This window comes from Hemicordylus capensis, chromosome 2 (assembly GCF_027244095.1).
Source record: "Hemicordylus capensis ecotype Gifberg chromosome 2, rHemCap1.1.pri, whole genome shotgun sequence".
Taxonomy (NCBI): Eukaryota; Metazoa; Chordata; class Lepidosauria; order Squamata; family Cordylidae; genus Hemicordylus; species Hemicordylus capensis.
The window spans coordinates 406,967,690-407,111,868 of record NC_069658.1 but is presented as its reverse complement, the minus strand read 5'-3'; the positions used below and the strand labels follow the sequence as shown (position 1 = coordinate 407,111,868).

The following is a 144,179-nucleotide window of genomic DNA, read 5'->3' as shown; positions in this document are numbered from 1 at the left end:
GGGGGGTGAAATGAGAACTGGCAGTGGAGAGTTCAGAAAAATGGAAGGGTTTCCTTAAATGCTATGGGGGGATCTGAACCACTGTGCTGAATCAAGTTTGAGTCAGCATTGCAAGCTTTAATACTGTCAACCAGATGTCAAATTGACCATGGTTTTCTCTAAAGAAGATAAGACCCATTTTGTTCGTAAATACATAGCCACCTTACTGGCATAGTTAGAAGCCTTCAAATAGCCCCAGCAATGTTAGCTGGTCTATACAGCTCTAATGACATATTACAGATTAGTGTTTTATGGATTCAAGCTCATTCTGCAAAGCACAGCTGCCTGTGCTTAATCACAGCCCACAGCATGCACTCCAGAATGAGTTGCAGTCAGCACCAATCTTTGTTTTGGTTTATATCTTAATTGGATTTCTCTACTATTTTTCTCTCCTTAAGATCCTGTTGGCACACCTGGCTTTTGGCTGGTACTCACTATAATTAGATTATAGGTTTCTGGGAAGGTCGTCAAAATGGCAATCCCCCCCCCGCGTTACTGTTTGGTATTATAATGTGTGGTTTAGAGTTTTGATCATATAAAATAAAGGGTTAGCTGTCACTTGGCCTTCCTGTTGTACACATTGATGCCTAAACTCATATGTCCCTATCGAGCCATCCCTTGCAGACATGGGCACTCCAAAGAACTCCAAGGGGCTTTGCCATTCCTAGCAATCGAGGGGGGAATTCTTACTATTATTTGTATAGGAGGAACATTCAGTCATGTGAACCCCACCAGCAGTCCACAGACCTATAGCCCCCATTCTGGTTGGCCACTTTGCTGTTTGTGAGAGAGTGTAGCAAGATCCAAACAGACCTATTTGGATGACACAATATCCAGGGCTATTATAGTTAATGCTTCTGAAGTTTTGAAAGAAGATACTACCTCTCTCACTCCATGGTTGAAAGCCAATTTCTAACCATAACGGATTAAGATAAAGACTTCCTGGGAGGAACTTATCTTTCCACCTGCAAGCTGCAGGCTTCTTTCCTTTTCCTACAAAACAGTGGCTGACATCCTGATTAATGAAGCATCAGTGCCACAGGACAAGCAGCTGTGTAGCAGTCGGGCTTCTGAAGAGTTCCAGACTAATGTTGCACCAGTGCTTGTGTGTGTTTTAACAATTTCCCCTTCCCCTTGAAGCCTTCTGCTTCACCTGAAAATATGTGCCTGAGGGCCACACACACTCAGGGACATATTTTTGGGTGGCACAAAGCACTTCCCAGGGAGGGGGAGATTGCCAATATCTGCCTCCATCGCTGAGCCAGCCATGCAGATGAGTTACTGGATACCAGGGGCAGAGCTATAATTGGGCAGACATGTTCAAGGGACCCAGGCTGCCCAGCTCTTGAGAGCTGCCTAATAGGTGCGCTTCCCACTGATTAGAGTCCCAGAAGGCCTGCGGGAGCCCTCCAGAGGTCATTCCCAGCAAGCATTTGCTGGCTTGCTGTGCATTTTGTTTGTTCTCTCCACGAGGGAGAGAACAAATGAAATGAAACAAAACGCTGGCCCTAACAAAAGTGATGCCAGAGTGTCTTTTATATGAATGTGAGGTGGCTTTTCAGATCTTAAATGGTGACAATGGTGTGCATGCAACTCAAGGGCGATTTCTGGACTATGAGATTTGCAACCGGTAAAGAACAGTGCAACGGTTTAAAAATGAGAGTAAATTGTAACTGAATGCTTCATTGTAGGCTGATGGCCATTCATATTTTCCATCCATTGCAATGCGTTTTCAAGGCAGGACTCTCCATCTTCTCCTAGAAACATGTTTATCTAGCTCCCCAGACATGTAAGTTTGGGCGGGGTATAAATTAAATAAACAAACAAACCTGCCCCTCTTCCCCCTCCATTTGGGCCAATGGAGTTGCAGTGGGGGGTGATGTGAAAACCGATTTTTGTAACTTCTTGGCTGCCTTGTGCAAATCTGCCAGCAGGGGGAAGCGCCATTCCAAAACAAAAATCTAACTTTGTCTTGCATCCAGTTTTGCACAAGCAATAACTGGGGGTGGGGGGGAGAGAGGGGTGCGTGAGGAGATCCTTTGGAGTGACAAAACAAGGGAACTGCTGGGGGGGGTGCAAAAGGGAATCCTTTGGCAAGCCAGGAAGGGGGAAGGACAGGAGCTGACACACCTCCAGGGAAATAAATAAGTTAATAAGTTAATAAATTAATAGGAGAGAAGAGGTGATGGGGAGGTGAGCACTCCTCCAGCGAGGGCTGTGGGATTGCACAGAGGTAAATGAATCATGATTCAGTTCAATGGGCTTCCTTTTAAGTAAGTGACTGTTCTCTCTCCCTGCCCTTTTCCTTGTTGTGGAAAAGTGGGGTTGAATAGAAGTAAATAATTTAATTCAATGGGCTTCCTCTTCAGTAAAAGTGCAAGAGAAAGGGTTGGATTCAGAAATCTGCTCAGCTGCACTAGTATGAGTCTCTGGCCAAAGTAGCAAATTAAAAGGGCAATGCACAAAAGAACCTCGGTGGAATAATAATAATAATAATAATAATACTCGATGTCTGGATCAAACAAACCAGTCAATAACATCTGTCTGTGTGAATAAAGAATAAAAATAAATAAATAAAAAGCCAGGAGGCGGCTTTTCTCCTCCTCTTGGGGGGTCTACTCGTGAGTAGCCATGGCACGGAGCCGCATCACGCCTTCTCATGATTTTGAAAACCGGTTTTGTGGAGTGCTCCCACTGCAAACCCAGTTTAAGGGGAGGGGTTGTTTGGCGGGTTAACCACCAGGAGGCAACCGGGCCTGCCTGCGAGCCCAGTGGCTCCCACGATCAGCCGAAATCGGGCTAGGCTCCTAGCCCGATTTCAGCTGACCGTGGGAATAGCCTCACTGTGTTCCTATTATATGTTTTGAGGTCAGAGACTTTTTGTATCCCAGTGCATTATGATATAGTACATTATAAAGTATATTAAAGTTTGCCTTTTGAGTAATAAAAAAATGTGAAAACACACATAGCAAAATAGTCTGTCATTCATAAGTAATAGTGAAGTCCTAAAGAGGAATACCCTAATTTTGCTGCTAAGTGTAATTGACGCCTGCCTGACAATCTGCTTTGATTAACAAGAGAGAGACACTAAACATCTGCTCCTGGAAAGAACTTTTAGTCCCCTCAAGACCTTTCCTTTCCTCTTCAAAAATCCAGTTTAAGATTCTGCTTGAATCAGGCACATCTTCAAACTTGCTTGTACAATTTGGAAATGCATGGGTTTAACCTTATTCTTTTGCCTGCTTCTTACTAGGGAGCAACAGGTTTACACTATGTTTCCTGTTCATTTTTTAAATCAATACATTTTCCATTGCTTTCATAAAGGAAGAGCTATTTGCTGATTAGTTGTCAGGTTTACATTTATATTTGTGGTGGTTGCATGTGCACGTTTTCCATGGGGGGAAATTCCATTTTTCTTTCCCTTAGCATCATTTGCTGTACGTTGCAGAAACTAAACTTTTCGCTATGATTATTTTTTGCGTTTGTAGGACACCCACCTGATACAGCTAAACAGTAACCTGTGCAGCCACACTGTAGTGGCTCCTTTGTGCCAGACTGTGATAAGTTGGGGCCAGGAGAAGGAGAAGAAGGCAGCGAAGGGCCCATTTTGAAACTGCATCCCTGGGCCCGCTCCAACCTTGCTACGCCCCTGGGCAATGGAGTGGAATTAGGAATAGTGACAGTTTAATGAAATAGATATTATGTACAAAGAGGCAAGTGCAGATGGCTATTCAGTGCTCTTGCAGGTGGCTGTTTGATAGCACTGCCTCTACTCCAGGACTGGAATACAAGTAACTGAAGCCCCATTCAAAGGTTGGCCTGGATTCAGGAATGGATTAACCAAAAACACCACCCCTATCAACTCCCCACCTCACTAAGACTAACCCTCACCATACTACCATCCATGGGCCACCTCCTGCCTAGGTGCATACCAAGAGAGTTGCTCTGACACTACCACAGAAGGGCTAAATGCACAGAGTTGCTCTCAGGGATCAACAGTGGTGGGCCTTTGGCCCAACATGACCTCTGTGTTGCCACCCCTGTGTCACCACCACCAGCACCTGCCCCCATCATGGAGTTGTGGTTTTGTGTGTGTGTGTTTTTTAAGCTATAAAGCTCTAGTTGCTTTTTCCTGTGTCTGGCTTGAAAAGGGATCTGGGCCCAAACTAGTTGCAGCACTACAAATTAGTGACCAATTAATCAGAGCTGCCAGCAAAAGCCCCACCAGTCATTCCCTCTACTAGCACAGTTGGTGGCCCTATGCCAATAGGTTTGCACTTTGCAGGCAAACTAGGGCCTCTGATAGCGGGCAAACTGCTGCATTCTTAGGGGAAAGTTCAGATATACAGAAGCAGGTAATTGGCCCCCACTCCCCCCAGCCCCCGCCAGCTCCATCATGGAGCCAGCAATCATGTGGGCAGCCGATACGGCCGCGCAGGGCTTCCTCCCCGCTCGTGTGCAGGGAAAGCGGGCTTAACCCGCTCTCCCCACTCACCGCCCCAAACCGGGTCTCACTGATCATGAGACCCAGTCCTTCCTTTATGAATTTCTTCTCTGAACTTAAAAAACAACACAATAATTTTATGGTGTATGGTGTGTGTTTTTTAACTCAAATGATTCTTTTTAATACCAGCCAATAATTCCATGATACTTGCCCATGACATGGGAACAAAGGAAGCTGTCATATACTGAGTCAGACCATAGGTCCATCTAGCCCAGTGTTGTCTTCACAGACTGGCAGCGGTTTCTCCAAGGTTGCAGGCAGGAATCTCTCTCGGCCCTATCTTGGAGAAACCAGGGAGGGAACTTGGAACCTTCTGCTCTTCCCAGAGTGGCAGCACCATTCCCTGATGGGAATATCTTACAGGGCTTCTAGACTCCCATTCATATGCAACCAGGGCAGACCCTGCTTAGCTAAGGGGACAAGTCATGCTTACTACCACTAGACCATCTCTCCTGCAGATGACTGCAATCATCTTCTTTTCATGACTTAATACTGGTGGGCCCAGGAATAGGGATAAATTCTCACCTTTTCCCATACCATCACCCCCCATTGGAAGTCTAAATTATCCCCCCACCCATCACACACACACACACACACACACACACACACACACACACACACACACACACACACCAGTCTATTATGCTTGCAATGAGACAGAATCAAATATTCCTGGCAGTCTTGCCTGTATTTTTCTAGTTGCAGAATGCTGCAAGTAACTCACAGAATGAAGAAGATGTGCCTGGCAATAAATGACTGTAAGATGTGAACTCCAGCAGGTCCTGCCCTCAGGACATGCCATGGCCGCAAGCAAGCAACATCCAGCCATGTTCTGAATCAAGAGAGCCAGGGTGGATCTTTGTTTTTCCTTCCACAAGGTGTGCCAGTTCCACCTCTGTGGAATAAAGCCAATGTACTGCTCATAACGACTGAGCTCAGAGTTAGAAGCTGCCGTAAGATGTACTGTGTTTGGTGAATTCAGACAGAATTAGAATGACAAACACCAGCCAGAGAGTCTGAAAAGTTCTGAACGGAAGCAAGAGTTGTAATGGAATAAGAGCCTGTATTTCCTAAGCAGAATTGTGTTTAGACACACGGAATGCTTTTACGTGAATTGGCTGGTTGCTTTCAAAAGGCATATGCTTACATGCTTCTAAAATTAGTGTATGTGTCGCTCAAACAAATGAAATCATTGCAGCCACACACCCTGGAGGACAAGAAGACATGGAGGTCTTATGACGATTTATCCTGGAGCTGATACCTCCCTGTGCCTTAGCTCCAGAACTCTACTGTGCTGGAGCTTAGCCCTGGAAAGAAACGATGAGCTCATTCACACAACCACTTGGGCCGGGGCTGGAGCGAAAGCAGGTTCATACCTACCTTTCCCCACATGACCGCCCATTCCTATAAAGTTGCGTCGCTCGTGCACCACATGATCCACACTGTGGTGAACAGCGCAAGGCTCTAGAGGTGGGAGGCGTGAAGCCCAGCCCCCAAGAATCCCACCACGCACCGTGCAAGCAGCACAATGCATTGTGGACATTCCTGAGGCCAGGTCTCTCCTTCTGCTGGTCTCTATTATTCTAATGGCTGCCAGCAGCCCAAAAGGAATTGCTGGCAGCCAGTGTGCCCACATAAACAGGCAGCGAGTTAGTGGGGGAGTGTGTGCAATCCCAGCAGTTCTCATGACCAGCCCTACCTTGGTAGGGCAGTGTGCTAGCCCAGGTAGGGCTGGTCATGAGAAAGGCCTTAGTGAATACCTTCCAGCATGTTCAAGGTGCTTTTGCCTGGTCACTAGAATGAGTCACAAGCCTTGGCATCTCTCATGTTATTGTAGAAATGAAGCATTGGCAACACTTATTTCACACCCTGCAGGCACTTAGAACCAGGCCGTGAAGCACCACGGACTTGGGGCCAGGTTCCTCTTTACATTTTACAGAGGCTAGAGGATGTTTCAACATCCATGAACATCCAGAAGACTTGGTTTTAGCATTTGTCTGAAGACAGAACGCTATAACCCTGGACAGATCCTTTCTACCATCAAGGCTGGGGCCCCAGAGCTCCGTTTTTGCATGTCTGAAGAGAGTTAATGGGGCTATGCACATGACCGTGCACGTGTGTGGTCAGGTGGGCAGGCGGGGAGGGCAGGGTTCAACCTATCTGCCCCCAAGTGACAACTCACAGCCCCAAAGGTGTGCAACCAGTGCTGCTGGGAGCAACGTGGATGAATCTCCAAGCTGCTCCTGGCAGCACAGGTAACCAGGAATCCCACAATGCACCATACAACATGCACAATGCTTTGGCGGATCCCCCCAAGAGATGGGTGCTAGATGCCCATCTCTAGGTGGGGCCGAGTTGGAAGCAGCCCAACTCCCACATGAGCGGCAAGCCCGGGTTCATGGAGTGCTCGCTCTCTTAACCTTGGGTAACTGCTGGGCTAAAAAGCCTGATCCTGGCAGGTCTCACATGCAGCCTAACCCAGGCAGGGCATCCCTAGCCTGGGCTAGGCTGCATGTAAGAACAGCCTCAATGTGTGGATAGGGAAGGAGAGGGAGAGGGAGAGGGAGAGAGAATGGAACCAATAGATGAAGCAGAGATATGGGGAGCAATTTTCCCTATCTGCCTTGCAAAGTGTCTCTCCTATGGCTGTTGCTGGTATAGTGTGTGTGTGCTGTGAGACCCTTCTTGTTGAAAAGTGGTATATTGCTGCTGCTGCTGCTGCTGCTACTACTACTACTATTACTACTACTATATTCCAAAAGGTATTTGTGCTCTTGTGCCCATGCTTTGGAAAGCATAGAAACCAGTGCAGGGGCTAGTGTTGCAAGGACTCTGATGAGTGCCCACACTTCATTAGTCAGGATGTTGTTGTGGGGGGAGGAGGAGAGATGCATTATTATCTCTTACCTATGTTCACTTGCATTTTGGATTACTTTGTGATAACAGAAGTGAACTAGTGATTTTGTTCCCAGTGGATGAGCAGGAGGACAGACAGCCCCTATCACTTGCCTACTTGCTCTGCTTACAGCTTCTGCCCACCACTCTTGCTGCAGCTGGCCTGCCACAATGGATTACAATTATGTTGCCACACGACACAGCAATGTCATTGCTGTGACAGGCCAGTAGCAGGAGTGGTAGACAGAGGCAGCCGGTGGCCTGGTAGGTGGGCAGCAGGGATGGGGAACACCTTCTTGGTCACCTGCTTGCTTGCTTGCTTCGACAATGGGAGATGTGCCCGCCCGCCCCCGGGGGGGGCACCAATGTAGGCAACACGTGGCCAAAGCCATTGGTGTCCTTCCCCACTTGGCACCTAGGCAACTGCTTAGGTTGCCTCGTGGGTGGGCCAGCCCTGAGTGACTGTGTATCTCCCAAAATGTCTGAGGGACATTTTACAGAGAGGCCATAACTCAGTGGTCGAGCATGCTATGCATGCAAAAGTTAAGAGATTCATTGCTCCCTGACAGGTGCACCAGTATGTGACAGGTGTTTGTTGCATTCCCACCTTCCATTGTTAGGAATACTTGAAATTCCATAGGTGCCTGCCTAAAAACTGTAATGTGTGAAGTGGCCATGATTTGTGGGGAGAAGGCATTGCTTTCCAACTGCTTCCAGAAGCATGAACAAAACCTTCCAGTGTGTCAATACCTTTAATTAGGTTTAATTTAATTTAATTGTATGGAAATAGAGTTTTCAAGGTCTGTTTTTTCTTCCATTATGATGGGATGGATTTAAATAAAAATTGGGCAGAGGTCTTACACTTTGGAAAAGCCCCATATCTCCCCTGCCTCATCATCCTTTCTTCCACTAGAGGAGACCATGCAGTCCAATATGTGGACTATCCATGGCCTTTAGAATTGCTGCTTGAGGAGAGAAAACAAAGAAATGTGAGCAGTTCCCAAAACATGATGAGAGAGCCTCAGCTGCAGTCATCTAATCCGGTGTAACTTCCTGTTTTCTTTTGTAACTCTGGATGAGGAGAAACAGAGAGGCAACTAATCTGAGCTTCTGACTTGCTGTTCTTGGCTTTTGGCTTTCCTGACAAATCCAATTCAACAGCAGTCAGCATATGCTCTCAAGTCCAGCATCAACCGCTAAACCTGGTCAACATCAAACTTTAATGTACTTTGTTTATTACAAGGAAGCTGTTACAAAGTGTACTATTTGGCTTTTCCTAGTGAAATCACAGCTCTGGGACATCCAAAGCGGCCAACTTGAAGTGTTGAAGAAAAAAATACACGTGGACAAGGCAGTTCCTGTAAAGCAATGAGAACAACTTAAAAATCAGGAGATTTGCAGGGGAACATTAGCCCTATCCAGACATTAAGTTGTACGAGTGTACAGATATGTGTACACTACCTGCATTCGTTTTAAAAGCCAACCTGGCTACAGGTCCCCTGAAATGCAGGGTACAGAAAGGAAGTGTACTGCATTCAACATAACATGTGAAATAACTGTATCTGTGCACAGATCTCTACCAGTGTGCACTGTACACTTGTTGCATGAGTGTTGAACACAATTTGTGAATAGGACTATTGGAATTTGCTGTTTAATTCTTCTGTTGGGTTCCGACAGAATTTAATTCTTCTTTGGGTTCCGATTTTGCTGCAACAAAACACTCCAATACTAAATAGTTACTATATATATCTTTTAAAATAATCAGGTAACAATTTGTGACACAGAAGAATAGAAGCTTTTGCATTACACACTTTAATAAAACATCTTGTGAATTGAAATCTTGCACTTCATTCAGTAATTATGATACCACGTCACCTATATTTGTTCTTTGTTTTCTGGGACTAATATAACTAGCTATGAAGTTCCATCGCATGAAATATTCCTCCGTTTGTCTCACAATTACAGACATTGTGAATGTTTGTTTTAATAATTACTTCTTCTTATCCCAGCCATTGGAGGCATATCCACTACATCCATGAGTATCATTATAGCTTTTGGCATTTCTGACCGTGTTTTTAGTCATGGCTGGTCTACTAGGCACTCAAAAGACTCTGATGATAAGATAATCCTAAACTATTGTAAGTCCCTGAACAAAGGGTAGCCAGACTCTGCAAAGGCATGAGTGGGATATTTGAGAACAAATTGCATCACCTCTCTCTCCCACAACCAAATCCACACCACCACCCCTTAAGTACAATGATGACATTTCTTAATTAATTCCTCCAGGCTTCTTCCAGTTTGGACTAAAATAAATAAGGAAATGTGGCATACAGCTGAAACGAATTGGCCATATTGTGCTTGCAAGTAAAATTTGGTTATTTATACAACTGAATGCATAACTGAATTTGACATTTCCAGTTCTTGCAAAGCTCAAGAATGTATTTCCTTCACTTTCATTGGTACTTTGCTACTGCCTTAGGGCATGATCCAGTCAAAGATAAGCACTTCAAATCCCCATTGCTTTTAATGGGCAACTTTGGCACATGCTTAGATCTCCCATTGAAATAAATGGGGCTGAAAAGTGCAAAATTTTACCTGGATCATGTCCATTGATTGTATTCAAGTGCTAGGTTCATGCTCAGATCTCTCCTAATGAAATCAATGGACCTAAAAATGTTTAACTTTGTGTCACATTCCCTAACTCAGGGAAAAGTTGAACTATCCAATGAAAATGAATGAATCTCAAACACAGACACTACTATTAGCAGCAATGTTTGCAACAATTACAACAGCACTTTGGAAATGTCTGATATCTATTTATATGCAGATTTCAAGATCTACATGTGATGCCTGCTTTCTCTACAACATTATCACATTAACAAGTTGTTCTGGTAAGAACTAATCTGCCTACTTTCCTTTCACTATAATCTCAATTGATAATCACCATCTTCACAAGTTAGCCCACTTCAGCCTAAATGTTCACACATCCACCATCTTGAACTGGAGTGGATGTCATCATCACAAACTAGGCCATTGAGGTGTCTCTATGTGTCCCCACAGTTGTAGCAAATTTGGTTCAAATCAGTTAGGCAATCCACAAGTTAGCCCAATTGTGCCTCAACTGTTCACACATCCACCATCTTGAATAAGGTAAGAATGTGCATGAAACAGGATTCAGATGCCGAATCGCAGCACATCCCTTTAACACGGAGGGATTACACATCCCCTTTAACATGAAGGAGAGCAGGTCCATACCTGCTCCTCTGCCATTCACTGCCACTTCCTTAATCATGATGTCCCCCAGATATCGTCACACGCCAGCAGCACTCTCCCCCAGCTGCACCTGCACAACAGCGGCATGTGGGGACAGCTGGTGGGGAGCATCAACAAAGTGTGATGATAGCTGGGGGGTGCACCGCGATTACAGAAGTGGTGGTGAGCAGAGGAGGAGGTGGAGGTATGGACCTGCTCTCCTCCATGTTAAAGGGGATGTGCTGCAATTCGGCATCTGAATTGCATTTTATGCACATCCCTAGAATCAGGGTGGATGACATCATTACAAATTATGCCCTTGAGCTGTTCTTATGTGTCCCTATACCTGTAGCAGATTTGGTTCAAATTGATTAGATGGTTCATAAGTTAGCCCAGTTAGCCTCTAATGCTCATGTGTCTGCCACCTTGAATTGCAAACAATGCCACTGAGGTGTCCCTATGTGTCACTCACTCAAACATGTATGCATCTGCCAAGTGATCTCATAAGCTTACTATTCATAAGGAAAGTAGGCTAAAAAGCATTAGATCTTGGTTGCAAATGCAAAACCACCTCCCACCCCCAAATACGGTAACACACCTTATTTATATACATTAATTCAAAGGTTCATTCTAACATGATAAGCCTTGTCCCCTTAACCATATTGATCAGCACTTGAAAGTAGAGTCAATTGGACTGCAGTACACCAGTAGTCTGAGCACACAGTTGAAATTTCTACATTTCCCAAGAAATGTATTTAAAAACAACAGATCACAGCCTAGGCATGTCCTTGTTCTCTGCTACCCTATATCAGCAGTCATTTACTGCTGCCTAGCAGCTGGTTCCATCAATGACACAACATCCAGAACTAAATATTGTATGACGCTGTGGTTACAGACTTCAAAGAAGATGGGATTATTGTCTAATTGGATTTCTGTTCTCAATTAGGAAAAGGAGAAAGCCAAATCCGAGGCTGACATGGAAAGCTTTAAACATCTGTAACAACTGCTGGATAATTTATGGAGTATCCATCATATAATTTGTAACCTGAACTCAGATGTTTGCCTAGAGGTGCATTGTGTCTACTTTTTCTGAAAACATTTCTTCATTTGTTTGCTCAAAACAAAGTCATTTTCAAACCATCTCAGAAAATAACCTATAACACTGCCTCCCTCCCTCCAATAAAATCATTGCAATAAGGAAGACCATCAATGAGAGGAGCTGAGCTTCATGACTGATCTCCCCTCTCTTCCTGTTTTCAAATGCAAATTAGTCCTAGCAGCACAAGTTTGACTTGAAGGGAGAAAGAGGGAGGGAGGGAGACCTCCTCCCTTCTGCAGTTCTATGTCTTGGTTGAGAAACCCTAGGAGAGACCAGTTGGCTTTAAATTTGCAGTTTAAAGAAAAATGAATCAAAGATTTGAGTGTTGCAAAGCAGAGAGGCCAGTGAAGCAAATGACTCCCATGCAAGAGTTCAATTGGCTGATAAAACATTTTTGCATGACATAAGAGGGAGTGGGCTAACCCTGGAAGCAACCTTGGAACAAAGTGGGAGAGATTAGGCACCAACACATAGGAATTCAGAGAGATTAGTGACTTAAACTTATTTTCACATAGAAGTGTACAAAAATGAGCATGTGTGGACAGGGGCACAGCTAGGGGAGAGGGGGCCTTGTTCACCCCCTCTCCCCAGTGGGTCCTCAGAATGAAGGAGATAATTATGAAAATTGGGAGGGGTGGAGCTGGGGGGCCCTCAGTTCTTTGAACCCATCCGCTCAATTCTAGCTACACCCCTGTGTGTGGATATTGATGGATGACTGTGGAAGGCAGGCAAAAGCAAAAACAGTAGCAAACTTACAAGGTAGTAAAATCAAGATCTTTCCAAGCTCTGCTCTCTGTGGGAGTCTTTTGAAAATAAAGTTAAGCATTAAACCTTGGACTTCATTTTGCACACTGCAGCTGGTGCAAAATGTTGCAGCCAGGGTCCTATCGCTGAGAGAGCACTTCACTCTGGGTTTATTTGATCTGCATTAGCTCCCATTTTATTTCCACACCTAATTCAGAGTGTTGGCTGGTTATTGTCTTTAAAGCCCTAGATGGTTTGAACCTGGGCTTTTTAAAAGACTGCCTGCTCCCATATGATCCTACCCACCTAGTGAAATCTTCAGGAGAAGGCTGCTCTGTGTTCCACTGCCATCTAAACTGTAGTTGGTGGCTTTTTAAAAAAGGATCTTCTCAGTTGCGGTGAACAGTAGCCCTTTGCATACTGAAAATTTCAGAGCAGATTGGATCAGACCTGACACAACAGGAAAATTGTTGGGAGGGACCAACATGACTCCCCCAACTCTCAGGTCGGATCAAATATCAAACAACTTTCCAACATTCCAATCAAGAATGTTCAGCTTATCTTGGGTGACTTCTCTTTCATGCGGTTGGGGTGGTGGTGGTGGGACCCTTTACCATTTACATCCCAATCCTACAAAAGAGAAGCTGCTTTTCTGCTGGCTGCAGCCATCTGGGAAGTGGCTTGCCATTTGTGGACTGGGGACTTAAAAGTTAAAAGGGGAAAAGATTTAACTTCTAAATTCCAATCCCGTGAAAGAGAAGCCATTTCTCAGCTAGCTGCAGTCCTCTGCAACCAGCTGAAAAGTGGCTTGTCATTTCAGAGGGTTGAAATTTTAAAATGAAAGGGAAAATCCCAGTGTCATGAAAGACAAGCCGCTTCTCTGCTGGCTACAACCAGAGTGTTTTCCCTTTAACTTTTAAGCCCCCACCCTCTAAATGATAAGACCTTTCTCTGCTGGGTGAAGTCAGCAGAAAGAGAGCTTGTCTTTCTTCATACCGGTGAACATGTCTCTATTTTCCCACTCAAGTGAATGGGAAAATAGGGACATGTAAATAGAGACATGTTGACAGGTATGTTTCATGGAGTTGGAATTTAAAAGTTAAAACATCCCCCCCCTTCAACTTTTAAATTCTCACCAAGCTAGGGGGTGATCCAAAGGGGGTGGTCCAATGTTAGGGGGTGGTCCAAAGGGCATGTCTGAACTCTGGCAGAGTTCCACAACAATATAAGGGATTTTTGTTTGAGTTCCGACCATTAGACCTCTTGTAGTGCTGGAACTGACAGAGGGTGTATCAAGTCCAACATGCCTGTCAGACATTACACAATGAGCAGCCCTAGTGCCCAGACATTGGAACTCCATCCCTTGGGAGGCATATCTTGTATGTTAGTGAAGGGCATTCTTTTCTGACAGGCCTTCAGGGTTGGCTACTCCTTTGGTAGGGTTTATTTAACACACTGGGGACAGGGCTTCCAGGCCCACTTTGGAAAGTGTAATCATGTGCAACATCTTTTACAACCCCATTCCCTTTCCCCCTAATCTTCAGCCATACTGTTTTCTGGAAGTGCTACAGGGTTGCTCTCTCAAGGGCAGCAGTCATGGAAGAAGGGAGGAAACACGGGTTCCTTCTTCCTCTGTGAGCAGAAACACTGTGAATCAGGTCTAAACATCATTCATGGGTATTAGACAGCACTGTTTAAATACACTATTTTAAAACCAGTGTTTAAACACATTTACAAGCAATGGCACATATTTGCATTGAACATTTATGCACCCTAAGGGCTGAGCTATTGTTTTAATCAACAGCCTTATGAAGCCAAGCAAAGTTACATGATGGAATTATTCCCTATTTACCTTGGTGTTTAACTTTCTAGGTACATAAATAGCAATTTCTAGAGGAGAATGCCAACACTGAGCTAAGCCTCAAATTTTGTACTAGCAAATGTTGCATTAGAGATTTTTCTGCTGCAAATCAACTGTCAATTTCTTCATTTTCATTTTTAAAAATGATTGGAAGCCAAACAATAGCCTACTTGTGGAAAAGGCCATTTACAGTCCTGAGTCTTCAGTTTCAACTCATAATGAAAAAAGTACACCAGTTTGTGGTTACACATGTACACACAGAGGGCTGGCATCTGATTGTCAAGAGCCTTGACAAGTGCTAAGGTCAATGCTAAGGTAATGACCTTGAAGTGCTAAGCTGGATCACCACCCACTTCACAGTGCCCAGGAAAGTTTACTGGACAGTGGGTGCTCCTCTTTCAGCACAGTTGCCTCCAGCTTGAGCAGTGAGGCCATTTTAGATTTCCAAGGTGCCCCAACTCCCTGTCTCCAACTCTGGACTGGAGCATCTGGGAAATCAGAAGTATTATGGCTGTTCCAGCTGTAGGTGCTGCTGCTGATGGAGAACCATCCATTGACACCCACTACTATCCACCCCCCCATAAGCCCTCCCATTGGGCCTTGGCAAGCTTACTGGGCAGTTGTGTGCAGCAACAGTAAACCCTCCTCCTTCAATGGTGGCATCATTTAGATCTCCCAGATGCCTCCTCCGCCCCGCAGGCAGGAAGAACCTAAAATGGCATCGCTTCTGAAGGCAGGTCATCTCCTGCTGCCAGTTGCTGCTGGGTAAGCTTGCAGGGGCTCAATGGGGGGCTTACTGGGTAGCAGTGGGCAGCAGTGGTAGCAGCAGCAGATGCCCCTTGTTTAGTGGCAGCACCAAAAACATGATGGCAGAGCAGCATTTTCACCCTAGTGACTCACTCTGTCATGATCTACTCCCACCTCTGCATCATTACAGTGATCTCTGGAGGATGCCCATTTGTGGTTGGGGAGGCTGGAAGAAGGCAGCAACATAGGAACCTTCTCAGCTGAGCGAATTGTGGTGTTGTTGCAGTGGCGGCAGCATCAGAAAAAAGATGGGCACTGGGGCTATGGGGCTTGTTCGCACACCCTCTGCTATACCTAAGTCAGTGCCCGAGTTGAACAACCCAGCCAGTGCCCATGTTAACGAACCACTGATGTTGGGCTTGCACTTATATGAAGACATGAAACTGACTTATATGAGTCAGACCACTGGAACACAGAGTCCAGTAATAAATGCCAAAAGTTCCCAGGCATGAGTCTCTCCCAGCCTTGTTGCCTGAGATCCTTTTACAAGAGAAACTAAGGCATGGACCTGGGACTTTCTACATGCAAAGCATATGCCCCAGAACTGAGATGTAGGACCTCCCTTTGAATGATGACCCCTAGGCTGGCCCCACACTATAGGCTACATTTCTAGACTGTACTAGCCTGTGTTGCTCTTCCCCTCTCTTATTTCTATCAGTTAGTTCAGAGGCTCCTGTTTCACCCAGCTATGCTTCCCTGAAATCCAGATTGATGGTGGCAATTTATATTTATCACAAGAATCAACAAGTAAGCCCTCTGTCCAGATGCACGGGTAGCTCTGAGATAGTGACTGGGGATGCACATGGCAAAGAGGATGGACATGTGAGGATTGTGAGGAGCTCCAAAAGGATCTCTCCAGACTGGGGGAGTGGGCGACAAAGTGGCAAATGCGGTTCAGTGTTGGCAAGTGTAAAGTGATACACATTGGGATGAAAAACCCCAACTTCAAGTATACACTGATGGGATACAAGCTGTCAGTGACTGACCAGGAGAGGGATCTTCGGGTCGTGGTGGACAGCTCATTGAAAGTGTCGACTCAATGTGTGGCAACTGTGAAAAAGGCCACTTCCATACTGGGGATCATTAGGAAGGGGATTGAAAATAAAATGGCTAATATTATACTGCCCTTATACAAAACGATGGTGCGGCCACACCTGGAGTACTGCGTACAATTCTGGTCACCACATCTAAAAAAGGACATTGTAGAACTGGAGAACACCAAAACCTCAGCTCCCAGTCAGTATCTGCTTTGAAATGGGCCATGTCAAATCCCCCTGGCCACCCAAAGCACCAATTCGAATTGGGGGGCCCTCCAAGCATTGAGGCAAGCTCCAAAGAGGATCCTGTCTGTTTTGCATATTCTTAATGTTTAATATTTTAGACTCCGGCCCAGTCCCCCGATGAAGCAGACTGGCACCCTCAATCCAAAATCATGCCTTAATGGAGCCGCATAGATTGGAATGTACTTACAAATGAGCATATGAAAGGATATCAAGTATAAGTATGGAGCATCACAAGGAAATTGTGACAAGGCAGGGAGTGAATGATGGTAAAAGTGGTAGAAGCAGTGTTCCCAGATGTTGTTGACCTCAGCTCCCATCATCCCCAGCTGGAATGGCCTTTGGCTGGGGGTTATGGGACTTGTAGTCAATGACATCTGGAACACTGTTACTGGGAACGCTGGGTAGAAAATGTGACAAGGATAGCAGGCAAGTTTTAAAAGCCTTTCAATTGTGACATACTTTATGGATAGTCCCTTAGGAACAAGACTGTAGCCCAAGCCGCCTCAAAGAGAATGTCAGGGAGAAATGCATTCCACCACCATTGCTCTGGCACTGAGCTTTCCTGGCAAGGCAGAGAAACCATGAGCCACATCCTTCCAAAGGGCTGCAGATCAGATTATGCTGGCACAATTTCTATCCCTTGGCTTGTCTCCTGAAACCTCTTTAGGGATCTCCTGTTGTGGTGACAAACACATGCACACGCCCAGGGCTGGTTTGGGGACTGCAAAAACCCATCTGCCTGGGAGATCAATTTCACTTCATTTTCATTTGCATGCAAAATGCTCTGGGCTGGCTGTCCTGGCTGCTGATGTCACAGAGTGTCTGGCACGCTGTGGGGCAACCACATGTTTATGGCATGGGTTATGATGATTAGCTGCAACAAGTGAGGGACTCCCAATGTTTTCCACCCACAGTCCTGAAGCATGTTCAGTGGCAGCTATTTTTAGCACCCACAAGTCATTCCCATTTGACTGAGTCAAAGTCAGTCATAAAAAAGAAAAGACCAAATCCTCAGTTCTCTAAGGAGGTCAACGTTGCACAGGATACAAAAAGTGATGCTCGTTTAGAGTGATCAATTCCAAACTTTCACCAGAAAGAACTTGGAAAACTAAACAAAAGTGCCTGCCTAATTCTCTACTATGCATTGTAGCATCACTATTACATAAGTTTTAAAAAATAAATGGAGAATTTGACTTTTCCCAGATACTCTGAAAATAATTAGAGGATATGCAGAGTAAACTGTGTCACTGCTTGGAATATATTCTACTATTTCAGAAAGACAATTAAAATGAGAGAAAGAGAGCAAGAAACTCCCAGTGGGCCTTAATACTAAGGATTTCACACTGATTCAAAGACAAATTTACCATTAATAGCCATATTATTAAGACATCACATTTAATTCACTTGTCACAAGAAGTAAAGTAAGAGCAAATGAATACAATCCTAGCTCATAAGCTTCAGCTCATTATTCTCAAGCCCTGATTCTCTGTACATAGTGCCAAACTGAATATGTGTACAGTGACTTATATTGTATTAAATTTAAAAAAAAATACCTATAGCCCCTTCGGGGGCTTGGGGTGGGTCTGCAAAGATTCCCCCTCCCCTCGCTGGCCTCTAGGGCTTTGCAGGGACCATTTGAACATGCGCGGTGGCCATAGATAGATAGATAGATAGATAGATAGATAGATAGATATAGATAGATATTTAAAAATGGCCACTGAAAACAAAATGGCTGCCATGCAAACTCAAATGGCCTCTGTTAGGCCTGGCATGGCCTAGGGCCTCACAGAGGCCATTTGAGCATGCACAGTGGCCATTTTTTCCTGGTGCCCATTTTGTTTTAATTTTTTAATTTTTAAAAATGGCGCCCCCCTTCAAGTGGCACCCAGGGTACGTGCCCTGCCTGCCCTACCCTAGATACGCCCCTGGAGCCACAAGATGAATGCTGCCTGAAGTGTGTGTTCTTGTGAATTCCTTTGTTAATAAAAACCAACACTGTTTGGACTAGACGTGGTGGCTATACATTACAGATGTGCTCTGAGCTCAGTGGCAGAGAATCTGCTTTTCATGCAGAAGGTTCCAAGGTCACCCCTGACATCTCCAGATAGGGCTGACAAAGGCTTCTGCCTGAAATCCCGGAGAGCCAATGCCAGTCACTATAGACAATACTGAGCTAGATGGACCAGTGGTCTGTCTCAGTATAAAGCAGCTTCCTGTGTAAGAGTTTCACTATACCCCTCTATCTGCTGTTCATGTAGCCCATGCTTGGCATGTTAACTTCAAGAGTATTTCTGAAGTGACCAGAAATGTGCTTTTGATGTACTTTTAAATAGAAGATGGGATACATGGACAATAAATGTATTTAGGATCTTTAAGGATTTAAAATGTATTTTAGGATCTTAAGTTCCTAAACGGAACTAAATATTCATGGATGATTTTCATCTCTGCTGGTACAAATGTGTTTTGCGGGGACACCTTTAGTGACAATATTATGAACAAAGGAAATTTGGTAGGGAGGGAGTATGAACTCCAAGCTATGTGAATATTGTAGAAAATGTATTTACTTTAAAGAGAGATTTTCTAATGCTATTGCCTCCAATTTAAATCATCCTCTGAGAAATGCAGGGGGAAAGGTGATGAAAGGACCCGAACACGATTCTTTGCTTGGCTACACACAGCCCACTTGTGCCTTGTGGTCAATTTTTGCATTTTGGCTAGACATCTCATGCAGGGGCCTGTTGGAGCTTTTGCCTGTTTAGAGAAGTTGGAATCCCCAGTGTTCTACAGAGGGAATCTTACATACAAGAAGCATCTTTGGATTTAATTGAGAATGATCCACCTGTCTGCAATAAAATACATCTGTTATAGCAAATTATTGGTCACAAACATTGAGACTCCCCTGCCGATATTTTGCATTTCATGTCCCTTGAACTAAAAGAACTTTCTATACTTCCATTTGGGAAAGAGTTTCAAAACACCACCACCACCACCAGGTAAATAAATATGTGCATAGTAAGTATGAAAGGCATTTCATCAATGACTGTGCCGAGTATAGGTGAATTGCTTAACGCATAACTCCAGAGCCTGACTGCAGAGCTGTCAGTCTGTAGAGATCGATCTTAGTAGTGGTGACGGTCACTGATTTGATACTCAGGAAACCCGCAACTGTGAACTGGGTTTAGTAAGCATCAGGGTTCTTTTTGTAGGACATCCTTCAGAGTGTGTTAGGGCTCAAAGCTGAATGGGGCTCAAAGGTGATGGGAGGTGGAGATGATGAGGATGGTTGCGCCTTGTTCCTTTCTCATCTCCAGTTACAGTCTACCTCAGCGGGGCAGCTGAGTACAAAGCATGGCTGCAGCATAGTAGGAGTACCAACACAAAGACAGAGAAGGAACAGTTGCAACAGCCATCCACATACGTACCTCTAGATCTTCCATACAGAGAATCTGCCCTTCTGGAAAATGTCCTGTCCTGCACCCCTTATTATTATGCATGTATGAAGGGCATGCTGGATTTCCATGGAACTCCTACAGCACCGCTGAAAAACATCTGCAGTCGTGTTTAAAAAAACACACACACAACCTCCTTTTCCTGCATTTCTTCTAAACCTCATCTCCTGCTGCCATTGTGTCAGCATTAATAATGAAAGCCAAAACGGGATGGCCCATTTTCTTGCAGTGTTTCCCTGGCCTAATGATGAAATGTCTTTCTACCTTGTAGATAAGCATATGAAAGACATCCTCTCCTGATGCTGAACTTTAACATTTGTTCTCCTTTTCTTCTGGCAAGTCTTTGTGATTGTATTGAAAGACATGTTTTAACAATTGTGTTATTTCTCCCCACACACACACACACACACTGCCTTGGACCCCCCCCCCCCCCTTTTCCCACTTATTCAGTGAGTTACTAATATCCTGATTGGAACCAGACTTGCTAGAATTATGAGTCGAAATTGGAACGGCAACTGCTGTGCAAAGGATGTAAAGGGAATAAAATGAATGGTGTATTAACCTCCAACCACTGAATATTAATCAGCATTTCACAAAAAAGAAAATACAGAAGCTGCCACACTAAATATTTTTAGCGCTTATTGACAGCCTTGATTTCCTCCATCTCTCTCTCTCTGTCTCTTTCTCTCTCAGTTGTTTTGGCTTCCAGTCCAGATTTTAAAGAAAGTAGATGTGAAAATTTCTCTTTTTTTTTTAATTTCGAGGGTGACATTTATACTTTAAAAAAAAACTTCACAGTGTCAGGGAGCCGTATCATGCAGAATGCTTTGTACCAATCAAAACTCTGCATCTCTGACCAGAAACATTCCAACGCCCCAAAATAAACAGAAATCTAAACTGGAGTATGGAAAAGCACTCGGAAATGAATGCACAAAGTGACTTGTTCAAAAATAAACTTCCCAGGTACTAAAAAGTAAAAATGCACTCTGCGTTTTGCAAATAGTAGTTAAATGTAGCTATGACATACTCTGATTTTAAGAGGAGAGGGGCAGGGTGTTTCTTTATAAATATCTGGAACAAGCACAGACAACTAAACTCCAATTGATCACCAACCTTGCATTTACATATCTAACACACTAACTCCCATCCCCAGAATTCTGGTTGTGTCACAAAACGTAGCTGAGCAGCACTCTGTCCACCATAGTTTTCACTTTCGAAAGCCTGTTCCATAATCTCTGCCTGTGAAACTGAGACAAAGAAAAGGCCAAATTTCTGCCCTGTAGCTGTTTGCCTGCTTAGTCTAGATTGGGCCACATCACCAAATTCCAGGGTTACTAAAAGTGGTCTTCTGTTGGGATCCTCCTTGAATTCTTGGAGAACATAAGGCATGGTCCTGCCTGAGGTTTAAGTTACACAGATTTCAGAATGAAATCATGTACATTTATAACTCTTCAGCTAAAATCAAGGGAACGTAGAAGCACTTAACATGGATGGATTGCGATTCATGGATTCATGGATTGTGACTCACGATCAGCAAAAAGTGGGCTAAGGGAGCCTAGCGACTTTTTGTCGATCATCTGCTGCCATGGGAGCTGCACGGCTCCCCGCAGCAAACCTCCCAAAGTACCCCTTTTCTTAGCCGGGTTAATGCAGTGAACGCTCCATTAACCTTGTCTTTCTGATCTTGTATTGGTGCGGCTCTGCACCGCAGCAACACGTGAGGAGATCCCCGGCAGGCGGCTGAAATAAGCCTCTGGGGGTCTCTCCAGGATGCCCCACACACTCACATGGGGCATTTTGGAACTTCTGGGGGCCGCGCGGCCCCTAATCCCTGATCCCCGGAGCCGGCAGTCATGTGGGCGGCTGATTCGGCTGCCCAGGGCTGCAGTAATGCTCATCTGTGGGGAGAGCGGGCTAAGCCCACTCTCCCCACAAACCTCATGCCAGTGAGTCTCACTGTTCGTGAAACTCGCCTCCTGATTTATTTTACTTTGAGAATCCTACCTATACGGAAAACATGCTCCACATCAAAATGCACTGCCTTAATGAAAAGATGATGATGTCTAATTAACCCTGTTGAATCCTTCCTAACATTATCTGAAGAGAATTTAGTAGGTTAGTGAAATATTGAGATACAAGAGAAATGAATTAAAATCTGAAAATTGGGATATAAATGGCAATAAAAAAGAAAACAGCCATAAAAACGTAGAAAGCTGCCTCATACTGAGTCAAACCATTGGGCCATCTAGCTAAGTATTGTCTGCAGTGACTGACAGTGACTTTCAAACATTTCAGACCAAAGTCTTTCTCTGCCCTACCTGGAAATGCTGAGGACTGAACAGAGGACCCCCTGCATGCAAAACAGATAGAGGCTATTCACACGATAGGAGGCTAGCCCGATTTCCTCCCATCATGTGAACCACCAGGCTCAGCTGCAAGCCCAGTGGTCCCTAAGTGGGTAACTCACCAAGGAACCCCTGCCCTTAAACCAGGTTTGCGGAGTAAGCGCTCTGAAAACCTGGGTCTTTTTACTTGTGTATTGTGCCACAGCAACTCACGAGTAGACTGAGCGATGGTCTAGAGAAGTGCACCAAACTTTTTTTGCAATTTGATTCAACCTCAAATTGAATAGCAAAAACTCAAATTGATTCATTGAACTGGCTCACTCTGTTGAACTGGTACTATTTGAACCATTCGGTTCATTGAACTGAACCAAAAATTCACAAACAATTTGCAATTCATCCATAGAGAACAATGGGGAAATCGAATCACCCCATTGTTCCCCATGGGTAGGTGCTAGGGACACCAATGTGGGCTGGTGGTAGGGCATGATGGGTGCTACCTACCACCCAACCCACAAAAGAAATGGGCAAGTGGAAGATTTTTAAAAAACTTTCAAAAAACTAAAACTAAAACACCACCCTTGGATCCTATGAGGGTTTAGATTTTTAAAAATTGTAATTGCCCACTTGCCTATTTCTTCTGTGGGTTGGGTGGTAAGTAGAAACCATCATGCCATACCACCCAACCCACTCTGGTGTCCTTAGGACCTACCCATGGGGGGATGGTGGGTGATCTGAGTTCCCCATTGTTCCCTATGGGCAAACAAGCAGAGTACACTGCACTCATTTTGCAATCCTGCCTTGAAAAACAACAATGCAGAACAGAAGCATACACATTCCCTCCCAACAAAGAACAACATATTTTGCCAAACACACAATCCAAACATGGCCAAAAATAATCCACTGTCAGCCACAGTGCCTGCACTGCAGTAACGTTATTGGCACAAGTTGCCCTCTCTCACACAATTAAGACTCTTTACTTCAGCATTACAACAGCTGCCACAGCAGCACCCTTAGCAACCAGCACATAAGCTCAACTAGAACAACGTCTTCTTCCGCCACATTTTGACTGAGTACAAATTGACTGCAGATTGCAGAACAGACCAGAGCAGTGAGTGAAGCACAAGTTTGTCTAGATATGGAGCTCATCTCACAGCAATCTCCACACAAAGAGAGAGCTGAGGTGCCACTGTCCATCTCACAACACCGTCTCACAAACAGACCAAACCACAACTCAGGAGGACAGAGCAGCAGTCGTGGCCTGATGGACCAATGGTCTGATAAGGAAAAATGCCTCTAGACTTTTACCATGAAAATAAGCCTTCTTTCTTCTCTTCTTCCCCAGCACAAGCGTACATCCCTGCCTGCCTGCCTGTTTCTGGATAACACAATGGCCTCTGGTTGGTGCTGGGCCCCTGCTGACAGCCTGACAGATAGGTCAGGGCACCATTCCATATCTCATCATTGGCCATGGCTGTGGTGTGTGTGTCTGCATGGGTCAGCAGCACTAACAGGCAAACTGTGACAGATCTTGCTTTGGAGTTGGCCAAGGCAGGGTGAGCTGCCAGTGGTGTTGCAGTGGGTGGGGGTGACCTTGAGCCACCGCCACCACTCTGCTTGCAGTCCTGCTTCACTTCCTTTCTGATCCTTCTCTCCCGAGGAACAAAAAGCAATGGCTCTGCCTGCCTGAAGCAGCCCCTTATATACATTTTGAAACTCCTTCCTTTGGCCTCTCTCCTCCCTGCTCCCTCCCCCCAGCAAATGGGGGCACAGTTGCCCATGCCAACACTTGATTTGAATGACAACAAGCCAACCAAGAAGCAAGGAGATCTCAAACCAATGGGAAGCCAGTGCCAGAAAGCCAATCAGGAAGGGGAAAACATGTCAAATCAGGGCTGATGCATGAATCATCCCCTTCATTTAAGGGGCAATTAGATTTGCATCTGAATCCTTCCTTCCTTAAGGACTATTCACACATTACATTGTATCATATACAGGCATCTGTTAGGGGTGTGCAAGCCAGCTCGATTCAAACCAGCTAAAGGTCCCCCAAAAGGGGGAGCCAGTCCGAGTTCGAACTGGACTGGTCCCAGTTCTAAGAACTGGTTTGCAGACCAGTTTGGGGATACTTGTAAAGGGAAATCCCTAATCCCTATCCTAAAGACCACCAGGGGGTGATAGAAAGGATACTACTTACCTTTAGTGGTGGCAGCAGAGACATTGGAGGTGGTGTGGGCAATGGTGGGGTTCCTCCAAGTCTGTGGCCGGCCTCCCGAATGATAGTCCAAACCAAGCCGCAACCTTGGCTGTCATTGGGGAGGCTGGCGGGGAGCTTGAAGGAGCTGCTGAGCATTTTAAACCTAAACTGAGCATTTTAAACCTAAAAATGTAGACTACAAATGAAATGTATTGCTGCAAGTGCATGGAGCTCAATGAACAAATAACTGTACATGTACAGATCAACAATGTCCACAGATTGTCCATGCACTGAACATGTGAGTAGGGCTAAAGGTAAAGTGTGCCGTCACGTTGATTTCGACTCCTGGTGCCCACAGAGCCCCGTGGTTGTCTTTGTTAGAATACAGGAGAGGTTTACCATTGCCTCCTCCCATGCAGTATGAGATGATGCCTTTCAGCATCTTCCTATATCACTGCTGACCGATATAGCAGGGATTTGAACCGGCAGCCTTCTGCTTGTTAGTCAAGTGTTTCCCCACTGCGCTGCTACAGTCACAAATACATACTGATAGTGATGCTGGATGAGACAAAGGCTTTGTCCAGCATTCTGCTTCTAGCAACAGCAAGTCAAGGCCTCTGGGAGCTCACAAGTAGGATACAAAGGTGACAGGCCTCCCTGTTGTTTATCCCCAGCATATGGCATTCAGAGATAAGCTGCCTCTGAACACTGCCATGTAACTATCATGATTCATTGCTGTTGCTGGAAGTCTCTAATCTACTCTATGAATGTGCCAATCCTTTAAAAAAAAAATGTATTAGTTTTCAAAATACAGAGCTACAAAGGTGGGGGAGAAAAATGAAAATAATATAAAATCAAAAGAATAGGATACATCTCCAAACTTACAATATCCACGAATAAAAAAAGTTTTGCATACTTATTTTGCAAACTTATCATCCACAAATAAAGTACAATAAAGTACCGAGTTGTCTAATCCGACCAAACATCCTTTTAAAGCAAAATCCAAAGGAAAATGTATGATAACAAAAAAGTGGCAACTCTGTCAGTTATGAGCTTCAAATTAAACCTGAATCTCATTGGTTTTTTTCATTCAGGTATCTAGCATATTATCTACCAAAAAGTATTGAATGATTGCATCAAGGCAAACTGAGAAGAGAAAGAAGGAGAAGGAGAAGGAGAAGGAGAAGAAGTAGAATGAAAAGCAGCGGAGTGAAATAATCTGTAATTAAAAACAGTTTTTCTCTAAACAATTTGATTTTTTTTAAAAGTAAAGGACTACCAGAAATGTGGCAAAAACTTTGTTTAGAAGCCAATCGGATTAATTGGAAATAGAAAATACCAGAGCGGAAAAGTAACAAAGGGATTCAGGTTAGTAAGTATAGGAAACTTATTTCCTACTAGACAAAGGAAAACTAGTAAGCTAAAACATTGTAATAATCTATAATGGAATGGGGGGGAGGGGCCTTTTATCATCCATGAACCAGGCCAATTGGTAACATTGTTAAACTAAACTAAAAATAATAAGATGCAGGGACAAGAAAAAGCCATAGCATAAAGTTATCAAAAACCAGTCCAATCCTTTTTTAAAGCCATCTCCAAGAACAGAAGGTCAATTCCAAATAAGAAAGGAGAGGCAAGTACAGCCAGTTAGGTAGTACGATGAAATAGGTGGTCAGCATTTGTTCCAAAAGCGTGCATTTTGATGACTCTTCTGCTAAAGGTGAACTAGCACTTTCTAGGTGCTGCAGCTCCATCCTCTTGCCTGTTAACCATGAATATGCTGTCTCGTGGGAGGTCTTCAGTACTGCCTCAGCCAGTGAACACTGAGTCCTTTGACTCAATGAAAGGCTTGTCCTCATTTGACCCACCTCCATGAACAGGAAAATGGCACTATTTCTGATCACAGTCTGAAGCAGAGTCTCAATCCTGTGCAAGCCCCCTCCTCCCATGTTATGCTGTACATACTATTTCCAAGAGTAGCTGTTTTGGAAAGCATGTGAAACATATGAACCAGCTGATAAGGGCATGTATAAACAAGATTAAAGCAAGCAGCAGGTGGGATAGGTTAAAAACTTCATTCAAGATTACTAATCAGTGGCTGACATCCTGACGACATTTCTCAATAGGGGCGGGTAGTCTAAAGCAGTGTGCAGCACACAAGCCAACCATGGGACATGCCACACTGACGTGCTTTTTGTCAGCTATAAAAGTGGGGCGCTTAACCTCTTCCCATTTGGAGCTGACTCGCCCCATAATGCGCTAGCAAGGATGCATTCCTTGTGGTGCATAAGGTGCACACTAAATAACTAAGAATCATGCATTAGCTTTGCCACCAGAAAAAAAATTCTGTGTTGGGGGGTAGTGGGGGCCCCACATTTTAAGTGTGCCTTGGAGTGAAAAAGGTTGGGAAACACAGTCTCCTAAAAGACTACTACAGTTCAATAGGACTTCCTCTAGCAAATTTAGTCAGTCTACTAGCCAGTGAGTTCCGTCACCATCTCCCTAACTTGGATTTGTAGATTCCACATTTTAAAAGGGGGGGGGACCTTTACTCACTTAGACTCTCAAGAGGGAGAGTCTAACCCAGGGCTACACAACTTCAGCCCCCCAGCTGTTTGTTGGGACTACAGCTCCCATCATCCAGTATTGGCCACTGTGGCTTGGTATGATGGGAGTTGTAGTCAAACAACAGATAGAAGGCTAAAGTTGTGCAGCCCTGATCTAGCCCTTTCCTTCTGTTCTATGGACTAGATCCAAGTCCTACCCCCCACACCACACACAATTGCTATTAGCCATAGAATGGAAAATTTGGTATCATTACCAAATGATGGTCAACAGAGGTGATCAGTTGTTAAATTGCTGTTTCAGTAGCGGTTAATACTCTTAACTTAAGGCTATCAAGAGAATATGAGATGATTTGTATTTGCAGCATCAGCATGCACTATTTCAGAGGCAACTTTCTATCATATGTTATTTCTTGTGTATACATAGCTTTTAATTCTCAATTATTATTTTTTAAATAACAATGTCATTGTCACAATTAAAAGCAGGAATAACATCCGGTCCTGGGGTCTCCAAAATTAAAACTACTCTAGAAGTTTCACAAACTGTGTGTGTGTGTGTGCGTGTGTGTGTGTGTGTGAGAGAGAGAGAGAGAGAGAGAGAGTCTCTGTCCTCATTTTTCATTTTTTGCTTTGTTAGGGAAGAATAACAGCATAAGGAGGAAAGAGGTTTAAAGTTTCATCAGGGAATGGAAAACTCAACCCAAGTCTCAGTATTATTTTGTTTTCACGAGAAAACAAAATCCTGCACTGAAGCCACTGTTCAAATAATTTTCTGACATTCTTTATTTAAAATCAACAAAATTGGGAATATGCAGAAGGTTTACCACACTTTTCTGCCCATATGTTTTGGCACTGAGAGAGATCAACATTTTGGAACCACAAAACTGGATGGCTGAACTACTGAGGATTGGCATGGGCGAGAGAGAGAGATCCCCCTCTTGCCAGCACAACTGTCATTCTCCCCAGTGCACCGGAATTCATCTGTTTTCATTCATTCCTTATCAAGTTACCTGCATTTGAGTCAATGCTTAAAATGTGTTTAGAGAAGAAAAAAGTGGTAGGTTTTCAGGAAATAGCAAGTCCTTTTTAACTGAGATAGAAATCATTTGGCAAGAGATGACTAAAAACTTCTACTTTTCAGTAGTTACAAAACCATGACCAAAAGAAAGCAAGTTAGGTGGGGAAGATACTAATAAAGGAGGGAGTTTTTTAATAAGTAAATAAAAATACAGTACTTTCTTTTCCCTTAGCAAATATGACACTACAGCTCATATTTAATACAGACAGATCTTATTGTTTCTCTGACAGATCCAGCTGTGTTACATACAATGAATTCAAAATTCAGCTACCTGCATATAGAGGAAAGTATGCCATACCAAAGGCTACCCTTCTTCCATATATGTTAGGTTTCTATGTGCAGGAAATTTCTGCTTAGATGTATTTAGATCAATGATCTCCCACTAACAGACTGAAGCGATAGAGGCGATTCTCACAATTGCCCTGAGTGGGTGGGTGGCAGTGTTCCCTCTAACAGGGATGCCCTGATGTTGTTGACTACAAGTTCCAGAATCCCCAGCTGCAATGGCCTTTGCTTGGGAATTGTGGGAGTTGTAGTCAACAACATCTGGAAATCCCTGTTAGAGGAAATACTTCGGGGAGGGCTCCAGTGAATTTACCTTCCCTGCAGATGAACCACAGCTTGGTGGTTGGAGCTGTAGTGACCAGCCAGCTAAACAGTTAACCAGAAGTGAACCCTGTCCTGACTGACAGGCTGGTGAACTCCAGAGCTCAGTCAATCAGCACACCAGGTGGGTGGGATCTAGAAAGCCGTTGGGAGGAAGAGAAGGTTCCATTGTGAGGAGAAGCAGGCTGGGGGTGAGAGCAGAATGTGTGGCCATGGAGTATGGCTGCAGAAGGAGGATGACTGAAGCTCTTGGAAGACAGAACTGCAGGGTCTTGATTCTCTACCAGGGTTTGGTGAGTACAACAAAAAGGAAGCCTGGGCTTTTTGCTTTGGGAAGTTTAGTCTAGGGAAAGGTTTGTTTAGACAAATTTGGCATTAGACTTTCTGTTTCTTTGGTATGTGTTTTGTATATCCCTGATACTGGTCTATGATGGTTTACCTGTAATGTACCTAAACTAAGAAAAACTAGCCGTCACCCATCGAGCCAGGGCGTTGCAAAAGACTGTAAGCTTTTAAAAGTGCTTTTGTATTTTCCTACATACCTGTTCCTTGCAACTGGGTAACCATAATTTTTAAAGAGTGCTACCTCAACATCATTTGGGGTGTTTTTTGAAGTATTCTAGTAACCTACTGAGTATTTTTACCTGTAACTAAAAGCTGAGAGAGCCTCAGATGGAAGCGTCTGTAGCATTTGAACAAAACTGTTTTTCTTTTTGTTCTTTTACAAACCTACCAGAAATACAGGAAAGTTTTAGGAGTAGCCTTTGCCAGAAAGTTCAGCAAGGATGATTCAGCATTTTTCCTTCCCCTCACAGAAGCTTGCATTGAGACAAAGACTACAGGAGTGCCCTCCATGCTCCCACATGAGCAGCCCAGCTCCATGAAGCACAGAGCAAGGTGAAGGGATCTGGGGCCAGAACTTGTTCCATCCTCCAGGCATCCCACAATGCAGTGTGTGACACTTTATTTATTTATTTATTTGGCACATTTGTATACCACCCTAACTCAAGGTCTCAGGGTGGTTCACAACAAACAAATACTAACAACAATTTAAAACAAATAATAAACAATCAAAAGTTTAAAAAATTAAAAGTTAAAAAGCTAAAAAGTTAAAAGTTAAAAAGCTTGGGTAAAAAGATAAGTCTTTAGACCCTTTTTAAAAGCCACCAGAGATGGGGAGACTCTTATTCCAACGGGAAGTACGTTCAAAAGTCTCGGGGCGACAACAGAAAAGTCCCATCCCTGGGTGGCCACCAAATGACATGAAGGTAGCCACAGACGAGCCTCCCCTGATGAACATAGTGGACGATGGGGATCATGCAGAAGAAGACGCTCTCTTAAATACCATGGGCCTAAGCTGTTTAGGGCTTTATAGGTTATAACCAGAACTTTGTATTTTGCCCGGAAACCTATCGGCAGCCAGTGCAACTCCTGTAATATAGGAGTAATATGGTCTCTTCAAGATGACCCGGAGACCAACCTGGCTGCCGCATTTTGTACTAATTGTAGTTTCCGGACTATGTACAAAGGCAGCCCCACATAGAGCGCATTGCAGTAATCAAGTCTGGAGGTTACCAGCAAGTGTACTACTGTTTTGAGATCATGAACTTCAAGAAACGGATGCAGCTGGCGTATCAACCGAAGCTGATAGAAAGCGCTTCTGGCCACTGCCTCAACCTGGGAAACCAGGGAGAGGTGTGGATCCAGAAGCACTCCCAGACTGCGTACCTGTTCCTTCTGAGGAAGTGTGACCCCATCTAGAACAGGTAGATCAATATCGCTTCCCAAGTGACGACCACGCACAATGAGTACCTCCGTCTTGCCTGGATTCAATCTCAGTTTGTTATCCCTCATCCATCCCATTACTGCTTCCAAGCAGGCATTCAGGGAGGATATGCCTTCTCCTGATGATGTTAACATGGAGAAATAGATTTGGGTGTCATCAGCATACTGATAACACCCAGCACCAAATCTCCAGATGATCTCTCCCAATGGTTTCATGTAGATATTAAAAAGCATTGGAGACAGTATGGAGCCCTGTGGGACCCCATATAAAAGCTCAGATTTTGAAGAGCAGCAGTCTCCAAGCAACACCATCTGGAATCTGCCAGAAAGGTAGGAGTGGAACCACTGCAAAGCAGTGCCTCCCACCCCCAACACTCTCAGACGTTCCAGAAGGATACTATGGTTGATAGTATCGAAAGCCGCCGAGAGATCCAAAAGGACCAACAGAGTCACACTTCCTCTGTCCATTGCCAATTGGAGATCATCCATCAGGCTGTCCAAGGCAGTCTCCACCCCAAAGCCCACCCGAAAAACAGTTTGAAATGGGTCTAGATAGTTTCCTCCAAGACCGCCTGGAGCTGGGAGGCCACCACCCTCTCAACCACATTGCCCAACCATGGGAGGTTGGAGATAGGCCTGTAGCTATTAAACTCTGAGGGGTCCAAGGCAGGCTTCTTAAGAATAGGTCTAATAATTGTCTCCTTTAAACAAGGAGGCATCCTGCCCTCCCTCAGAGAGGTATTTATAATTGCCACCAGGCTCTCCACAACAACCCCCTTGCCAGATAGTATAAGCCACGTCAGGCAAGGATCAAGCAGACAGGTGGTAGGACACACCGTTCCGAGCACCTTGTCCACATCCTCAGGAGTCACATGCGTTGCATTGGGGGAATCCCCCATCAGACGGGTGTCTCCTCAGGCTGAACTCCTTGGGCTGAACTCAGCAGCCGTGTTAAGGGAGCGAGTGCACCCTTAACCTCAGCTAACAGCCATGTTGTTTAGGAGGGTGAGGCAGGCAAGAAGTGTTGGGATCTGCGGGGATCCAGCTGGTTCTGACAACCAGCCTAACCCAGGCTGGGCTAGGCTTGTTGTGAGGACAGCATCAGTAGTAAAATATTAAAGTAAAGTATTAAAGTAAAAGTTTCTATTTTACTTATGTAGATTGGCTTTTATTCATTCATTCATTCAAGGGTATGTTTTCTGTTTGGTCAAATGAATGAGTGATATTTATTTATTTTTAAACATCAGCACTTCCTAAATTCTATCGCATATCATCAGACAAATAAGGTTAGGTACTGTTAATATTTCATGGCAACTATCAAATGTAGAAAAATGTTAAATACTGTTGCAGGTCACTTATCAAATAACTGTCATACACAAAGTTTCAATGTCAAATTCTGTAAGATGTCAAATATCAATTATGTATGGAGTAATTATATTTAGAAAACATTTAAAGATTATTCAAGATCAGACTTTGCAGAGGAGAATTCTGAGGTGAATTTGTGAAGAACTGAAATTCTAATAGCAGAGAGAAATTAAACAGCACTATGGAATCTGTGGCATCTTTCGGGCTGAGAGTTTGGCCATTTAGGCAGAGGGCAAATGGGGAAAGCCAGCAGCAGTTTCTGGATCTCGACATCCTTCTTTCTCCTTCCTGTTGGTTTCTCCTTCTCATGCTCCCCATAATGCACCTCACAACAAACCCTGTCCAAAATGTCCATACTTCATAACTTCTGCAGCTGACATGCATTAAGCAAATTTGCATCAGTTTCTCAATTTGCACATTGTATTCTTGTTATAGAATCAAGAAGGTATGCTTTTCCCCCCCCCTGGCACAGAAATTATGGCTGTCTGGCTAGAAAAAGTAGGAAAGCAATTCTTATTTCTTAAAGGATTCACCAATGGAAACTTAACTTAACATTGCTTATGGTCCACATTATGTGACCCACATAACCTTGTTGACCTATATCTATATGAGCTGTGCGCCTTCTGTTATTGACAACCTGCTCATAGGCAGAGGGGACATGGAACAGGACAGTGGTTGTTGATCTGGACGTAGGGGCAGTCCTTCAAGTATTCTGGCCTCAGATCACATAGGGCTTTAAGGATTAGAACCAGCACTTTGAATTCAGCCTGGAAACAAACAAACTGGTAATCAGTGCAGCTGGAATAATATTGGAGTTATATGTACCATGCAGGAAGCCCCACTTAGGAATCTTGCTACATTTTAATCTCTTTTTTATGCTTTTTAATTCTAACCATTGATTGTCTTCTTTTTTTAATTTAAGGTGCAGTTATCATGCTATATACATCTACAAGCCTTGTGCTTTAAAGTGCATATTTGTTACCAAACTCTCTCAATGATGAGATGGTCCAACTAATTGATAGTGTGCCACTATCTATGCCACTAATTAAAACAATCTCATTCACTCGGAGCAGATTCATGCAACCATATTTCTGGGAAAGAGATGTGAAACATCAGATTTGCTGGGCATTTTCCAATTTTCTTTTTCACCAGGATTTAATATGCACTAGGGCTCAGCCTTGGTATCTGCTTTCAAAACTACATCTAACTCCTGGAACATCTGAAGTAAGAATAAATTAACATATCAAGAAACCTGCAGTTTAAAATGAGAGTAAAGGTGCTTTCAATTTTCACTCATGCTCTAAAAAGTGTAGAAATTGCATGTTAAGGTGCCCACCTTAACGTCTATGTCATGTAAACTGTGCAGACTTTGTACAGACTTGAATATTATCCTGGCTTTAAAAATTAGTCTTCCCCTCACTTGGCCTTGGTCTTTCAGCTCAACATTGGGCTGGCAAGAGATGTGTCTAGGCAGAAATTCAATAGGTGCAGTTTCACCACAACTTGCTAGAGATGTCCCTAATCAATTTCCGCATAATCCATCTCTACAAAATAGAGTGCTTCTCCAAACTGCTACCTGATAAATGTCCAGGAAGAAATAAAACAGGTCAACAGCTTCACCTAGCACTGCTCCAGCAAACCTTTCTCATCCATTTAGGCTGAGTTCAGTTCAGCAGAGTTTCTTGGCCCTCAGCCTGAAGTGAGGAAGAAGGAAGGATGACGAGTTTGCAACTGTTCCTGGCTTCATGTCCTGTTTTTCACTGCATTTCCTTACTTGCTAATGCAGAACAAAAAGATGAGGAACATCTCCTGGTTGTATTAGCACATGCTGACATGAATTTTGAAGTGGTTCAAGTTCAACCCATAAGCCCCTTAAAACTTACTTGTTTATAGAGAGTTTTTTAATGTGCTTTACTGCAGCCTGGTGGGTTTTTAATTTTAATTGGGTTTGTTTTCATTGTTTTTATTCTACATTGTGTTTTATTTGTATTCTTGTGTTAAAGTGTATACCGTATTTTATGGACTATAAGACTCACTTTTTTCCTCGAAAAATATCCGCCAAAATTCAGGTGTGTCTTATATGTTTTAACAGTTTAATATGTTAAAACTCTGAAAAACTGGATTAAAATTAAGGTGCGTCTTATAGTCTGTAGCGTCTTATAGTCCGTAAAATACGGTATTACTTTAGAGACTGTTCTCACAAGCAGCCAAGCCCAGACCTAAGCTTGACTGCCTGTGAGAACTGCCAGGATCCATGTGGATCCCCGCAGTGCCAAACCCAGCGCTGAAGCCCAGCTTTTAGCCTGGGTTAATGGAGCGAGTGCACCATTAACCCAGGCTCCAAGATTGTGTGTCAACACAGGCTGCTTGCAGCCCATGCTGACACAGAGCACCTAGAACACCGGTCTCCCGGAGCAATCCCCCGGCCTCCAGAATGCCGCATTGGTTGCCGCCATGGCAATGCTGTGCGTGGCGGCAGGGACATCTCTTATTTCAGCCCCAAAGTGCCTGTCCCTTAAAGCAGGGATCCTCAACGTTGGGTCCCCAGATGTTCTTGGACTTCAACTCCCATAATCCCCAGGCCCAGTGGCCTTTGGCTGGGGATTATGGGAGTTGAAGTCCAAGAACATCTGGGGGCCCAACGTTGAGGATCCCTGCCTTAAAGGACACCACTTGTCCTTTATTTTCAGCTAATGGGGAGAACCTATGGCTCAGATCAAAGAAGTTATTTTCACTAATAATGAAATAAAAGTGATGATCATGAGCTTCAACTCCTTTCCCTTCTCCCTTCGTACCAGAGTACTGTGTTGTTCTGGTGGGCTACAGGCTTAGGCTGCCAACAGTCCTGTATTGGGGACATTAACAAAAACATTAACAGCCACCAATGATTGGCTAACTTACCATTCTCGAGGTATCAGAATCATGAAAATCATGCAAGGATTATTAGATAACCTTAGTCAGGTATAAAACCTGACTAACCACGCTTCTTTTTATAGAAAACAAAATTATGTCACACCCAGCTCAGCTAACCATTGTTATATCAATAAGCAGAAGAGAAGCACTCTAAGTTGTAATTAGTTAAAGCTGTACATGATTAAAACACATACAGCACTAGGGGTGTGTGAATCGATTTGGGTACAAAACTATTTGTACCCAAAACTCCCTGTTTGGGTCAATTGGTGGACAAAAAAAAAAATCACCCCTGTGCTAGCTGGCCAGATTCAGGTATAAAACAAATTACCCATCTTTTGGACCTGAAAAATTTGTAGACTCAAACCTCCATTTTGTGTCGCTCTCTCACTATCTCCATTTTCTTTCAGGAAATTCTTTTGAAAATCCTGCCCTCCTAAGCTTCAGATTGGTGGCTTACAGTGTCTGTTAAGTGGCTGGCGATTCCCCCCTGGTTCCAGATTGGCTCATTTCCATTCAAATCTTGTGTTACCAGGGGGTGACTGACTCAGGGGCGTAACGAGGTTGGCGTGGGCCCAGAGACAAAATTTTAAAATGGGCCCGTTGCTGATACACACACACTCACTTCACATTTGACTTGCCTTTGGGGGCCCCTCGAGGCGTGGGGGCCCCCAGGCAGCTGCCTCCCCTTGCCTAATGGTAGTTACGCCCCTGGACTGACTCCAAATTGGCTAGGAGAAGGGTCAAAGAAAGGGGTGTTCAATGGAGAGATTTTCAAATGTACTTAAGGAGGCACCCAGCCACCATTCTGCCTTTCTGCCTCATGGGAGAAAAGAGAGAGAGAGAGCCAGAGGAACATTGCTTTGCCTTGCCTTCCTCCTGCCTGGAGTGGATTTGCTTTTTGTTCCTCCTTTCCTGATTGAGGAGAAGAGAAGGTAATTTTTTCACTCCACTTCCTGCTGCTGAGAGAATCACTGCCTGTGCCTGTTGCATGTGCGAATCGATTTGGGTACAAAAGAATTTGTACCTGAATCAATCTTTTTCAGTAGGTTTGTGGACAAAACAAATCTCTCCTGTGCTAGCTGGCCAGATTCAGACCCAAAACAAATCGGGGGGTGATTCAATTTGGGTACAAATCGAATTGAAAAAATCGATTCGTGCACATCCCTATACAACACTGCTACTCAGGTGACTGATTACCCCCACATGCTCCTCCTCTCATGTCCCTTATTCCGACAATGGAATGTTGGCACCCTACTTCTCAGTAACTTCTTCCAAGCTTTGCTGAAGAAGAGAGTGGGATGAAAAACAGCAAGCTCTAGCCACGGGCCCTTGGACTCCAGAGGTGCAACTAGGTAATTTTGTAGCCTGGACCTAATGGCCTTTGCCCGCCTCCGCACTTTATGGAGCAATTATACATTTATCTGTGATCTAGCTAATGTGTTTTATCAGTAGAATACCAGAGAGGTCCCATCTGCCTACAAACTAGGCTACTACGGGGTACCATCAACATTTTGTGGACTCTCACAGAGGAAAGACACTGAACTTTTACATCATGAGGTCTGCTGTAGTTTTGTGCACCTGTTGCATTTGATGGCCAGACTACACATTCCAAGTGGTTCTAGGATTTATTTAATTTTAAAGCAGCAACCAGAGAGAGTTTCAGCTTGAGTAGGATCAGCAGGTGTTGGGCTGCATCTTTCCTTCCTGGGGGCATGGTGGGACTTCATACCTTTTCATTATGTTAGAGAAAAGCAACTGGGAACTGGTTTTGAACAAATAAATAGCAACAAAAGGAGTAAACCACCTCCCCTCCTATCCCACCAGTTGGTCCTCCCCTCAACCTGAAGCTACCTGTGACTTCTTGGAATTTATTTATTTTTAATCGTGAAGAAATACAATCAGAGTTCCATGTGTGTATTCCAAATTTGGCCCTCTAGTTCTTCTGGTTGAGATGAGAACAGGCCATGGTGTTGACCTATCGCCGAATAAGCATCATACCCCTACACACACACACACACACACACACACACACACACACACACACACACACCGTGACACACACAGTATTTAACATTTTTAATTTAACAGTTAAAATTAAATTATCCAGAAACCAGTGTTTAACAGTTTCCCCTTTTTTCACATCTTTTTCTAAGACTCTGCTCTTTAGTGAATCCCCATATTTCTAATTGCCCTAAAACCTAGTTTCTACTGCACATTTTCCCTAGTACTGCACAAGAATATATCCAGATGTGCATAATTATTTTGTTTACTCACCAGCCATTTCACAGGTTTCTGTTTTGGATGGGGAGGGGTTTGAAAAGAAGCTGGGATAGAGTATCAGTCATCCCTCCCCAGACCCAAAGCAACAAAAAAAACAGGCAATAAAAGTTGAAGCACCAGATCTCTCTTGGGATCTGCGTGACATAAAGTGCTTCAATAAAGGAGCCAGCGTAGTGTAGTGGTTAGAGTGCTGGACTAGGACCGGGGAGACCCGAGTTCAAACCCCCATTCAGAGGGGATCTGGAGCTTCAGCCTCCAAGCAGGAGAGATGGTCAGTGGCTGCCTGGCTGCCTCTCAGTCTCAGAATCTCACCTCACCTGCTCTTGTTGGGGCCCCCAGCCTCACGGTAGTAGCTCCAGTGACTATTGGCAGTGCTGCCTTTACTTGTCTCTCTTGCTCTCCACCTCCCTCCTGCATGCCGGTGGTGCCGCACCACGTTGCTCATAGGGCTTCTGGAGAGGAGAGCGCTTGGCATGGATTCTGATACTGACATGCCAGCACTATGTCATGTGTGCACAGTGTGCGCACCGCACAGGAGTTGGAATGGTCAGACCACAGAAGCCGTGGTCGATTGAGGCTCAGCAGCCCTCTTGGTGCAGCAGGCCCCACTGCCATGCCTGAGTAGATCAGGTAGCTGGCAGGAGACTGCTACTCACTGCCTGTCGTGCACGATGTGACTCATATACAACCGTTCAGCACGGCGTGGGCGGGTCAGTGATGGCAGGACACTGAAAGCACAATTTGGTGGCCCTCAAGACCTGTGGGTCCCAGACATCCACCTGGATGTCCAGGGAGAATGGTGCCACTGTTGGACCCAATCCTGCTTATGTTTACGTAGATGAAAGCCCCAGGGAGATCTAATCAATGGGTTTTCCATCAGTAAGTTTTTCAATGTTTTGCTGAGGGGTTGGGAAGAGAGGGAGGAAAGAGACTAGCCTAGGATCTCTGCCAGTCCTGATCCAGTGGCATAGCCACCGTGAAGGGGGGGTGAATGAGTGGACAGGGGCTGCTTTAATAAACAGCCAAGCATAGTCCTCAATCTTGATTGGGACTGTGCGGCAGGAGCAGGGGATTTAATGCTCTCTCCTCTGTCATTTTTCTGTGAAATCACCCCTTCCATCAAAAAACCTTCTATTTCCTCTGACTAGGAAAAACCTAACGTGCATTATTCCCGGTGGGGGCAAATAGTAGCTACAAGAGAGTCAGGATTTTCAGCAGGAAGAAAGAGTTTAAAAGCTATGGTCCCAATGCCGGTTGTGGTGACAGGGAAGCAGCGACTTCTACAAGTTTCGAAGATGCCAGAGAAGCATACACCCATCTCTTTCGTCACATCTCATATGGCCCCAAGAAAGCTAAATCCTGTGTCATACACTGTAGCCTATAACCCAGAATACAACTTCCTCTTGAAAGGATTTATTAAATGACCTATCAGCAAATAATTTTCCATTCAGTGGGAAATAATGTTTTAATGTAACAGGACAAACTCTCCAAAGGCATATGGGTTGAACTCGGAACACTTCAAAATTCATCTCTCCATCTGTTTCCTTTGCTGTGGTAGCAGGGAAATGCCAGCTGGCCTTCTTAATTTTTTCTTTTTATTGACGTGTTTGTTTGTTGGTTTTTAACATAAAGCAATACTTTTTATCCATTACCCCATGGATGTAGTCCAGCATTTAACAGAAACAAACCACGCACCCATAATCCTTAGGTGTGAGATGACTGAAGTTTTTAGATCTGAACATTTTCAAATAAGAAACATATGTTTAAAATAAATTTTGCCTGTGGAGAGCTGCTGTTTGTAAAATCTAGTGGGCTGCTGCTCTTAAGCATCCCTGGTTGATAGGAGAGGCACCGTGGTGTAGATTTCAATAGTGCTTTCTATCACTCTGGTATGGGCCTGTGTCTAGAAATTATGGACTTACCTTGTTCATGTTATAGTGCAGCAAAGCAAACAATTCCCACCCACCCCCATCCAGGGGCCCCATTTAGGGAAGGTGGGGAGAAATGTGTCATTCTTCCTCCCCCAGCCCCACCCAATAATGTTTCAGATCACAGAGCACCTTTATCTCTGGTACTGTAGACCAAAGCAGGGAAAGGCAACTACAACAAATGCTCTTAAAATAACTTGTTTCCTTTTATGCAGTTAAATTGTATATTTAAGAGGAGACCTTTGCATCTTCCTCCCTCCACCCACAAGGACTACAATGTCTTTTCCTCTTCTACTGAAATCTGACATTGGGTCCCTGCCCCTATCCCTCAGAATGTTCTGTACTTCAGAAATAATCCCCACCTTCTTCCTGATTCACATCCAGAATTACAGAAGTCCAGTTCACACTGTCCCCTGGCACATAAGGTAGACATGGAAGGGGGTGGGCGTGATGAGGCCTTGGATGCTTGCCCTCCCCACATGCACAGTGTGGTGTACAGCTCTGTGCCACCCAACATCCTGCCTTCAGTAATAACATGCCCTGAATCCCCTAGAGCAAGAACCAGAAGAAAGCCAGGACAGCTTTTGAGACTCATTCAGGCAGTGTTGTGTTACCAAGCCTATTATCCAGGGTGGGCCAATGTATTGCAGTGCCTCAAGGAAGGTGCTAAATGCTGACTTGCCCCCACACTCCTGGAGAGGGCTTTCAACCAAGCCTTGTAAGCTTTGAAAGTGACTGGGGGGGTGCAAGGAGTAGGGAAGATTGCCTCCTCTTCTCTCCTTGTGTTTCTTGCAAACTTTGCAAAGGAGTTTGAGAAGAGACGCTCCTTCCAAAGCTTGTAAAGGTCAGAGCAGTTCTGAAGAGCTACTCTGATGGCAGCAGCTGGGGCATCTTGCTACTCTGATGCTGTCCCGATAATCTGTTGCCTGAGGTGAGCATCTCACGTTGCCTCATGAAAGCACCACCCCTAGCTATTATTCAGTAAATTCATCCCCCCCGAGCCAGTAATTTGCTCTTGGTGCAGCAGCTTTCCAAAAGCTCTTGGTGCAGGCTCTCCTTAGCCATTCAGTTGTGTCCACTCGTCTGCTTCCTCCCTCTATTGAAATAAACTGAATACACGCACATGCACATCCCTATGCTTTGTATGAGCACTGGAGGACATACCAAGCTCTGGAACATGGCAAATGCACACTACTTACCCTTAATAAAATGAATGTTTAGAACATTAAAAAGGAAAGTTGCCTTGCATGGAGGTTTTCTTGATTCACGTTTGAGGAAAGCCTAGGAAGCACCTTATTAGATGTCTGGAAATAGGAGGATGTATTGTTTAGGGTTAGGATGTGTTCATTAGGTATAGAATACATTCAGCTAGGTTGTCTATTGAAGTCAGAGACAGCCTCAGCAGTACTCGCAGTCCCTACTGGACAACACTTGTCACCTAACTTAAGCTCTAGATATTGCAAAAGCACTTTTATTTGTAGGGATGGAGGTAGAGTGAAATTCAGTAATATGGCTCTAGGATCGTAACAGGCAGCTAATTAATGAATCACATGGCTAGGATGAATAGACTCTACTTTACACTAAATAATATCCTACCTCCTGCACCATTTATAGTATTCTTAACTCTTCCCTATTTTTATAGTAGGTATTGGGAGACTGAGCAGGGGGTGGGGAAGTGGGATTGGAATCTATTTTTTATTAGTGGGGGGAGATCTGAGTGTATTAGGCAGAGTGCCAGTAGCCATAGAAACCTAAGATTTTTCCATCTCCATTACAAGTTGAAGTAAACCTTCATATAAAATCGAAATGAAAGGGCACATTATCCAATTCTGTTACATTTGCCTGGAAGTTAAACTTGGGAATACATCCTTTAATTATTATTATTATTTCTTTTTGTAAAACATTCTAATTCATTGAGCACATATTTTTGCCTTTAGCTGTGCCTGTAACTGATATTACTGTACCTCAGTTAATTGTTTTCTATGGCCAACATGAAGATTTTGCCAAATAGTGCATGATATGATATACAGCAGAGTTTTCAGTGTAGAATGGATGTCTGTAATGGCACAGGCTTTGAAATGTATCTCTACAAGCCTCCCTGAAACCCCTGCTTTCCTTATCTAGCTCACACCACTGCTTCACACCCCCGGCATTTCCAAATGACCTTCCTCTCAACTCTCCACATTGCCTTCCATTCATTTGCCTGAACCACCAGCTCCCTGTAAGATCCTCCCCAATGTAATCTCAGAACTTAATATTAAAGCTATTGATAATAAGTTGTACCCTAGATCATGGCAGGCCAGCCAGTAGCTGGCCTGCTCAGGTGATGACAGACCGAGGGCTGGTTCACCCATGCATTTTCATCAAGTATTGACTTGCATATATGAACGAATGAACCAGCATAGATAAAACACTATAAAAGAACTCTGACTTCTACCCCACATCACTTCAGAAAGGATACTTTTCAAATGAGTCAGTTCTCACATTCAGCTACATAGCCAAATGTTGAGAAAGCAAACAATATCCACCAGTTGTGCCCTTTCCTAGAGATGCTGGTTCTGGCCTCCATCATGGATGCATGAATCACCTCCAGGTTAGATCACTGCAGTGATCGAGAGACGGGCATGCGGGCTATCTTTTTAGTCTCCCAGCACATGACCAATCACGTGCAAGGAGCAGCTGCATATGCAGTTGGCTCCTTTGCTCTGTCTTTCAGTTGCTCTATGGACAGGCACCCTCCCACCATGCCCCTGGATTCAGTGAGGGATATTCTGGTCGCCATGGGGGCCAAGTTGGGATTTTTTGGGTCTCAGCTGATTGGCTAATGTTGGGGCCTTTTTTTGCCTACTTCTCAGTGATTTCATTAAGGCAGTCCCTGTGGTTAATTGGTCTCTTTGCAGATGAGTGCATGTCAGGGTAGATTAATTTACATTGGCGTTGGGCTGGAGGGCTGTTATGGTGAGTGGGAATATAAAGGAAGGTTTGGTGATCTCGCAACTCTCAGGCTGGATCCACTCCCACTCAGATGAATGCCAGTAAACGCCGCTCAGTTTACCGCTCAGTTTACCATGCCTTGTGACCTGGGTTGAGGTGGGCTGTCCTGCATCTCCTCAATGGGGGTAACCTTGTGGTAGAGAAGAGGTTCGGAATGGGTACCGAGTCAAATCAAAGCCTGGTCCTTCACCCTCCTGTGGGCATACCTCCTATGAGATTGACCCACATAGGGGATACCCACACTAGTTAAGATTCCTCATTCCAGGTATTGTAAATATTCAATAAAATGGCCCTGGTTTTTTCCAACTATGCATGTCCTGTCATTGTTTGGGCCAGGTTTGCAAGGAGGAGAGCAGGTAAGGGGGGAAATGCAGCTTTTTGGAAACATTTCAAGTCCTCTACACTATAATATAATACCTCGTCCTTGTTTTTTAAGGGTCCTGATACAAAACACGGTGCACTGTTCTCCTTCCGTGCATGTCTTTTTTCTCCATGGTAGCCACCTCCCTTCTAAATGTTGGAAATTAAGGACTTTGCGCTGTCTCTTGCCTCAATGACAGTGGAGGACAGACTAGTGAGTCAGAGGGCTAGAGGGTCAAGACATTGGTCATCCCTTCTCTACTGCTCTGACACTATCCCTTTGGAATGTAGATTGCTAATCTCAGGGACACTTCCTCCTTCCTCTCTCCCTTTCTCTTCCTGTTCCTTCTACCTTGCAACATGCAAGCCTCTCTCCTGCACCATGTGTACAGAGATGCAGAATCCATCTGCATCCAGCTAGCTAGCTAGATTGGAGATCCTAACTCCTCACTTTCCTATCTAGAATGGAGTTCTCTAATAAATATCATTTATATTGATTTAAAACTATATAATTTATAAATGATAAATATAATTTGGGAATAATGGGAATGCTTCCCATTCCCCATTTTCTCTTTTTTTTTTGCAAAAAGATCTGTTTGCAAATAGGTTCATTCAATACGCCCGTCGACACATACACCCCACCAGAACATGTCCATGCACCCCCCTTTTGATTTATTTACCATTTCTGTAAAAACTATGCTTAATGCATCACAAATGTTTAAGGCATCCCAAAACCACATGTGTCCCAAACCCTTTAGCCACACGAAACACAGAGTTCCATCTAAGAGTTTATATGTTAAAAAGGAGCTATTATTAATATTTCCAAACAGTTAGAACTTTCATTAACTAATATGGAGAGCCTATTGATTTATAGGCACAGAAGATAATTCTAGTTATAGCATGTATTCTCTTTGTATTGATAATCACATGTTGCTGCTTACAATGCATTCTAGCTTTAATCCAAATGTTTATGAGAACCTTTCAACCTTGCCATAATGTAAGACCCATACATATAGCTGTACCTTTACAAACCTTAATTAAGGCGTCCTGAAGATTCAGGATGATGCAGTGTTTAAGGGGGGAATTGATGTGTTTTAGAAAACCAAAGTAACTCCATTTTACTTAGAATACCAAAGCATCTCCAAGTTTACTTAGAAAACCTAATTCTAACTTAAAGTAACCCCAGCCAAGCTCAGAGACATACGGCCAATGTCATTATCTCTCTCCACTAAAATGTATCTATGAAACTTGGTTCTCACAAGATTCTCATTGTTCTTTGCTGACAAGTTAATAAAACAGGATGTAACCAAATAAGGAGTGATCACCAGATGAACAATGAATCATTCGCATGCGTACTAGATACTTAGTCCACCATTTTACTGCCACGTATACTATGTCAGCATCATTCAGATTGTCTGTATAAATGTAAGATGCACCTATAACCAATTTGTATTCAATGTGGAGCGTGAGCCCCATTGTCTACCTGCTTCTGCAGAGCATTAAACCAAGCCTCTAATTGATTCCCACTGTGTCTGTTGATTGGCTTAAGGCGGACCTAGGGACGAACTGAATTCACATCAATTCAATATGCCCGTCGACACATACACCCCACCAGAACATGTCCATGCATCCCGCTTTTGATTTATTTAAATGCCTTGGCAAGCTCTTACCTTATGCTCTCTTTATGGGGCTAATTTTTGCAACAGATCTGCACAGTACGAAGGCTAGGGATGCGATAACCAAATACATTTGCTAAGAAGGAGGAGGGACCGCCCTGACACCAAAATGGCCAGCTTGGATTTGAGTCAGAATGAACGCTGGCATTTTACAGGAGGAAAAAGGAGAGACTTCTGTGCCCAACAATGCTATTCTGACAGCCAGTGTGATGAGCTAGTGTGCTGGCTGCATCACTTCAGCACCTAAACTTACAACAGGTTACATCAGGGCACCAGGGCAAATATCAAATCAATCATAAGGCGCACTGGGAATTGTCCTAGTGTCCTGGGATTTTTCCTAGTCAGTGACTTAGACTGAGCTGGCTGGCAGGGGTGAGAGTGGCAATGGAAGCAGTAGCCACAGTCATTAATCAGGTGAGCAATCTCATCTTTCTGCTCTCGTCTGCACTCTGGTGGAGGGGATCAGGGGAAGCAGCTTTCCAGGGCATTCTGAAATACCAGAGCAAGGCTGAATGGCGAAGGCAAGCCAAAATGGGAGCAAGATCCTTCCTCCCCACACCCCACCTTGGTAGAGCATCTGCTTTGTGTGCAAAAGTCCTGCATTCACTCCCGGGCATCTCCAGGTGGGCTGGGAACATAGGCGTAACTGGGGGGGGGGGGCAGGGGGGCATGTGCCCCAGGCACCATCAAGGTGGGGGCGCCATACCAGTTCCTGCCACCCCCACCCCATTGCCCACCTGCCCAGCCCCAGGGCCCCTCAGCCACTTGCCTCCAGCTCCGGCCTAGGATCCGAGCAGCCTGCAAACTGCAGAGCTCTTCTCTCCCCGCCTCTCAGCTGATCGGCAGGCGGGTGGGCGGGGCTTCCAGAGAGGCCTCCGAGTAGGCCTCCCTGAAGCCTGAACTCGAGTAGGCCCCAAGCAAGGAAGGAAGGAAGGAAGCAGGCAGCAGACAGCAGACCCTCTGCCCAGACCAGACCATCCAGAACAGCTATTGCTAGGTAGGCTGTGAATTCCTTTTTGTGGTTACCCCCATATATAGGGATCTGCTTGCCATAGGGCTTTGATATGGGGGGTGGGGCGAGACTGAGAAGTCTCTGAATATTTAATTTAAAACAGACTGAAAAATGTGCTGGCTTTAAAAACAAAAACTATCTAAAAAGGCCTATAAGTGGCTTGTTTCATGTCAGAAAATTACAAACACTTCTGGAACAAGTATATGTTATTTATTTTCATTCATTCATTTATAAATGCACTTATGTTCAAGTTGTTTTGCAACCCAGAAGGTCTGAGTGAGAACTGTGAAGCATGTGTGGTGCTTTTATTTTATTTTTCTTGTGTGTGAACTGCTCCCCAATAACTTGCAGGGACTTCAGGGTAAATCTGGCCAACATGTGAATGCAGCACCTCCATTCCAGAGGAGATGTGTCTTAAAGGGCTTTAAAAGCCTCCTGTGAAAAACCTCCTGGAATCAAACTTTACTGAATTTGTTCAGAATTCTGAGAAAACAAACATAGGCTCACCCTGCATGGTTGAAAGTCTCCTTTGCTAATCTGCAGCGAGGGGTCCATTTTAATAATTAGCGTTGCTAGTGTGTTCTAGGCATTAAAAGTAGCACAAATATATAGTACTCAATGTATATCACTATATATTGTGAAGTGTGTGTGTATTCAGTGAAATGTATTTCCAGGTAGCATACTTATTTTGAAATATCAGACTTAAATCCTTGGGGGCCTGGGGTGTGTGGAGGCCCTGGACTTTGAGGGTCTGGGGGCCCATTTTGAAATCCTGTCTCTGGACCCATTCCAACCTTGCTATGCCCCTGGTGGAATAGTTACATATGTATTGATCACTACACAAAGGTTTCTGCACAGCACCTGCACAGAAGAAACTTCCATGTAGAAAATGTGTCTCTTGTAAATTGACCCTGAATTTTCCATCCATGACTGGGATATCTGAGCGTTAGAGTCAATAATAAAAGAACAGCACACTGCTTGTGACAGGAAGGGGCAAATTACAATGATTTCTTAGTTTGGCAGGGGCTGGTTTGGGTCCTGGCAGAACTTGGCTGTCTGCTCCTGTTGCAAATGCCTCTGTCTAGTGTGGCAAACTAATGTATCCTCCTCCCTCTTGGTGTCAAAGTAAGCACTAGTGTGGTGAATGCACATATACCCCATCATAAGCCAACAGTCATCATAAGACAAAGGCTGGCAGGAATCATTCACTGGTTTATAGACACACACACACCCCACCACCTTCTTCTTCCCCTATTTTGCTAGTGGCTATTTGGGCAGGTGATCCTCTAGGACAAAGTCATGTTTTTTAAAGAATGAGAGGAAACAGAGAAAATGACACTTGGAATCCTCGCATAACTCCTGACTGTTGTTCTAAGTCTTTTACAGAGATGGCTCATGTTTTCAGGTTTTGATCAACAACCATGTCTAGATGGTACAGTGTTCCTTTTAACGGGGATTTCCAGATATTGCTGACTACAAGTCCCATCATTCCTGCTTGGACAGTGGCGCAATTTCAGTGCTTGCCCTAGGCGCCATTTTCCCTAGTTACGCCTCTGAATACCTGTCTTGTCTTTTCCATTTTGGGACACAAAACCTATTACTATGTTTAAAAGCATTTATTTTCTGGCCATGAGGACTGCAAACTTAGGCTGTTGGTGTGCAAGACATTTCTTTAAAATATATATTTCTAAAGAGCCTTGTAGCCTCATGTTTCTTTTTTCCTGTCCCAGTATACTTGCACGGATGCAGCCCACAACCCACATTTGACTATGGCTGTGACACATTTCCATATTTCCGGGGGTGGCGGGGGGCGCACGGCGGGGGGGGTGCAATTTCAGTGCTTGCCCCGGGCGCCGTTTTCCCTAATTATGCCTCTGGCTGGGAAAGACCTCCATCTGAAACCTTGGAGAGCCATTGCCAGTCAGTATAGACCAGGGGTTCTCAACGTTGGGTCCCCAGATGTTGTTGGACTTCAATTCCCATAATCTCCAGCCCCAGTGGCCTTTGGTTGGGATTTATGGGAGTTGAAGATGTTCCTACAGAGGCAGTTTCAAGAGGGGGGAAGAAACAACTTCAAGAAAGTATTAGTTAAAGAGCCACTTTACAAGCAGACCCCTGAGGGAAGGGCAAACACTGCCACCTGCTACATTAGGCCTACTTTGTGGATGGAACATAGTGGATGAGCATAAGAAAGAAAGAGCCAGGTGTGGATGCTCAGCTGCAATTCCAGAAGCAAAAAAAAGTGAAATGAAGCCATTAGAAAGCCATCTGGAAGCACCCTTAAGAGTATGTGTTTCTGCTTTTATGCTGTAAAAGTCTGTATTATGTATTATGCTGCATTAAGTCTGTAGTCGACTTAATGTTTTAATGTATAATAGCCATGACTTAATTAGCAGGTTGCTTTCTAAGTATATGTACAAAGTTTTTCCTTTTCTCTTTATTGTATAGTATGCCATTTCTATATTTTTCCTTGCCCTTCATTTTTCATTTTGAGTGTGCTATCAAATATGCCAATGGTTTACATAAAGTAGTAATGCTGTGCTTGAACCATGACTGTTGGTATGTACGTTGGTATATTTGCCCTTTTTTCCAACCTATGGCTATAAAGATAATTGTTTAGAAAATGGTGTTGGTGTTGTTGTTGTCATTTATTGTGGCCTGAGAAGTCTGAGCAGGTGGGACTGTCCAGGGAAAGAAAGTGGGACACTTATCCAGTTTAAAACAAAGAGCACCCTCATCATACATTACAGCTGAGAAACATGGTGACTGATTGTAAACCAGTTTGTTTCTTGTTCTCTTTCAAGAGCTGATAGGAGAGGTGGAGCAGAAATACCTGCAGTGATGATAAAGGGGGGTCCCCCCAACTGATCAGTTTATCTCATGAGTGTTCTGCTTTATACCTACAAAGATTAGAATCATCTGGACAATGGTTTTTCCCGTGACACTCTATGGATGTGAAAGCTGGATTTTGAAGAAGCAAGATAGAAAAAGCATTGACACTTTTGAACTTTGGTGCTGGGGAAGGCTTTTGAGGATACCATGGACAGCCAGGAAAACAAACAAATGGATCATAGAACAAATCAATCCAGAATTTTCACTCGACGCACAAATGACCAGGCTCAAACTATCATTCTTCGGACACATTATGCAAACACCCATCTCCCTTGAGAAGTCTATAATGCTGGGGAAAGTTGAAGGAATAAGAGGAAGAGGATGACCAGCAGCAAGGTGGATGGACTCGATTATGACAGCAGTGAATGCACCACTGAGAGACCTTAAAGGCCAAGTTGAAGACAGATCATCCTGGAGAGAATCTTATCTATGTGGTCGCTAAGAATTGACACTGACTTGACAGCACTTAATCAATTAATCAATCAAAGCTAGGTAAAGTTTTGTTTTTGCAGACGAATCTTAGATTTCAGATGTTAAATGAAAAATGGAGCACAGAAAAGGATAATAATTTAAGGGTGTGGCAAATGGACCAATGTGGTGTAATGGATCGCTATTGTACCAAAACTCTGCTTAACCAGAAATCCAGCTTTGAGTGAATCACTGTTGCCAAGCTTAATGTACTTCATGTACTTCTTGCTGTTGCAAGAAGAAATGAGAAATGAACATACAAAGGCTTTGTATCCTGAAAAGTACAGCTGATATTATTTTTAAGAAAGAAAGAAAAATAGCTAGGTACAACTAGCTAAAGTGGACCCCAAGATAATTAGCAGAGCAGTCCTAAAGTGCAGTTATGCCCATGTCTCTGCCCCATTTTTAGTCCAGAGCAGGCAGAGTTCCACTGGCAGTGCAACTATATTGGCATAGCATTCTGCCAGCATAGTTGCACTGGCATAGCAGCAGTAGTGATATTTCACGTTCCACCAGTATAAACATTGGTTTTCAAAGTATAGGATTGAGCCTTAAGGTATTTCTAGGCAACCTAGATAGCTGAAATTTGGAATATACATATTCTATGTATATCATAGGAGATCAGCTCATGTTCAGAACACAGGCTGCCCTCCCACATGCAGTGCATGCTCGGGCACACAGGCACCTCCACTCATTCCCACTGGGAGAGGACCACGGAGCTCTCCCAGAAGCCCGGAGAGCCTGGGCTTCTGCAGTGCCAGCCACCTGCAGCCACTGCCTCCTTTCGGGCTCATTTGAGAGATGAAGGAAAGCATGGCTGAAGGCAGCCGTGACTGCTCACCTGACTGTGTCCATCCTCCTCCTGTCGGCTGGGCACAAGCTGAAGTTATAAGGTGGCAGCAGCAGTGTGAGCCCCAACCCCGGGGATTATGGAGTTCTGCAGCTCCTCCTGGAGGCTCGGAGGCTCCCTAATGAATGGCATGACAGGTTCATTGAACCCATCAGCATTATGACAGGTCTGTCCCTGGTTCAAGGCATGCTGTTTGCTATAAAGATTTGAAAGGGGTACATTTCTATAGGCCAGTTCATATGATTAAGAAGGGAATGCACCAAGAGTGTGCCCTTCAGACTAGCCTCCGTGGACATCCTGGTGCCCTCCTGACACATTCTATCCTATCTATCTATCTATCTATCTATCTATCTATCTATCTATCTATCATATTTATATACTGCCTGGCATATATATCTCTAGGCAGTGTACATAATCCCAATTAAAACACAAAAGTAAAATAAACAATTAACACTTTCACAGAATAAAAACAATTTAAAACACTTTACAGAATAAGACAAAACCATTTCACAGAGTATAACAATTAAACAGTTTAAAATTAGTTTTAATTAAAAGCCTGAAAAACAGGTGTGTCTTAATTATTATTTATTATTGTTGTTGTTATTTATTATTTATTCAATTTCTATACCATCCTTCCAAAATGGTTCAGGGCAGTTTACAGATAAAACAAAAACAGTTAAAATAAATCAACAATTAGAGATTTTTAAATACCATAAAACAACAGTTAAACAATAAAAACAGTATAAAAATCCTGAAAACCCAGGTACATTGAAACCCTTTTCAACAATTTAAAAACCCTGGAAGGCAAGGCCAAACAGATAGATCTTAAGGGCTCTCTACAAGCCAATAAAGAGTTCAAATTACAGATTTCTGCAGGGAGCACATTTCACAGTCCAGGAGCGACTACAGAGAAGGCCCGCCTCTGAATCGCCACCAGACGTACCAGTGGTAACTGAAGATGGACCTCCTCAGGTGACCTTAACGTGCAGTGGGGATCAGACAGAAGAAGGCACTCTCTGAGGTAACCTGGACCTAAGCCATTCAGGGCTTTAAAGGTAATAACCAGTACTTTGTATTTCGCCCAGAAACATATCAGCAGCCAGTGCAACTGTTTCAAAATAGGCATAATATGGGCTCTCCGAGTTACCCTGGAGACCAGACTGGATGCCGCATTTTGAACCAACTAAAGTTTCTGAACTATGTAAAAAGGCAGCCCCATGTAAAGTGCATTGCAGTAGTCAAGCCTGGAGGTTACCATCTGGTGTACCAGTGTTTTGAAGTCATCCTCTTCAAGGAATGGACGCAGCTGTCGAAGCAGCATAAGCTGATAGAAAGCACTCCTGGCCATGGCCTCCACCTGAGATACCAAGGTGAGGTCTGGGTCCAGTAGTATTCCCAAGCTGCATACCTGCCCCTTCCGGGGGAGTGTAACCCCATCCAGCACAGAGAGATCTAACTTATCCCTCAGATTCTGAGCCCTTACAATGAGCACCTCCGTCTTGCTTGGATTCTGCTTCAATTTGTTAGCCCTCATCCAGCCCATTACTGCCTGTAGGCAGGCATTTAAGGAATGAATGCCATTTCCTGATGATGCAGATGAAAAAAAGAAGTAGACTTGGGTGTCATCAGCGTATTGATAACACCCAGCACCAAATCTCCTGATGACTTCACCCAGCGGTTTCATGTAGATGTTAAAAAGCATTGGTGACAGAATGGAGCCCTGGGAGAATCCATATAATAGCTCCCATTTTAAAGAGGAACTGTCACCAAGCTCCATCATCTGGAATCTAGCCGAGAGATAGGAGTTGAACCACTACAAAGTAGTAGGCGACCCAGAGGGATACCATGGTCGATGGTATCGAACGCCACCGAGAGATCCAAGAGAACCAACAGAGTCACATCAAGCCGACCAAGGCTGTCTCAACCCCATAGCCCATTCTAAAGCCAGTTTGAAATGAGTCTAGATAATCAGTTTCCTCCAAAACCGCCTGGAGCTGGGTGGCCATGACCTTCTCAGTCACCTTGCCCAACCAAGGGAGATTGGCCAATAACTATCCATCGCTAAGGGATCCAGGGAAGGCTTCATAAGAAGAGGTCTAACTATTGCCTCCTTCAAAAATGGAGGCACCCTACCCTCCCTCAGCGATGCATTTATGATATTAACTAGACCACCTCCAACAATCTCCCTGCTATATTGAAGCAGCATGGTCTTTTTTTAAGCAATCAGAGATGCAGAAGCTCTTATTTTGACAGGGAGTGCATTCTGAAGCCCCAGGGCAGCCACAGAGAAGGCCCGGCCCCAAGTTGCCTCCAGATGGGTCAGTGGCAACCGCAACCAGACTTCCCCAGATGGTCCTAATAGGCAGCAGTGTTGATGGCAGAGGAAGCACTCTCTTAAGTACCCTGGACCTAAGCTACAGTATTCAGGGCTTTATAGGTAATAATAACCAGCACTTTGTATTTTGTTCGGAAGCATATCTGCAGCCTGTGTAATTCTTTAAAAATCTCTGTTCTTTGGACCCTTTGGGTTGACCCAGAGACCAACCTGGCTGCCACATTCTGTGCCAACTGTAGTTTCTGGACTATGTACAAAGGCAGCACCACATAGAGTACATTACAGTAGTCAAGGTTGGAGCTTATCAGCAAACGTACTACTGTTTTAAGATCATTTACCTCCAGAAATTGGCCTAGCTGACGTCTCAGACAAAGCTGATAAAAAGCACTCCTGACCATTGCCTCAACCTGAGAAACCCTCATACAGCCCATTGCCACCTCAAGGCAGGCATTTCGACAATACCTGATGAAGTTGATCTGGAGAAATAGATTGGTGTTATCAGCATATTGATAACACTCTGCATCAAATCTCCTGAAGGTTTCTTCCAGCAGTTTCATGTAGATATTAAAGAGCATTGGAGACAGACAGTATGGAGCCTTGTAGAACTCCATACAGTAACTCTCGCTTTGCAGAACACATCTATGTGTTCTGGGGAACACATGGGGAATTTCTTTAAACACGTATTTGAAGCACATGTTGAGGGGTCATTTAGATGAACAGCTCCCCCCATCCCTGCGATAAAGGGATATGTCAGGAGGATTTGGGGGTGTCTGCAGAGAACATCACAATGGATGAATTCTCACTGCATTCCTGTCCTAATTGTTTGGGCAGGGATGCTTTCATCCAGAATGGTCCGATGTCTGCCCTAGCGGGGGAAGCTGCATGTCTAAATGGTCCCGGCCACCCAGAAAGCAGAGGTTGGTACTCATAGCCCAACACAAACTGATTACTAGAAACGACTGGAAATAGGTCATTTTTACACCTATCAAAACTTGAAGCATGAAGTTTACCTCACAGGAAAAGTTAGCATTCCAGCACAGGACAAGATAAATTGAAGTAGAATGTTGGGTTGTGGAGACTCCTCAATAGGGGCCCATTACCAGTTGCAGCAAAGATCTTCTAGCTATGCCTGCAAATGCTCCTTCAATACTAGTAGTTATATTTCTATCACTCATTCATTCACTCATTGATACAAATACTGAAGTTGTTAAAGTATTTCATTATGAGCTAGAGTCCTGATATGTGGTACACATGTAATCTAAGGAACCCCAATTACTAGAAAAATCTGAATTGTTTACATTTCCTAAAACTGGTGGCTCTAGTTATAACTTAATTTAACATTAAGTTATATCCAGAGTAACGAGGAAGCAGAAATTGGCTATTCACACTTGTGATTATGACCACTATTTCCTTGAGTTATTATATAAGCAAAGAACTTTTGACTAGTTGATGGTATCAAAGCTGTTTGTGAAACATTGTATCATTCTCCAGGATTTGTTTGACTATGATTTTTTTTTTAATTTCACATTTCTTTTTAGAAGTAAAGGGAAAATGTCTTTCAGCTTTGTCATTAGAATGAAAGGAAACCCCTGTTCCTGTTGGATTTGATTTCCCTTATGCCCTGTTACAGGTAAAGTTACAGCTTTCTAATATCATACATTTCAGGGGGGAAAAATTGAACGGGGCTCATTTTCTCTCTCCTTTTTTTGATACATCCTTCCTTCCGCCCCTCTCAATCAATTAGTAGGCAAAGACTTCCGAAAAGCTTTTTCCTTCCTAACCTTTCACAGGCTTTTGTGGTAATGACCCTGGAGAGATCAGCCTGGACCTTTGTGTGGGGTTTGTTACCCTCCCAGGGCACTGTAAGGTGACCTTCCCTGATTCCCCCTCTTCCTTTTCTACCTCCTCCTGCAGTTCTTACATTCTCAGGAAGGAGGGAGAAGGGGAGGGTTAATGTTCTCAAACTGGCTAGATCCCACTAGATAATGTTTCCTCTCTGGTGTCGTTTGGAGCTGAGGATACGTGCAGAGAGAACAGACTCAATGCTTTAATAAATAACAGCTAGGTATACCTGAAGTCACGATGGGAAAGCACTTTCTGTTTTTAATTTCCATCTTCTTTATTGCTACCCATTGCTCGCTCCCTGAGATGCTTCTGAATTCTGAACCCATACTGCGGAATGAATGCTGTGGTGTGATCTTTTTTTTTTAGCACTTAAATGTACACCTTTTTGACTCTCTTTGGCAAGTCCCAGCAGATAAAGGTGCAAAGTTTAAAGGGTTAAAATACATGTTATGTTAAGCAAGAGCTTAACACTGATGTGCTTGTTCTTCTCAACCAATAGCAGTCAGGCTTGGAGATTGTAGCATGGGGAGAGGGTGTTTTTAACCCTGTCTCAATCAGACAATCCAGATAGTCTCAATCCAGACTGAGTCCCCCACCACTACTAATTGCCTCAAATGGAAACTCATGTGATTGGCATGTGTTTATAATATATGTAAGGATAGTTGTGATGCATAGGCTGTTGGCACTCCATTGTTAATCTGAATTTGAATCTTGGGTTATTCATATGTATTGATTTGGTACATATTAAAACCTCTTAAATAAGACTAAAGTGGACAGGAGTGATGCATGCTGCTGACACTGCACACCTAAAAACATATACCTTTCTTTTTATCAAGATATGTTTTTCAGCTTTAATTACAGAATTGTTTCTTCCAGGTTATGTCTCAGCGAAATACATTCTCAGAGAATTACAGAGAATTATATCCTCCTAATACAGGAGGATATTCATGGGGGTTCCATTGCACAGTACAACCACAGATATGGAAACCATGATTACTGAGGCATTAGGGCAATGGGGAATTTGGGGTTAGGTTCCTAGTCGGGGGGGAATGTCCTTTTAAAAATGGATGGGGGGGTGCAGGGGGAAGCTGCCCATCATTATAGCTGCTCCCTTTGAGTTGGTCTGTGCCCCCAAATTGGCCAAATTGGTCTGTGCCCCCAATTTTTTTTTTAATTGAGCCACTTTGAGACTCTGAAACACAAATTGGCATCAGAAATGTCCTCCGCTGCCATTTCCAGCCACCCACGACCTGCAGATATGTGAGGTCAACGTGGCTTTCCCCCCTTTTTTATGTATGCCAAGGTCGGGTGACTTTTACCCAACCACAGATACATGAATCGATGGATAACAAATCCACAGATATCAAGGTCCTTCTGTATTGATTCAGTAATCCAAAAACCTTCAGATTAAGATGAGAGTTAAGATGCTTTACATTTTCACTCATGCTCTAAAAGGAATGGAAATTGCAAGTTAAGGTGCCCATCTTAACTTCTGTGCCCTATAAGCTGCAAAGACTTTGTACAGTCTCGTATATGATGATGGTTATATAAATGAGGCTCCATGCATCCACACATTGCCTTGTTCAGAGATGCATCAGGAAGAAATTCATCAGGGGCATCTCTAGGAAGTGAACTGCACCTGTTAGTCTGCCAGACTGTACAAAATCTTTACAGCTTATATGATGAGGAAGTTAAGATGGGCACCTTAACTTTTTTAGAGCATGAGTGAAAATGTAAAGCATCTTAACTCTCATCTTAAACTGAAGGTTTTTGGATTACTGAATTTCCAGGAGCCCTGCCAGATGGCAATTTTACTTTGGAAGGGCAGGTGTGTGTTTACATATAGTCCAGATTTACAACGAAGACCCAGCAAACTATCGGGGAGCATTCCATACATGATTCAGGGGTTGGGTTTTTTGTGCATTGGAGCTTAGCCTGATTTCAAAAATTCCACTTTTTGCATCAGGTTTCTGGGCAAATTTGGAATATACAATATGCTCCATAACTCACGGTGTTTCACCCCTCTAGGCCTAGGTATTTTAAAAAGGGAAATCTGATTAGACACTATGGGGAAGAGCTTACCCAAGCCACAAGTAAAACTTCCTGATGTTGAACACCAAAAACTTCATAACATCTTCAACTAAAATAAAGTCACACTTCCCACACCTGGGAGAGGGAGGCGGGGTGGGGATACAATTAAATGAAATTAATGGATTCAGTAATAGTGACAGGGGCTATTCTGATGATCACAAAAATCGGGCTAGGAAAGCCTAGCCCGATTTTTTGGGTCTTCAGAACCACCGGGCTCACAGCCGAGCCCGGTGGTTCTGGAGCAGCTAACCCACTCCTGTAGCCCACCCCTTAGCCCGGGTTTGCGGAGCAAGCAGGTTTCCTTCTTCGGAACTTCCAGGCATGAGGTCCTTGGCCCCGATACTATACATGTTTACTCAGAAGTAAGCCCCAAAGAAATAAATGGTGTTCCCTCATCAGAAGGGTCCCCCCACCTTCTATGCTTTGCTGAGGGGCTGAGATGAAGGGGATAAAAGAGAACTCACATTCTTGCCTGGGGTCTCTGCTGGTCCTAATTCCTATGTGTGTTTACTCAGAAGTAGCTCCAGTAGAATCAATGGACTTACTGTCTAGTAATTTATTCCAAGCTTTGTTGAGGGCCTCTGCTTCCCCACTTTGGTCAGGGTGAGAGAAAGGAGGCAGAGGAAGAAAACAAATGCCCATGGAAGAAAAGGGAGGGGGAGGAATGGTCATTTAACTATACAATTCCGGAGTGCTCTGAGACTGTCCTTATCAGACTGAGACACCTATGTTCAGAATAACAAAATGGATGTCAGAACAGTCAGTGGAAATTGCCAAGATGAGGAGAGATGCCAAAGTCAAGAAAGATAAAGACCTCATGAAAGAACTTAATGGGGAATTTCAGAAAGCTGTTAGAAGAGACAAGGAAGCAGTACTACAGTGACATCTGTAAAGACCTTGAGGATGGAAATAGACCGGGGGGGGGGGAGTTTTCCAAAAGATCTCTGAACTCAGAAGGAGGTTCCAACCTCGAAATGGTATGTTAAGGGATGACAAAGGACAGATAGTAACTGATTCAGAGAAGATCAAACAGCGATGGAAGGAATATACTGGAAATCTGTACAGCAGGGACATCAACATCTAAGATACTCTAGAAGATATTCCCTACTTGCAAGAACCTATAGTACGGGAAGATAAAGTTAGATCAGCACTCCATTCATTACATCTCATTGTTCTCATGAGAAACCTATACACAGGACAGGAAGCCTCAGTCCAGACGGAACATGGTGAAACAGGCTGGTTCCAGATCAGCAAAGGAGTAAGACAAGGCTGTATACTTTCTCCTTATTAATTAAACTTATATGCTGAACATATACTGAGAGAAACTGGGTTGGAAGAAGATGAGCATGGTTTTAAAGCTGAAGGAAGAAACATCAATAACCTGTGCTATGCTGACAACACCACTCTGATAGCTGAGAATGTGGATGATCTGCAAACTCTAGTGATGAAAGTCATAGGAACATAGGAAGTTGCCATATACTGAGTCAGACCATTGGTCCATCTAGCTCAGTTTTGTCTACACAGACTGGCAGTGGCTTCTCCAAGGTTGCAAGCACGAATCTCTCTCAGTCCTATCTTGGAGTTTGCCAGGGAGAGATCTTGGAGAGAACTTGTTCTTCCCAGAGTGGCTCCATCCCCTTAGGAGAATATCTTACTGTACTCACACATGTAGTCTCCCATTCATATGCAACTAGGGAGGGCCCTGCTTAGCTAAGGGGACAAGTCATGCTTGCTACCACAAGACCAGCTCTCCTTCCTGATACACACTGATGCACGATGGATAACTGAGAACAAAGAATACCAAAAAGAAGTTGGTAAGGCTCACCACACGAGCATTAACTTAGAGGGTTCTTCAGGGAAAGCAGGCTTGGCCCACTTTCCCCACAGACGAGCAGATAACAAGCCCCGGGTAGCCGGATCGGCTGTGCACACGATTACCAGCAACATCATGGAGCCAGCTGAGGCTGCAGGGATAGGGCAGTCAAGAAGCACAGTGAAAAAATGGGACTGTGACTAAATGTAAAGAAGACAAAACTAATGACAATGGGTACAGCAACCAGCCTCAGAATAGATAATGAAGACACTGAAGTGGTAAATAACTTCTGTCTTTTAGGACCAACCATCAACAGTAAAGGATCCAGCAGTCAAGAAATACGCTACAGACTTGCACTTGGTAGGGTTGCAATGAAGGCCTTGGAAAGGATATTTAGATGCTGTGACATGACTATACCTACAAAAATTAGAATCATTCGTACAATGGTTTTTCCCATGACACTCTATGGATGTGAAAGCTGGACTTTGAAAAAGCAAGATAGAAAAAGTATTGACACTTTTGAACTTTGGTGCTGGAGAAGACTTTTGAGGATACCATGGACAGCCAAGGAAACTAACAAATGGATCATAGAACAAATCAATCCAGAATTTTCACTTGAGGCACAAATGACCAGGCTCACACTATCATACTTCGGACTCATTGTGTGAAAATCCAGCCCATAATGAGAAGTCCATAATGCTGGGAAAAGTTGAAGGAAAGAGAAGAGGACAACTAGCAGCAAAGTGGATGGACTCAATTACAACAGCAATGAATGCACCACTAAGAGACCTTAAAGGCCAAGTTGAAGACTGATCATCCTGGAGCGAATCTATGTGGTCGCTAAGAGTCAACACCGACCTGACAGCACTTAATCAATCAATCAAAATGTTCAGAACCAGGAAGTCACTCTCTAGAAATTGCCAGGACTTGCCCCTCCCAACTTTGACTTCAGAATTCTTAGTGGGCAGACTTAGTTATGTACTTGGCTAACTTTCCCTTAGTTATTTCCCCTGTTATTATGGGGATTTTGAACAGTAATTACTCAAAAATAACTAGATTGATGTTTTTCAAACAAGCAAAAGGCCCTAGTCCAGTACTGACCTGAATTTGGGGGGAATGGTAAAAAGACATCAAACATTTAAAAATATATATATTGGGCCCTTCCTCATGAACAGAGTCCTGGATGGGAGGGCGTGCAGGAAGGAAGGCTACAGAAACTCACCTCCCCTGCTAGCGACTGGGTCCCACACACGCACACATGATTGCACACACCCAAATGATCCATTGCTGCCCCAGAATTGTGGGGGCAGGGAAGCATCATCCTGGCCCCCAGAAATCCCACAATGCACCATGCAAGTGTGTGATGCATTGTGGGTATACCCCAGCAATGGGCAAGTGCCCCTCAGTGTCTCAGCGCCAGCTGATAGCAGCCAGCACTGACACATGATCAGTTAAACAGGGATAAGGGAGTGCTCTCTCCCTTAACTGGGCTTCATAGCTGAGCGCTTCATTGCCATTGAAGTGCAGCCAGGAACGGAGCAGCTCCTGGTGATTCTCACAGGCAGCAAAGCCTGAGTGTGGCTGCTTATGAGAACAGCCTCCTTATCTGTGGTGAAAAAACATGGCCAACACTTTGAAACCTCTTTTTAGGAGTTAAAAACTTAAACTACTGTATCTCAGCCATTTTGCAACAGATTTGCGCCAAATTCGGAGATGTGTTGATGTGTGCACCATTTCAGAGGGCTTGAGTGGATACATTTGACCTTATAAGCAACAGAATGTTCAGGGCTTATGATGGCGGAATGTTGAAAATATTCCTCATCTTAACTAAACTGGTATGAAATTGCCAGGATAATACCGTCATGGACAGAGACATGGGGGCTATTCTCACGATCAGCCAAAATTGGGCTAGGAGACCCTAGCCCAATTTTGGCTGATCATGTAAACCACCGGGCTTGCAGGCAAGCCCAGTGGCTTACAAGCAGCTAGCCCGCTTTTTTAGCCCTCCCCAAAGTCTTCTATTGGAGACTCATGAGGAGACCCCCAGAGGGGAGGTGAAAAGCCGCCTCCTGGCTCCGGGGATCTCCCCAGTATGCCCTGTGTGCTCGCACAGGGCATGGAGCTTCCGGGGGCCACACGGCCCCCCAGCTCCCCAGCCCCCACCGGCTCTGTCACAGAGCCGGCAATCGTGTGGGCGGCTGATCCGGCCACCCAGGGCTTCCTCCCCGCTCACCCCACCAAACTGGGTCTCACTGATCGTGAGACCCAGCTCATGGTCTAGCACAGGACTGCACAATTTGGGTGCTCAAGATGTTGGACTACAACTCCCATCATCCTCAGCCACAGTGGCCAGTAGTCAGGGATGATGTAGTTGTAGCTCAGTATCTGCAGGAGGGCTGAAGTTGTGCAGCCCTGGTCTAGCAAGACAAACTGGCCTAATCCAGCTAATTTTAGTTGCCACTATGTCATTGGACAAGCTTTTTCTATTGGTTTCAATGGGATAGTTACAACAAACGTTAGCTGGACTGGAGTAATCAGGTCTACTAAATATATTATAAAGATGGTGAGGCAATGAACTCTTTGGTGAGGCTCTTATGTACCATGTACATAAGAGAAGACAGGAATTCTACTGTCTTGTTGCTGCACTATTTACAGCTTCCAGATAGGGTTTGACACTGATACCACTTTAGTAGCCCTCATGGATTATCTGCATATGGAGATGGACCAGAGTAATGAGTTTCTTCTGGTCCTCCTAAACCACCCAGCAGCTTCTGATATGATGTATGCCACCAGATTCCAGTGGAGCCTAATTAAGATTCAAGGGCTAGCTTTAGAGTAGAAGTGTGCATGGACCGTTTGGCACTGCGCCAAAGCGAACTGGTTCAATTGAACCAGCTCGAAGCTGTTCATCATCAAACCACTCGAACTAGCTGAGTCCACATCGGTCCTGTTGGTGAGCGAACCAGTTCTGCACATCCCTACCCTAGAGTGATCAAGTTGTTCCAGAAGCATCACAGGCAACAAACAGGAATGAGCCATTCACCTTAGAACTATCTTGCAGAATCTAGCAGGGAGCTGTTTTATCTAAGCTATGATTCAGCTTCTGCATGAAGTCACTTGGAGACATCATCTGGAGGGTAGGCATGAAGTAAAATCAATATGCTGAAGGCACCCTAATATTCTGCAGACCTGTTCTTTAACTGGTGTTTAGAGACTGTGAAAGACTGGATGAGACTGAACAAATAGTCACAGAATATCAAGAAGATAGAGGTGGTGGCAGTTTGGGGTCCTTGTGATCCAGAAGTACTGATCTTACCCATAATAACTAGTGTGTCTCCGCACCCTGCAAACAAGTCAAAACAGAGTGGCTTGTGTCAAGTTTAGAGTATCAGACTAGGACTGGGTAGACCTGAATTCTAAAATGGAGAGAGGAAGAGAAATGGATGGCACTCAAATACCACCTTGGATGAAGGATGGGATAAACAATAATTAAGCAGTGTTGTAGTGCTGTTGGATATCTTATTACTTTTGGAACCTCAAGTAACAGCTATGCTGAGCACCACATTTTACTCACAGACATTCACAAAGTAGGAATGTTGTAGCTTCCAGGCATTTTGTAGCTTCAAGGGGGGGAAATCAATCAATATCCTTGCAAATAATTCAGAAACTTCCACTTCTACAGAATGTAACTGTCCACCACCTATTTGGAACAGGGATATGGAAACATATACTAAGGATGCAGTGAGAGGCACTGAAGTGGTTCTGCTCCTACCTCTCCATCAGATTTTAGATGGTGTCGCTTGGAGAATGTTGTTCTTCAGATTGTGAACTTTTATATGGTGCCCCCCAGGGCTCCATAATATCTCCAATGCTTTTTAAAAGCTATATGAAACCATCGAGAGAGATCATGAGGAGATTTGGTGCAGGGCGTTATCAATATGCTGATGACCTACAAACCTGTTTCTCCATGTTAACCTCCCTAAATACCTGCCTAGAGGCAATAATGGGCTGGATGAGAGATAACAAACTGAGGCTGAATCCAAATAAGATGGAGATACATATAGAGGTGGGTTTCACAATCCGTGAGACCCACTTTTGGTGCCCTGGGCAGCTGTATCGGCTTGCCGGCTCCATGACGGAGCCGGCGGGGGCTGGGGGGAGTGGGGGTCAATCGGCCCCTACAAGCTCCAACATGCCCTGCACAAGCGCACAGGGCAAGCTGGCGAGACCCCCGGAGCTGGGAGGCAGCTTTTCGCCTCCCCTCTTGGGGTCTCCTCGTGAGTAGCCGTGGCACGGAGCCACACCGCAGCTACTCACAATCCGATAGTCCAGGTTTGCAGAGCACTTGCTCCACAAACCCGGGCTAAGGGGCGGGCTACCAAAGCGGGTTACCTGCTGGAGAACCACCGGGCTCGCAGCCGAGTCCGGTGGTTCTTACAATCGGGAAAAATCGGGCTAGGCTTTCCTAGCCCAATTTTTCCTGATCGTCAGAATAGCCCCATGGTGTGGGGTTGAAATTCAGAAGACAAGGTTGATCTACCAGTTCTGGATGAGGTCACACTTCCCCAGAAGGAAGAGGTATGCAGTCTGGGAGTGTTTCTGGATCCAAACTTCTCCCTGATGTCTCAGGTTGAGGCTGAGGCCAGAGGTGTTTTCTGTCAGCTTCAACTGATACACCAGCTGTGTCTGAAATAAATGCCCTCAGAACAGGGGTACATATGCTGGTAACCTCCAGACTTGACTACTGCAATACACGCTATGTTGGACTGCCTTTGTACTTAGCCCAGAAACTGCAGTTGATACAGAATGCAGAAGGGATGTGACCAAACTGGTTCAGCATTTCCTTAGGGAAGTGCTGAACTGGTTTGGGCCCTGGCATTCAAACCAGTTCAGCAGCCTGTGTAACACTGGTACACAGACTACTGGAAGCAGCGTTGCAGCCTCACACCGCCTTTTGAACAGGCAGCACTGCATCCGGTGGGGGAGCAGATAAGGTCAGACTCGCCTGCTTTTTAAAGGAACTGACCCCAACCCATCCATGGCTGGATAAGCCATTCATGCACATTGCTAGAGTGGTCTAGGGATGTGAACCAGGTTGGTCTTTGAGTCATCAGTTTGCTGAACTGAGCGGGGAGAGCGGGCTAAGCCTGCACTCCCCACAGACAATCACAGCGGGAGTCCTGGGCGGCCGGATCGGCTGCCCACATGATTGTTGGCTCTGTGATGGAGCCGGTGGGGGCTGGGGGGAGTGAGGGCTGGTCGGCCCCCGGAAGCTCCAGCGTGTCCTGAGCGAGCGTGCAGGGCATGCTGGTGAGATGCGTGGAGCTGGGAGGTGGCTTTTCGCCTCCCCTCTGGGGGTCTCCTTGTGAGTAGCCATGGTGCAGAGCTGCGCCACAGCTACTCACGATTTTAAAAACCGGGTTTGCAGAGCACTCGCTCTGCAAACACGGTTTTAGGGGAGGGGTACTTGCATGGGTTACCCACTCTAGAACCACCGGGCTCGCAGCTGAGCCCAGTGGTTCTCACGTTTGCAGAGAATCGTTTTCTGCAATCGTGAGAATAGCCTCCCTATCACTCCTATTCTAAAATAACGACACCAGCTACCAATAAGTTTCTGAGCAACATATAAGGTGCTGGTTACAACCTATAAAGCCCTGAACAGCTTAAGCCCTGGGTATTTAAGAGAACATCTTCTTCACCATGAGCCAAATTGCCCATTGAGATCATCTGGAGAGGTCTGTCTGCAGTTGCCACTGGCTCGTCTGGTGGCTATGCATGGACAGGCCTTCTCTGTTGCCACCCGAAGTCTCTGGAATATGTTCCCTGCTGAAATAAAAGCCTCCCCATCTCTGACAACTTTTTAAAAGTTGCTGAGGGCACAGTTATAATTTGTTCATGCTGCTGTAAACCATAAATTCCAATGGGACTCCATCAAATAAATTTAGACAGGATGTCATCCACTGTCTTTGAGATAAAGCCCCCAGCATATTTTGGGGGGCACCTGTTTTTATAGGAGCCCTCCTCATATCCTTTGAGATTATCAGGAATCTTTGCAATGGTAGCTCCTATCCTTTGGAATATGGCACTCAAGGAGGCTTACCTCATCCAGAAACTCTTTATGTTCTGAGCATTACCATGAGTACAGAGTAATATAGTTTAGCTGAGTTTTTTGTATTTTTAAAAAATATCCCACTTTTGTTTCTGATATTTATTGTGATATGCTTATAAATTGTTAGGATTACATTGATACCACAGTTCTGACGCATTGTAGTAGGACAGCTATAAGCTGCCTTGAGCATTTACAGTGAGGCATGACATAAAATTGAATTTCACTGCATGGGATAAATCATTATCACTGAGGAAACCAGGAGCCCAATTTATGTGGGGAAATGGCCCAGGGGAACAATTGAAGGGGAGAACCAAAGGGCACAGGAAAATTTAAGCACCCCCAACACGCACAAACACACACCATCAAACCAGTTCTACCCTGAAATTTCCAGCCACCTCTGCATTTTCATTAGCTGGCGGGCATATATTTAAGAAGTACATAGCAGACACATATTTAGGAAGTACATACCGTATTTTATGGACTATAAGACTCACTTTTTTCCTCGAAAAATATCTGCCAAAATTCAGGTGCGTCTTATATGTTTTAACAGTTTAATATGTTAAAACTCTGAAAAACTGGATTAAAATTAAGGTGCGTCTTATAGTCTGTAGCGTCTTATAGTCCGTAAAATACGGTATTTGGCAGTATAACCTGTAGTTCCTCCCTTCCCTGATTCTCTTGATGAGAAACACTTTCCCCAGGGGCGTAACGAGGCTGGAGTGGGCCCAGAGACAAAATTTTAAAATGGGCCCCTCGCTGATACACACACACTCACTTCACATGTGACTTGCCTTTGGGGGCCCCCTCGAGGCGTGGGGGGCCCCAGGCAGCCGCCTCCCTTTGCCTAATGGTAGTTACGCCCCTGCTTTCCCACCCGAAGACATTTATTTCTCTTTATATCAGTGCCTTCTTGCATCAGACACTTTTATCTTAACAAATGCCCTGGTGGGCTCGAACCATCCACAACTTGGCATGAAGGGGCCGAGGTCAATTTTTAGCACATTATTACATTAACATTAAAAATATTATTAGTTACTTGTGGATCTATTCCCTGTCAATGGACCCATAGTTTCAACCAAGGATAGTGGACAGAGAATAGGTCCTGTCCCTGCTCAGTCAGTGGGGCCCACAGCGTGCATGCCAGCTCCAAACAAATGCCAAGTCCTCTCTTCTCCCTACATTGTTGTTGTTTTCAGGCTGTAATGCTAGGCATGCATACATGGGAGTAAGCCTCACTGGGCATACCATGGAGCATATTTCTGAGAAAGTATGCACAGGATGGCGCTATAAGCTCCTCTGTTGCGGCCGGGTACCTGAGGGGTGGGGAGTAAAATAGTCACTGCAGGCCGAATCCGGTCCCCAGGCCTTATGTTGTACAGGCCTGTAAGAGTCAAGTGTGACGCTGCCTTGAATTCAATACACAAGAGAAAGTGCCATTTTAAATTTTCTTTGCTCAGAACACTTTGCTCTCACGAGCAGCTTCTCTTCCTCTGTCTCCTTCCCCTTCCTACTGACCATCCATTAGGGTAGCCAACATTGGGTTGGCTGAATCCGGGACAGGGACTCCGGTGGCAGGCGGGGCATGGCCACCTAGGGGCAGGGCTTGTCTTTTTTACGGCTGAGATTTATTTGTTATTGTTGATGGAGTGCCCAGGTATGCTGGTTGGAGGCGGCTGGGGGTGCTCTGGCTAGAGGCGGGCGGGAGAGATGGCAAAGGAGCTCCTCCCTTGTGCCCATCATCCTCGCAAATGAAGTAGGCTGGGGGCAATTTCAGGCCTCTAGCCAGCATGCCCAGGCGTTAAAAATTGTTTTGTTTTTTTAATTAAAGACCAGAAAAGCAGAAGAAATTTTGTCCTGGTTTCTCCCAAGGAAATCGGGACATCCCATGCAGTGCGGGACAGCTAGCAACCCTACCATACATCCAATGGGGAAGTCAGAGTGGAGCTTCTGCTTCAGTGGCAGGTTAACTAACTTTGCTGAATTAGTGGCTACCTCTTTTCACTGAGTAAAAAGGCACCTTTTAAAGTGGTGAATCTCTTCTATTTATCATGGGGAGAGCAACTGGCCCTATCCAGCCCCAGCACAACATTCCTTCAGTGGCTGATTTCTTTTTAGATTTTTAGCTCTTTGGGGACAGGGGAACATCTTATAGTTTTTTTTCTTTGAAAACTACTATGAAACCTTCTGTTGAAAAGCCATATATAAATGTCTGTAGTCATAGAGAACAGCAAGTGAATGCGATACTGTGAGTGCACCACTGCGCCAACATGCAAAGAGGCTGAATTTCACCAGCCAAGAGGTGAAATTGCTGGCCTGACCAGGGAGAGCAGGCTATGTTACCCATGGGGAAGGAGGACAAGGGACAGTGTGTGTGGTAAACCTAACCAGGAGATGAATTTATGGTTAAGAAGCAGGAATCTGGAGAACTCTGCACCCAGGCAGCAAGCTGAGCAGACATACAGTTCACCAGGTCTCCAGCTTCACAGTGGTGAGCTGTATTTATACTCATATTATCCAATTATTATCAAAATATGCATATATAATACCAATAAACACATGCAAATTTTATGCAAAGTGAAGACTTTTTGAAGCCTCCTTTTTATTTGTTTTGGTGAAAAGTGTCCTCTAGTCCCACTTTTTTGGTGATGGATATCAGCTTTTTTCACCATCTGGACCTGGCAATCCTATATTTCAGGCAATCAAAATCAGATAGAGATAGTGACCTCTTGCCCCTGAAATCAGCAGGTTAACATTCTGGGAAATAGCTATATAAATGTCACTCTACCCCACCCTCCATGACTTGGAACATGTGCTGTAGCTCAGAGAAGTATAAGCCATTTTTATGTCTCAACTTCCTCTAGCAGCAAAGTAGGGCTGCTGAGATCTGCGTGTCATACAGTCAAGGGGCCAAACATTCAAATCACAGCTGGGCATTAATAAATACATGGGGTATGTATCCATTTCAGAAATTTCATTTGGCCCAAGACAAGGCGGGGGTGGGGGGAACAGACAGGAGTCACACCCTTAAATCATACTGAAGCATCCATTTTCTACAAAGATGTCATTTAGCTTTTCAGGCCTGTTTCCTTATCAAAGGAGCTATCAAGTGTCCTCTGAGGCTACTAGAAAAGTCAAAAGAACAAGGAGAGGACCTGCCCAATGTGCCCTCTTCCTTACTCAGAATCTAATAAAGATGATTAAATTACATGTCCTTTCCTCCCACTGAAATCACAGCTCGCTGCTCTGATGTTAGAGCTCAGGAAATAAGGCATGACAACTTCCCTCATGAAATCTTAGAAGGCAGCGCAGGGGTCCGAAAGACAGGCCTGCAGCTGCAGGATTGAGCTGCTCTAATTAAGAATTCACCCTGCTGGGTAGAATCTAATCTAAGGCGAACAGAAGAAGGAACTTGGTTCAAGCTGTCACCTACCTGTTCTCTCCAGCTCTCACTTCAGCCCCATGCAATCTATACTTCAGCTGCTGAGCAACTCTTTTTGCTGGGGTAGGGGAAGTTTGCCATGCAAAGCTTCCTGTGCTCTCTTATTAATATAAAAACATCCTCCTAAGTCAGACAAACCATGAAGAACATAAGAACAATAAGAACAGCCCTGCTGGATCAGGCCCAAGGCCCATCTAGTCCAGCATCCTGTTTCACACAGTGGCCCACCAGATGCCACTGGAAGCCACAGGCAGGAGTTGAGGGCATGCCCTCTCTCCTGCTGTTACTCCCCTGCAACTGGTACTCAGAGGCATCCTGCCTCTGAGGCTGGAGGTGGCCTATAGCCCTCCGACTAGTAGCTGTTGATAGACCTCTCCTCCTTTGACCCTCTAGTCTAGTCTCCTAGGATCAGGACACTTCAGCAGAAATAAAGAGAAGAGCAATGAAATAATAAAGCAATCACCATATTCACCCAAATAGGAAGCAACTCTGAATTTAAGACTTTAACAAATAGAAGTTAAATACATTATATATCTGTATTTACATGACTCTGAATTTAACTCCCCAATTTCTAACCTCAAAGAACATGGGGGGCGGGACTAATATTGGATTGAGGCTAATACAGTAATCTGTTCAATTTCATTCTCTACTGATCTTATTTTAAGGAAGGGGAATAAGATGAGGTTGCTTTTCCTGTTCCTCTTGGCTAACAGTGTGCTACATTTGATAGTATGCTTAAATCTCTCTATTACAGCAATAACACATAATGTAGTAAAATTAACCCATGGGGAGTCAACTTGCAGCTCAGGTATCATAGGTGACATGGGCAACAGGATTTTGTAGGCCTGGATAGTAGCAGCAGGGCCCATTGGCCTGGTTATGACATGGAGTCAGTTCGGATGAACATCATCTTCTTTATACGATTATGCTGGGGGATAATCGCATACCCATCCGGACATCACCAGCAGATGTGCCGGCACATTGTTGGCACATACTTTACCACATCTGAATCACCCCTCTACACATACTCCAAAACCCAACAGGAGGTTCAGATGAACATCCCTCTCATGCTAGTAAAGGCTGCCCTCATAGCACATTGGTGTGCCCACCAGTAACATCAGACTGTGTGCACTCTTGAGGCACCCCAGCCTCATCATGTGAAAAAGCGAGTGTTCATCTAAACTGACTCAAAGAAGCCTGTTTGCACATCTTTCTGCCTCTCCAGCTACCAGTTCAACAGTCTCCGTTGCTGCCAGTTCAACAGTCAATTAGAGTAGAACTAAATGCTTGACCCTGAAAATGGCAGTCCCACACCCGCCCACTCACCCTCTCTGTAATGCTTAGGGACACTTACTATTGAATATGAGAGAACAGCAACACATACCAGACTTCTTCTAAAAACTCAGTAATATTATATTACTAATACTTGCTGGAAAGGCCCAGTGCATAGAATCGGGTTTAGTGAACAAAACATGCACAGTTTATCTGAGTGACTCTCTCTAATTTCTAGCTCATCTTGTCCTAGGACTGTATAGCCTAAAGATGTGCATGAAATGGATTTTGCATTTTGTTTTGAGCTCAAAACAAAATTCAGACAGCAGAAATGTTTTGTTGAAACAGTGGTCAACCCAGTTGTTGCAACTATACAAAACTCAACATGTTTTGAGTGTTCTGGCCATAGGGAACAATGGGGTAACTCGAAACACCCCATTGTTCCCAATGGGTAGTTCCTAGGGACACCAAAGTGGTTTGGTGGTAGGGCATGATGGATGCTACCTACTGCTCACCCACAAGAAACTGGCAAGCAGGCGATCTTTATTTTTTGTTTTAACTTTCCCCCCAAAGCCCCATAAGATTGCAAGTCAGTGCCAAAAAAAACCAATCAGTGAGGGGAAAAGAGACCTCCAAAATGGTGCTCAAAATGTCAAAATTTCAAGCTCTGAGCTTGAAACAGGCCCTTTATTTAAAGGGTGCTTCATTTCGAGCTCAAAACACATGAAACGGCCCATTTTGAGTTAAAAATTTTTGCACATCCTCAGTATATCGAGTGGAGGACATTATCCACTACCTCTTGTATTGCCCTGTTTATGATGAGATCAGGGGGAAAACACTGGAGATTGATAAATTTAAGGAGTTGGACATAGAATGTTTGACATCTTCTTGCGTGTGGCTGCAATTCCACATCTCAGTTGTCAAGTCACCACTTTTGCTATGATTTCTTTTAAACTCAGAAAGAAATGTACATGTTCTAAAATGTAGCATTGGTTTTAGCTCAGCTTAACGGATGTAACTTCTTGATACGTTGCACTTCTTCTTTTATGTTATGCTATGTTATGACCTGTGGGCACAACAATAAATGTACTGCTTACTTATATCCCTTGTATAGCCCCCCTGAGACAATGCAGGCCTTACTGTTCACAAAGGCCTCCACTGAAAAATCGCAACCAGTTTACTCATATGGTCGTTTCATCCTGAGACCCTCTAGTCTTACATCATAACATCACATAATGTATTCTCCCACCCATCATTAATTCTAGGGGTCAGGAAGAATGTAGATGCATGTCTCTAAATGTTACAGGAACAGGGGAAAGATCACAGGGCTGCCATTTTCAGTGGCAGTCCGTGTCAGAACTACAATCTAGTTCCACCCTAGGGGCAAAGCCTCATACAACTGCATGGGGTGGGGCTGCATTTTTACTATACTATAGCTTTGGACCTGAGTTTTGGTGTGCATACTAAAAAGGTTGGTCATCTCCAGCACCATAACCATGTATGGGCTGGAAGGGAACAAGTCCAGGAGGGGAAGAAAGGGGGGGGCAGTGGGAGTGGAAAGGAGTAAGGTTGATATTTATTTATTTGTGTGTTGTTTTTTTATGTTATTACAATTATATCCCACTCTTCTTCCAAGCAGCCCAGAGCAGTCTACATGGTTATGTTTATCCCCACAACAAACCTGTGAGATAGGTTCGGCTGAGAGATAAGTGACTGGCCCAGAGTCACCCAGTGAGTGTTATGGTTGAATGCGGATTTGAGCTCAGGTCTCCCCAGTCCTAGTCCACAACTCTAAACACTACGCTACAATGGCTATATCACCCAGATGGCCAGGTTTTTCTTGGATTCTGAGTATGCCACCCTATACCCATTTGGTCAATTAGCTGATTTAGATTGCCAGTTTTGTTGGAGAGTGTAATTTACCCATGATGGGTTGTGTGATTAATTAGCAGAGCACTAAAGAAGCTAGGCACTCCAGTTACATAGTAGAATGCAGAGTTTAGTTGTTGCAGCTATTTAGGAAAGACACATGGGGATTCTTGTTGAATTAAAACACTAAATAGATTTGTTGGTGAAGGATACTTTGGATAGGAAAGACCTAATCCTATCTAAAGGCTACATAATGAATAGGTAGGGAGAGAGAGGTTTCCATCTGCTCTCCAAGAGGAAAGGAAGGGATTCTGACACATCACAGGAAATGCCTGAGGAGTCAAGGCTGGGGTCATAGAGCAGAGGTAAAGCAGGGACAGGTACAGAGACCCTCATTAGCTACTTCTACTCCCAATGTCCCTAGTGGTCATTAGGATAATCGGTGCAAACAGTTGATGCACTGAAACACTATCTCCAACAAGTTTTCATTATAAGTAAGACCCTTTTAAAGATGGAAACCGAGATAGAAGCCAAAATGTGCAGGCAGTATTCTGCCCTATTGCTTGGTGAGAAAAGAGCTTGCATCTGCCTTCCATTTTTTGAGTCAATGAGGGCAGACAGAGCTGTCATGTAAGTGAAGCAGTGATATTATGCTTTGTTGCTCTATGACCCACAGAGAGAAGAAAAGAGTAGAGTCACCATCTTCATGTCTGCAAGTGACACTCACTGGTTCCTTTTTGAAGCTATTTTTCCCCTCCCTGGGCATGAAAGTGAGAGCTGCCCATAGAAAACAACAGAGAAATCCAAGATTTCAGCAGAGCTGTGATTTAGAAGCAGTGCCAGTTCCTCCTCGTGAAGAAAGTTAGCAGCAAAGACAGGAGGTCATGCTCTTTCCAATGTAGGTATTATTATTTTTAATGCATTTTCCTTTTTTGTTTTATTTTTAACCTTTTAAAAATTGCTGTTCCTATACAGTCTATTATGCCCATGTTGTGCGCTGGGAGGTTGTGACTAAGAAAGAGTGGATTACAACAGTCCTGCAATGTGGTACATCATTAATAGTGCAGGTTAAAGGTATTGCTGAGACGGGTTTGAATTTCCAACCCCAAATTCCCCACAATACACCCTTCAGGCTGCAGCAATGGTCAGTCTCTTTTAATTCCCCTCTCTCATGCCTTCCCAGACCAAATCCAGAACTCAACTGCATGCAGAAGTTTGTGCTCCATTGACTTGCATTCCAGATTTGTTGCACTTTGAATTTAATAATAATAATAATAATAATAATAATAATAATACATTTTTACACAAAACAATACCTGAATTAGAAAAAGCAAGAACTCCTGTCTTTTCTTCTATGTTTCCAAGAAAACCAACAACAACAACAAAAATCACTTCTAAAGAACCGTGGAAATATCTGTGGTATGACAAGACCAAAATACACAATTTCTGGTTCCGCCTTCTTTTCCATCAGAGTTCTACTTTGGCTATCCTTTCTAGAGGACCTTTTGCTGAATGGAAGCAACAACAGACTAATGTGGAATAAATTGTGTGTTCTGCCTGGATGCTTCCTAGATTTTAACTGGTTTCTAAAAATAAGTAATGTAAAGAAAAATATCTCATGCCCTCTCATGAGTCTCCCAAGTTAGTCCAGTCTTTCAGGTGCCTGAGGTAAGCCTATAAATACAAACCTCAGACTTTTGCCCTCCTTGATAATCCCAGCTCATAATGCTGCTATGATCCTGACCCCAAACCCACTTTCCCCCCTTCTTTTCACTCCCAAATTCCACGCTCCCCACAATCCTAGTCCCTCAACTCCAAAGTAGAGTATATAAGAGAAAACAATGTGTTTGTGTTCCAAAAGTGGAGAGATAATAAGGTTCACTGACTCAGGATGGGTTTTTAATTACAATAGTACCAGAGCATTCACTCCAACTGTCCCTGTTTCTAGTTCCTACTTCTGGAAAATCACTGTCCCCCTTTTGTCCCTATTTTTGACTTTTGAAGATGCCTTGTTAAAATGTTGTCTGGTTATGGTGTTATTCTATAGGGCTCAGGTCCCAACCTCAGATCCCTAGAAGTTAAGCCTCTGAGTGGGGAATTTTTATTCATTCATTCATTCATTCATTCATTCATTTAACATATTTTATACCACCCAAAACTTAGGTCTCTGGGCGGTTTACAACAAAATAAAAAAACAGAAAAAGTAAAACATTAGTTAAAACAAAAAAACCCAAAAAGTTTAAAACATCACAACAATTTACATTTTCTAAAATATTATTAAAACAGCATTAAAACCATTAAAACAACATTAATTAAAAGCCTGGGTGAACAGATGTGTCTTTAAAGACTTTTTAAAAGCTGTCAGAGATGGAGAGGCTCTTATTTCAGTAGGGAACGTATTTCCAAGCCTTGGGGCAGCAGTGGAGAAGGCCCGTCCCTGAGCAGCCACCAGAAGAGTGACAACTGCAGACAGACCTCTCCTGATTATCTCAATGGGCAGTGGAGTTCATGATGAAGAAGACGTTCTCTTAAATACCCAGGGCCCAAGCCATTTAGGGCGTAATAGGTTATAACCAACACCTTGTATTTCGCCCGGAAACTTATCGGCAGCCAGTGTAGCTCATTCAATACAGGAGTAATATGGTCTCTTCAAGATGACCCAGAGACCAACCTGGTTGCCACATTCTGGACCAAAAGTAGTTTCCAGACTACATACAAGGGTAGCCCCACATAGAATGCATTGCAGTAATCCAGTTTGGAGGTTACCAGCAGATGTACCACTGTTTTGAGGTTGTTCATCTCAAGCAACGGACTCAGCTGGCGAATCCTGGGAGTGAAGGTGTCCTGTCTCTTGCACACATTCATGTCAATTTATACACATGCACACTAAGGCACCAAGTAGTTCAAACCCTGCAGCTACCATGGTATATTTAGAACTATTGATAGAATAGGGTTTATGGGACAATATGGGGGTTTTTTCCTAGTATTTCTCAAACCCAAAGAATAACTGCCCTCTTAGCTTTGGCAGGGCTTCAACAATTCGTAACAGTGGAGGAAGTGAGGCTCACAAAGTGATACTTGGTATGAAAGTGAAAGTGTTACAAATATGTCCCTATTTTCATCTGTGAAATAATGGGCATGTCTGCGTTTCCACCACTCTTTATTCATTGGAAGGCCTTGCGGGCGAACCATTTTCTCCCAAAACAGCAGTATTTCTTGAACCTTCCAAGAGAAAATTTCTGGTTACATGAGTTGGTTAATTCTTAATCTGTTCAGGATACAGTACTCTGTCCATTGCACTGCTCTGGCTCATTTTTAGCTCTGTTGGTGAGGTTGTAAACAGAGATGAACGTGACCGATAGATCTATAATACAGGTAAACAACATTTCTATTTCCCACCCACACTCTGCTGAAAGCCGCCTACAATAAGTTGCAGAACATTGCCAAATTTTCCAAACATCCTTTCTCTGGGCTGAGCCCAAAGGGACCCTCTATAGGCCTGTCTCTGTTCTTGGCATTATTGTTACTTTAATTAGGTTGTCATTCAAAAGGCATTGGGGAAAGATTCACACACATAAAGGGGGACTGAGATGTCATCACAAGCTCATTATTCCATCTAAGACACAGACACAGATCACTGCAGGTGAAGAAATACCTCTCTGACTGTTCACAGGGATTGTGAAGAACCTGGAAGAGATGAAAGCTCAAGGGATGAGCAAGAAGGGGAGAGGAGGGGGAAGGAGTCCATGTCGACACCATCAGATCTCATTACTTCAGAACCAAATGGTCAGGACCTTGGAGCCACCACCTGCCTGTAACCGCATTTGAATCAACTGGAAGAATGCAAATGGAAACGTCATTGGTACTGGTTTGTAAGTTGAATTCTCATGACCATTTTGCACATGCTAAAGGTTAAACAAAGTGGGTTATATCCTGAGAAGCTTAGGTGGCTTACATACTGTGCAATGTTCCATGTGCCCTGTAATACAACATGCATGCAGTTGCGCATGTGCACTCTTGAGCAAATGCAAAAATTGTACAAACACAGTTGTGCAATAGTATGGCCATTATTTTCAGTTTCACAGTTGCAAATGCAGCATTCTGTGCAAATACAGGTTGTCTTGGAGAGACTGACACCACTTTACCTTAGGAGGCTCATTGCTCAAAGGTTTGAGGGGGGGGACCTGGTTTTTCTCATTTGTTCACACCATGTCCAGACAGCAGCACAGTACATTGTTCATTTACTCCCAGACTAACTACCATTCCAATTGCTATCAATGTTAAAACTGCTTTGCTATAACTCTGCCAGTGCATTAAACACTCTGCTTGCAGTTCCTTTTATGGTAGCCTAGGGCATCTGCCAATTAAACCCCACTAGCCACCCGATTTACTCGCCTCCCTGAACTGTCTTATAGTGGAGCCCAAACACACAGTCCTCCTATTCTCACATAAACACACTATAGAAAACATTATTGGGATTATTTGCCAACAGTCCATGGCTATGATCCAATCTGCCTTCAAATACCACCACCACTCAAATCCTCACACCCCCAAGCAAGCTCAACTGCCATATAAGCAGCACAGCCACACACACTATTCTGTGCTGTTAATGAAGCCTTTGTTGATACAGCAGGGTTTTTGTTTTTTTACCAATTCTCTATTCCTCCAGACACCAGCTTTATAAAACTAGGTTGCAATCCACAATTGCAGGCTAATTATATGAACTATGTATTGTTCCTTCTTCAACATTTATTTAGCTCTAAATAAATGTGGTATGCTACAATCGGGAAGCAATTTGAGTGAGATACTACATTAATTCTCTTGCAGTTCCTAAACAGATTAAGTACAAGTTAGGTACCTCGGGATTGAGGATATGCTCAGCTTTAAATCAAGTTGTAATTCAGATGGGGGGGGGGACATTGCTTACAGTTCCTACTGATTTTATTTTACCACTTTACACGTGCACACAAACACACATACACAATGAATGAAGGAGAGGGGCAATTCCCTGTCATATTTGCAGGATAGCCTGAATGCACAAAGGCTGTCTCAGTGTTTCAAAACTTGAAACTGTAGACACTATTATTGTCATCTCTACAGGATGATAAAATTAAACAGTAATTGGAAATTATTAATTAATGAAGGCCTATCAGTAATATTATTCCCATTTTCACAAGGTAAAACTGAGCCAGGCAGCAGTGTCAAATCTGAAAAGCTTTAATATAGTTAGGAAAAGCACCCAATCTATTTTGCTTACTTTTACAAACAAGATAAAATCCTTATATTAAGACATGATACCTCTCATATGACAAAAAGTTTTTTAAATCACCAACTGATAAAAACTGATGGTTCACTACCGATATCTGTGGCTTTAGCTGAGCTCTACCCCTGCCAGTAACACCACTGTATAGACTGCAGTGTCATAAGCAATCCTCTAAAGAAAACCCCAGAGATTTCAATGGCACTGTCGTAGCATAAATTTCCTTGAATTTACAATGTTACACAACAACTCAATCACTTCAAAAAGGAAAGCTTTAGTTTATGGGAAAATCGCAGGATTACAGAGCCAGAACAAAATTAGGGATAGACAGTAGTAGTAAATCACCAGAATACATGAGATTTTTGGCTGCACATGTTGGGGAATACATTGTTTTCAATTCCCATTTCTACATTTAAAAAAGAAGAAGAAGAAGAAGAAGAAGAAGAAATCCATGTTGCTGCTGGCAACAGTAATATCGGAGCAAAAGGAGAAAATCTTGATGCTATCCAAAAGATATCTGGTCCTTTCACATTTCCCCCCACATTGTGTTAAAATGTCAATACACATTTTACGGTTCTTATGAAGAAATGCATCTGGTTTTGATTACCATTTTAATCATTAGTCACTATATAGATATGCAGTGGGTGGGGAGGGACTCTGCTGGATGGGCTCTCTGGCCCTTCAGTCTCTAAGTCTCTATGATATGAGAGAGAGAGATTATACAGGTGGCCTTCATTATCCGCGGTCCCAGCACCTACAGTTTTCCGTATCTGCAGACAGATCTTAGAAACCTGGTTTCTTTATCCGCAGTACAAAAATAGACTGAAATTTGCCTATTCGTGGTTGCTGAGTGGCTAGAAATGACCCAGAATGACTTCCAGTGTCACTTTCAGCCGCCATTTTACATCATGGAGCATCATGGAGCTCTTTATTTTATTTTATTTTTTAAAAAAACATTTTTCTGTTTCTCAAAGACCTCTTTAATGTATTATAACATAAAACATAAAACAGATGTCCAGAGTTAGCAAATGTTTCAATGTAACACATCAGCTTCACTGCTATATACTAGTGGTTGAAGCATGCTCTTAAATACAGTTGCTAAGCATCATGACTCAGCAAACTGACAGCAAATAGCCAATCCTGTTATAGCACCAATACCAACTAATCCTGTTACAAATCCCATAATAATTTGCCAAACATTTTTTGGCAATTATTCACCAAAATTCTGCCAATTTGGGGGTTTGGGGGGGGCATTTCTGGAGCCCTGGAGAGCAAGGTACTGTGCATTTCTACTCTTATTTCTTCCCCCTTCCCACTTTTTTGGCATTTTTTAAAGAATAGGAACCTAATGCCTAAATTCCCATAAGGGTAAGGTAAAGTGTGCCATCGAGTCAGTGTCGACTCATGGCACCCACAGAGCCCTGTGGTTTTCTTTAGTAGAATGCCGGAGGGGTTTACCATTGCCATCTCCCGCACAGTATGAGATGATGCCTTTCAACATCTTCCTATATCATTGCTGCCCGACATAGGAGTTTCCCATAGTCTGGGAAACATACCAGCAGGGATTCGAACCGGCAACCTCTGACTTGCTGGTCAAGACATTTCCTCACTGCGCCATTAGGTGGCTTCCCATAGGGGTAAGGTTTATTTATTTGCAGTTTCTGTACTCGCAGTTATAGACAAAAATGGAACCCTCATAAATAAAGAGGGCCACCTATGTGTGTGTCTCTCTGTGTGTGTATACACACACACACACACACCCATACCCACAAAGCATGCATTAATCATATAGACTGTACTCCTTCAGGATATTTGTAAGTCTTCAAGGAAATGAGTCAAATAGGAGAAAGATGGCAGGAGTGCTACAGACCTCAAGACATGCACAGTTAATCACCTCCATAACATTCACTCTGAAAGTATCCAATAATTATTTCCGTCAGCAAGGCCTATTGCAGAAGCTGGGCTCCAGATCTAGTTTTCAGCAAAGCACTCTAGACATGAAGGCAACAGTGTCCTCTTCTGTTTATTGCTAAGCTCTCCTTAACAGCAACTTCATAAAGTGGAAATTCTGATTCAATTCTGAAGAAAAGACTAGAGATGCATTTCGAATATTCCAGGCCACGTTAGCAATGTATTGCTTTGTCTTAAATGTATCAAGTCCTTCAGGAAAAGATCTTGCTTTTTTCACCTGCAGCCTCTTCTGTATATTGAACCATAACACATCAGCCACAGGTAGGGATCTAGTCCAAATTTGGGGATAGGGTGATGCCACGGCCGTTGGTTTCCTCTTCTTTTCCAGCCAGGCTTTGCTACAGCCACACTGCAGCAGGTGGTGTCTCCAGCATATGTTCCCCAAGAATTCAACTAGGCCATCATTGCTCCTAGCTTGTTGCTAACAAGGCAAGCAGTATATATTTCTCACTCACCAGGCAGTAGCTTGTCAGCTTTGAAAAACAGCTTAAAAGATAAAAATGGTTTTTTAAAAAAAAAATCATATTTCAAACAGGGAGCTGGCATAAGGTTAACGCCAGCTCCCAGGTTAAGCACCCCGCCCCCCCAAACTACTCTGCCATGTTAAACTTGTTTTCTAATCTTGAAAGGTTTAACAGAGCTGAGGGTGCTTAACCTGCCAAGAAAGAGGCCTATAAGGCAACCTCACCCAGGTGGAGGTGATGCCTTCAGCAATTGCAGTCTGTAGGCTGTTGTGCTGCCGTCCTCCTAGCAGCGGGGAAGTGAGGCTGGAGAATACCACCATCTGATCTTTTATAGTGCTTTGTTTATTACCAGTGTGCCCCTATTTCATAAGGCAGTGTTTGCTAGAGAGCACATGAAGGAAGGAATGATGAAGATGACTATTAGCACTAGTCCAAGGACACCTTTTCTTAAGCCTCTTTCATAGCAGCAGGCCTGGAGAAACAGCCTAGCAATTGTTCTCTCAAATGTCACCTTTCTGTGTAGGCCACTGTGCCGGTAAAACCATGCTCTTGTTGGAAGGAGCGGTTTTTCCTCCCGTTTAAAAAAAAAAAAACTTTGCTATTCTCCGCATATCTCCAAAGAACCTCAACTGACAAGGGATGCTTTTCTTCTTTTCCCAGCTGCCCCCGTCATCCTCCTCCCCTCCTCTTTTCTTTTTCCTCCTTTGCAAAGTTTGAACAATTTGTCTCTGTTCTAGTGCATTCCTGCAGCCCATTCTTTAGGTGCCCTGCATAAGATTTACACTTGGTGGAGGAACGGTGAGCAGAGCAGGAGGGGGAGTGGAAGGTAATACAAGGCCTACATTTAGATAGAGCAGGAAAGCAGACCTAATGTATTCCAAGATTGTTGTGCCATCAATTTAATACCTGAGCGATGAAAACAAAGAGCCTTCAGAGAACTGGTGACCCTCCCCCCATCCTGAAGGGAACTGAAGAAAAGATAAAAAGAGTTGAAAGAAAAGGCACAAACATAATTAAAGCTATCCAAGTAATTTCTTGAGGGTACAATATATGATGATAGAGAACCACACAGGTTAATTGTACTCCTGGTATTTCCAACCTTTCCTACATAACTGCTTCTGCTCAATATTGGGAGTGATGGCTGTCACCGAAAGAATTTGTGACTTGCAAGGACAGCAAAAGGTGACTTCCAAAATGCGGACATGGTAGCTGTTTCACTTGGGTTATGTTTATGCTTTATGTTATGTTATGTTTTGCTTTGGGCTGCTTTGCTTTTCATTTGAATGCCACTTCAGGTGTGGTTTGGTAGCACAAGGTCTGGCTTGCACATGCCTCCCGAAAGAAACAAACAGATTTTGTGAATCAACACAACACAGCTGAAACAGCAACTTGGCACCCATAGCTTCACTCACATTTTAAACATATTGTGCAATTGGCAAGCTCCTCTTAAGTGCTTTGAGAAAATAATAAGAAAAGTTGTCCATAGGGCTTTTTCCTTAGTTTGCACTTAGGGGACAGTGGCGTAGTTTGGACATTAATCCATCTTGCCCATCACACAATAAAAAGCATGGGTACACATTTATTGCCCCGCCGCCACCCTCTTTACTGCTGTGCTCCACATACTCATGGGGGCAAGGGGGGAGGGAGGAATGTCCAAACTGCCCAATCACATGTCTTAAATATGTGAGTATGCAAAGTGGAAAGGCATGGCAGTTGAAGGGGAGGGACATGCATGCCCTTGCTTTTAATTATATGGTGGCTGGGCCAATGGACAGTATCACCCAAAGCAGCCCAGAGTGGGTCAGAGGTTTAAATCAAATTTACATGTCCCTCTATGAAAGGCCATAGCTCAGTGGAAACTGCTGTAGCTCAGTGACAGAGAGCATGCTTTGAAAGCAGAAGGTCCCAGCTTCAACCTCCTAGCATCTTTAGGTAGGACTGAATAATAGGGATGTGCACAAAACTGGAAAATCTGGTTTGGCTTGAAACTGAACTGGATTCAAGCCGACCCCAGCCCGGTTCCATGCACCATCGATCCAAACCCGGTTTGGTTTCAAACTGAGCTGGTTCTCAAGGGCTATGAGGTCTACTGGAGACGTTACACACAGGGCTTCTACCCCGAATCTACTTCAGAGGAGAGTGTGTTTGTTCACACACCAGCCAAACTTACCCTGAAGCCCCTTCAAGATTCTTGGACCCACTTCACACACAAATCGGGCTTTGTGGTGCAAATTCTAGCTTATCTCGACATATTTCTGGATTTTTAAAATGCTGGTTTTAAGCTACTTTTTCTGAAAATACCAGAGCAAATTGGGAGAGGCACTGATGTAGAATCATTAGCATGATAAGAGGGACGTTTATTCATTCATTCATTCATTCATTCATTGTTAAATGTATACCCCACCTTTCATTAAGAAAATCCCAAGGCGGCTCACAATAAAATTTAAAAACTTAATTATTAAAAAAACCACATTAAAATATTGAGCTAAAAAGTATAAAAACAAATCTGTTTTTTTTTAAACTAAAACACAAACATAAAAACAATATAAAATACAAGAAGCAGCAGTAGAGACAATCATATAAAAGCCTGGGTAAAAAGCCACGATTTGACATGCTTTCTAAAAACTATGATGGAGACTGAGGAGTGGATACCCACTGGGAAACCATTCCAGAGTCCGGGGGCAGCAACAGAGAAGGCCCTGTCCCGAGTGCACGACAACCTAGCCTCCCTCATTGTCGGCACACGGAGCAGTGCCCCCTCAGATGACCTTGTCAAGCGGGCAGCAACCCTTGAGAGCAGGCAGTCCCTCAGGTATCCCTGGCCCAAACCACTAAGGGCTTTAAAGGTCAAAACCAGCACCTTGAATTGGACCCAGAAACAAACTGGCAGCCAGTATAACTCTTTCAGAATGGGTGTGATGTGCTTCCACCAGGCAGCTCCAGATAAAACCCTTGCTGCCGCATTTTGCACTAGCTGCAGTTTCCAGATATTCTTCAAGGGCAGCTCCATGTAGAGCGCGTTACAGTAATCCAGCTGTGATGTGACTAAGGCATGGGTAACTGTTCTCTTTAGAAATGCAGATATCACTCTTAAGGATGCTCTCACTCTCTCCCCTACCCCACACATTGGCTAGAAGGAAAACACGGAACATGCCATGTGAACTTGTTTCAAAACAAAATCCGAGAGCAGAGGGGAGGGGCTGCTTCCCTCAGTGCTGCGAGTGTAGTTCGAAGTGGCTTCGCTCAACATTTACCCCAAAACATCAAGCCATGTGCGGATAACTACTGGTAAAGGATGATCCAATGAAGATTTCCCTTTACCAGTAAAGGGAAAGGGGAAACAGAGGGGCTTCCCGAAAGGTAGATTGGATGGGAGGGGAGTAAAAAAGTACCTTAAAAGTGCCACCAGAATTGAAATATGGTCCTCACCCGCACCCCCGCTGGCCTCCCCCTGAGTAGCCTAGCCCAGTTTGGGCCAGGTTCAGGATTCGGCACAGGTGTGGAGGTCACTAAAATGGCCTCCATGCATGTGCTAGGCCATTAAATTAAAAGATGTATATGCACTCAGGGCATTCATATGCACATTTCGATTCCAGGCTTCAAAATATGTATTTATATTTACATTTACTAGCTGACATCCAAAGAGCTTGCATGGTGAAATAAGTTGCATTAGTGCACAAAGGTCACATAGCTGTGTAAAGTCTCAGCTATTTTGGAAATTGCACTATTGCTTTACTGCGCAAAAGTTGCATGAGACATGTGACAGGTTGTGCAGCTTGTTACACAAGCACAAACATGCTTGCACTAGTGTGTTACTCTGGAATGCAACTAATTAATGATGCTAATGTGCGACACTTTCCTGAAGTAGTCTCTCCGGCAGGGAGAGAGGGACCATTGGAGACACACACACACACAGGTCTGCAGCAGTACCACACCAAGGTGGTGAGTTTTTTTAAAAAAATTGTGTTAGAACCCCTGGACCAGCTCAAATTCGAGCCCAACTGCTGGAGTATGTTCGGTGCACCAAAACTGAACACGCCTGGTTCCGTTCGAGACCCATATGGACTCAAACCAAACTAGGAATACTATTCATGTACACTGCTAGCAGGGACTTGCCAACAATTTCCTGAAGTGTTTCAAGGGGAAAACACAAATGAGAAACGGGCTTGCCTCTTTGACCTGAAAAGGTCGAAGAGGTTCCCCTTTTGCGTGGGGAAGAGATGGGGCACACACACAGCCAGGTTAGATTCCTAAAACAACCAAACAGGGTTTTCTTGAAGGGAGCAAGGAATGGGCCATCCCTGCCTCCACCTTTATGGACAGAAAGGTGGAGGGAGGGTGTGTGCCGGGCCTAGAACCTGCTATCCTGAACAACAATGCCCAAGGCAGGTCACAAAGAAGGGATGCCCTCTCTCTCTCTCCTTCCCTCCCTCCGTGGAGCACTGCCCCTTTGTTCCTGTTGGTTAGTGAGTTAGGTGGGTGGGCGATCCCATCCACCCCCATATGCCCAGAGTGCCCTGAACAACACCCAGCATCGCAGCCCACACTGCCATGCAGATGGTCCTCAGCACCATGGAGGAGGAAACTGTACACCTCTGTACATGCAGAAATTCTTTCTGTGGGTTCTGGGGTGTTTGGGGCCCCAAGGTACAGCATCTGCCCATTTGGAGGCAGCAAGGTTCTTGGCAGTGTCTAGGAGATTTGAGGGGCTGATAGCATGCTCAAGAACAGCTGTTGAAGCAGCCTAGAGACATTCAGCAGCCCTCTCCTCTTCTGCCAACGCCCTGGATGAGAATTTGTAAGAGGAAAGGAGGTAGGTGCTGCCAAGGTACAACAGCACCTGGAGGTCAATGGAGGGTGCCAATGAGTGGGATGAAGAGTGCTTTCAGGGCAGCTTCAGGATGTCCCAGGCCACCCTCAACTACCTGGCAAGCAAGATGGAGCCTATGCTCTGCCGGCAGGACACTGTGATGTGTGTCTTCATGTGTGTCTCAGCATGGAAGAGGTTCACCATAACCATTAACAAGCAGGCCTTCAAGGTGAACTACCTGTCACTGAGCAATCTGTTTACGGCCAGAGGTGTTTGTGGCCAATGTGATAATGGCTTGTTGTATCCTGCACGACATCTGTGAGACCAGGGCAGTGGCAGAGCGGGATTGCCGGCGGCCCGTGTGTGCTGACCCCACCCCCCCGTGTCTGATGTCAGATGCGGGGCTAGCTCCACCCCCCACGTCTGACATCAGACGCGGGGGCGGGGTTTGGCTCCATTCGGGAGTCGGTACCACGCAGCCCCTTCGGGAGTTAAAATAAGGCTGCCACTACTTTAGCAACACAGCCAGGAGCAGCTCTTCCCTGCAGAGAAGAGCCGCTCCTGGCTGTGCTGCAAATGCAGTGGCAGCCTTTTAACTCCAGAAGGGGCCGCGTGGCCCCTTCAGGAACTACTTAGGCTGGCACTGCGTTCGCAGCGCAGCCAGGAGCAGCTCTTCCCTGCCTTAGCAGGGTGCATTCGCAGCACTTAGTTGGTGCTGCGAATGCAGAGCCAGCCTTAGTTTAGCTCCCAAAGGGGCTGCGCGGCCCCTGCTCAGGAGCTAAACTAGCACCCCCACGTCTGACGTCAGACGCGGGGGGGGGCGTGTCGAGGCTGCAAAGTGCGGCCTCTGATTGGGCATGGCCTGGGTTTTTTGAACCCATTCGCCCAATGATAGCTCCACCCCTGGACCAGGGGAGATGTCCTGCTGGAGGAGCCCATGGACCTGGCTACAAATCCAGAGGGTGAGGGCGGTGGTTGAGTGGCGCCCAGTGGAGATGGAGATGCTGTGCTGGTGAGCACCACAGCCCAGCCCCTCAGGGTTGCTGGCGGCAGCAGGGGTTGCAGGCAGTGAGAGTGGCCTTCGCAAGACACACTGGGAGCATCTGCTTCCAGTCCACTACCGAGGCGGGCAGCTGCATGTGGTTGGAAGGTCGTGCTGCCCTTTAAACCACTGATGGAAACACGTGGTCATCACCTGCAGCAGCAGCAGCGGGATAAGCAGTTGCAAACATCTGTCCCCGCCTGGGGGCTGCCAGTGTATTAAAGCCTAAAAAAGTTATAGCATTCTTTATGGAACCATTGTGCTTATTTCCAAATGCAAGTGTGGAGCGATCCCCTCACACCTGGCCAGTTGCTTAGATGAAGATGAGCGGTTTGGGGGGTTGGATGTGGTAGGTCAGGACATGGGATCCTCCTTGCACATGGTGGGGAGGGTGGGGAGAGGTTTGGGGAGTTGGATGGGGCAGCGAATGACATGGAATCCCCCCTGCCTGTGGTGGAGAGGACAACACACAGGTGATTTTGGAGAGTTGGATGAGGATGGGAAGAAGGTGGGATCCCCCACCCCACAGCAAGACTCGCTGTGTACAGCAGGGACTGCGCTGAGTATACATAGGGTTTGCTTCTGCCAAATCTGGATGTGTGTGGGCCCATGGGTCCTTATTTTCTGAGAGCAGAGGGTGAAGAAGGAGAGCGGTGCAAAGAGGGGTTAGGGTTAGGGAAAACCATGGGTTTTCCACCCCATGGAGGGGGTGGTGGAAAGAGGCCCTCCCGGGTGCCCCCAGCCCTAAGCTGCTTACATGCAGCTGAATGCAAGGAGCTTTAAATAAAACTGCAGCCCCGCCTGTGCCCACCCTGCCCACTCCCAGCATGAGAATGTGCCCCACTGCTCTCAAGTATTTGGCCCACAATCTCATGTTCTGCTGCATTTTTATTAAGGCAACGTCACTGCAAGCACAGTGAGGAAGCAGTTAAGCTGTTGTCAGCCCAAGCAAACCAGCCAGCGAAGCTGGAAAGAGCCAAGCGTGACTGACATGCCTCCTTTGGAATCTTGGCCAGTAATGGCCACCTGGAAGCCATGCTGACACTGTGCCCTCAGTCTGGTGATGCATGGGGCACACGGGTGCCTGGGATATGCCTCAGTGGCCAAGGAGCATGGAGGGGCTCCCATCTCCTGGAACTGGAGGTTTGCAGACCACAGATGGACCAAGGTCTGCAGTGCAATTTATGGTTTAAAATTGAAAGCATGGGTTCTCCAACCTCCATTTTCTTTTTACATCTGAATATCACCTCTGTCTCTGATGATCCAAGTCTCCTCTCCTGAGGCAAAGAACAATGGCTCGCTCTACCTCCAAGCAGTCCCTTATATACATTATGAAACTCCCTCCTTTGGGCTCCCCCTCCCTGCTCCCTTCCCCTAGCAAATGGGGGCAGTTGCCCATGCCAACACTTGATTTGAAAGGCAACAAGTCAACCAAGAAGCAAGGAGATCTCAAGTCATTTGGAAGCCAGCACCAGGAGACCACCAGCAACTGAAAACAAAATGGCATCCACTAAGCAAATTGCACGAACCAATTCACTAGGAATTGTGGGCAATTTGATTTGTGATTAAATCAGCCCCTTTATTTAAAGGGCAATTCCATTTGCAAACAAATCAGTGAATCACCACCAATTTGTGGCAAACCAATTTGTTAGTGAATTGAATTGTACACACCTACCACATAATCCCAGCTGTGCTTTGGAAATGATATTCTTCAAAAGATCCTGGAATAGTCTGCTACTTCTAAAACAGCTTCCATTGCATAGCTCACTGAAGACTAGATTAATATCACAACATTTTTCTTTGCACAACTGTTTATCATTGAGATAACAAGAAGAACAAATGGATGAGTGTGGAATTACTCTAAATGTCTACTAGAAAGCCATTTTCTCACTGCATGCCCTACATTCTGGTACTATCTTGCTGCCTTTTCAGTGACGCAGTTCTGAGCAATCAGAAGTGCTGATGTTATTATGCAACTGCAGTTTGAGCACTTTCTGTCCCAGCCTCATCTCTTCCCAGTCAATTATTTTTCCGGTTTGGAGTTCACACTTTTTGCATTGCTCCATGCTCTTGTTAAACCTCTTCACCAAATGCATAAAATCTAGGTGCTATATTTATTCTAGGTAATAAAGCCAGGATATTATTCCCCCTGATGACAAACATGGGTTAATTTTCAGCAAAGTTCCTTTGGCAAACCTTTAATACAGTGGATAGCTCTGCTATCAGATGTCAGATAAAAAGACTGTCATATCTAAAGTTCATTTTAATTTCTGGCCCGGTATAACACCAGTTCTCAAGGTGCTGCAATTATGTTCCATTGCCCTTTTTAATTGTTATTCTTACTAGCTGGTGCATAAAATTTAATTAATTCAACACGGTTTAGTGTGAGCCTAGAGCAGAAAAATACACTGAAGCTGTGTCTATATTGCACATTATCCACTAAATCAACACATCAGTGTCTAAGATGGCAAGATGCCATTCTGGTGTTTGAAAGATCTAATTTTAAGACTTAGTGCCACTAAGGCCTTTGTGTGGTAGATCCACACACATTACCTACACTCCAGTCCACTAACGTTTAAGACAACCTACTTCACATTAAAACAATTTATCCCATGGACTTCAACTGAATTACAATCAAGTACATCTTCATTATTTAAATACTAGCTTGGGTCATAGCATAGCAGCTTTAAGAGCTGTGCCAGTGGGAACAGCCGCCTTAACTAGTCAGACCACTGGAGACTGGATCAGGAATGGTGCCCATTAAGTTATATGGATCAAAATTAATGAGCAAGGCTGCTGAGGAGGAGGCTGCTCCACCTGCCACCTGGCTGTTAAGACTCAGCTGATAAGAACCCCATAGGGGTCTCTCTGCCCTCACCCCACTCAAATAAAGTATCTCTATTTCACTCTCCCTGCTCCCAAGCGCTAGGCAGACAGAACCCAAATTCAAAGCAGGAGGTGGCATGAAACATACTATTAAACCATTGTGGCCTTCCAGAGGTGTCACAGTTGTGATAAGTGCTGTTTAAACTTTACCCAGAGCTAAACATCAAGTGTCAACAGTAGCTCATGCCCAAAGTCTAGCAGCAGACCAGGCAAACATCTAATCAAGAGACTACATCAAAGCAATGATGCAAAAGAGGTGGGAATGTTTTAACTCTCCAGTTCCCATCCTGTCCAGAGACCTTTTGCAATAATTTATTCCCACCTAGCTAAGACAGGTACTCCTTGCCTAACGTAGCCCCATATGACAGCTCCTAGACACTTTATCATCCTTCTAGCCTCAACCCCTCGAAACCCTTTCGAATTTGCCAGTCCTACTGCAAGGCTTTTTCCCAGGCAGAAGCATACAGCAGCCACTTAATCCTGAATGCACACATTTATGTATGTATGTATGTATTTATTTATTTAGAGATTTAGTATACTGCCCAATCCACAGACTCAGGTTGGTGTACAAAATAAATATAGCATCTGCGATTAAAATAAATAAATAAAATTATTTATATTATTATTATTATTATTATTATTATTATTATTATTATTATTATTATTACGAATGCCTGGCAGAAAATAAATGTCTTCAATAAGGTTTCAAAGGCTGAAAGGGAGGAGGCCGACCGAATCTGGTGGGGGAAGAGAGTTCCAGAGTGAAGGGGCAGCAAAAGAAAAAGCCCTTCCACGGGCCCTAGTACTATGGACCTCTCTGAGACCAGGGACCGAAAGAAGGGCAACCTGAGAAGATCTCACAGGATGGGACAGGACTGGCCGGGAAAGGCAGCCCTGAAGGTAAACAGGCGCTAAGCCCTGAAGGGGTTTACATTATGTACCTAACTTGTACTTTCCCAACAAATATATCCATTGCAGTGCTCAACCAGTGCATTTCTGGCTTTTTATTTTCTGCACCCCTGGAGCAGGTGGGGATCCGATTTTCTGCCTTCTGCCTGAGCCCATCTAATCCTTCAATCAGTGCCATGCAGCTGGGTCCTAAATCTCTCAGACAGAAGTTTAGGTCTATTCCCAGTGTACTGATACGTAACTTGCTCCCTTAGGAAGAGAAAAATCAGTAGTCATCTATTGTTTTTAAAACACTGCTCATATTCTGCAGCTCTAGTGATGCTGATGCTTGAAAATCAAAACCTATTCTCACAACCTGTCACCCCAGCAACTGGTGGCCCCTTGAATAGACTGCCCATGTTGGCTCACAGCCATTCTATCCACGGCGAGCTGGCCCATGTGCAGCAGTGGCTCCAGACTGTGTGCCTGAGGCAGGGTGTCAAAAGCTGCCATCTCCCTTTTTAAAAAGAGGGGGCATTGGGGCATCTTTCCACCTTGCTGGTACTTCAATAACCTGCTGCCTTAGATAACTGTATCGCCTTGCTTCATGGAAAGGGCTGCCCCTGGTCTTGCTCTCCCACAGCCACATGCAGGATTCAGCTTCCTACACATACTGGGAAGCTGAACCTAAAGCACTCAGTCATACAATTGACTCACCACAGGTTGGGAAGAGCTACAAGCCAACATGGGCAGGTAATACACACTGAAGTAGTTGTGAGCAGAGGCCACATTTCACACAACCTAAACAGCAGGTGAGGGGGGCAGGTATGGGCCTACCTTCCCCGTAGACCAGGCCTGCTCAACTTAGGCTCCCCAGCTGTTTTTGGACTACAGCTCCCATAATCCCCAGGCACAGTGGCCAACAGCCAGGGATTATGGGAGTTGTAGGCCAACATCTGTAGGCCGAAGTTGAGCAGGCCTGCCGTAGACGATTGCCGAGCTCCTCTTCAGTGTCCTAGGCCTCTGTCTCTGATGATCCAGGTCTCCTCTCCTGAGGCACAAAAACAATGGCTCTCTCTGATGATTGCTGTGCTCCTCTTTACCCACGAGGGCAGCACTGGGATGGGGATCAATCCCAGCGCTGGGATCTATGGCTGCTCTAGCCTGGGTTTGGCTGCTCATGTGCATAGCCTTTAGGAAATGGCTCACAGAGTTTATCTGGTTTAAGCAAGTGACCAAAATCAGCACATTCAATGAGAGTCCTTCCATTCATTCCAATGGCTCACTTACTACGCAGGCAATGCAGGTGGTTGAGCACCCACCTGCACCTCTATGCATGTGCATGTGCGAATCATGCCAGTGACACTGTGGAACAAGGCAGTTCTGCTATGAGTTAAAATTGTGCAATCGTGGTTGTGCAATGTGGCACCCAATGGAAATCAAGGGTGTGGTGCTGAGCAATTGCGGATTCACAATTTAAAGTTTGGAACTGCCTTGAGTGGAACTGCCTTGTTTTGAGTGGAACTGCCTTGTTCAGCAACACCGCTGGCAGGGTATGCACACACACGCACACGCATCAGCATGGGTGGGTGAGCTCAACCACCCATGCTTTGCTGCACAGCATGTGAGGCCATGTTCCTTGGTTCCAGCCTTTCATCCTGGAGTTACTTCACATAAAAATGTCTGCATCAGTGAATGACCCAAGATGCTTTAAACTAATCTTTAAAAAGGTTGAAAACACCATCTGCCACAGATTTTTTAAAAAAATCCCCCTCCCTTACAGATATGTGCATCTGAAGCTTGCAATGTGTATTATTAATTGATACCAAATAATCCCAAGATAAAGTGTGCAATAAACTTTCTAATGAGAACATATGGTGGGGAAGATTGATAGAGCTGAGCCTTTTGAAGTGCAAAGGTTATTTATGAGTACAGCTGTAAAAAATAGAGATGAGAGGCTGGCAAATGGTGCTACCTTTATATGTCAAAATAAGAAAGTCAGGCCTTGGTGCCTTCATTTTTGGCTAAGTAGGTGGTAACCTAGTTCTGTCGTGTCTAGCTATATTGGGGGCAAAGGAACAGAGTTAATGTCTCTAGAACTTCAGCTGCACCGAGTATTTCCCATTTCGATATTTGCATTAAAAGTAAAACATCTGACAGAGATGAATACATGATCAAAAAAAGAAAACCCCACTTACCTCACCAGATATTTGCATGGTTTGGATGCTTTTCAGCACTGTTGTGATCCCTTGGCTGCTGCTTTTTCTTTGTGTCAATTCCTTTTTCCCCCCCTCAGCACCCTTAGCCTTGTTTGCCCTCACTATTAGGAATATGTAAACTGGTTCGATATCAAACTGGTTCGCACTTGAACCGAGCCGGTTTGGATGCTTGAACAGAACCGGGGGAAGGAAGCTGAGCAACCAGATATTCCACAATGCACAGTGCAAGTAGTGTGGTGCATTGGGATACCTCCCTACTGCAGGTTGTTGAATCCTTCCCCAGGAGCTCCTGAGCGCCCCCACGACCAGTGAGTGAGGCAGGAGGTGTACGCTTGTCCTCCTACAAGCCCTACCTACACTGTAAGTCCGTGTTTAGAAGTAGGGCAACCCAGGGAGGAGCAGCGGGATCAGGAGTGATCCTGGAGCTTCATATGACTGGCCCTACCTGGGGTAGTCCTGTCCTACCCCCATAAGGCTGGCTGGATGATATGTGCAATCTATATGTGCAATCGGGGTTGGTTTGTTTTTTTAAAGTGACCCACATGATGCACAATGCAACAGCAGCACTGCCAATTGGCCAGCACTGTTGAGCACATTGCAGGCAGCCCCAGTGGTGTTGTGAAAGAGGACAGTTGCACAGCCACTGAAAACAGCATGCCCACAGCTGCTCAGTGCAGAGAGGAGCAAAACATCACTTGCCCTCCCCTTCTGCGCATGCTTGGCAGGAGAAGCCCTCGTTGCAGTTAGGCTGAAGGCTCCCTGCCAGTGGGCAGCCTTTCTTCCATCCCACCTACCGCTGTGCAGCATGTGGGCCATTGTAGGCAATGTTGATCCAGATGGGCCAGTGGCCTGACTCAGTAAAAGGCATTTTCACATGTTCAAGCCCAGAAGGAGGTGATGGCCAACTAGTGTCCATCTTGTAAAGACTACCATTCTTTATCTGGGCAGAGGCTTGCTGAGGAGAGGGCTCTCGAGAGGAGCTTTTTCCAGTGAGGGGCCAGAACACCAGCATGCAGCCAGAGCTCTCCTGTTAGTCTGAACTGCTCTTAGGTGCCTCTTTGAGAAAACTGAGAGAGAAACTACATTCCTTAGCTCCCACAACATCACCGCCCTCGCACCTGAGAGAGACCTCTGCAATCACCATACAGTTTGAAAGAAATCATTAATGGTGTTCTGTGATGATATAATCAATTCTTCAACGTCCCTATATACCAGTTGCACACCTGTTTGTGGTGCACAGACATTTCTCCAAATCCAGAAGGTCCTCCTGAGGCTCTGTAGTTATGCATCTGAGGTGCCAGCATGCCTATTAACAGGAGTCAATAGAGCTCTACACAAGCAAAAGAAATGGCATAAATTCCAAATGCTCAGAATTCTCCCTTTGCCAAGAGCATTGTGTACAGTCAGGGTGATGGTGATGTGTATTCTGAACATTCAAATGTTCATATCACAAATATGGATCTGTTCTCTGCCACAGCATTCAACATACCACCATGCATCATGTAAGCAAGTTTCTAGCACTCATTACCATGTGTCAGCGGTTGCATCTTCTTTGTGTTTTATACTGTTGTATTGGTGGGGGTGGGGGGAATCAAACAAACAAAGCTAAAAAGAAAAAGAGCTGCCGTTCCTTGGTGCTGAATGCTTCTGTGTTGTCATATCTACATAACATGTAGAGGTTGGTTACTATAGCATGGTGAAAACACACCTTTCATCAATCAATCAGTCAGTCCAATCTAATCCAATCCACCTTTCATTTATTTGTTTCCAATTACTACAGTTTCCCATTATTACTACAGAAAACACACTTATTCCTTTGTTTGAATATTTTTAGCAGAGTTTTCCATTCTAAAAAAGCCTCCCAGAGTGGGTAAGAAAAATAAAAAACTACAGCTGACATCTAGACTAATGTTGCATGTTGCTCTTCTCTACCTCCATCCCCTTCCTACCACATTCCCGCAAATCTGAATTTTGGAACTGAAAATAGGCTATAAGCAAAAGTACTAAATTACCATGCTTATTAAGCATGCTTATCATTATTACTCAGGTTGAAGAATTGTGGTTTTCGAAGAGTGGACCTAGCTACATCAGCTGTTGAGTTTATGGAACCATTTATATAATAACTAAGAACAGCTCTGCTGGATCAGGCCCAAGACCTATCTAGTCCAGCATCCTGTTTCCCACAGTGGCACACCAGATGCCTCTGTAACTGGTATTTAGTGACACCTTGCCTCTGAGGTTGGAGGTGGCCTAACTAGGAGGAGGAAAGTAAAAAATATCTATCTATCTATCTATCATATTTTTATACTGCCCAACATGTACATCTCTAGGTGGTAAAAATAAAATTATTCACCTTGATTTCCAATATCACTTTATTTTGTTATTGATATATTATTCACTTTTAATTTTATTAGCCATTTGTTGTGGTCCATCACAAATATAAAGTGAAACTGAACTGGAATTAAGATCGTATTGGAAACATCAGAAAAATTAACTCAGTATCAAAGGTCTACCCACCTCACACACCTGAATTTCCCTTCAGCATGTCCTTTACTAAACAGCAGGTCCTTTACTAAAAGTTGGTAAGTTAAGCTAGCTGAAATCAAACAGAAGTACAACCATTTTGTCAAACTGTATCCATCTTAAACCACCATCACCATCCCTCTCACACACCCATTGGCCTCATTTATCACCTCTATGAGGGCCCTGTGGAATTCCACTCATTCTTCACAAGGACTTTAACCACTCAGTGCAAACAACGAAGCAACATTCCTGGGTGACCATGTGTAGGCAGAGAAGGGAGGCCAGGCCTAATCAATCTGGCAGACTTTCCCACACTTTCTGGGATCAGTTTTTATCAGTGTTGTAACACAGCATGTCAAGGACTTTCTAATGGTGCCAAAGGTGCTTTTCTGACCCAATATGCCTCAGCACTGACACTTTCACAGAGAAGGCTCCCCGCCACTCACCAGCCCCAGCAGTCTTAAAGGCAGTAACTCTACATGCAGGAGGTGCTATCGTATCCCCTGTAGATCTACATCATAACTCTTGCAGCTAAGAATGCTGCTGAAACAGCTTTGGATTATCCCACAGGGTTGCAAGTGATGGGTCTGGCTATGCAATCAGCCCTGATGCACCTGCTCCAGAAGCCTGCCTGTCTGCCCCTAAGCTATAGAGCCAAAACCAATAGCAATCAGGGGCAGGTTTGGGTAGGAAGGAAGTGAGCTCAGTCTGAGGAGACAGCTCATCAGAAGTAAGAGTTGAGAGATGAGCCATCTCTGAAGAGTAAGCTAAATAAAATGTGTCTAAAGGAACTTCCTGATGATAGATCTCATCTCATAACTAAAAAATGTGTGAGAGCACTCTCTGGAAAAACCTGAAGAACTGTAATGTTGGGGAGATTATTTTTGAGCTGACATCTGCAAACTGTATATACAAAGCAAAGCTAAAACCAGTGTTGTGAGGAGAGGCTGAAGGGCTGAGGAGACTGGTGCAACCACCACCATGCTCTGTAGTGATTGGCTGAGCCACACAACCATATCTGAGGTAGAAAAGTTACATGAGGTGACAATTTCTATAAGTTTTCACATGTCACCTCCCCACATCATGGTACTAAAATAGGTATTTTACCATGCCATGCCCAACCATTATGAGTGCACAGATTGCATAGTTTGAATTAAGGTTGGTGATTACGTGGTCCTGCTTTGCAGGAGGGTAATCAGGTAGCCCTTGTGTGTCCTTCGCAGAGTACTCTCCAAGGTTCTTTTCTCAGTACTTACTAGTAGGAGTCTACGTGTGTGTTTGTTTACTCTTGGCAAAAGGGTATCAGTGTGGCTCTTCCTTTTTTAGGGGGGGAAATTCCTAAGCCATGCAGGTTTTGTTACCTGCATTAGTAATTGTTTTATTATACCATGAGCCTTCCTAGGCAGCAGCCTGTTTTATCACTGTATTACTGCTCTGTAATTTGGGTCCCCCGGGGATCCATGCAAATCTGATTTTTGTTACCTCTTTGCCATGAAAAGGTTGGCTAAGGCTAACTGTTTTCTTTACTCAGAAAACATGCCCTTTGCCACATCAAGCCCAAATGTAGCAGCTCTGAAAAGCAAACAACAATCTCCAGGTTTGACACACCAGAGAGGAATCTGATCTTGATAGGAGAAGATGACCTATTACATCCTCTTTACTGAGAACAAAAGTGATGTTTTCCTTTCTCATCTGAAGCTGCTAAAACACACACACACACACACACACACACACTCCATAAAACCCACTGCCTTCTGTATTACAACCAAGCAGGGGGTTGGGGAAATCTGCAGCCCAGCCTTCAACTTCCTAATAGTGAATGACCTTCACCCATGTGCTCAAGGCGAATGGGTTGCTTCACCTGAAAGCATGCCAACATGGGCAGTTTTCCAGGGATCAGATGTGCTGTATGAGTACATCTGATCTTTCCAACTGATGTGTATCCTGAGCTGGTTTGTTGCCTCTCTGGATGACAGAAAAGCATACATGCATGGCAATGCCCGCTGCCCTGCCTTTTGATCCAGTGGAAATGTGGACCTCACCACCAGCACAGCAATGTTTCCCATACTTCCAGATTTGTGATGGGGGCTAGCTGGGATGTAGGCAACATGGCTGGTTCAGGAGGCTGAAGAAATGCTCAGGCAGGATCAGGAAAAGTGAGGGCCAGGAACAGATGAAACAGGCTAAGCAGGATTTGGGGCAGATACAAACTGAGAGGGGATCAAGGCAGAGCAAGCCATAGGAAAGAGAGGGATGGACACAGCAAGGTTGGAGTGAGTTCTGGGACAAAAAGTGAAGATGGGCCCTTGCCTCACCTTCTTCAGAGAGGTACAAGAGGGAGAGCAAAGAGCAAGCGGTCACCCAGGCAACAACCCCTCCTCCCTCAGGGGCCCAGAGGCATTTGTCTCCCCCACCCCTACCCAGTTTAATTGTAGCGACACCCCTGGGGATAAACAAGAAAGCCCACAGTGAGGCACAGCCAAGACATTCTGAACAGGAGCTGTTGACCAGCCTGCCAATTGCTTCTTCCTGTTTCCTTGCGCAGGGCTGCTGGAAGACTGGGACCAGAGTGCACAGGGTTCCAAGGGAATGTGGCATTGAGGAGCAATCCCCGACTTAAGTCATCTCCATGCAGATTTACCTGGTGACCTTCTAGCCAAAGTGGGATTTGATCCCAGCAAGTTATCTATGGGAACACAGAGTTCCTAGTAGACTTTTGAGAAGACATAAGAACATACATAAGAACAGCCCTGCTGGATCACGCCCAAGGCCCATCTAGTCCAGCATCAAGTTCCACACAGTGGCCCACCAGATGCTGCTGGAAGCCTACAGGCAGGAGCTGAGGGCATGCCCTCTCTCCCCATCCTTCATCCTTCCCCATGCCTTATTTTACAGTGCACAATTGCAGAAAGTTCAAGCCTGAACAGCTTCCCCATTTACTGATACAGGAGCTCAGGGCCAGCAGCACCTCAGAAGAAGCAGTGAAGCCCTGACAGTATCAGGACTTAAGAACTTAATTCATTGGGGCAGAAATACTGAACAGAGTGTTCTGTATCTCTTGGCAGATTTTCCACGGTTCCTTTAACTGGGGCTAAGGATAATACTTATCCTCCTTGCTAGTTGGAATGTGAAAGAAAACACATAAATCTTACATATAATTTTCAGGAAGTTTTTCTCTGCAAAGGGACTGGAAACAGGGAAGCATGTCACATTTTATTACCGTCATAGTTACTAGCCTGCCTTGGATTCAGTCTGCTAAGGCAAATAGGGAGGGAATCCTCCAAGCTAAACCATAGACGCACCTGAAGATAGTTAAGTTATACTGCTAGACCTCAATGAAAGCAGCAAATAAGGCGATGTTTTACACTCATTCACTCACTATATTGTAAAAGAAACAATTGATATTCGTTGATTAAGATTAACATTACTGAGATCGCCTGATGTGAAACCGAAATTAAATTTGGAGGTGGATCCTCAGGAGGGCACCTGAAGAATTTCAAGAGGAGCCAAAAGCATTTCAATAAGGCCAGCGAAATGTCATGGGGGGGGTTGAGTGCTTTCACACAGCCTAAGTGAAATTTTGATTTCCCCCTTTTTGAATTTTTGAAATTTTCAGCAGGGGCAGAGAAAAACAATAGGCACAGGCTGTGCAATGTAACCCTCAGGAACATAATTGCACATTGCTCAGTTCACTTCCAGGGAAAGGGGAAACTGGAGAAAAATGCTCTCCCATCCCCATACTTCACAAACAGGGATATTACACAGCTTGAGTCAGGATATCTGCTTTTTTGTCCAGACAGAAAGCAAAAATGGTGGCCGGCATCCTGACTAATGGAACATTCCCTCTCCAAACAGTTGCAAGGACACAGTGAGAACCTGCATGTTTCTCCATTGCATTCTAAATTATGAGTGGAATTGCACGGCACAGCACTAATATTTCAGAATGCTCTCTCACATTCCAGAAGTGCTCAGTAAAAGTGGAAACACATCCCTTAAGGCAAGGCTGTATTTCCATTTCTACAGAATGGTTCCAGAGTGTGGGAGAGAGCACTCCAAAATATTAGTGCTTCCAAATATTAGTGCTCTTGTGGAGTTGCGCTCATAATTCAGAATGCAACGGAGAAATGTACAGGCTCTCAGTACATCCTTGCAGTTGCTTAAAGCATGGACACTTGGTTAGGATGTCAGCAAGTACGTTTATCAGGCGACTGATAGAATGATGAATGAATGATACCTGTCTATTGGAAGGCATGTGGTTCATGGGTCACAAGTTGTGCAAGGTCTAGAACATAACAGAGGTTAACATTGCCCTGACCTGGGAACTGAATACTGAGCTCAAATATAAAGGTCTTATAGGGCACATAAATGATATTCAGGTTTTGTCAAGTCTCTTGAGAAAAGTTCTAAAACTCATGAACAGCCATGAGGTTTCCTTACCACTTATTTCCCACATGCCTGACTTTCTTCCAGTTCAAGAACTACAGAAATATATTTTCCAACTTTTGACAAAATAACTGGCATGCTGATGCCCCATGGTTTTACTTCTTTCTATCTATCTATCCATCTATCTATCTATCATGATTTAATATTGGAATGAACAAATAAAGTATAGGTTAAGATCATCTTAAAAGAACTAATTAGTAGATTCCCAGTTTCTTGAAGCTGGATTATTTTCAGTGCAGGTTGAAACAGTTTGTTTATTTCTCTATAGGAGTCCTTCAAAGTGATTAGGATGTTGTTTATAAAATGGACCAAAAGAGGTAAGCAAAAAAGGGGAGTGAAGGACCCCAGAATCAGGTGTTTTCCAACCCCAATAAACATATACAGCCCCCTTATTGGACAAAAAAATTTCTGTGCAGTTGTTAGCTTCCGTAGCCAGTCTCTGTACTGCCAACAACCTCTAAACCAAAGCCTCTTCACTGTTTGCATATCAGTCAGTAATAGTGATTCTTTCCTCTGTAGTTGACAATACTGAATATGCAGAGGTGAGGAAAGGTGAAGCAGATGGAAGTTCTTTGCATCCAGCCTCTAGATGCACTGCTTAAGCAGATGGGGAATGGAATCTGAGCTCCAGAGCATAGGATTTAAAATACATGGCTTTTGCAGTTTACCTCCAATGTTTGTTCCAAATTTTTACGGTGCAGCTAGAAATCAAGCTGAGAAGTCTCCCAGGCCCTTGTCTGAGCTTCAAGATCTGTCACACAAATGCCAACCTTGGTGTCTACTTTCCTGTAACATTCTAGGAACTTCGCTATAGTTAGGAATTCTTCAGAGCTCCCTGATCTTCCCTCCACATTGAACAACACTGCTGAGCTGAGTTGGTTCATTGTGGCTACCAAACACAAGGTATGTACTATATATATGCACAGACCAAAATGAATGGGGTGCTAAACTAAGTGCTGGAGCAAGCCTCCTTTCGGATAAAAATATCAATTTTACTGCAGGCTGACAAACACTCCAGCCAGAATATAGCCTGTTTCCTAAAACCTTTGCACACTGTGATGTTCATCAAAGGTCAGACAGAATTCCTCCTCAGGAAAAGAAGGAATTAAAATGGTAGAATAAAAGGTTTCTGACTTTTCCAGGCAAAATCCTCAAGCAGCAGGACTTCAGCACAGCAAGCACAAATTGTCCCTTTTGCTAAGTACCATCTGCCCTGGTTTGCATTTGAATGCAGAAAGTTCCAAGTTTCCTCCCTGGCATCTCCACGATAGAGCTGAGAGAGTCTCTGGCCTGTAACCTTGGAGAAGCCACTGCCAGTCTGGGTAGACAATACTGAGAACTAGATGGACCCATGGTCTGACTTGGATTATGGCAGCTTCCTATGTTCCTAGTGATGGCATCAGTAATGTTCTTGTTTTCTGGAAGTCATGTCTTGATCACAAATCTTATCCTTGGGGGGGAAATCACACATTTGAGAGTTAATATAGCATTTCAGTTGCTTTTAGCACTTCTAATACCAGCAAACTACCATGCAGCTTTTCAGAAGTGTTTTTACTCCAAACAACAAAGGATATTACTTAGAACAATGGTGCCAATTTAAAGCATGTTAAATCCACCTTTCTATTAGTATTATTATTTTAAGGATCATAGTGAGCTGAATTGTTCCTCTTTAAAAGGAAGTCACATGACATGTGATATGACAATCCTGTTCCAAGCTGTTCCTGGCATTATGCCCAATCCTGGCTGCAGGCCCCATGAAGATGAGATGGTTGTGAGTGGCACAGGCCAGATCCACTTGGAACATATCAGCCATTAAATGCCTGGGTAAATAAAACAGCCTTAATGGACACCTAAAACCCAATAATGTTAGTATCAAATGCATACTATATCTAAGGAGGACATTTCATAAACCGGACATCGCCGCAGGGGAAGCACTCTCCCCAACTGCAACATGCCCAACTTCTGAAGGCAGGATATCTAGAATCCAGCCTCTGAAACAGATCTTTAAGGTCAGGTAGGCTCCTATGGAAGAAAGCAGCCCTTCTGGTACCCTCTTTAAGGCTTTGTAAGTTAAAACCAGCACTTTGAATTGTGCCTTGAAACAACCATATTTTAGAAGTGGTGAGATACACTGCATTTCTCAAACTGGCTATCATGATCTGGTCACAATGGCAGAGGGTAGAGGGTACATCGATTTACAGGAATTTGGCTGGCACCCTGAGGCATCAGTTGATGGTGGAGTTTCATCAGAGCATCTCCTCATTGGGCTCAGGAGGGAACGGACTCCCTTGATGGCTGTCCAACTTGCCCACTCAGAATCCTAGAGCTCAGGAGGTGGTGAAAAAGGCTCCAAAGACTTCTGTAGCAGGTGTGGCTACAGAATGTGTACAGTCTGATGCTGTTGATCATCAACATGGAGCCAATATAGACTTGTCCTAAGCTTTGGCTGTGGGTGGCGTTAATGAGTTGCACTATCACAGACCAACTACCCACACCAGCTTGGGTTAGATTAACTAGTTAGTTAATTTTGTCACATATTCCCTGTTGTCAGCCAAAAAACTTGTGGCCTGTTGTTTCACCCAGTGTAAGTGTCTCACTTTGTTATCCAGGTGCAACAGTACATGAATAGATTTGCAATTGCTACCCCATCACCATTGACTAATGGGCCTATTAAATGCATCAAATTTTAACACTAACCCAATTACTTTTGAATCCAACTGTTGGCTCTTGGTCACATTTAAAAGCCTCTAGTCATATTTTAATTGAAATCTTGTGTGGGGTGGGAGGGGGGAAGAATTATTAACAAATTGGCTTCTTTTAGGTCATTGCATTTTATAGAATCTAGATATATGTCATGTTCTCTCCTTTCTTTGCTATTAGAGGCCAGCACTACCACAAAGTGATAATATTGGACTGGTTACCCACAGGCTATACATACTAGAGCTTCTGATTGGGTTCACCAATCACATTTGAAAATGAGTTCTCATTTCCTGCTAACCAGGTTATTTTGTCCCTTTAAATCATTGTCTTAGACTGATGATGCAAAACACTGAGCAGTCCTTGCCTCCAATGCTCAATGTCATCAGGCTCAAGGAGTGGATAATTAATATTGAAAGGTGTGATTGCAGTCAAGTGGGATGGCTAATCAGCTACTGATTTCTCTCTAATGTCCTAGATTATTTAGAAATCTAATCTCTATGGGGAGGTAAAGAAAGGGTCTGGGATGGTGGAATTGTAGTAGAAACATGCTATCCCATTTCAAATACAAACATGGAGCAATTATGCCAGCAAGCTGGTCTCCTCATTATTCATTAAGCCATGTTCTCAGGCTATGACAAGCTTTTTCCTTGAGAGCTGGTTTGACACTGCCAAGAACAGAAGCAAAAATGGCAGTGCAACTCCTAATACACCATGAAAACCAGAGATCATTCTTCAGACCAGCATGATGTCACAAACCATCCCAGAGTTGGAACCACATTAGACTGATGATGCACACAGATGAAACACCATCAATATTTAAGATGAGGAAGGGACAAAGATGCAGTTTGTCAAGCACTAAGCCTATAAAATATGTTCAAGCAACCCCTGTTCATTTCAGCTCTCAATGGATTAGATCCACCACATGTAATCCACCAACTCAATTTCACCAATTTCAGATAATTGCAGTGATAAAAAGTTACTTCTGCTTTTTCTGTCAGTTCAGCTAATACCAGTGTTACTACTCTGAAGCAAGTGGTTGACAATGATGGCTTAATTAGGGGCAAGGGATAATAGTTCTCATACTTCTGCCAGCAAAGCAGATCCACTAAACCCATATACAGTTTATATGTTAAGCTTGTATTTCTTCTTTAAAAAAAAAAAATCACTGTGAAATCAATAGAAATTGCAATGGTTTCTATAGAAGGAAATCTAAAAACTAGAGTTGCAGACTAGTGTAGAATTAACTGATTTAAAACTGTTTATGTGACCAAAAAATGCTCCCAAATTATAAGGCAGCGGATTTTGTGTCTTTTAAAGTTAATTATTTTCAATACAAGAATTTATAAAAATTGTAGGTAGCAGATAAGGTGGGCAGGCGAAGGCGAAGGCTATGGAACCTCACCTTCCCACCCACCCCCAGTGATCTTTCAAATGTTGCTGGGAGCGCAGACTGTGCTCCCAGACAAGCAGCACAGTGTCAGACAGTGTGGAGCTCTGGGGGCTGGGATAATGTGTCTTGGCCTCCAGGTATCCCACAATGCACTGCGCCCCAAGCATGAGATTAATACCCTAGTGCAGCATTGCTTCAGTGGCTATTGCTGGTGTCTGCCTTGCATTTCTCTTAGAACTGGTTTACATGATCAATTTACATGATCGATTGCATGCCAATTAAACAAAAACTGGAGATCACTACAACATGCATGCTCCTGCAGATCGTGTTGTATGAATTCAGGGTTTGGGGGTTTGGAAATTCATGGTTGGCAACCCCCCACAAGCCCTGCTATGCTGCCTCATCATGGTGTGTGTGTGGGGGGGGTGTTCCTGGGAGGGATCACAAAGTACGCCGGGAGGTATACTCCCAGTAGGGTCACCCAAGGTGTGAAGGTCATCCCAGCTGCCCAGCTAAAGCAAGCAGGCACCTATATGTTGGAGAGCAGTGATATCAGAAGGTGCTGGAGGCGGAAGGTCACTTCAGTGACAACGACAAAGACATCATCTCATACTGTACGGGAGAAGGCAATGGTAAACCACTCCTGTATTTTACCAGGAAAACCACATGGATATACAAGATAAATCTATCTATGTGGTCGCTAAGAGTCAACACCAACTTGACTTCACTTAATCAATCAACCAATGGTTGGCAATGCGCCACCAACCCGCCATTAAGCCAAGTTCTGTAATCTTAGATTTGAATTTTTTTTTCTATGTTAACTGTTTTGATAACTTTTTTGCTGAAAACTGAAATAAATTATATTATTATTTCTTGTTTACACAGTCAGACAGGTGTTATTGACTGGTTTGTTTTATCCAGACATCAAGTCCTTCCCAAGATCCTGGGATGGCTGAATTTTATTATCAATATTATTGTTATTATTATAGATATCGTCACAAAATATAGGCTGTTCCCAGTAAAGTTGCTTCTTCTTCTTCTTGTTGTTGTTGTTGTTTGGAATAAGTAAGGGTATAATGGGCTCTAAGCATTGTTCACTGCTAGTGAAACTTCTAGCCTGAACCTTGCTATGCAAAGAAATAAATGCTCAGGTCGAACGAATTGCCAGTTCTGCATTTTAATATAGAGATTACACTCTGATGGTGATAGCCTTGTACCCACTGAAATCCCATTAATGTCAATGACATGCAGAACAGTCTAGGTGCTTTCAGAACTAAACTTAGGATCAGTGGATAGAGACCAACAGTTGCCCCTGCTCAGCTAATCACTCCCTGAATTGCCTGGGACAAGTTGCAATCTCTCAGCCTCAGTTGTTCATCTTTAAAATGGGATTAACTGAACTGTCTCATTCAGATGATCCGTGGATGAATGAGCCGAGGATTATAAAACACTCAAAACATTTTCAAGTGTTCTTGAAATTATTTATAACCATGCACTTCAAAATGCAATGATCCAGAGTGTCTTGCTCAAGATGATACCGAATTGGACCTGAACAGCAACACCTCTTTTCTCTCTCTAACCTGGATCATGAGTCAGACAGAGCATTTCCACTTAGGAAAACACCTGCATTCCATTTGTCTGCAAAAACATAAGTGATAGTCATTCTGTAAAAGCCCTGGGAATTGCTCCTCTCCACAGATCTGTCTGGCCTGCCTCCTACCTGCTGTACTGGGATGGCCAACATTCCTTCAAAAGCACAGTGGGAGGGTGTTGGCCCATGTTGCTCAATGAGGATTAAAAGCCAACGTCTTTTGCCCCAAACAAAGATGCTTTATTTGTCTTGGATCTCTGAAGGATTACTGTGTTTTCCTTTTAATTAACACAAACAATGTCTTTGCTATATTCTTTTAGTTTTCTGTCCAGCCTGGTCTTCCATCTCCAGCCAGATCCAAACTCACTGCCACCATCTGCTTCCCAGAGAAGTCACTCAGGATGGATAACTTCATTTTTCTTCATGATGATGGCAGCATGCTTGCGAAATCACATCGTATCCTCCTCCTGCTTTCTTTCGCTCTGCGTCTTTCTCTCTTGTGACACAGGGATCATATTCTGGGAGGTTGCATCCTTTGCAATGCCTGTTTGTTTTGGCTGTGAGGCCTAATGCCTCTGGGCTGGATGTTAGTCAAACTGACCTTTCCTGTTTTCTGAGTCAATGATCTTAGATCTCTAAGTCAGGCACAAGATGTTGGAAATTAACCAGCATCTGGGGAATGACAGTGAAGAATCTGGTGGGGGACAAGATAGGACCAGCTCTTCTTAATCGAAACAAGGCTTCGTGCTATTAAACCTGTGCATGTGATTCTTTGTAAAACGCTAGGAGTGTTTTCAGATGCCACATTCATCTAATGGGCTAGCAGTTACATAGTCAACATGATGTCCGCAATCCAATGCAAAGGTGAGTGTGCATCAGCCCACTGAAACTGTTGGATTGTTGCTAATGTCTGCCCAGAAATAGTACCATCATCAGTATGTCATGTTATTATAAAGCATCTGTAGGTAGTATTCACTACGCTCCCTTCATCTGCACGGCGACCACCAATATGATACATGTCTGCATGGATTTTACTATGCTTCCTAATTCTGGACCTCCAAATGACTATGGAAAAGGCACAGCCCTACCAAAATACATACATTGATTAGGCTCTATGAAGATGATCTGGAAAGTCATGGGGAAAGGTGGAGAGGTGCTCCACAGAGATTTAAGAATGTGTGATCTTTAAAATATCCTGTAGCCTAACACCGGGCTACTCAACTTTGGCCCTTTCAGCTGTTTTTGGACTACAGCTCCCAGAATCCCCAGCCACAGTGGCCAGTAGTCAGGGATGATGGGAGTTGTATCTTGAGAAGGGCCGAAGTTGAGTAGCGCTGGCTTAACAATATATATAAGAATTCCATCATTTAAAGCAACGTGTGATGCTATTAGAGGTCACAGGATCATTTCTGAAAGGGAGCTGGCCTCCATCAGGGCACCATGGGGCAAAGCAGCATTTGGCACCTTGCCTCTGGCTCTGCAATACCTTGAGCCACCCCGATTGCTAGGCATGGTTGTGTCAAGCTACTGGGGTGTATTTTTAATAAGCAGAGCATGTACCACAACTGCTGCATCAAGTAAGTTGTTCTAGGACCAAACCAAATCTCTTCCTCTACATCCTATTTCTTCTGCTGTTAGATTATAGCCCTATTTGGACATTCAAATCAACAGCCTCCGAACTTGCTTACAGTGCTGAAGTAGGCCAGAAGTCCCGCCCTGGCACATCACTCACTTCCTCCAACTTGCTGTTCACAGTTACAGTGGTTTTTGTCTGAAAAGGGAAATGCTGCCTCAGTGAGTGGCATGGCAAGTGGGAGGGTGGAGGAGGATACTGGGCTGCCAAGAATCCCACAATGCACCATGTGAGCAGTGTGGTTCATTGGGAAAGTTCCTGCAGCTGGGCTACTCCTTCCCCACCAACTCTAGATGGCTGCCAGCAGCCCAAGAGGAGCTTCTGGCAGCCCAAGCACCCACACAACCCGGGAGTGAGTAGAAGGCATGCACTCATCCTCCTACTTCACTTTTAGCCTGGGTAGAAAAGCTGGGCTACTCAAGGGAGGAAAGATGGGATCAGGAGCAATCCTGGCTTCTCACGACCAGACTTATCTGAACTAGCCCTGCCCTACCCGGGTAGGCTAGTCATGAAAATAAGTTCAGAGTGTGATCAAAGGTGTTCCGGCTGTGTGGCTATGGAGTGTGGGTAGGTGGCTAGAGCATCAGCAGGCATGATCCACTCTGGGTGTGGGTGCCTATGGTGGACATGAAAGTGAAGGAGCAGTGTACGCAGGTAGTCAGGATAGGTGAGAGGCACAAGCTCTCCTGATCAGTGGATGGTGGTCAGTAAGGGTGTGCGAGACAGTTCGAGGTAGAGCCAGCTTGACCTTGAACCAGCTCAGTTCAAAGACTTGACCACAAGATGAACCAGGCCTGGTTCAATTCAGGATTGAGCCAAACTGGCCAGGCTGGTTCAGGCCCAGTGTGAGTGGGGTGGGGGGAGTGAATTAGTTAAAAATATGATAGACTTACCACTGCCAAGGGCTTTGGCAGCCTTGGGGGGTGTCGCAGCAGCAATGGGAGGTCTCTGGTGGCTCCCCCCCCACACTGGCCTCCCTCAAGTCTCCCCAGGCCATTTGGGGGGCTGCCGCGCATGCGCACTGGCCATTTGCATGACCCAGGACTACCATAGTCTATCATCTTTAATTATGATAGTTATGAAATTTTAATTTTAATTAGCTGGGCCGGGAGCAGAGCATTTGCGCCTCCACCAGCCGGCCCAGCCCACTTCTCCCCCCGCCCCGGCCCGCTTCTTCCCCCACCCCGCCTGCAGTTTCTGGTTGGTGGGCCGGTTGGAAAGCCGGCCCGCCACCTCCTCCCACACGCCTGCCAATTCCCAGGCAGAATTCTAAACGAATTCTCATTCTAAATGAGCAGCTTCCATCTAAGTGAACCATTCACTGCTTTGCAGAGAGGTAACATGATCCAGTAGTGGATCCTGTTGTAGTGAGAGCTAAAATTGAGCCACAACTCTGACACTGGGCAGCCCAAGCTCCACTAAAATAGGAGGGATAGGGGATAGGGACCCCACAGGTGACACAATGCACCTGTTCAGTTTGGTGGTGGTGGTTACTGCTTGTTTTGCGTCCTCCACTGTGCATTCCTTTAAACGAAATGTCCCCACTTAACAAAATACAGGAGGTCAGGATGGGCAAACATGAGCAATCACACTTGCACTGATAGGCTTTCCATTTGCATACACACACACATGTGCAAATGCATATATACATATTCACCTGCTCCTATCAGACATACACATTTTTCTGCTGCAGTGATGGTCAACTCTGAACCCTTCCTCTGACAATGAAAAGCCCAGGCCCCATCAATGAGTGGCCCAGGCCCCACCTATTACACAATATTCCTCCCAGGTGTCCTTTGTACTACACAGTCCCGCCTTCTGCCCCTCTGTCATACTGATGGGCATCTTGTTATGTAAAACCACCAGTCACTGAAGCCATCGAAGATCCAATTTTCAGGTCCAGCCAGAGCAATGTTTGACACTGCCAGGCAATTGCCAGGGATGAAATAATAAGCCATTCTCAAGGAATGTCATCACAGAGCTGTCAAAGGGAGAAAAGATCCAAATTCTTCCTTTGTTTCTAACCTGTGCTCTAGGCTTTTTCTCTTCTAAAAAATAAAGGTAACACAATAGCGCCTTTCAGGCTCTGCCAAGCTCCTTCTCAAGCCCTCTCAGATAAGCGCTGGCAGGAAAGGTGACTGCCATCAATATTTTGGTGAATGTTAACTACCTGGGGAGAGCTCCGTGGGGGGATAGTCACCACTACTTTGGGAGCATGTTTTAAAATACTGCACTGAAAATCTCTTGCACTAGAGCCTTCCTGTCAAACAAGCATTCACACAAAAAAGTGGCACAGCTTCTCAATAACAGGACAAAGCCGATAGTCCTCCACCTCAAGGTACGTTTTCACCTTTCTAGGTACATTTTCTGCTCCTGTTTCATTGATCATGGTGGGAGGGAGAGAGAGAGAGAGAGAGAGATCGCCTTCTTCTAAACATTCTTTAGGATGATGGTAGAGTTGTTTGTATTCTATCTGTATAGGGAAGTTTCAAACAGAAATGGTTTTAAGGTAGAGAAAATATACAAAGAACTTTAGCTGCTATGCATAGAAACTAAGAATATGAAGTCCCTGATTCAAATCTTACCACAAACTTACCAGGTGTCTTTAGAACTACTACTACTACTACTACTACTACTACTACTACTACTATTTATTTAAATTATTTTTATTTAGATAAGCGACTATTCTTTCAGTATGAGCCACTCGTTTGCAACATGGGGATAATACTAGTGATCTACCTTACAGGCTGCTGTGAGGATTCCTGAGACAATGTGTGTGTGGCGTTTTGAATACTCTAAGATTGCAGTCCTTTGCACACATACCTGGAAGTAGGCCCAATGAATACAGTGTGACTTACTTCTGCACACTAAGAATTATACTGCAGAGCCTACATACATGCTAAATAATGTTATTATTGCTATCATTGTTGTTATGGATCTAGTATGGAGAATGTTTACATCCTTTCATAATCATGCCAAAATCACTTGCATATTATAAGAATATTGCTATGAAGAATAATTTTCAGATGTGTGCATGATACATAACAAGACCATGTACCAGCATCCTCTGTTATCCAAAGCTCATTCTTGCCAAACTGTTTATCTGAAACTGACCATGTAGACTCAAATGAATGTAATCCCAAATTACTACTAGCAAATGTCTGATTATCCCAGTGTTTTGAATGTCTACCAAGCCATTTGGATAAATGTGTACTCTTCTGCAATGGATTAGTAACAGAGAAGGTGTTTCAATAGAAGGTGCAATGATATCCCTTGATGTACTGTTCAGTGTGGTGGTGGTTGCTGTTCCTGGTGTGTTTGTGATGTGAATGAAATTTCTCTGCCTAGCAAACTGCATGAGGGAGAGATATGAGCCAACACACATACATACATATATTTTTATATTATGAACCGCCCAGGGACTTTTTTATATGGGGCAGTATATAAATGTACTTAACTAACTAACTAACTAACTAACTAACCAAATACATACATACATACACTCAAGCAGATTCCATTCATAGCACATACACACATGTATGTATGTTGTGCATCAATATGTATGTGCATATTGACGCACAAGTCTATGAACTACAGAGGCATCTGTATTTATAAGAGTAAATGCTACTAAATGGAAGAAAGAACATTACGATTCAGATTTAAATCATGCTTCCCTGTTGATTAGGGTGATATTTCTATGGGACCAATTATACCACATTTTCTTATCAGTAGAGTGTGAGCATGAGTATGCCTGTGTATTTCCATCTTCTAAAACACCAGAGCCTCAATTAATTCTGTCATGATCACAACATTCTCCCCCTTCTCCTTTTGTGTGCATGGGCATGTGTATAGGCATCACATCAAGCTGTTATGGGAAATGGGAGGCCCCTGGATACCTCCCATATCCCTTTAGCAGCCTGGCATACAGAGTGACCATGTGCCTCAGGAGACGTAGGGAAAGAGGATTCTCTTATGCCATATGGGGATTACACCACACATGTGGATGCTGAACACACAGTAGGACCAGATTGAGTCCTGATTGCTGGTCTATGACAGAATATACACGTTTGTGTTTGTCTGTGCATACACACACATATGTAAGGGTGTACATAAATGGTTTGGTGCCAAATTGGTTTGCCTGGAACCAGGCCGGTTTGGAGGTTTGATCATGGACTGAACCGGGGGCAGTTCAGTCTGTAATCAAACCAAACCAAGCCTGGTTCTGGCAGACTAGTTCAGTGCTGAACAAGGGGGGGGGGGCAGTGAAAGAGGTGCTTAAAGGATCTCCTTACCCACCACATATGCTACCCACACCTCAGCTTGCCCATGCAATCCTCCCTTTTTAGCCAGTTGCCCGCTCAGCGGTGGCTCAGTTCTGGCCTCTGCATATGTGCAGACACCATTTATTTATTTATTTATCATATTTTTATAACATCTCTCTCTCTCTCTCTCTCTCTCTCTCTCTCTATCTATCTATCTATCTATCTATCTATATATATATATATATACACACACACACACACACACACACACACACCCCTCTAGGCGGTGGCCACAAATGGCATGGCCATGCATATGTCATCAGCGCATGCACGGAGGATAGAACCGAGCCGCCGCCAACTGGGTGGCTTGATTTTAAAAAGGGAAGATTGTGCATGTTTGAGCTATGGGCTGTGCCGGGGGGGAAGCGGCAGCACGGGCAGCATGCATTAATTGGTAAGGGGAACGTTTAAGTACCTCCCTCCTCCTCACTGCCCGCCCCACCCCGCCGCACCTTCACAGTAGCCTGGGTCCCCTACCCCTTTACTTGCAAAGGGGAATCCTCACCGGATGCCCCTTTACAAGTATTAACCACCAAACTGCCAAGCTGGTTTGGTCAAATGGACCAGCCGGGTCTCTGACAATAAGTAGACAATGAGTTCGGTCGGTTTGACCAAAATGGTTTGAAAGATGTGGTTCGACTCAAGTTCAATTTGAATTCAAGCCCAACCACAATTTTTGGTTCATGCACACCCCTACACACACAGTTTTACACACTAGTATATAAGTACAGTTAATATTCTGCATGCAAGCAGAGTCCGGTTATCACTGGAAATCTCCATGTTGCTAATCCAAGAATGATTGAAATGTGTGAAAAAGATGTGCCATGTACTTTGTCAGGGTATGGGCTGGCTGGCTGGCTGGCTGTATGTCTGCTGGATTACAGCTCATTTCTTTTATTAGTTTTGGACAAAAGAACTACAACATCCAATTTCCAGACATTTCATGCAAACAGTGTCTTGGACAATGTGGGAGCTAAATTCAGTGTTCTATGTGTTGTAGAAGTACCCTTACAATGATGATGTTCCCATGAGTCATTCATTTATACCATTAGTGAGACCCAAACATCTTCATACAAGTGATATATGATAAAAGATGACTTAATGCATATGCATGGAGGGGAGGATCAGGGACATAGAGAGCTCGCCGGTGGCTGCAGGACAAGCTAAGCTGGTGACCCCCTGTCCCTGTGCAAATGTGCATGTGTAAACATGTGTTGGTCGCACCCCCTGCATATGACATCAAATGCAAGGGGGCATGGTCACCAGCAGCAAGATGGGCATGATGCCCATCTGCTTGCTGCACCCAGCGCCTCATTCACGTGCTGTTGTGGACTGAACTCCAATGGTACACAAACAAAGCCCAGTGCAGCACTCCCAGCGTAGGGACAGATGAGCAACTCCAGTGCCCCTGAAAGTGTGGGGAAAGTGGGGTGAGCCTCTGGTGTCCACCAGAAGTTCTTGGGGCCATGGTGCCTAAGAGATGCTTGTCCTCCCCTGCTCAATAGTGGCCACATGCCTGGCAAAGAGGGAAAATAAACCATGGGCAATATAGGCATATAAATAAAAATATTTATGGGTCTGGGCGCATGCACTTGTACATAAGTACAAATTCCTGTCTGCGTGTGCATACGCATGCACATTTATAGAATCCTTGATGCTTGAGAATCCTTGTTTATTATGCAGTAAAGCAAAATTGAGATTTTAAAATAAATGTCCCCAGTGTAAATAAACTCCCCACCTTGAGCAAACTTCAAGCAATCCCAGAGCAGATTTCTCTATTTTTCAAATAAATCATTGCTCCAAATGAGCATGGGCCTGGCAGTTAGAATTTCCAAATGATTCAATATTTGGGGCAGTGTTGGAAACAACTCAAACAAACAATTTTACAAGTTCCAGAAGTGAATACTTCCCTGCTCCCCCTTCTCTTTTTTAATTTGAAGAGTGAGGAGGGGAGGGGAAGAGGGGCTGTGCTCTTTGGCCCATAGGAAATCAATGACCCAGGGACATCTGCAAACTATTAGAACACAGACTTCAGGTAGCTCATAGGAACACGTGCTGTCCACATTACACCCTGCAAGTATATTTCCACAACTTTACTTCTCCAAATAAACAGTCTGGCTTGTCCTGCATTAGCAAGGAGCTACACAAACAGGTAGAGAGAATGGCTGTTCTATTCTCTCTTCCAGTTCTGATGGATTTCTTGTAAGCCGTAGCTTGGCCATGTAATTTGAACTATTCCTTGGCAGTAATTTAAAACTAGCCTGGTTCCTAAACAGAATACGGCAAGTTTTAACTTACTGTCATTTATTTATCTGTATGCGTATGAAACATTATGTACAGTTTTCACAGCATGTTAGCTTTGACATACATGTCATAATTAAACAGCTGTTTGCAAAAATATGGATTTTTAAAAATCCACCAGGAATAGTAGTAGCAGTAATAACAATAATAGCAATTGATAATAATGGATTTAAGTTTTAAAATGGAATGATTTACACCATTCTGACACAATCCAGCTTTTTATAAAGCTACCCGTTCCTTGTTTGGTATGAAAGAATTGTATACAATTGTATAAATCCGAACCACAGTACGTCTGCTTTCCTGCATAAATTGCCACTGAAAATACTGCAGTCTGTATAATATGTCCACATGGAACAAAAAGCAGAGAGCAAATAAAGGACTTAAAGTTGTAAAATGAATTGAACTAGTAAAAAAAAAAAAAAAAAACCAAAGCTACAGAAAGAGCAAAAATTAAGGAAGAGAAATTGCAGCTTCAATGTTACCATTATATTCTTGCTGTGTGTGACTGGTTCACTAAAAATACGGAAGGCTTTTTGCTGGCTGACAGCAGTAATAGTTTAGGCTGCAATCCTGCATACAGTTAGGATGATTAAATACCACTGAAGTCAATGACCCCAAACCAGAAAAAGTGAGTTGCCTCTAGTTGAAATCAATGGGATTTAAGATGGTCACACTAGCTTGTCCCATTGACTTCAGGACTTAGACATGGCTCACTTTATTGGGATGGATCGGAGCCAATGGGGTATATGCAGCCTAGCTATGCAGACTTAGACTACTTGTTCAGAATAAAAGGCTAATTTTGAGTGCGTTCTTACTCTGTGAGAAGGCGTTCTTGCCAAGAGCTTGGCTGAAAACCAACTCTGTATACCTTTTGATTCAGACAGGGACACAATCCATTGGGAACTTCTCCCATTCAGGGCCTACTGAAAAGAGTGGGATGTGTAAAATAATTCAGAATTTATGAATTATCCAAGAATTTCCTCAAGACTCAGTCCTCTGAAGTACTCAGAGTAGAGCTCCCATGGAAGCAAGATCCTTCATACACTGTTTGCAACAGAACAGGCGGCTCTGGACAGATTATTCCTTGTGACTGAGAAAGCCCTTGCACATCTAGAATCTCCATGTATGCACTGGAGCTCCCATGCACACAAAAGCCACTGGTTAAAAACAATGCCTATCAGATCATTATCACTACTGAAACTCATAAGCACAATTTGAGCCAGAAATACTTTTGCTTCATTAAAATAAACCAGCTTTAAAATAAAAGTTAATTAAAACAAAAGTAACTTTGGTGGATCATGCCCAATAAAAATAACAGTAGTAACTGTTATATAATAAAGGGTATCTGTTGGTTTTATAAGCTACCACCATCTTTGTGTCCACTAATGGTCATCAATATCATTTCAATTTCACCTGTATTTAGATATTTTGTTAAATACTTTGATTACTTGAATGGCATATTTTAAATGCCTTACAGCCCTAAATTTTAAAGCATCATTTCCAATATGCTCTCATTTTTATATTACACAGTCTCAGAGTGCCACTTTTTCAAATGTTGTTCATTATGTTTTCTATAGCACAAAGGCATTTTAGAGACTAATTCCAGTCCAATATTTCCTCTCAAGCAAAGATCTGTTCTTAGGTGAGAAATAATGTACAATGAGCAAACTTCCTATATCGGTGTCTCTTCATGAGCCATTTAAGAGTTTGTTGTTCATTCGCAGCAGAAAAACAATGTCCCAAAAAAAGAAAAATGGCCTGGGATTGCTGGTCAATATCTCCTCCCGGGGGATTGAAGAAAAGGGTTTCTGCTATTCATATCAGCAGAATCCAGGACAGACCAGCCAAGGATGGAGAGAGTCAGACATTCGAGCTGGTTTTTAGAGGAGGAAACAAAGAAGAGACACTTGGAAGGAAAATTTTGCAAAAGCATGTTTGTACTCTCTCTTTGGCTGAAATATGACAGTTTTGCAAACAATATAGGCACCTTACTTTTTGTTGTTGTTGTTGTTGTTGTTTTTAAGCAAGTTTAGTTCCATGAATATGCTTAGCTTGAAAACAACTTTCAAAATACAGACCCTTGGAGACAAAAATTGTAAATTGCAGTACAGAACATTAACTATTGCAGTTAACTGAGAATCTGTTATTATGAACAAATGTGTGTATCTTCTCCATTCAAGAAATAATGGGCCTAGTAGTCCAGAATATGTTAGGAACAACTATGTTCCTTAGATACTGAGCTTATTTACCTGTGCGTTGCATTTCTTTGTCTTTCAGTGGGATTGAGTTGCGACTAATTTTTGCTAGCTTGTACCCACTGTAGTTTAAGTGATTTATCAAAGAACCAATTTTGTGTATTCCTTTTAGCTATCTAAGAGTTTTATGGCACAAGGACAGATAGACCATAGTGTACCAGGCACATGGTTAAATATTTCATTAAAATAAATTATCAGCCTTACCATCCCCCAATTCTGAAACCCACACAAATTGTAAATCATTGACCATTTTAATGTGTGTATGTACAAAAGAAGTAGAAAACCAGACAGAGAGTTAGACAGAGTGATGAAAATTAAATGTGCATGACCTACGTTAGCTATTCAAAATCCTTTGATTCAGTGTGTGCTGTCCACAAACTTAAAAACTATCTATGAAAAACACATTCAGACTTATTTGAACTTCTGATTATTTTGCTGTTCTCAATATCCCCTAAGCCTTTCAGATAACAGAACCTGCTTCTAGAGTCAGAAAGAAAGGCAAGAACTATTCAAAAGCTCCAAACTTGGAGTGCCTTACGGAAACAAGCTTATATGATAAAATCAATCCAATTGTTATGACTTTGAGTTAACATCTCACCCAGTGCTGTAGGACTTCTGATTTGCTTAGGAACAGTGAATTAAAAATCCCTCCCTAGCTCTCCATTTACCATTCTGCAGAACAAGATGCATTAAGCTGACACTCCTCACCTCCCACCCCAAGAAAGAATATTATCAGATCTAACAACATATATGACTTTGAATGCAATTCTTTATCTTGCTTCCTAACAAATAGCAATTATGCTATTAAAATGCAGTTTAAACAAAACCTAAAGGCTGGTTAGATTTTGCTTTGCTTAGTGTCTTAGTTCAAGCATAAGCTTTTTTCAGAAGCAAAGATCTTGTCTGAAGCTGTCATTGTGATATTGAGGAGGAGGAGAGATTACTAGAAAGTGTATATCCTGCTACAAAATTTGGCCCTTTGGGGTTTGGGGGGTTTCGGGTTTTTTTAAGAATATGTATTACCTTTCCCCCCTCATTCTGTGCTTATAAGATGCTTTTATTGGACATAAATACAAAGAGGAAAACCCTTTCAGGGATTAATGCTGTGCACATAAATGTATTCCACAGGTACAGTACATATACAGAAATGCATAAAGGTACTTCATGAAATAACGCCAGAATAGTGACCCTTGTTCCTTGGATATATAAGCACGGGAACAAAAGACACAAATAGTCTTGCTCTCACTGCTGCATCATTACATTCCCACAGAACAACAACTACAATCTCAGTTGTATCTCATTGCCTTTGAGCGAGGGCACCAAAAACATTTGGGTAATCAGAGGTTTTGTGCAATTAACATGGTGTTAGCCAGCAGACAGGACACTGCTCTTCTGTTGCAGAGCATGATCCAGCAAAGTGAAGCACTTTTAGCTCCCATTGATTGCAGTGGAAGAGTTAAGCACACACTTGATTCCCCTATGGAAATCAATGGAATGCAGAAGTACCTAATCCTAGCTAAATTGTGTCTTTAGTTAGTAGCATAAATTATAATGAAAGCCCCATGTGGGGGATAATTCATGGAAACTGGCTTTTTAAAGTTTTCTGGTGGCAAATAGGATATATTGTGAAGTGCCCCGATTCAGAAAAACCCTTATCTTCTCAGAATCCTAAATTAATCATTTTCTTCCCCATTTCCACATCCAAAATTGATGCAAGCTATGTGTCACCACCCACAGGACACAGATACATGCTTGGGGATTCAAAGACTCAACTAAAGTTTCAAGCACTCACAAGAGAAATTGTGACAGTTGTTGGGAAACAGAGGATCCAACTTCTCAGTGCCGTAAACTGTGATCCACAAGCCATTTAAACCAGATCTAAAATGTGGTACATTTGACTTTGAACTGGTTGCAACTTAACTTGAGGGTTCCAGCATCAGCAGCAATGGCTGTATGTGTGCCCTGCTCTCCCTAACAATGAGAAACACTTCTATACTAAATAATGTCTACAGCTACCAAATGACTTCACAGGGCAAGCCAAACCATGTTTACTGAGAATACATGTTAGTGTGGGGCATCCTTACCGAGTCAGTATGTTTAGGATTGTGGCCATAGCCACCCAAACTTTCCACATTACACCTTTTTGTGCCACTGGCTGCAAGGCCACACTTGTCTCGACATTTTCTTTCATGCTGTGAGCCAGTCCCAGTTAGATAGAGTAGCATCACCTCTAACAGGCATGAACATAATGTGTCAGTTTCAAGGAAGGGTTCCAGGTCTCATCTCTACCCTTAAGAGAAAATGGCACCTCTTCATCTCTCACATTTAAAAAATATTTATTAAGAAGTTGTTTATTAAGGGCGGGGGATGAGTTTAGGGATGTATAACATCTTGCACTCCTGCAATTTGAATCAGAACAGTCACAATAATTGGAGGGAAATCTTACATCTGCCATCAAAATAGTAAAAGCCTTCAACTGAGCAAAACTAAATCACAGCCTTTGGTATTTATATTTAGCATATTTCCAGGTCTGTCGATACTTTAAACAGATAAGAGACAACTAAAATTACATTTTTTTAAAGCCAATGAAAAGATTAAAGGTGGGCTTTAAAAAAAATCATCCCTATAATATTATAATAAATACAGTATATTTTATTTAAAATTGGATTTGCATGCCTAGGAAAGATGGGGGGGAATAAAATGGTACAATCTTATCTATGATCTACTTTTGTGGAATGTATTAAGTTAGAGGAGATTTCTATAAAGCAGAATTCAGGATTCTTTTTCCATTACCTTCTGGCTTTGTGCATGCATGTGTTTAAAAATGCTTCTAGTGTGCCTCCAGAATATATGGGGATGTGCTGGCCCATCATGTCGGATTCTGTGACGTTATTCCTCTGGAAAAGTGGGCATCAGGCAGTTAGAAAACCATGTTTCATACCGCAGTCACATTGAAATCCCCACCATCACCACCTTCCCTCCCTCCCACACAGACAGAAAACAGCCAGCATCTTCCTTAGATTGCCCCCCCCCACACACACACACACTTTGATTAAAGCTCACTTGAAGCTTCGTCACCAACATCTGTAGGTGACATCATACTTTGCAAAACTCCAGCTCTGGTGCCTAGATTTCAGTGTGTGTGGAATGATCACACAAGCTGCAGGGAGGAAAGGGAAAGGATACATTACAAAGCGGCTTTAGAAATCGCTAAACTCTGCAGGAAACACAAAAAACGGAGGCAGGGAGAGATATTTTGCGTGCGTTTAGGTGCACGCTTCTTAAAGACATGCCTCAAAAGCAACAGTTCAACGACGCCTGCATCAGATCTATAGTAGCGCTCCACAGTTGTCGTTTTCTCCAGACGGCGATCCCTCTGCAATTCACTTCCCAGTGACTTGGAACTGAAAGATTGGTGCCTCCCCACTCACCCCCACCCCCGAATCAGTCTCTGACCTGAATTAGCACAACAGGGAAACCCTTAAAATTAACGCACCCCCCGCCCCCTTTTGGATGAAATAGCTCACGCTTCTGAAAATAAAATTGTTGCTCCCAGTACATCACTTCAAGGTTCATTTCAAGAAAGGAAACTGGTTTAGATTATTCTTTGCATGTATGATAGGAAATGGGTGATCAGTGAGCTTCACACGACCCTGTGTTCTGGTGATCTTGGTTTGGGGTTTGGTTTGGTTTTTATTTACTTTGCTGTATAGTTGTTGAACGATTTTACTTTCTTTTAAAAAAAAGTGTCTGGGAATGACTACCCCCCACCCTTTGGAGAAGAATTATTTTAGAACGAAGGCACACTTATAGCCGGAAGCTTTCATAAATTATCCAGCAAAACCATTTTATTTCTGTCAATCACCAATAAACCTCCAGATCGAGTTATTGTCGCCCGATCGACTCGGTTTTCAACAAAATCCGTTCCTTTCTTTTTCTTTCTGTTTCCGGGGGGAGGAAAGTGTGTGTGTGTGTGTGTGTGTGTGTGTAACTAAACCTCTATATATTGAAACATTATAATTCAAGTTTAGGATAGAAAATCCGACTATTCTAGGAAAATCCATAGAACCATCTTGTTGGCTAAGGAAAATACACTGTCCAAAATATATTTTTAAGGAATGATTTTTTTAGCCTTTCCAGATGCTGCTCAAAATTAGAACCTTAGGCTTTTAATAATAACTTCTGGGACATATTGTGCAAGAACAAATCAATGTTCTCTCTCTTTGTAAGGGAGTGAAATGTCCTCTGAGAGTTGCAAAGAATAGGAGAGAAGATTACGTTATCTTTCATAAAACGTCAGTTCTCCTTTACAGTTATTTTCTGACAAAGGATTCCGCCCCCTAAAAAAAAAAAATGATTCACCCATTTATCTTTTAATGCTTCCATAATTCTTCACTCTTTCTGATGATTTTGAAGGACTGGGAAGACAGCGAAGGGAAACCGATCTCACAATATCCTGATTCCTGGACCTCATCTTCTTTTAAACGGATTATTTTTGCATGTACAATTTCTCGACGAATATAAAAGCATACTGCTTTAAAAAACAAAGATACGCATTCTCACAGAGTTGTATGCGAATTGTTCAGCAGCACAAAAGGCGGGGGCGGGGGGGGGGAGGGCGAGCCGAGGGAGAGAGAACAAAGTTTCGACCAAGAGACCCAACGTAACTAGAATTCACAACTAGGGAGTGTGTGGTTTCACCGGGAAAGCTCTCCGAGAACAAGATGGATCTGTGCCCCTCTGTTGGGGAAGGAGAAGGGGCTTGGTCCCTTGTTGGGATGCAGGTTAGGGTTGGGCAGCCCAGCTCTTGAAAGACATCTGCGGGGAAATCAGGGACTGAGCTTGTCGCCTCTATCCTGAGCCCAGGCAAACCTATCTCTCCCCATCTTTGCCATTCATTGGCGCGCTGCAGAGGAGAGCAGGGCGCACGTCAAAACGCAGCCGCTCCCAGCCTGAGACACCCGGGTTGCCACTCTTGCTCTGTTATGACCAGCTCTCTCAAGGCGCTGAATACAAACGGAGGGCGTGTGGGCAAAACGGTTTCCGAAAGACAGTCCGGGACAATCACAGCCTGAGGGAGCATCTAGGAAACTCTCCTGCGGAAAACAAGCGAAGCCTGCCGCACAGTCTTTGCCGAGCTTCTTTCCGCTCGAGAGAATGGTCAGAAACTGGAACCCGACGCTGTCGTCAGTCCCATTCAGTCCCCAAAGAGCTGCTGTCCAATTGCAAACGTGCCACCTTGCCTAAAGGCACCACTGCAGTGGCCTGGGGGCAAAAGGTCCTACCAAGTTGGGAGGATGTTTATTCTTGGTTACCCCCAGTCCTACAAGCACGTGCAGCCCGATCTTATGCGTGTTTGCTCGAAGAGAAGTCCCACTGGCCAATGAGACTTACTCCCAGGAAAATGTGCCTATGACCGCTTTTGGGGATTCGAAGGCAGCAGCTAGCTAGTAGCTAGCACACTGACTAGCTATGGGGTGCCAGGTCTCATGGGAGGGATTCAGCTCATCCCACTTACTTCTGGGTAAACGTGCTTAGGATTGTGTGCTGCATTCTGTGTATGCTTGCCTAGAAGTAAATCTCCACGGTGTGCGATGAGGTTTACTTCCAGGTAAATGTGCATAGGATGATAAGCCTTACATTTGTCTCCGTTTATTGCTTACTTTCCCTGGATGAGTGGTGAGGCTGGAATGACGTGTCCATGGATCTGGTGGTCTATCTATCTATCTATCTATCTATCTATCTATCTATCTATTAATTAAGAGCAGTTATTGTTGTTGTTGTTGTTACATATGCAATAAGCAAAGAATTGTAGAGTTGAACGAGGGAGAATGCTGGGGGCGGAAACGGGAGAGATGCGCTGAAACAATCTTAAAGCAAGGAAAATCTGCCCGACAAATTAACCAAATGATTTTTTTAAAAGAAAAAGAAAAAAGAAAAGCCAGACTCTCTCTGAAACGCTTTGATATCTTTATCAGTTTCATTGAGTCCGAAACGATTTTATCCGGAAGCTGGTTAAGTTGACTGTCTGATCGTGCACGGAGGGGGGTGGGGTGGGGGGGGCATAATAATGACTGAAAGGCTGATAAATCAAATCGCCAGAGACTAATCCACATCCTATGTGTGAGTCTGTGTGCTTGAGCGGGTGGATGGGGGCTCCCTCTTTTAAAACCACCTTGAAGACAAGTTTAACTTGAAATCGTCGGAGTTAGTTTCTGAGCCTATGGCGCCCCCTCTGGATGGGAATTAGAATCACACGGCAGCAAAGGTGATTTGTTTAAGTCGCTGAAAGAGTTCCAAGAAACGAGACTGAAAGGAGAGTGGAAAAAACGCGCGGAAAGCCAAGCCAAGCCATGGAAAGGCGTCTGTCCCAGGCAGGACAACATGACAGCTAATGATTTAAAGAGCTTACAATGTGGGAAGCGCCCACAGCTGACGGACTCCTAATTGCTAAAGGAGACGGTGCGTGTGTCGATGCATGCATGTCTCGGTAGATGAACGAGTGATTATCAAAAAGCTAATCAATCACAAGGTATGCCTAATCTCTTTCCTTAGCGTTTGTATTGCAGTCCAGTTGTTTTCTGTTTTACCGTCTATAGTTACAAAGCGCTTTGGGAAACATCAAAAGATCAGAAATTAATAGAATTAACTATTGATTTAAGTGCGCATACATACACACACACACCCTACCACTCCCACTTCGGAAATTAGACCCTTTTTTCAATTTCAAACTATGAGGAAGAAAACAGAGGCCATCTCAGGGAGAGTGCTTCTTCAGGAAAAGGAATCCATTTCGGTTTATATTGCTTGCATCCCTTGGCCTTGGAACAGTTTGTAAGTATCCCTAACAAATACACGCAGGATGTGTGTTTACAATCCCCACCCCCGATTTTAAATAAAGGGAAGTCTCTTACTCCTATATTGGTATTCATGATGCTGTGGATAAATTGGCTTATTCATATAGATTTCCTTTTGTTAAGAGGTTCAGCCCGATACTCTGTCGATTTACTGAGAGTAAGCCCCACTGTGTTTTTACTTCTAAGTTACCTATGCAGAAGACTGGCTAAATTTACCTCTTGAGTTTTATTATGGACATTCTAAATGGAAACAGTCTAGAACAAGATTACGAATAGAAGGGAAACTTGGTCACATAAAGCTGAACACTTTCAATATGTTCCATGATATTGTGGGGTGCGGGGCGATGTGCCGTTTGTTTTGATTTTTAGGCCACCAGCTTTAGTGACACAAAGCAGGAGAACCAGAGAGACGTAAGCGACAGCAGTTTTTAAAAGGAAATGTCCTAGATTATGCGCAGCCTAGAAAACATGCCGAGGGTAACTCTGCCGAGTTAATATGGATGAGGGCACGCTACTCTGATTGTGGCTCCCCTTCCCCCTCCCCTCAGTGAAATCGCCGCAAAGGACTGAAAAGCCAACGCTGCCTTCCTCCTTCCTGAAACTTTGGAAGCAAGGATAAAGCATTAGGATGAGCAAAATCAAAACAAAACCCTCCCATAGGAGAAGTGAGTCACAAAATCACTGACTTCAAAGGCGGGGGGGGGTGCGGGGGACGGACGGACACGGGACGCTAAGCTCTTTCGCGGGGGGGGGGGGAGCGATGGGAAGAGAGAGAAGCCTTTTGCAGTGCAGTTTTACCCGAGATGACGTATCTTTTGGAGATGTTATGCCCCTTTCTTTGCTCTGAAAGCAACAATAGAAGTCTGCCTAGATCAACACGTAGGAAAAGAGAAGGAGAAGTTAACTTGGAGGTGTATATCACAAGAGTTGGGAAGTACAGACTCAATTCCAGAGCACGACGAACTTTCTCTTTTCTTCTCCCCCCTTCTTTCCCCCATCTGAGGGCTGCGCTCATTTCCCCCCTCCCTTCAAAGAGGGGAGAGAGAAAACTTTTCAACCAATCAACTGTGTGCCAGCCCTCCAGGGGCAGGGCTGCCATTGGTTGAAAGTTTCTAAGGTGAAATAGCAGAGGAGAGTATTTATTAAAGAGAGCAGAGAGAGAGTTAGGAGAGCTGAGCTTGAAATTGACTAGTTGATTTTGGGAGCCTTAAATAAACTTTTTCCCTCCCCCCCAACTCCAAGGAACCTTTCTCCTTTTGAAAGGGGTGAAATAAAGCGCCTCGTTCGACTTCTTTTTCCTCTCCACCACCTCCTCTTTGGCCTTCCAGGAACGGATCAGCTGCCCACATGTTCATTTCTTGAGAACAGATTCCTGCAACAGCAACTTTGCAACGCGCCTGCGATCGAGGTTCTCCTTTCCCCCTCCAAGTTTCTGCAGACCAGTCAAAACAATCTTTTTGCTTTTGTAACTTTTTTTGCCGCCTTGTCTCCTTTCATGCTGTTTTAAGAGACATTTCTCGTTTTGATTTTGAATCCCTCCCCGTTCTCCTCCCCTCTCACTCCCCCTTGATTTTCATTTCCCACCATATATTCTTGCTTTGCCGCTTTCGCGCATGAATCTCCTCGACCCCTTCATGAAGATGACAGAAGAGCAGGAGAAATGTCTGTCTGGCGCTCCCAGCCCAACCATGTCGGATGACTCCGCGGGGTCTCCCTGCCCTTCGGGTTCCGGATCGGACACAGAGAACACCAGACCCCAAGAAAACACCTTCCCCAAAAGTGACCAGGACCTGAAGAAAGAGAGCGACGAGGACAAATTCCCTGTGTGCATCCGAGAAGCCGTTAGCCAGGTCCTGAAAGGCTATGACTGGACTCTGGTGCCCATGCCCGTCCGCGTGAACGGATCCAGTAAAAACAAGCCCCACGTCAAGCGCCCGATGAACGCCTTCATGGTGTGGGCTCAGGCTGCCCGGAGGAAGCTAGCAGACCAGTATCCTCACCTGCACAACGCAGAGCTGAGCAAGACGCTGGGGAAACTCTGGAGGTAAGAAAATGGGGGAGTGGGGAGAGAAAGGAAACTTTCTTCCCCCATGGTTTGGGAGTTTCTCAACACGTTTGTTTGGCACGGCTTGTGAGCAACGTTGCATGAGCGGCCCGCGTTTCTCTCTCCGGGAAAGTTTGCAGCCAGGATTGCGCGGTGGTTAGAGGGCCACTGAAGTAGAGAGAATGTATGTTGTGTCTAGCAGCAAACTTCTCAGCAGTCTGGAAGTCTAGCCAGAGAGCTTAAAAATGAGATCCTACTGGCGGTTGCCTGGACAGCTAGTTAAACCCCAAACCCAAGCTCTTGAGGAACCTCTTTGCAGTTTGAATTTCTCGCTAAGGCGGCAGTCGTATGCACGCTGTGCAGGGCACTAACTTTCCCTGAACTCCGTCGGAGTTACTTCCGAGTAAATATGCATCGGAACGGGCTGGAAGAGGGATTCGAAGCTGTGATGATCAAAATCTTCTTGTCACTGGGGCTCTGGACTTAATGTCCATATTTTCAGGCTTGCTTTAGCTTGCGGGATGGGAAGAGGGTTGATGTGGTGTGGAAGACGCTTACTGGTTCGATTATGGCAGAGGTGCAGCTAGGTAATTTTGGAGCCTGGGTCTGAAGACTAAAGGCCTTTGGAGCCGCCCCCCCCCCCCCGCCGCAACTTAAGCATCATTTTTTTAACGCGTAGGCTCTTGAGGGCACAAGCCACACCACTCGGGACAGACCAAAGAGGGGTTTTTTGGTGGGGGAGGGAGTTCCAGTTGGTGTGGAGGCCCTGGATTTCGGCCCCACGGCAAGGGGTAAGATCACCTCTGAATTATGGTGTCAGATCAGAAAATAAAGTGGCTAAAAGATGAAGCAGCCTCTAAGGAAGGGCAGTGGGGGAGACTTGTTAAGATTAAACCTGCTGGGAATCCATTCTTCATGGCTTGAAAAGAGCTGTTTTAAAATCCTAATTGTATGAACATAGGCTGTGTGGTTATTATTCTGAAAGGCACTCTGCACATGCCTAGGGATACTTTCTCTGCATTATTTCACACAACCCAGGACTCGGCCTAACTGTTGACTACAAATTGCAGGGCTGATTCTGACAGAATTAAGCTCAGTTCTGGGACAAAACATGAGCAGCACACTGGGTGTGATGCTAGTTGGCATAGGTTGGCAAGCGTGGACCAATAGGCGGTTGGGGCTGAGCGATGACTTGCATGAGTCACCTGGCTGAAGCATAGGCTTGTGACTTGCAAAAAGGAGGGAGAAAAAAACATACAGTATTGAGATAAACCACATTGACAAATTAAGGAGGAAAAAAGCTATTCCTGAACTTCATTTTCAAACTTTAAAGTTGATGTCAGTGCCCAGAGGCATGAAAGGTGTTAGCCAAATAATCTGTTATTGAATAGGTATTCACCTGGGTATGTCCCAGGGGGGGCGGTGAAAGGGAGAGAGGGGGAGAGTCCCTCCATTGCCTCATTTTTGTTATGTCTTGTTGGGCCGCCAAAACAGTCTGCTCTCTGCTCATTTCTTGGAGGAGTGGAGGTCTAGAAGGGGCCCTAAACAGTGTGAAAGATTATGATGGACCAATGCAGAAAAGGGACAGCAATTCCTTTCCCTGACTATGCCCAGACACCCTGGGGAATTCCCTAGTCCCTGCATTTTCAAAGCTATGGCTCTGGTGACTGGGGAGGATGGAAGTTGTAGCCCTACAACATCTGGAGACTTAAGTTTGAGAACCCCTGCACTATTCTGCTTCTAAATGGTGAGGAGGGGGTGTTCAGATTTGTGGATACCCAAAGGCTGCATTACACGGTGCCTGCAGCTTTCTTATGGCTCTGACATGTTGGCGATGCATCATGTCATGCTTGCACATCTGTTTGCCTGCCTCTTGACCTTTTTGTGACCAGGAGCTAGTTTGTACAAATTCTCTGTCTCCCAACAGCTGCCTGGGACAGCACTGGCTACACTACAGACAAAATCTGGCCTAAGTTTTGTGTTTTGGAAACCTCCACTTTAGTTACGACACTGTCATAAGTAACCCTGTCTCTCTTTCTGCCTTGCTGTCTCTCTCTCAGGTTACTGAATGAGAGTGAGAAACGCCCATTTGTGGAAGAGGCAGAGAGGCTGAGGGTGCAGCATAAAAAAGACCATCCAGACTATAAATACCAGCCACGGAGGAGAAAGTCAGTCAAGAATGGGCAGGCTGAGCAAGAAGAAGGATCTGAACAAACGCACATCTCTCCTAATGCCATCTTCAAGGCTTTGCAGGCAGATTCTCCTCAGTCTTCATCCAGCATGAGTGAAGTGCATTCCCCTGGGGACCACTCTGGTAAGTATGCCATCAAAGATGCATGTGCACGCGCGCGCACACACACACACACACACAGAACAACATAGTATAGCATGACTAGCAGTCTGTGGCTGATCAATCTGTCTTATGTATCCTGAAGCCTCTTTTTATATAGTACAGACAAAAAATACCACATGAGATAGAAGGTTATAGGCACATAGCATGTGCTTCTGTACATACACATTTCCAAAAATCATTGTCCACATGGTATCACTTGCACATGACGCATTCAAAAGGTCTTTTCCTTTGCCTAAAGCAATTTCAACCAGCAACTCTCCCAAACTTATTTCACCAACTTCCAAAGTGTCTCTGTTCTTTATTCTCTTTTCAGTGATGCTCTGTCTCTTATAGGTCACAGATATTCATCACCTTGGTTCTACAAAAAAAAAAATGAATTCAGTGGCACACAACTGCCTTTAACGGCAATTCATACTTATTGGTCAGACCTGCATCCTCTCCTTTTACTCACCTCCAGCCAGAGTTAACTATTAACTGAATTATCACTATAATGCAACACCTCCTGCTTATTAAAAATGGCTGCCATTAGATTTCCAGGGCTTTATGGCACCCTGTCTGCACTCATATCAGTAGGAAAAGAAAGGCTCCAGGTGTGGCCTGCGTTCAATTTTACTTCAAAGGCATGATCGGTAGCATGCTTATGATAACATTGCTGTTTTCTTATTCTGTTCTGCAGGCCAGTCTCAGGGGCCGCCAACCCCTCCCACGACCCCCAAAACTGATGTCCAGCCTGGTAAGCAAGATCTGAAGCGAGAAGGACGCCCACTGCAAGAAGGAGGAAGGCAGCCACCCCACATTGACTTCCGAGATGTGGACATTGGCGAGCTCAGCAGCGACGTCATCTCGAACATCGAGACCTTTGATGTCAATGAGTTTGACCAGTACCTCCCACCCAATGGCCACCCTGGCGTTCCAGCCACCCATGGCCAGCCTGGCCAAGTCACTTATACTGGCAGCTACGGGATCAGCAGTACAACTGCTACTCCAGCAGGCACGGGGCATGTCTGGATGTCCAAGCAACAGCCCCAGCAGCCGCCACCATCTCAGCAGCCACCATCCCAAGCTCAGCAACAACCACCCCAGCAACAGCAGCATACACTAACCACCCTGAGTAGTGAACAGGGGCAGCCCCAGCAGAGGACACACATCAAGACCGAGCAGCTGAGTCCCAGCCATTACAGTGAGCAGCAGCAGCATTCCCCTCAGCAGATCAGCTACAGCTCCTTCAACCTCCAGCACTACAGTTCCTCCTACCCAACTATCACACGCTCTCAGTATGACTACACAGACCACCAGAGCTCCAACTCTTACTACAGCCACGCCGCCAGCCAGAGTTCTGGTCTCTACTCAACATTCACATACATGAACCCCACTCAGAGGCCAATGTACACACCCATAGCAGACACAACAGGGGTGCCTTCCATCCCTCAGACCCACAGCCCACAACACTGGGAACAGCCCGTCTATACACAGCTCACCAGGCCATGAGGTGTCAAATGACAGTAAAACTTCTGCAGACTTATCAAAGACATTTAAGCTAAACCTGAATGAATGAAAAAGAATTCCCAGAATGCTTTGTGCACTACAGCATCCATTTGAAAGCAACCAGACCAGTCTGCTCAGTAAACAAGCATTCCATCATGGACAAAGCCTTGATCTGAAGGTGATTTTTCTTTTTCAAATAGCCAGCTTAGTTTGCCTAGGTATGGACTTGGTAATTATTTTTTAACAATAACTAAAAATGAAAAATGAACAAAAAAATTTACAAAACTCAAAAGTATTCCTCTGTGAGGAATATTCTCTATTTTAAATATTTTTAGTATGTACTGTGTATGGTTCGTTACCATTTGAGGGGATTTATCTGTAATTTACTTCTTGTTTTTAGAGAAACTTTAAAATTGCTCCTTTCTTCTTCTTTTGGCAGTTAAACAACACTTAGCAGAATAATATGCCTTAGCCTTTTTCCTTGCTGTCAGAGGTATTTTTGTATAGTTCATTGTCTTTCGCTTGTAGAAAGCAAAAAAATGTGTGAATGAACTTAGTCAAAGCAAAAAAAAAAAAAACCCTCACTAACGGCAGTGGTCAGTTGCTCAATGTGATTATGGAGATTTGGAGAGAGACTTTATTTTTCTAGCTTGGAAGTTAAAGATGTTTGGAGGAGGTGGGATTTAATGGGGGGGGACCCCTCACCTTGAGCCTTAAAGTAACACTAACAAAAAGCCTTAAGAACAGCCCTGTGATATCTTCCAAGACACTTGCACAATTCTTTTCCTGTGCCAAGGGAAAAGATGAGGCTCTGAAGGAAGAGAGTCTCAGTTTCTGAGGTCTGAAGTCCTCCCTCTCCCCCCCCCCCCACTTCAACCACCAGCACCAGATTATAAAGCCACAAACCAGCTGACTCCCCTTCTTCAGCTTCCGACACTGGGCTCCCCCATGTGAGACAGATGCTGACAGTCCAAAAATCACCTTTCTACTTTCCCTGCAAATGTCATTAGGAAAAACAGCATTCTCTGCTCTGTGAAGCCTTGCAGAGAGTGGGAGAGGTAGGGGAGGATATCAGTTTTAGCAAGGTTCACTAATGACAGAATCACATTGGTTTCCTTTTTAATTATATGTATAAATATATATATTTATTTTGTGAAAAAAGAGGTTTTTTAAATCAAGAGTTTTTCTTCCATTTCCCCCTTCCACATTAGAAGTTCTTGTAAAGTAACAGAAATGCTGGAGCCTTACTCAGAGGGTATATGGTGCCTAATCGTTAAATTATGGTCTAAATCAATAACCCCTACTTTTATTTATCTCTTGTTCTTCTTTTTTTTGGTATTTTTATTGTTGTTGTTGTTATTCCTTCAGAATGTGTCTTAGGTTTGTACAAACAACTGCTTCCTTTTGGTTTTCTTTCTTTTCCTTTTGATTAAGAATAAACTGGAAAGTATTTTCTTTTCTTTTCTTGTACAAACAAAAGATTGCAAATGTAGTGTATCACTGAGTCGTTCGCCTTGTTTTCGGCCTCTACCATTCCGACTCACAAACAGGGCTTGGCCTATGCAGGAAGCAGAATGAGGTGGTAGAATGGGGTGGTGCCACTTCAGGCAGTGAGGTGGGGGGAAACTCTCTTGGTGTGCTTGGCTTTTCTGTTTTCACTTTCAGGGAGTTGTTGTTTTAATGGGGGGAAATTCAAAAGTAGCATCTGCAGGCTGAATCCATTCTGCCACCTCACAGTGCCAACAGCTTGTCTTGCTGCACATGTAGATCAGCTTTCAGTCTGTCACACACACACACACACACACACACACACACACACACACACACACACACACACCCCAAGGCAACAATGGGTGCAAATCATCAAGCATTGCTGCTGTGCCAGCCCTCTTCTTTTCCATGGGCCCTGCACATGTCCATGTGTCTCAAAAGCCCCATAGAAATTAATGGAAGCTGCAGAGCAGCAGTCCTTAGAGGATAGCTCCTAGTGTGCCCTGCTGACCTTCCACCTCTCCATATGATTTGATCTGGGGGAAGGTTAGGGAGTAAACTGGCATTGGTGAAGCTGTGGCTGAACAGTTATGGATTGCTTTTTTAAAAAAGAAAGCCAACTTTTTTATTTAAAAAAAGATATATTTGTTAACAGTTTTGTAGAGAATTCAGTAGAACAACATCTTAAAGCACTCTTATAATATGATATCTTTTGTATTTCTGTATAAAAAGCAGATGTTAAAGTATTTCTGTAACTTAAAAGACCTGTCTTAAAAAATCAGTTTTAGGTAAGGTTTTCCCCCCTTCCTTTTTGGTCATTTTGGTTTCAAATCCCTTTGGTCCGCTTTGTAAAACTTACCTTTTTTGTATATTATTGTTTGCAATAAATATACATTGTATTAAACTTTAAATGCAACTGGGCTTCTTTAACTGCAATATCCATGGCTGAAACTATCCCATCTTTTGTTTGTTTAAAATAAAAGGATGCACTAATTGCATTTTATCTATGATCAAATCCCACCAGCCAATGATGCAAAGAATCTGCATTCCCTGGTTCCTAAACTGTCTCCATTTCTGATGGTAGCCTTGTAACCCACTCGGAATGCTCCTAAAACAGATAGATGAATCTCTTTCTCCCATATGGGGATCATTACGCTACAGATATACCCTACAGATTGAATTAAGGGAGAGAGGACTCATTTCAAGTTTTTAAAGTCCAGTTATTTACAAAACTATTTTCCACTGAGTCATTTGATCTGTTATTGGGATTGCTTTCCAGTGTCAGAGTTGCCAGACCCTGAAATAGGCAAATCATTCAGAATAACTGGTAGTCCTTCTTTCTCTTCCTCCTCCTCCTCCTCCTATATGGGACCACCTCCAGCCCAATCCTGGCCAGTCATTTTACTGGCTGGCCAAGATGTTGTAATGGGGGGAGATGGACATTGGACATCATCTCAGTTGTTCCTGAAATGGATCTCGTTTTGCTTTTCATCGTCCCTGACTCACTCACCAAACATGCATTTGAAGCACCTTTGGAGGAAAAGCTGCTTAAGGGGAGAAGGCAATCTGAAGTGAAAAAACAAGCCAGGGAAAGAGTTAAGCAATCCCTCCCTGCTCTGTCACTTCTCCATTTTTAATTGCCTGCTCCCAGGATGATTTTTAAAGTGTCAAGCACTGTGGTGTTTAACATGAAGTTTGCCTTTCACATGTATAAAGAATATCCACATACTTCCACACTGAGAAAGAAAATTGAGCCATGTACCATATGGAAAAGAAAAGGACCTAACATCTCAAGTGTACAATACTAAAAAAAAAAAAAAAAAAAAGGCCAAGGGGCAGACATTACAATGCACCCCACGGGTCCTGTGGATAGGCATGAGCCTTGCAGTCCCAGATTCCATTTGAAGGCCAGTCAAGGAATTGCTTTGTAGTCGTGGGTACATCACGGTCTGGCAGCCTCCTTTCCCATCTGTAAAACAGGACTTAAGATGACCTACTTCCTAAGGGGTATGTGAAGATGAGCCAGATACAGAGAGCGCAGAAGGCAGTTTGAACACTGTGACTGCAATCTGAGCATAGCATGAAGCTTGCCTCAGCCCACCTCACTTTATGCTGGGTTGCCTGAAGAAGAAAGTCACGTGCAAACTTGTCAGGAGTGGTTCAAGAGCATGATGGAGGAAGGATGCGGAAAAAGCCTGTTTGTGTTGGCATGAGTCACTCAAGTCATTTTCAGTATCATATTGACTCTCAGCTCCCCTCCAACAAAACAAACAGATGAGATCATGCCCATGTTCTAAACCCCTAGTGTTGCTGCTCTTGCTTACCCTCTCTCAGTGCTACTGCTGGTGTCTGTTTCAGGGGATTTCTGCCCACACACATTTTTTGTTGTGAGGTATGTTATAATTTGGCCCCGTCTCTCAAACCAGTTCACTGCCCCTGCTGCTGATTCTATCCGTGCATTGTGATAAGAGGACCATCGGGACAATTTCACATTACAATCTTTTTAAAAAGTGAAAATGCAGGCTAGCAGTCAGTGACCTAGATTTGATGCTATGTTTTAGGATGATATATTATTCTGATGAATGGTGCCTTTGCTATATTACTGACTTTATTTTGCCATGATCTTATTTTAAAGACAAGTATGGGGAAAAATATCAGTACAAATTCAGTGATGTAAAAGAAGATATGCAGACTGGCAAGGGAAAGATGCAGACCTTTCTTGCCAGGAATGTGATGGAATCCCAAGTCAAAGCTGACCCCAGGAATGAATATTATTTACATTTTTAACCTCACCCTTCCTCCAAAGAATTCAGGGTGGTGCACATGGTTTCCTTCTCCATTTGATCCTCACAACTACCCTATGGGATAGGTTAGGCTGAGAAATATAGGTCACCCAGAGAGATTGGCTGAGTGAAGCTTTGAACCCAGGTTCTAGACCAATACTCTAACCACTACCTCCTGTTCTCTTAAGCACAGCCATCAGGACTTCCCTATCTCTCTTGCTGGATTTTTAGGGCCACATAACCAGCTGGATTCATAATGTTTTGCACATATTGGCTATAAAGAAGTAGTCATGTGCATCTGCTATGTGTAAGACTGGGAAATGTGAAATTGACAATCTGGGATAGAGGCCCTTAGGTGGAGTTAAATTTAAAGGGGAAGATTGCTAAAGTACTAAGGTTGCTAATTTAACTCCACCTGACAGACGGATATGAGGAACTGATTTTAAAAACATATGTTACTGAATATCACAAGAAGTTATAATCTACAATAGAATTGACATAAAAATTCCAAGTCCACAGTGATAATAAATTCTCAATAAATAATAGGAACACAAACATACTGAGAATAGATTATACAGAGACATAAAGGAGTTATAACTAGAACTCATCAAAGAGATTTTTTTTAAAAGAATGTGTAAGAGCAGCTGCATTTGTAGCAAAAGAGGCTCAGCCAATCCGATGCGTATACTTCTACTTCAAGTGGGCCATATGCTTGTTGATCTCATCCCCAAGGGACACGGCTTTTCTAAGCACAATCCCCTTCTGATATGACAAGAAAGGGTTACCAAACCAATATAGGAATGACCACACGTGGAGCTGGCTGCATTTCTTTTGTTACATCCAGTGTTTCCAAAAACAGGCAGAAGTTGAGATACTTTTCAGGTGATAGAGAAAACCAGCTCTTTTTGTTTCAGCAAGCCCAGCTGAAGGAAAGGGGAGACTTTTACCAAGGTAGTTCCATTCAGATTTTTCTGCCACAGAGAAGAAGGACTCTTCCTGATATCTGTGTTGTCCCTGATTCTGTTAGCTGGGGTCTATCTCCAACAAACAAATCAGGAATGTTTTTGGTGAATATTGCAAGAGATGTTTAAATAACAAAGTTTAGAACATTATACTAAAAGCTAACTTATATGAATCGATCTGAACACAGATCTAACTTATATGAATTGATACGAGCATAGGAAGCTGCCTTATACCGAGTCAGATCATTGGGCCATCTAGCTCAGTATTGTCTACTGGCAGAAGCTTCTCCGAGGTTGCAGGCAGGAATCTCTCTCAGCCCTATCTTGGAGATACTAGGGAGGGAACCTGAAACCTTCTGCATGCAGATACTCTTCCCAGAGTGGCCCCATTCCCTCAGGGGAATATCTAACAGTGCTCACACCTGTAGTCTCCCATTCAAATGCAAACCAGGACAGACCCTGCTTAGCAAAGGGGACAATTCATGCTTGCTACCACAAGACCAACTCTCCTCCCTTAGTTAACTTGAGTTAACCTCACAAAATTCCAATTAGCAAATGCTTGTTCCTTTGCCTGCTGGCATCTTCAACATGCCACATCTGACAAGTCTAACCTCTGATGCATTTCCCATAGTTCTCTACTGTATTTCCATAATCTTCCATTTTGTATCTCACTTTGGCCATTTTATCTTTCTTAAGTCCTTGGTTCCATGCTCACAATCAGTGAAGTTCATAGCAGTCACCACTTCACCCATGCTCACTGAAAGATTTAAAATATACCATCATTCCTATATGGACTGTGAAATCAACAGGCTGATTAGCAGTGCTAAGGAATAACAAATCTGTGTTAAAAGTATGAAATCATAGAGGGTGCCTTCCATGGGAGGTTTCATACAACCCCCTATAAGGAACTGGAGTCTGCACCCACCCACCCCCAAATATTTTGCTAATTGCTCCAAATAATGTACCAGTGCAGGTGTCTCTGAAATAAGTGGCCCCATGTTGATTCTGTGGTCAATCTGGTCATGAGAACAAAGTTTTAAGCCTTAAACCTGAAACACCTGTTGCTGTCCTCATCCCAGCACTGTGCAGAGCCAAGACCTTTCAAACTGTCTTTTTCCAGGGGTTTGTGACACTGACAGATGCACTCTTGAGAAATGTACATTCAGGAGTGGAACCAAATTTCAACACAAAGGTTAAAGGCTTTCACATTAACTCTTTGCCTTTCAAAATGACATTTTGAACTGATGTTTAATCACTAGCTAAGACATACATGCATGTGCACACAATAATCTTCCCTGTTTCAACAAAGTTTGGAAAACATAACAGAAATTCCAGGCTGTGAAAGGCCTCATGTTCCAGCTCTCCCTAAGCATTGAAGCAAATGCTTGATCTGAGATGCCTTCAACTACTTATTTGCCCAATGATACAATGACATCTGTGCCTGCTGCCTATAATGTGAGGACCAACAGCTCTGCCATAGGTGCACAAACATATTCACAATATAACCATGCAACATTCCTGTGACAGGTCAGTCAGAATAGTTTACAGATGGGAAACTGAGGCTAAGAGGACAGCATTTGAAGCTGAGAAGGAGACAGTCCACAGCTGGAAAACTTCAACAGCATAGATGATGAACATATGGGAAATGGTCCTAATGAACAATGTTGGTCTCACCAGGGGAAAGGTCATAAATATGGCCAGAACCCAAGTTAAGCACAATTAAAGTTGTGCCATTGAGTCAGTGGTGTCGACTCCTGGCAACCACAGAGCCATGTGGTTTTCTTTGGTAGAATACAGGAGGGGTTTACCATTGCTTCCTCCTGTGCAGTATGAGATGATGCCTTTCAGCACCTTTCTGTATTGCTGCTGCCCAATACAGGTGTTTCCCATAGCCTGGGGAACATATCCATGGGGATTCAAACCAGCAACCTCTTACTCCCTAAGCAAGTTACTCCCCCACTGTGCCATTAGGTGGCTTTTTAGGCACATGTAAAGCAATTAACACACACACCCAACCTAACACACACACACCAGTCCTGCTATGTTGCTTCATTGTGGTGGTGGTGGTGGGGTTTCCTGGGACGGATGAGCGAAGTATGCTGGGAGGTATACAACCGGTAGGGTCACGCAAAGTGCGAAGGTCATCCCAGCTGCCCAGCTAAAGCAAGCAGGCACATATATTGGGCAGCAGCAATAGAGGAAGGTGCTAGAGGTGGACGATCACTTCAGTGACAACAACAAAGACATCATTTCAAAATGCGTGGGAGAAGACAATGGTAAACCACTCCTGTATTTTACCAACAAAACCACATGGATAGACACAATAGAATGATTGTCAATGTAGTGCTGGATGATGGGCTGCTCAGGGCTCACTACTCAGTGCTGGATGATGGGCTCATTCAATGCTGGGGAAAGTTGAAGGAAAGAGAAGAAGTGGACAACCAGCAGCAAGGTGAGTGGACTTGATTACAACAGCAGTGAATGCACCACTGGAGACCTTAAAGGCCAAGTTGAAGGCAGATCATCCTGGAGAGAATCTATCTATGTGGTCGCTAAAAGTTGACACCGACTTGATGGCACTTAACCAATCAATCATTCAAAGCATTTAATAATGGTGTTAAGTTTCTTGAGGGAATGGATCTGTGTGACTACAGCCTCTGACTACCTCCCAGAGTAACAACTTCCAGAGGGTACCCATGCCAGCCTGTTGAGGCAAAACCAACAAATAATCTAGTGGCATCTTAAAGTTTCTGTTTGTTCCCTCAAGAACTCACGAGTTTTTATTTATTGTTAAATTTGAATATCGCCTTTCATTCAAACAATCCCAAGGTGGTTCACACAAAAATTAAAAAACAAAACTATAAAAATGACACAATTGAAATATTAAGCTAAAATATAAAAGAAATCTGACTAAAAAGATTTTAAAAATAAGCATAAGAACTGTACAAAATACAAAGAAGCAGCAGTAGAGACAATCATATAAAAGCCTGGGTAAAAAGCCAAGATTTAACATGCTTTCTAAAAACTGTGATAGAGACCAAGGAGCAAATAGACACCTGGAGAGCATTCCAAAGTCTGGGGGCAGCAACAGAGAAGGCCCTGTGCTGTCTGCATGACAGTTGAGCCTCCCTCATTGTCAACACCTGGAGCAGAGCCCCCTCAGATGACCTCATCAAGTGGGCAGCAACCCTTGGGAACAGGCGGTCCCTCAGGTATCCTGGGTCCAAACCATTAAGGGCTTTAAAGGTCAAAACCAGCACCTTGAATTGGACCTGGGAATAAACTGGTAGCCAGCACAGCTCTTGCAAAATGGGTGAGATGTGATCCCAACAGACAGCTCCAAATAAAATCCTAAGTGCCGCATTTTGCACTAGTTGCAGTTTATGAATATTCTTCAAGGGCAGCACCACGTAGAGCACGTTACAGTAATCCAGCTGTGATGTGACTAAGGCGTGGGTAACTGTGGCCAGCACTGCCTTCTCAAGAATGGGATGCAGTTGACACCCCTCACCACCACGTCCACGCCACCACCTCCACCTGAGCTTCCAAAAGCAAATCTGTGCCTGGCAATACCCCCAAGCTGTGCATCTGCTCTTTCAAGGGAAGTGCAACCCCTACCAGAACCGGTCTAATTCCCTCATCCCGATTGGCTCTTCTACTGATCAACAAAACCTCCATCTTGCCAAGATTCAATCTCAGTTTATTAGTCCAAATCCAACCCATCACTGCCTCCAGCCCCCGACTCAGGACATCCACTGCCTCCCTAGGATCAGTTGACAAGGAGAGAGAGACCTAAGTGTCATCTGCATATTGCTGACAACTCAGTCCAAGTCCCCGTATGACCTCTCCCAGCGGCTTCATGTAGATGTTAAACAGCATGGGAGACAAGACCGAACCCTGCGGGACCCCACAGGCCATTGGCCACAGAGCCGAACCACAGTCCCCCAGCACCACCTTCTGGACCCTCCCCTCAAGAAAGGACCAGAGCCACTCTAAAGCAGTACCTCCAATTCCCATACTCAATCAATCAATCAATCAATTTATTACAGCCATAGGCCATACAGAGAACATACAAAGATTAAAACAAGATTAAAAGCAAATATGCCAGCAATAATATAATACATAATTATCAGGGCAAAACAATAGCTCCTAAAAATTAGATCTTAAACAGGATCTTAGTCTAATAGCAACATAAAAGAATTTCGCCACCACCTTAGTAACCTCATTATCTTGATCCTCAAGACAAAAATTCAAATAAAAGGAATCAGCTCTTCCTGGGAATTGCTCTAACAGAGGGAATATGAGTTCTTTCCTAGTATCAGAGTATAGGGAGCAATATAACAGCACATGAGAAACTGTTCCAGGGAGGCCTGCACCACAAGGGCATAGGCCAAAATCTGACGATCCCTTATTAAATCTTTTTTCCAAAAGGGCTGAAGGCAGCACATTCATATGGGCCCTAGTGAAAGCTATCCTAAACTTTAAAAAGTGTAGGGAAGCTAAATATTTAGCACCTCTATTCTCCGAAGGGGGCATGATACCAAAAAATAGAGGAGAGCAGGTCCTATTTCCCCTAGAAACAAGATTCTGGTGCTCAGTGTCATGAAGGCGTATAAGTGTAACCTTCGCCTTCTCATTTCCCATGAGTAAAATTTCAGAAGGAGATAGACCCATTTGCAATATTTTGTTGTTGACATATGACAGCCAAGGGCTAGAAAGGAGTCTCTCCATAGAAACAAAAAATAGGAGGGCTCCTGAATATCCAGGCAAAGTTTAATCCATCTGGTGAAAGTAAGTTCCCATGCTTTAAAAAAAACAGTAAGGGATCCAGATTCCAAACATAGTACTGAATAAGGTACACATCTGGGTGCCCCAGAATTCCCATACTCAAGAGGTGGTCCAGAAGGATACCATGGTCGATGCTATCAAACGCCACTGAGAGGTCCAGCAGAACCAACAGGGACGCACTTCCCCTGTCTAGTTCCGGGCGTAGGTCATCCACTAGAGTGACCAAGGCAGTTTCAGTCCCATATCCAGGGCAGAAGCCAGATTGTGTGATTTCCTTAAAGCTGCTCTGCAATTGCACACGTAACATTTACTTGGAATGGTAGACAGACTATTTTGTTGCTTCAGTTCATAGTCAATCATCACCTGCCTGTTGCATCAGTGCTGTTGCTGTACACAATTGTCTGGGCCTTCATTCTCACTTGGTTTCAGATGTCATCTGTTCACCTCTACTCTCTGACTTGACCTTTTCTCAAGGCCGATCACTTTTATTTTCTAATTCAATAATATTTCCCAACATGAACTTCTGTAGCCCTTAGAAGCACTTGAAGCTGTGCTTCATCAGCCTTTAATTTTCCCCCAGTTAAACTAAATAAAAGGCTCAGAATCATTTTTCTTGTTATAGATGGCTACCAGCCCTTTGACTAAAGCCTTCAGTTCACATTTAGAAACCAAGTACTAATTGCTGCAGAAATTCAGTTGTAATAACTGGGCCCTAATATGTAGCTATTCTGTGGGGGAGGGGGACATAACTGAGTTTAATTTTTAAAAGGAGGCTGTGGTGGGCCCAGGCCCTGAATCTTCTAAGTACCTAATAATGCCCTTGTCAGGCAGAGTAAAAGGCTAAATGAATAATAATCCTCCTTTTCACTCTTACCATTCTGTATCCCACCTTTCCTCCACAGAACTCAAATAGTCCTGGCCTCAAAGCCATCTGCTGTGCTTCGCACTGCACAGAGCTTCTCTGAGGGAGGGCAGGATGCCTCCTTGTCTTAAGGAGGCGATCATTAGACTGCTTTTGAAGAAGCCTGCCTTGGATCCCTTGGAGTTAAATAATTACAGGCCTCTCTCCAACATTCCATGGCTGGGTGAGGTGATTGAGAAGGTGGTGGCCTCCCAGCTTCAGGAAGAAACTGATAATCTAGACCCATTTCAAACTGGATTTCGGGCAGGCTATGGGGTGGAGACTGCCTTGGTCAGCCTGATGGATGATCTCCAGTTGGGAATTGATAAGGGAGTGTGAATCTGTTGGTCCTTTTAGATCTCTTAGCTGCTTTCAGTACTATTGACCATAGTATCCTTCTGGAGCATCTGAGGGGGTTGGGGGGTGGGAGGCACTGCTTTTCAGTGGTTCCACTCCTACCTAATGGGCAGATTCCGATGATGTCTCTTGGAGACTGTTGTTCTTCAAAAATTGAACTTTTGTATGGTGTCCCTCAGGGCTCCATATTGTCTCCAATGCTGTTTAACATCTACATGAAGCCGCTGGGAAAGATTATGAGGAGATTTGGTGCAGGGTGTTATCAGTATGCTGATTATACCCAAATCTACATCTCCTTTTCATCTTCATCATCAGGAAATGGCATCCATTCCCTAAATGCCTGCCTGAGGCAGTAATGGGCTGGATGAGGGATAACAAATTGAGGCTGAATCCAGATAAGATGGAGGTACTTATTGTGTAGGGTGGGAACTCGGAAGACTATTTTGATCTGCCTGTTCTGGATGGGGTCACAGTCCCCCAAAAGGAACAGGTACGCAGTCTGGGGGTGCTTCTGGATCTGAACCTCTCCCTGGTGTCTCAGGTTGAAGCGGTGGTCAGAGGTGCTTTTTAGCAGCTTTGGCTGATACACCAGCTGTGTCCGTTTCTTGAGATGAACGATCTCAAAAAGGTCCTCTATGCTGCATTACTGAAATGTGCTCTATGTGAGGCTGCCTTTGTATGTAGTGCAGAAACTGCAGTTGGTCCAGAATGCGGTGGCCAGGTTGGTCTCTGGGTCATCTAGGAGAGACCATATTACTCCTGTGTTGAAAGAACTACACTGGCTGCCATTACGTTTCTGGGCAAAATACAAGCTGCTGGTTATTACCTATAAAGCCCTAAACAGCTTAAAGATAAAGTGTGCTGTCAAGTCGATTTTGACTCCTGGCAGAGAAATTAGACTTCACATGATGAATGGCACAAGGACACTCCGTGAGGCTGTTCTCACAAGCAGCCATGCCCAGGCTTAAGTAGCCGAGCCTGGGCTTGGCTGCTCGTGAGAACAGTAGGGATCTATGCAGATCCCGGTAGTGCTATGGTGCTAAACCCAGTGCTGCAGCTCAGCTCTGGGGTTGTGTGAGTGTGATCTGCTTGCAACCCCCCCCCCACGGCACTGTGCTTGGGGTGCAGTGTTTTGTGGCATTCTTGGAGGCCGGGAGTCCTGGCCTCAAAGCGATCTGCTGTGCTCCGCACTGCATAGAGCAGGGCTGATCCTGTGGGAGCACGGAGCGCACTCCCACCAAGCAACAAAGGATCATCTAGGGGGGAGGCAAGGTTTGGGAAGACTTACCCCCACCTGCCTGCCTGCCCAGTTGCATGCAGGTAGGGCCCCTTCCTCATGCATGCAAGGTGTGTAGTTTCCTATATCACTGCTGTCCGATATAGTAGCAAAGGGTATACCATAGTCTTGGTCTAGATCAGACCCTCATGCTGCCATTGAAGTTGTGCACATGACCTTACTGGGGAGGGCGGGTGAGCTGCAGGGAAGGCAGGTGTTCGCCTGCCTTCCCCGACAGAAGAGAAGCCACCATCCTCCCCTGCACCACACTGTATGTCCACACGAGCGGTGGTGCAGCAGAGGGAGATGCTGGCAGCGGGAGGACTCCCCCACCCCCTGCATCCCAGGGCACTCCAGTGTGTCTGCTCCTTCCTCCATGCACACTGCTTAGTGGCAGGCTGGGGTGGGGGAGGGAAGCTGTTTAGCCCGGCAGAGGTCGCCCGGATGATTGCCAGCTGAGGTTACAAAAAGCATAGTTTTGTTTAACCCTGGCTAAACGCCAGGTTAAAAACTTGGGCTTGGCACAGGGGCAGAGCCGGGATCAGGCTTGATCTTGGCATTTCACACACACAGCCCAGCTCAGGCTGGGCTGCCCTAGCCTGAGTTAGGCTGCACATGTCAATACCTTGAATGAGTAAAGAACTATGTCATGACCAAGTGTGTTGTAAAGATACGAAGCTGCTTGGTCCTCAGCAGCAGTGGTGCAAGAGTCATTTTCTGCAATACAATCCCACATCATGAAGGTCTGTGTGTGAATGGCATGACCCCATGGGCAGGGCTGAATGAAGCCTTCCATGGCTGTCTTAAATTTTTAAGAAGTTGGGAGACTGACTGTGTGTATCTGCCATGTTTTATTTTATTATTTATTTATCTAACTAAGTAACTAACTAATTTCTATACCACCCAAAACTCACGTCTCTGGGTGGTTTACCATAAAAGAACAATTAAAACAAAATTAAAACATTAAAACAATTTAAAATTTAAGACATGTCAAGAGTGTTAAAAACTATTAAAACTGTAAATCAAATTGAAAGCCTCAGTGGTATCTTCATTGACCTTTTAAAAGTTGTCAGAGATGGGAGACTCTTATTTCAGCAAGGAGCGCATTCCAAAGCCTCGGGGCAGCAGTGAAGACCCCTCCCTGAGTAGCCACCAGAAAGGCCAGTGGCAACTGTAGACGAACCTCTCCAGATGATCTTAATGGATGGTGGGGATCATGGCGAAGAATATTTTATCTTATCTAGTTGGCCCTGAGCCAGAATTTGAACTTGGGCCTTCCTAGCACAAGCCCAACACTTGAGCCACATTACCTCCCATCATCAACTCTTTTTATATTACAGAATTTGTGTACATCTTGGACACAATCGAGTCTTTTGAAATGGAAACTGTAAGTGTTAAATTGGGCTTCCTTCCCTTGGTGTTGGAGGTGACTAATTCTTCTTAATTTCTTCATCACTAAACTGCTATCACTAAGCAGTCCTGCTCCATACATTCTAAGTTGCTAATACTGTAATAAGGTTGGACAGTTTTTTTAAGGCTTCAGAGGGCAATTTAAAATTAACTTAATCTTGTCAGCTGGAAGATCAATAAATTGAATTCCAGTTTCGCTTCTTAGTCACTTTAAGTTCAATGCTCTCTTTGTAACAGAGCAAATCAATACATATTTTTTAAAAGCCCAAAAGGATCAGAATGATGAGCTCAAATTGCAAAGCTCTGAAAGAAGCAGAACTTGAATAAAGAGCAAGACAAAGGGCCAAACTAGACATTACACCAGGAATTGTATAATATCCTGATATATACACACATTCTATGAAATGCTGAAGGGGGTTAATTTGATAAGGAAAGTAGTAGAGAGGCTTGCTACATTTAAAGCTTCCTGCTCCATGCCAGTTCCCCCAATCTAAATTGCCCCTTCAAATTTCTACTTGCAACACAGGTGAGGGGCGGGGGTGGGGATACAGGTGCCCATTTTTTCTGGAGGCTTTCCAGACAGTAGGCTTTACTGTGGGTTTACCATGAGGCTTTACTGCGAGTTCGGGGCATAACGGATACTCCAACACCCAGGGGTATAGCAAGGTTGTAGTGGGCCCAGAGACAAAATTTTAAAATTAAGATTTTACCCCCACTGAAGTAAATTTATATATATTTATAAACTGAAAAGATAAACTGAAATGATTGCATCAATTCAATCAGACCTTTAGCATCATTATATGTCTCTGATGGCAAGTTAAGTTCTTCCCTTTTAAAAAGATGGTTCAGACCATCCCTGGAATTTTTAACCAGTGGACTGACAGCATCAATTTGTGTACCCTATCTTCTTCAGGGAAAAGCATGTAAAGGAAGCCCCACTAACACTTAAAAAAAAAAATCCCAATGTGCTGGACTGTATGAAAATAAGTTGTACAATATCTGAAGTTTCCCAGAATAATTTTTGACTTGTGCAGTTTTTTCAACTGCATGAACTCCACATACAGTACATTAAGGGGGGGAGTGCTTCAGGGTAAGAACAATGCTTGAGGTTTCTTGTTTAGAATAATAGATTTTAGTCCTTTGTACATTCCAGACATGTTTGACCTCTGCATTTCTGTAAATCTATCTTATTATCTTCTAATATCATACAGTTTCTGCAATATCTATTCCTTGCTTCTTCTTTTTTACAATTCACCATTCTGATCAACCTCAACAAATCTCATATTTTCTGTCCCTTTACAGTGCATACCTTAACATAAAAACAAGTTGCATCAGGTATTTCATCAACAATAATCCCATAGTTTTTCACTTCCTTCAAATTTGCATCCAAATACTTCTTTGGTGCACAACTCATTCTGAATTTGCCATAACTTGGCAAAGAGGCACCTTTTAATGTGATAATTCTCTTTATTTAGCAGGGGGAGAGTAACTGGCCCTATCCACCCCCAGCACAGTACCCCTCCAGTGACTGTTGCTGGTGTCTATCTCATGTTTCTTTTTTGATTGTGAGCCCTTTGGGAACAGGGAGCCATCTTATTTATTTCTTATTTCTCTGTGTGAACCGCCCTGAGCCATTTTTGGAAGGGCAGTATAGAAATCGAATGAATGAATGAATGAATGAATGACAAGTGTGCTTACACTCTTGTACTTGTTACTTGATCAGCAAGATGATCTTTCATGACACCATTGTAATGATTAAGCAGTCTAAAATACCAAGGAAGAGCCCATTTTCAACATCTTCTGAATTGGAACTCCAATCCCTGAAGGGCAGATTTCTCTCAGAGAGGAACAGGGCAACTCTGGAGACATTGCCTGCTCCAGAATCCCTGGTTGGAGCTGCCGTTTAAATCTAATCTTAGGGTATAAAAGGCAGCCATTTGTTCCCCTCCCAGCACTGTGATGTTTCCAGCAGGAGTGTTTGTGCTTGTGACACTCCACCCGCAATCCCATGTGGGCTGGCGATGCTCCACCTGGCATCTGGTGGAACCACGGCAGAGCCCTAGCCTCTGCACGTGTGTGGAGCCTCTGCACAAGTGCAGAGACCAGGGCCACACCACAGCCCCACTGGATGGATGTCAGGCAGAGCACTGCTGCCCCGCGTGGGATTGCGGGTGGAGCACCACAGCTTGCAGGTGCTGCTTACACGATGGTAAGCACCTGCTTATTATCTCCTTAAAGGTGTCTCTCGCTGCCCACCCTGGTGCTGCCCTCATAGGCCACTGCTGGCAAAGCACTTAGTGCCCATCCTGTTATCCTGTCCCCTTTCCTTCCTGCTGGCCAAGTGGTGGGGGAGAGCAAGGGACAGAGTGGGAAGAGGAAATGCCATGGGACATGGCGGTCTCCTTGTTGCCGGGCAACTGCATAACTGGATATGTGACAAGAGGAGAGGGGCTGGTGCCCGGAGAGGTGGCCAGCGAGAAGTGCTACAGCCATGGAGCAGCCACGATCCTGGGTGGATCTGCACTGCTGTCTCGATGCCTGAAGTTTTAAAAAGGCCACATAACGCTTCAGCAGCCAAACTGGAGGTCTTGGTGGTGAACCTTACTGTAAACCAAAGGTTCAAATTGGAGTTTGGTGAGGCAAACTGCAGGTCGCTTTCAGCTCAAAACTGCGATTTCACCAATTTGGGTGAATTCGAGTTACAAGCTCTGCTCCATTTGACTCCTGTTTCGTGTTACGTCTGAATTAGGCAGTGATTCTTCAGTCTCCACGGACACTCAGGAGTAAATCTCACTCTTCCCACTCCAAACCAATCAGTCTCTGTCAAATTTCTCCCCGTATGATTGTGTTTTGTAGAAAATAGATGTAGAAATTGTTCATCTTTGTGAGTCCCAAGGGAGTCTTGTTGGTTTTAGAGATGGGCACTTCAATGTTTTAGTTTCTGGATGTTTTAGTTTCAATGTTTTAGTTTCTGGAGATTTTTCCAAGGAGCTAGATCACTTGATACTGCCTCTTGCACAAGATTTTTTATATATCCTGCAGCGACTACTGCTCTTTCTGTTGCTCCTCCTTTTCTGGCTTTTGCCTGCTTGTTTTTCATATCATTCTTCATTCATTCTTGCTCCTCGAGGGCTGCTCTTCCTGCACTTCCTGCACTAATCACCCAAACATATCCAAAATGTTATTTCCCCCTTTTCATGGAGTGCCTTTCTCTTCTCTTCCTTCTTCTTTGCAGCCCCAGATAAACAAGTACACTTCATCACTGACTGTATCTTCCAACAACTCTCTAACATAGATTGGCTAAGTGTTATGTGAAGAATTCCACCTACAGAGAATAAGCTGCAAGATAGTAATACTTGCAAGAGTTTGGGGGCCTAGTATTCCTTCTCACTCAGGGCCCAGTTTACAATCCTCAGCCAAGGAAGCATGACAACACTACAGAGAATTCAGGGAATAGGCTACACACAATAGTAAAGCTTGCAGGGGTTGTTGAAATGTAGTCCTCCCTGCTGCAGCTGCTTGTCACTCACAATTTAGAGTCCTCAGACAAGCAGTCATTGCCTCTCACCTGTAGGGAGTAGGCTGCAGGGTGGTAAAATTTGCAGTGGGTTTGGGGGCTTAGTCTTCCCTTGACAGAGTTAATTAGAGTGTGTTTGACTCTTCCAATTTGACCTCTGAAGATCACAAAGGTCAAATGGGCACAACCTTGTTTATCTACTAAGCTTAAGCAATATGAACCAATACATTGAGGGCCCTCAGCCTTGTTGGGCCCTGAAGCCTTGTTGGGCCCTGAGGCGGTTTGGTTCCTGTGTCCCCCTCCACACCCTTGAGATCCCCTGTTTCAAAGGAGAGATGTACATATGTGTCATGTTTGCACACTTTTCTAGTAACCACAGGGTATTCCATAAAGCTCTTAATCAGCAGCATTAAGAAGCTCTTAATCTTCAATTCTGTGTTTGTTTGATACCTTGCCTGAAGAGTTACTGACACTCAAAATCTAGCTCACTTTGTGACCTTAAGTTGGTGCTAATAAAGATATTGTGCTACAATTGCTGTTTGGATTGCATATGAACACATTATTCACATGTGAAATACCACTGAAAACTTTGGAATACTTCTTCACCTTGATAGTCCCCTTTTCCTTTATATTAAACTAGTATTTTTAAGCCCATTATAATAACGGGCGCTAGCTTTTTTTTTTGCCCCTTCTATTGGCCGCCTGGCCCCAGTGTCCTCTTCCCTCCCGCCTCCCAGAGTACCGGCCAGATTGCTACCGCCAACCCCGCCGTCTTTCCCTTCCCGGTGTCCGTCCCCGCCGGCCCCGCTGCCACCGTTGCTCCTCTCCTGGCGGGCCGGGTGCGCCGTCGTTGCCTCTGGGCTCCTGGTCGGGTGGTGAGTGCCCCGCCACCATCAGTGCCGCCCGCACCCGCCGTTTTCCCCTTGGCCCCAGCATCCAACTTTCCCGGCCCCAGTGTCCTCTTCCCTCCCGCCTCCCAGAGTGCCGCCCAGAGTGCCGTCCCCGCCGGCCAGATTGCTGCCCGCCCAGCCCCGGTGTCCTCTTCCCTCCCACCTCCCAGAGTGCCGGCCGGCAGCAATAGAACCGGGCAGCATGGCCGCCTGGTGTCTGCGGTCGTGTCTCCCTCACCTCCCTCCCTCCCTCGGCTTCGCGCCTGCCCAGAACAGCCCAGGGAGACACGGACGCAGACCCCAGCGTTCTAAGGCACGGACACACACTCAAGCTTCTTATTATAGAGGATG

At 44.2% G+C, this 144,179-nt stretch overlaps 1 protein-coding gene and 1 long non-coding RNA gene across 2 annotated transcripts; both read left to right on the top strand.

The window, feature by feature from the left end:
• The first annotated feature begins 44,915 nt into the window (after positions 1–44,915).
• On the top strand, positions 44,916–74,810 carry LOC128341750 (uncharacterized). The gene is made up of 4 exons (XR_008314538.1): positions 44,916–45,018; positions 53,117–53,208; positions 70,693–70,914; positions 73,690–74,810. It is a non-coding gene; the product is annotated as an uncharacterized LOC128341750 (long non-coding RNA).
• Positions 74,811–120,730: 45,920 nt separating this feature from the next.
• SOX9 (SRY-box transcription factor 9) lies at positions 120,731–127,855 on the top strand. Its single transcript, XM_053300484.1, has 3 exons — positions 120,731–121,615; positions 123,676–123,929; positions 124,645–127,855. The coding sequence occupies exons 1-3, from the start codon at positions 121,185–121,187 to the stop codon at positions 125,454–125,456; spliced, it is 1,497 nt and encodes a 498-aa protein (XP_053156459.1). The 5' UTR covers positions 120,731–121,184; the 3' UTR covers positions 125,457–127,855.
• Positions 127,856–144,179: the final 16,324 nt, after the last annotated feature.

Excerpts from the sequence above, each read along its gene's own strand:
- SOX9 (XM_053300484.1), top strand. The coding sequence starts at position 121,185 with ATGAATCTCCTCGACCCCTTCATGAAGATGACAGAAGAGCAGGAGAAA. Across the intron at positions 121,616-123,675 it reads ACGCTGGGGAAACTCTGGAG|GTTACTGAATGAGAGTGAGA; the intron begins GTAAGAAAATGG and ends TCTCTCTCTCAG. Across the intron at positions 123,930-124,644 it reads TTCCCCTGGGGACCACTCTG|GCCAGTCTCAGGGGCCGCCA; the intron begins GTAAGTATGCCA and ends TCTGTTCTGCAG.